Raw genomic sequence first — 144,179 nt, 5'->3', positions numbered from 1 at the left:
TAAATATACTAAGAGCACTGCACCAGAATACCTCTGCACAGGTCAGATATGATGAGGAGGGAAACGTTACTGACCGATTCCCGTGTTCAAGAGGAGTGAGGCAGGGGTGTATTCTGGCTCTCTTCCTATTTACTCTATATATAAATGGCTTAGCACAGGCACTGGTAGCCTTAGGGGTGGACTGCCCACATATAGGAAGGAGAGGGATTCCCGTGTTATTGAATGCGGATGACGCTGTGCTTTTGGCTTGCACTGCGCGCGGATTGCAGCGTCATATAGACGGCTTTGTCCGGTTTATGAATAATCTAGATTTGTCACCGAACCTTACTAAATCATATGTTATGGAGATAGGGAAAGGACCAACTAGGAAAACTAAGTACACAATAGGCACACATAGACTGGAGAAGGTCAAGTCATTTTCATATTTGGGGATCTTATTTGATAGTCGACTTAGCTTTAAAGCCCTTGTGGAGAAGAAATGTCATACATTAATTAACTCCACAGGGGCAACTATGAATTTTGCAAAGAGGTTAGGTCGATGGTCCCCTGAGCAAATCCTGAACCTTTACAGTTCTGTAAGTTATGCCAAAGTCCTATATGGTAGTGAGGTTTGGGGTTTTATAGACCTACATAAATTACAAATAGAGGAAAATAAACACATGAGGCGGGTATTGAAGGTCCCCCAGAGTACGTCTTCTTATGTTGTTCATGAGGAACTGGGCATAGCCCATCTGTGCGACAGGTTGCAGTGAAAACCCCTTGCATGCTGGATCAAAATATGGACAAACCCAGAGGCGATGTTAAGCCAGCAGATAATATTGGACTGCATATCCCGGGCCCAGGGACATAATATTCCGTGGCTTAAATATGTTAAGGAAAACCTGGTGGCCATGGGTCATGTTGAACATTTTATGCACCCAACAAAATTGTTATCTAAGGACAAGGGCCCCATTAAATTAGAATTTTTAAATAGAGTAAAATCTAATAGGGAAGATAGGGGGTTGATTAAGTTATCAGTGATAACACACCAGCTAACAAAGTCATGTTTGGGCTTGGAACCTTATCTGTACCTTATTTATAATCCCCAGGACAGATTTCTTATGACCCGCTTCAGGCTAAACTTGTTACATTATAAGTTGTCAGTTCCAGCAGGGTATATAACACTCTTGGAGTTGAAGGGTCCTTGCGGCTGCGACCAACGGTCTCCGCAGGACACGCTTCATTTTGTCTTATTTTGTCCTTTTTATGCTCACCCTAGGCGATTATTTTTAAAAGATATTTTAAGAAACGCTAAGTTCAAACAAGCTAAGGTGGCCCTATTTTTCTTGAAATTGTCTGCAGAGCCTCTAACGCTTTTCTGTACAATCAATTTTCTAAGATTGGCAATGAGATTTAGAACCAGCAGAGAGGAGGAATAAAGGTCTGTGTATTTACTATATGCCATTTTGAGAAAGGAAGGGTATCCCTTAGGTACTTAAAATGGTTTTTTGGTGTCTTGATTCTGTAATTGCTCGTTGTATTATATTGTGGAGGAATTATTTTTATTTTAGGACATTTTATGGTTGCTCCATGAGATGAACCTTGTGTGGAATCAATTATACTTTATGTATTATTTGTAAAAAGATTTTTAGCATGGTTTAAAAAAAAAATGTTTGAGATATCTTTTTAATATTGCACTTTTATGGTATTGTTTTATACCGAATAAAGTAATTTTGAACAAATCCTGGCGAGGAAACTGTATGTTCAATGGAGGCTTAGCACACTACCCATTAATTCATACACCTCTAAGTGGACAAATGGGGGCGATAAAACATGTCCCTGTTGTAACAACCATGTGGAAGATGACCCCCACATCTTGTTTGTGTGCCCTGCATACCAAAGGCCCAGAAAATACTGGATAGCACCGCTCTGTAAGAACCTGGGGTTCAGAGAGTATGCACAGGCATACAGGATTTTGAAAACTAGCACCCTGGGCCACATTGTGTTCGCTGTTTCCAAATTCCTTATGGCCATATGGTTGATCAGAAAGAAAAAATCGTCTGAAGCCCCTTGAACTTTCTAATGAACTTTCTATATGTAATTTTAAACCACTCCTCGCTGGGAGAGCTGACTTTATTTAAATATGTTTTAAATAATGTTTTTTTTTTTTTTTTTGTGTTTGAAAGCTTTATTAAAAAGTTGATGACAAAAGAGAGATATCAGCATAAATTACAATACAGAAACCATTGAGAAACTTAACATTGCTAATATCAGTATTAGAAACCACAAAGCATTTTTTAAGAGAATTTTTAACATTGAGGGAGGTAATGGGAGGGAAGGATAAGGGAGGAAGGGAGGGGGAGAGGGAAATGAAAATATAAAGATAATAAAATAGACCATACCATATCTAAAAATTACGACACATATTCAAATTGTAAAAGTCGTAGAAAGTCAGCGATGCGAAATTACCATCATAAAACAAGCAGTAATATTAAACAAAACTTATAGTGAATAGCAAAAGGAGAGAGTTCGAGACGTTCAAGGAGGTTTAAAATTTTCTGCACTGAGACATATAGGTTTCTTTAGGGCCAAGCAGTCCAAATACGTGGTGAGAGGCAACCAGAAAAAATCAACATTACGAGCAGGTTTACAAGTGGAAGCAAAGGAAACGTCCAATCTGTGAAAGTGGCATAATGAATTCCACCAGCCTTGTAAGGAGATGGAAGCTAGAGATTTCCAGTTGGAAGAAATATGTTGGAAGGCAAGCGCAAGCGTGAGGTCAAAGAGACCGTGTAGATGAGCAGGGAGATTCAAGGAGTCAGAAAGGCTACCCAAAAAGAGAAATGAGTGTATAAAAGAGGAAGGAAGAGGGAAGATACGGGAGAGGCATGACCACACTTTCCCCCAAAAGGTAGAGACAACAGGGCATAGAAAAAACATGTGGAAAAGGTCAGCATCAGAAGAGGAACAAGTCCAGCATTTAGAATCGGAGGAGGGAGAAAAGCGGGATAAAGAAAGAGGAGAAAGGTAAAGCCTGTGATACAGATAAAATAAGGATTGAGTAAGAGAAGCAGAGCGGGAAATTTTTAAAGATCTGGACCACAACTTATCCCACAGAGCAATCGGCCAGGTACAACAAAAATCCGATTCCCAAGAAAGCTCCACTTTAGATTTGACACGATTAGGATTAGGAGATACAAAAGATTTATAGATGAGAGATGCTTTAGGGAGTGTAGCAAGAATATTAAGAAGAGAAGGAGGAGGTGACGATGATGATGAGGAGGGAAGAGAATAATAACGATCAAGGATAATTGCCATGAGGGTTGTGAATTTCCGCAGAAAGGAACGAGGGCACCGAAATAAAAGTTGAAATTGGGGAAAAGAGCAAGGTGATACACCGTCAAAAAGTTGGTTGACCCACATTATGCCCTTTACCCTCCATGCTTTCCAAAAAATAGGTCTATTTCTAAAAAGGATAAGAGAGTTATACCAAATAGTAGAATTTAAGAAGGATGTACGTGTGACCTCAGAGGGGAGAACCAAAGGACTTAAAAGAGAAGAGGTATGTTTAAATAGGGGGCAAAGAGAAAAAGGATTCCTGGAAGAGAATCGCATCACCTCGGCAAAGGAGAAGGGCAATAGTAAAGATTGCTCAATAAGGAGCCAGAGGGGCGTGAAAGGAGAGAGAGTTGATGAGATCCATCTCGAGGCCTGACGTAGAGAAAAGGATCTATGATAAAGCCGGAAATCAGGAAAGTTAACCCCACCATTGGATTTAGGCTTACGGAGGGAGGCAATGGAAATTCTGGATTTCTTACCTTTCCAGAGAAAACGAGAAAGAAGAGAATCAATTTTTTTAAAGTAAGATGCAGGGATGTGAACCGGTAGCATAGAGAGGGTGTAAATTAAAATAGGGGCGATCATCATTTTGATTGAATCCAAACGACCCCACCAGGAGAGAGAGAGGGGATTCCAGGCTGAGAGCGACTGATCAATCCTGGAAATAACTGCCGACAGATTCAATTTAACCGAGGAAGAGATGGAATTGGAAAACAGGATACCAAGGTACTTAATCTTGGAGCTACTCCAGGCAAAACCAGTAGCAGAAAAAAGATGGGGAAGACAGGATGAAGTGAGAGGAAGAATTTCGGTTTTGTCCGAGTTGATCTTATAACCGGAAACCAAAGAAAAGGAGTGAAACTCGGATAATAAGGGGGGGACGGAGGATTCAGGGTCAGAAGTAAATAGTAAGATGTCATCCGCATAGGCAGAAAGTTTCAATTGATTAGAGCCATATGGGAAACCAGAAATGGAAGCATTATTGCGAATGGAGGATAAGAAGGGTTCGAGAGATAAAACAAAAAGGAGTGGGGAAAGAGGGCAACCTTGGCGAACGCCTCTCTGAAGATTAAAAGATGGAGAGAGTTGTCCATTCACAAGTACTGAGGCTTTGGGGGCAGAATATAGGAGAGAGACAAGGGATATAAATTTGGGACCAAAACCATGCCACCGCAATGAAGCAAACAAAAAAGACCAGTCAACCCTGTCAAAGGCCTTCTCTGCGTCAACAGAGATAGCAGCAAGAGGGGTTGAAAGTGAGGGAGCTTTATTTAGAACGTTAAGAAGAAGGCGAGAGTTGTCCGAGGTAAGCCTGCCCTTAACGAATCCGCATTGCTCTTTGCCAATGAGGTGAGGCATAAGGGGGTCTAGGCGCATTGCAAGTAATTTGGCAAAGATTTTGTAGTCTACATTGACTAACGAAATCGGTCGGTAATTTTTGCAAAACTGGTGGTCGCGACCTTCTTTGGGGATCAAACAGATGGAGGCATCTTGAAAAGTGCCTTCAGCCTTGCCAGAAGAGGAAAATGATTGAAAGAGGGCTAAAAGTTTAGGTAGTAGGATGTCTGAGAAATGCAAATAAAATTCCACAGGAAAACCGTCAGGGCCAGGGGTCTTCCCTTTAGTAAGGGCTGACAAGGCAGCAGAGAGTTCCTGAAGAGAGAGATCGAGATCAAGATCCGGAAAATTCAGGTGAGAGTTAGACGGTACAGGGAGCTTCTCAAAATAACTCTGAATAAGGGAAGGAGTGGGAGGACACTCTGGGGTATAGAGGTTCTGATAGAACAATTGAAATTGCTCAAGGATTTCTTTGTCTTTGTGAAGAAGGGTGCCAGCAGAAGAATATATTGAGTCTATAAGAGTGCGCTCCTTACGGGACTTGAGATAATTGGCCAAGAGCTTACCAGATTTATTGCGACCTCCGTAATACCGTGCACTACTGCGAAGGAGAATCGAAGAAGCGTTGTCTGTAGTTAATTTGTTGAACTCTAACTTAGCTCGCAGGAGATCCGGTGACATAAATTTATCAGAGGAAGTGTAAAACTGGTGCTCTAGAGTTTTAATATGAGCCAGGGAGGATTTCCGCTTTTGAATAAACTGTTTCTTCTTCCGAGAGACAAAGTCAATAATGAAACCCCTCGCGGAGGCTTTAAAGGAGTCCCACAGAGTATGAAGAGAAATACTAGGGTCTGAGTTGAGAGAGAAAAAGTCCTCAACGAAAGAGCGAAAAGAAGAAGAAAAATTGGGATCAGTGAGGAGTGTACTGTTAAAGCGCCAACGGGAAGGTTTAGGCTGTGGTGGGAGTAGGTCAAAATCTGTTACGATGGGAGCGTGGTCCGAAATGACAATAGGTTCAATGGTAGAAGACAGAACGTTCTGAGATAAAGAATTAGAGAGGAAAATATAGTCAAGACGAGAGAAGGATGAGTGAGGAGGAGAGAAAAAGGAATAGTCCAGCGTGTCAGGGTGTGAAAGGCGCCAAGAGTCAATAAGATGTGATTGTGAAATAGTATTAAGAAATTGTTTGTGGGGTTTATGTGGTGTGAAGCGGACTGTGGATTTGCGGTCGAGGAACGGGTCAACAATCTGGTTGCAGTCACCACCAAAGACAAATGATACATCCCTATATTGAACACATTTCTCTGTAATCAAAGGCCAAAAAGAACAATCTGCTTGTACAGGCCCATAGACATTAAAGACAGTCAAAGGAATCGAATTTATCAATAATTTAGCCAGTACCCAACGACCTTCAGAGTCCGTCTCCTGGGACACAACCGTACATTTAAGCCTCTTGTGACAAAGGATAGCAACTCCATTCTTTTTGTTGTCAGAGGGCGAAAATAAGACTGTACCCACCCAACTTCTTTTTAACTTCAGGGATTCAACATCATTAAGGTGAGTTTCTTGCAAGAGAGCAATATCTGGGTTGTAGGAGGCCAAATGGGACAAAACTCTCTGCCGCTTAATGGGGTTAATAAAACCTTTTACATTCCATGTAATAACTTTGAATTAACAAATAACATAGAATCAAGTAGGACAGAAGAAATAAAGAAGAAGAGGCATACGCAAAAGACAAGTCGAAAAGGAGAAAACTTTGAGAAATATCGATGAAAAAGGTTGAGAAGAGAGGAAAAGAGGTGAATGGAAACAAAGGAAAAACGGAATTGATCAGCCCGTACAGGGAAGAGAAAAGGATAAAGGAAACAGGAAAGGAAAATAAGTACAAGGAGAGACAGCACATATCCCAAAGGGGCGACTGAGGAGAACATACCTGAGGGGAATACGAAATAGGACAACGGGGAAATGGCGACACTCAACGAGACAGATCCCCCAAGACGGGAGACCAGGCCGGACCGCACCGGAACATAGAACATAACCGAAGAGCCAGGTTGAGGGGAGGTCGGTCCATCTAGATAAATGAATAAAGATAAGTACCATTTGAGAACATGAAAACATACTATGACGAACCAAGGATGAAAATGCAAATGTTGAAGGACAAAAACTGGACACAATTCTTATATAAAGGTGTGAGGGAGTTTGAAGTTAGAAAACATGTGAGTAAGAAAAACATATTTATAATCTAATATGTAGAATTAATAAACAGAGACAGAGGCAGGGACAGAAATGAATGACCTGTAAGGGAAGCAAAAGTTAGACATTTCAAGTAATCAAAAAGTGCAAAACAATTAAACAATCAGCCACAAGAAGATGAGGAGGTCTCCATAGCAGAATTAGAACGGGTATGAATGAAATTTTTGAGTTCAGCAGGATCCTGAAAGGTCCAAGTCTGATTCTGTAGCGTAACTTTGAAAGTGCACGGGTGAAATAAACCAAATCTAGCACCAAGGGACCTCAGCGGAGCACGTAGGGACAAAAATTCCTTCCGACGGGAGGCAGTAGCATTTGAAACATCTTGGGAGAGATATACTCTCTGACCCAACCAGGAGATCTGACGCTTGGCTCTGGACGCTGAAAGGACAGAGAGAAGATCTGTGAATTTCAGAAAAAGGATAATGACTCCCCTTGGCCTGGTTGACGTGGATGAACGAGGACCAAGTCTATGCGCTCTCTGAATATTGAGGGAGGTGGTGGATGGCATGTCCAGAAGCTTCGGGAGAAAGGAGGAGAAAAAGAGCACAGGGTCGTCCCCTTCTAAAGCTTCCGGCAAACCATAAATACGGAGGTTGTTCCTCCTGTTCCTATTTTCCAACTCCTCCGTGTGTTGCTGAAGCGCCAGAACAGATTTTTCTAATGAGGAAACTCTCAGGGAGGTAGAATGAAGGTCCGAGACCTGTTGCTCCACAACTGTAACTCTGTTGTCGATAGATGACCATTTCTCCTCAAGAAACTGCATCTTACTATTGGTCTCCTCAACAAAAGGCCGAAGAGCACGAATTTCCTCAAAGAGCATCTCCATGGAAATGGGGGATGATGGCTTCTCTGATGAAGACGCATCTTGTTTAAGGCGCTTAGAAGATGAAGCTGATGGGGGAGAGGATTTGCTTGAAGGAGACTGTGTTGAGGAGGAGCGGGGGAGGGTTACTCCCGCCATTGGTGCTACCTTGGTAGGAGAGTCCGTCGGTATATGAGGTGAAGAGGTTACCACAGGAGAGTTCCTCGAAGGGGTAAAGACAAACTTTGGATTACGTAGCTTGCCCATAGAAGCCAGTCAGAAGTGACAAGCAGCAAACAAGAGGCGACTGTGAGGAAAAGTCAAAAAAGTGAAGGGGTTCAGTCGCTTAGAAGTGGAGCAGTAATCCTAGGAGAGCTTGTGGAGTAAATAAAGAAATGTTCCAGAGTAAGCAGAGACAAGCCAGTGCCAAACTGAGCAAAACTGAAGAGTGGAGGGTCAGTAACTAACCAGGTCATGGACGTCCCCCGTCAGACGCAGTGGTGAGCGCAATCAAAAAGGGTGACAGGAACATAGCAAAGAAAAAGTCATTTAACAGAAACTACCTCATTCCATCCACGTGGGGCAGCCCAGGTTAGAAGACATCCAAATGGCATGGCAGCGTCCAGAAAGGATGACACAGCAATCAGGAGGAGTAGAATCCCACAAAAAGAGCAATGCGGGGCAAAGGCATCCAAGCCGGCAGAAAGACGAGCATCGCGCCACAGACAAAATGGCGGCCGCTCTCTGAGGAGCGAACGAATATGGTGAGAAAAGGGGCACCCCGGCCCTAAAAATGTGTCAAAAAGCGCTCACCAGAAGCGCGCCGCATTCCGACATAAGAATCCAGTGTCTGTGGCGGAAAAATGCTCTCCGGAGGGGAAACGGGATGACTGACAAGCTCCGGTGCGTCGGAGGTCCCGCGTCAGGCGGCCATCTTGGTTGGCGTCGTGGCCACGCCCCCTTTAAATAATGTTTTAAATGTTTGTAATGTTTGCATTGCATCTTTTATGGTCTATATGGCCGAAATAAAGAATTTTTGGAATTGGAATTGGAATTTTGAACAAAAAAAAAAAGTTGACATTTTATTCAAGAAAAAATGAACAATAACTATACATTATATGATTACGAAAGAAAAATTGTAACTATTATATAACTACATTTATCTATTGACAAAATACATATAAACTAAGTTTATAAGACTTTGACAACAGTCCAATAAATTATATTTTGTCTCTAATAATAAATTAAAGGAAAAGAGGAAATGAAAAAAGAAACAGAGAGAAGTTTAGAAAAGAGTGAAAACTGAAATAAAGTGTAAATGGAGAATTGATAAAACATTAATGCTTCGCAACAAAGCATTATGACGAAAAGGGACATTATTATTGACAATTGAGTACATTTTGGTCCAGGCGACCAGCCCAAAATATTAACCTCTTTCCATTCAAAGGTTAAAAAAAAAAAAAAGTGGTGATGAGATCGAATTGAATTATTAGGGGAAAGATTAATTCTATAAATTGAAAAAAAGAGTAAAGAAGACTCTATTAAGACTGTGCTGTTCATCACCACCACTCTTTACCTTCTGTATTCCATTATGGATGCTCTAGAACCTGTATTTCAAAACTAGTCTGCTGTATATGTCCTCATATCATACTTGCTATGCTGCTGTTTTTGCTTCTGGCTAGTGACACATCGGAGCAGAGGGAGTAGGAGCAAGGAGCTCCGTGAGGCTGTGGCGGGTGAGGCTCCTGGAGAAGCTTCTGTAACCGTTCCTGTATTCCAGCACTGGGCACCTGGACCACACGGTGAGACAGGGCTCGGCAGCGGCGGTGGCCAGAGCGGTGCATGGCGTGCACTGTGCAGTGCGCAGCAGCCGGTGCGGCGTGCTGGGGGTGCAGTGCCGTAACTCCTCCCAGGCCTGCGAGGTCGCTCCCCCTTCTTATTCATGGCCCCTGTCATTAACCCCCTCATACATTGCAAAGTACACAGGTTATGGTGTAAAAAGGCAGCAGTTTTATTGCATAATACATAAAGCATGGATTAACATTTCACAACGTTCATGGTTGGACATTCGCGACCCACATCTTTGCCATAATTTGCATTTCTTGGTACTCAAGTCACACTTGTCCTGTTTCTTTCTATCCGACAGCGCTAACCCTGAGCAGTGGTCAGTCCTGTTGATGTCCCAGTGTTTACGGATTCTAGGCTTCTCTTGCTACCTACCTCGTGGGTGGCTCTTGCTACCCATCTCGTGGGCAGTCCGGGCTGCAAGTTACGTTCCGCTTGACCTGTACCTTTGCTGACCCTTCACCTGCTTCTCCGTGCCCCTGCTGTGTGGCATCCAAAGGGCACTATCCAGGCAGCCCTTCAATCCTGGTTGTCCCAGTGTGCTGTGGCATGCCCACCTGTGCCCCTGCCATGAGGCATCCCAAGGGCCGTGTCTGAGCATCTCTTCTACCTAATTTATTCTTTTTTGTGGGTACCTTTCTGTGCTGCCTCCGCTCTGCCTTAGCCCTCTGTCCTTACGTCTGTGAATACTGTATTCTGGTGTGGGTGGGTGGGTATCGACGGCAAGGTCAGTGAAACCAAAGAATGGCTTGGTAGGGACCCATGCCCCCCTTTTACCCTCTGTTCCCAGCCACCCGTTGGTTGCTGATTGGGCGACTTTCAAATTTAAATGTCGTGCCCAATCCCAGCAAGGCATTTCTTTGCGGGCTTTTGCCTTGTGATCTTGTTTCTGCTCCCGCCTCCATGAGGGGTTCCCGTGGGCCTCTATTGGTTCGCTGTGCTTCCCAACTCACGCTCCAACCCCTCCCAGGCTGCGAGTTTGCTCCCCTTTCTTATTTGTGGCCCCCATTCTTACCGCCCCTTTTTCTCATACATTGCAAAGTACACAGTTTATGGTGTAAAAAGGCAGCAGTTTTATTGCATAATACATAAAGCATGGATCAACATTTCACAACGTCCATGGTTGATCATTCGCGACCCATGTCTTTGTCATAATTTGCATTTCTTGGTACTCATGTCCCACTTGTCCTGTTTCTTTCTAGCCGACAGTGCTAACGCTAAGCAGTGGTCAGTCCCGCCGATGTCCCAGTGTTTACGAATTCTTGGCTTCTCTTTCTAGTGACCTCGTGGGCGGCCATTTAGGCCTGGCTCGGGCTGCAGGTGCCGTTCCGCTTGACCTGTACCTTTTCTGACCCCTCGACTGCTCCTCCGTGCCCCTGCCGTGCGGCATCCCAAGGGCACTATCCAGACAGCCCTTTAATCCTGGCTGTCCCTGTGTGCTGTCGCATTCTCACCTGTGCCCCCGCCATGAGGCATCCTAAGAGCACTGTCTGAGCACCTCTTCTACCTAATTTATTATTTTTCGTGAGTACCTTTCTCTGCTGCCTCCAGCATGCTGCCAGCGGTTCCCCGATGGATGGCAGCTCCCCCCTTTACTCTGCTCCCTAACAAATACCCCAGCTGCTCCAGGACCCCTACTACATTTAAGAGGAACATGTCCATGTCCACCCTGGTCAGATGTACCCCATCATCGACATGGTAACGTGGTGACTTAAGGTTGATGAGCCCATGCCTCACAAAACCCCAGCTGTTAGCCCTGCATAGTTTTGCCATTGTGATGTTGAGCTTTCGCTGGGACCTGTCCACTTCCTCTGGTTCAATGGCCCCCACCACACCCGTCGCTCTATCAGTTCTGACCAAGTCAGCTATGCCGGGCGAATAATTTTTGCCAGGGCCACCATCCCCAAGGTCATAGCGCTCAACAATTCTCTCCTCCCCACGTTTGTCAGGTCGTTCCCTCCCAAATGTACAATGACCGCATCCGGGCCCCTTCTGTTCCGCAATCCTCCCTGCATTGCCGGGAGTAGTTGCTCCTACCTCATGCCCAGTTGCCCCATCCATTTCACCTCCGTGTGTCTCTGCCATATTCCTTAGAAGTCCTTGTGTGCCACCACCCATCGTTGCACCCGTGTGATGTATGAATGCCCCATGATCCATACCATGCGCCGACCCCCCTTAGGACCTGCTGAGAGTAGGACATTTTGGAAATCTGTGAGCCGTATGTATGACTTGTATGCACCCGACACCCATCTCCCCAGTGATTTAACACTCTCGGCACCAAGCCTCAACTGGGCCAAAGTGGTGGCAGCCCCTATTCGAAATGAATGAGATCCGAATTCCCGGGCCGAGAGGCCTGCCTTCTCCAGTGCTTTCTGGAGCACTGAAGTGAACTGGAATTGGCTGGGATAAGTTCCATCTAGGTGTCGAAATAGGGGGCCGACAGCGGGCAATCCCTGACCCACATAGATCCTCAAGATACACACCGAGCAGCACGCCTTGTCCGCAATGCAGTTGATTTGTGTGTTCCTCCCCTTGCCATTTCGGTCAGTCATCGACCGTCTCAGGTGAACTATCATGGACCCGTCCCCTAAGTGTAGGTCCCCCGTCTGTATACATGCATACCCTGGGTGTACTCTGGCCGGCACCACCAGTTAGCTCACTCTGAAAACCCCAAAGAATGCCAGTGTGAAGGATGCACTAAATAGCTTTCTTTCCTGTTCAGATGAGAATATTCCCTCCAGTTCCCGCAGGACCACCATTAATACATTAAAGTCGATTGACCTCCTCCTATCCTATTGTCCGGGCTGTAGCTTCCCCCATACCTTCATTGCTTATCTAATATAAAAGGATCCTGTCGGGTCGCTGCCTGTTGCTAGTTTGGCATAATATGATACTGCTTTTAGGTGTGTGCTCATGCCCGGAATTTTCCTTCCTGGAGGGCCTCTGCCAAAAAACGTTCTACTTCCATTTGCGTGACCCCGCCCGGGTGCCCCGCCCTGGTGACCCTCTTGAAAGTTTTCCAGCACTTACTGTATCTGCCTGCAGGTTTCGGGGCCAACGTGTTCTCCACCAGTGTTCTCAGCGTACGTCCATGATCTCCCACATTTGCCGAGCCACTGAATTCATGTCCCGTCCGCTTGTGGTGCCAACTCCCTGAATCTGTCCCACTGGAAAGTAGAGATGGTATCCACTATTGAGTTTTCCATCCCTGCAAAGTGTCGCGCCCCAACTGCTATGTTTGCCCCTAGCCGGAGGTCAACCAACCTTCACAGCAACCGCACTACTGCCGGGCATTTTGCAGATCCCATGTTTATTGCCTGGACTACTGCGTGGTTGTCTGACCACAGCGTGATCTGCCTGTTCGCTAGCCTGTTTTTCTAGATGGTAAAATCCACTATGATAGGGAAGAGTGCCAGGAACATGATGTTTTTTGTCAGCCCTGCATGATGCCATGTCTCAGACCAGCGTGCCTCCGTTCACACAGTGCCCATGATTGCCCCAAAACCATGACCTCCAGAAGCATCTGTGAACACTTCCAGCTGTTCCAATGTCACCCAATGGCGCCCTCCACTTGAGTATCCCATTGAATCCAGATAGGAAGGTACCTCATTGGCCCAGATACTCCTTTATGCCTTGTTTGAGGCGAACCCTGTGGTTCTATTTTGATAATCCTTTCGTCAAGCATGCCAATCTCCTAGCAAAAGGCGTCCGTTTGGGATCACCCTGTCAGCAGAATTAAGTTTCAACTGTCGTATTTCTGTCAATGTAGCCTTCCTCTTGTTTCGCAGCTGCCTTATCAACTGCTGCAGCTCTGCTACCTTGTCCTTGGGTAACCTATACATCCTTTCCATGGTGTCCAGTTTGATCCCCAGGAAGGATAGCCTTGTCGTTGGGCCTTCTGCCTTGTCTGGTGCCAGCGGCACTCCCAGCTTCTCAGCCAAATCTTTAAATTGTTGTAGTAGGCCTACGCATTCGTTGGTCCCTGGCTGACTGATAAACAGGAAGTCATCTATGTAGTGTAAGCGCCCTCCTGCCAGGTGGCGTCTCATTCCCAAAAACTACGGAGAGCCTCAAAATAGGCACATGAGATTGCACATTCCATCAGTAGGCATTTGTCATAGTAGCATGGCCCGTCCAGCTAGAAAGCTGTTTATCAGTGGTAGCTGTTGGGGTGCACTGGCAAGAGGTGGAAGGCTGCCTTTATGTCTGGTTTTGCAAGTAGAGTTCCATGACCCATCTGTCTAATCTGATCCACTGCTTCATCCAGCGATGCATAGGACACTGAACAGCTCCCTAGATCCAGACCGCTGTTCACTGACTCGCCCTCCGGGTATGATAGGTGGTAAATGAGGCAATACTTCCCTGCCTCCATTTGTGGCACCAGACCTAGTGGAGATACCATCAAGTCCTCCATTGGGGGCTCGTGGAAGGGGCCCACTACCCTTCCTAGCCTGACCTCTTTCTGCATGACCAATTCGGGGTTTTCCCTCACAGATTTCAAGTTCTGGCTAATTCTTGGGCCCACCTTGCCTTTGTAGGGTATGGTGAAACCTGCTGTTAAACTCCGGGCTAATAGTTGACCATCTGCCTGCTTCGGGTATGTGCTCAGTAAATGCACCAATCTTTGCACTCTTATGGGGGTGGGTAGTGTTCGTCTTGGTGCCATTTCTCTCCCCTCCCTTTGCCCCAGTTCCTGTCCATACCTATTTCTTGTTTTTGCAGTCATCACCCTCCCTTGTTCCCTTGGGTTGCCTACACCCGATGGCCTGATGGGTGCGCCACAGTTCCTGCAATAGTGCCTAAACCAGCAGGCCTGTCCACATTTGCATTCATCCTTGTCAAATTTACAGCATGAGGCTTTTTGGCCTTTCCCCGCTTTCCCTCCAGGAGTACTCCTGCACCTTATGCCCTACATGTTGTTCTAAAATTTTTCCCTGTAACCTGAGGGACAAAAATTGCTGTCACCTGCTTCAACCCCTTCTCTGGTAGCAACTATGTGGCATGTGAAACCCTCCACATCCTGGTAGTCCCATTCAATAACTGGCCATGTCTGCATTTTTTCCCAGAAGCCCTCATCATAATGCAGCCGCACAACTCCCTGATACTTTTGTTGTGCCTCGCGCACTTTCTGTTCATGCAGGAACATTGCAGCTGTACTCTGTGGGATTTTTCTGCAAATACGCATGCCAGGATCCTAAATGCCCGCTGCCAGTTCTCTATGGATCTCTCTACCCTGGGCTTGTATCTCTCCCTCCTATCTTCCTCTTTTTTGTCTTGTGTTGTGAGGTCTAGCCTCGCTTGGCACACATCTAGTAAGGAAAAGATGTCTATGTACTTCTTCCTCCATATTCTCTCCTTTACAGCTAGTGGTATCAGATTGGCCAAGCCAGTCAACCTTGTAGTGATGGGGAGTCCCCCGGGGAGGGGCGTATGTACTCGCTCACAGGCTTGGACCCACCCCCCCAGCTCTTCATTCACCCCACCTTTTCTGGCCTCACCCTCTTTATCTCCCGTCAACCCCACCATTGGGGTTGTTTTCCCCCTGCACTCACTGTGGGTCTGCTCCCTGCTACCTTCCCATTTGGCCTCCCCTCCACTATGTTTGAGGATCCTTTGGCCTGTTGGCTGGCCCCCTGTTCATGCTCTAGGTCTCCCCCAGGCGGTGCCGAAGCGGCACTTGTGCTGGACTGGTGATGCGGTCCCGGCCATGGCCACCAAGGCATGAGGGTGGGACGTGGCTGCACATGTGCTGTAATGCCGGGGACTCCCACGCCTCACCCTGGAACCCACTACCTGTAGGGCCGGTCCCTGTAATGGCCTGCCAATGGTAGGGGGAGACCCATGGTCCCTGTGCTGTGGAGTTAGTTACCCCTAGCTGTGTCCAATAGTTGGCAATACTACCAGGTCCCCCCTGGGCTTGCCCCATGCCCCTTTTTGCTGCGCACTTTGCTCACCGTTGATGTTCCCATCAGCCGTGCTCTTGCCTCGCATGGGGGCCACCTTTGGATTCGCTGCTGCTAATGTCCTCTGTCCCTTTGACATCCACTGCAGCTTGCCATCCGTGCCTTGCCGCTGTGCCCTTCACCGCTCGCTTCCCTTTGTCCTCCATTTTCCTTGGATACTGGGTGTGCTCTTGCGGTCTTGGCGTCTTTTTTCTGGAGGGGGCCGTTGTTTTGGCTGCATGCCCCTTCTCTTGTGGCTCAGCCTCCCTTTTGTCATCCAACCTGGGTTTTTTGGTAGGGCCTCCTCCAGCCCCATCGCCCATCTGTTGCTCCACCAATTTCTTCTATTTCATTGCAATTAAGGCCCTGGCTGTTTACAATATGGCCTCCAGGTCATCATTCATAGCCAGTCCAGAGTGCCGATGGTCGCTTAAATTCTCTTTGCCCACAACAAACAGCTTTTGTGTCCCCTATTGCACCTTGCTGATACTTTACTATGTTGAGCTACTGAGCCACTTCGATTGTTCTTAAAGAACCCCCAGGCACTACCGCGTTAGATTCCTTAGGGCCCGCCTTCTCCTAAAGGCCCTTGCCGTTTTAAGGGACAAATACAGCCAGCTAAGCTTTGTGACCGCTGCCGGAGTCCGCCGTTGTCGGAGGAGTTTGCTGGAGCTCCTCACACCATGGAGCTTGCTTCCATGCTCCCAGGGACAAGCCTTGTGAGCCGAGCCCGCCCACTTTCCCACCGAGACCAAGAGCCTCCGGTCCCCCCGTACACACGGCCACAGGAGGGGGCCGGCTGTTACGGCTCGCTGGTCCAGCTGGCTCCGCTGCTCACCGACTGGGACTTCGCAGCAGCAGCTGCACTCTCCCCCTCCTTGCCACCAATTCACCGTATCTTCTTGCTTCTCTGAAAGGCCAGCCGTTCCAGAAGGTTCGACAGCTACTGCTCGCTGGCTTCGCAAGGCACCTCCTGGGACTCAAATAATGTAAAACCCCCGACAAGGAGATAGCGAGCCAGGCAGGGAGCAGAGGAAGTGCACCCAGCAGATCTTCAGTAGGGCAAACGGGGTCCCCTCATGCAGATCTCCGCCAGTCGATCCAGTGATGAAGAAGGCTGGATCCGCTACTGCTATTGACGGCGAGGTCAGTGCAACCAAAGAATGGCTTGTTAGGGACCCATGCCCCCCTTTTACCCTCTGTTCCCGGCCGCCCCTTGGTTACCATTGGGCGACTTTCAAATTTAAATGTCGCACCGAATCCGAGCACGGCATTTATTCGCAGGCTTTTGCCTCTCGATCTCAATCCAGCTCCAGCCACCGTGAGGAGTTCCCCGTGGGCCTCTATTGGTTCGCAGTGCTTCCCAGCCCATGCCCTAGAAGTCCAGCAGTTACAGCAGTCCAGGACCAAGCCTGCTAATATCACTCTAAAACCATCTGTTGGAAGTGGGGGTCCTTATCGCTTACCGCCGCCACCAAATGCTGGAGGCGGGCATCCCGACCCTTCGCTTCAACGTTAGGCTAAGTAAGGACACCGTCTGAGATAGCCCTGATCACCCCCTTAGTAGCTTGGCACGAGCAGCCAGGCTTATCTCCAAGGCAAAAGTGTTCAAAATGTGCAACCACGCTCACAGTAACCCCATGAAGTCACCACAAATAGACTCCACACGAGTTTTGATAAAATGAGTATAATCTTTATATAAGCAATTATACGATACGACCACACGATACCAAATCAACATATAAGAATGGGTAGTATTCTTTCCGGTGTATTGGTAGGTTCCAATCCCAACTACTGCTTCTAACCAAAAGTTAAGCTCACTTCAAACTGTTTCCAACAGGTTAGGCCAGTCGGATTGCTAGAATCATACAGGTTGCAAAAGGAAACAAATATTGCAATGTGTAACGATATTCTCTTATACTGTGCAACAGCGAAACAATGCCATACGTAGCGCCACAGTCATATACTTTGCAATTGAAGGAATAATGCAATGTGTATCACCACCAGCATGCCCTGTACCAGGAAGAAACAATGCAATGCATCACGCTACAATCCTGTACTGTGTAATGAAGAAATAATACACTGTGCCATGTTATACTCAGATTCAGTGCACTGGGAAAATAATGAAATGCGCCACGTTACAATCAGGTAATATGCAAGGAAAAAATAACGTAGTGCGTAGCGCACCAAGCATGTAGTTCGTCAGGCACAAATGAGGTCAGGCGTCATACGACAGTTCGATAGTTCGTTAGCAGCAATAATGCAAAGTGTAATACGACAGTTTTACGTGCTCCATTAACAGTGCCCCTGTTATGGATCAAATGATGACACAAAAGTACTGCTTCCCACTCCGGCCCCAGCACTGCCCCTCCTTGGGTCAGCACGGGCCGGGATCCGAGCCGAAGCAACAGCTCGCGCAGCTGACTGAAACGGGAGGACGAGAGAGTGTCCCTCTGGGTCTGCACCCCACCCCAGGTGTTGATCCACATTACCCAGGGGGTGCGACCTCACTCTCCTCCCTGACGTCAGTGACTTGGGCCTTGATACAGAAGTCCGTCACGGGTAGCGGCGAACTCGGGCCGGTGACTCAGCTCTTCTGTGGCTGCCGGATCGGGCCACTGCAGTTGACTCCAAGGGCCCAATGGCTTGGCCCTCCTTCCGACGGTTTCAGTTCACACCGAGATCCGCCCTCAGCACTGTGGAGACTTTACTTCCAATTTGATGCACCTCCTACTCAGGCACTCCTCTCCAGCACCTCAGGTTGCACTTCGACACGCACACTGCGTGTACGAGACTCGCATCTTCTCTGGTGCTCATGACAATCCGGCGCTCTTCACCAACGCCCGCTTGCACCTTAACAGGCACCCTGCGCGTTCAAGTCTCTCCTCTTCTGATGCACATGATGTCCAGGCGCTCTTCACCAACGCCCTGGCTGCACCACAGCCGTCATTCTGCGCGTCCAAGACTCACTTCTTCTTTTGGTGCCTACGATGTCCAGGTGCTCTTGACCAACACCCGGGCTGCACCACGATACGCACCCAGCACGTCCGAGACTCACTCCTTCCGTTGGTGCACACGATGTTCAGACGCTCCTCACCAACGCCTCAGCCTGCACTTCGACACGCTCTCAGCACATTCAAGACTTAGCTTACTCCTGCGTGCCCACGATCACATTGCACAACTTCTGAGGGTCTCAAGCTGCAACAACACGCGCACACCACGTTGCTTGGGACTTCTCCGGAAACTTTTATGATCCTGTATTTCCAAGCAGGAAGCCAGCTCACCTCGGGCCCTTGGGGGTTACAAGACACAGCACAAAGCACAGTCTTCTTCAAGCAGGGGGACCCAGCACCTCCAAGCACAGTCCCAACAGCCTCTCCCTTAGTTGGAACAGCAAACTGCAGACCAGCTCCAGATCACAAAGCAAGGATTGGTCTGTCCACAGCAGTCTCTTCAGTTGCTTCTTCTTTAGCAGAGGTTTCTCTTGACCACAGAATGGGTCCAAGCCTTGACAGTCTCAATCCATATTTGTTTCATTCCCACTTTCAGGGGTTTTAACTCTCCTAGTTATACCCGTTAATGTCTTTGAAGTTCAAATGTGCTCAGGGGTCCCTGTCCCCTCCCTAAATAAGTCCTGGGTGTCTCCCTCCCAGTGTCACTTCTCTCCCTTTGATACTGGGGGTCTTGATCCTTAATCGCTCAGCAGGCTATGGGTCAATTGGTTTATAGCACCAGCCCAGGCCTTTTCACCTCCCGGGCTTCTCCTCCCCCTACTCTCCAGATGCAGGGCAGCCTCGTGCCATCTCAACCCCTCCCTGGGTCAAGACCTCTCCCAGCTCCTCTCACCTTTCAGTTCCAGACAGACAATCCACATTTCAGAGACACACAGAGATGCACAGAGCACAAAACTCAGCCACTTTCTAAAAGAGTGGTTTATGAACACACAGTGACAAAACCACCTTTCTAGAAAGATGTGTTATGACACTGTGAGTTCATACATACTAAACTTCACATCTCCATTACAAACTGACAGGACACTAGGCTAACAAACACAACACCCAGCCTCCCCCATTCTGTCCTATCAGCAGGATGGCCTTTCAGCAGTGAGAAATGAAATGGAGATTTTTTCACTGTCAGAACATAGCACACACCTCAGTATATGTTCTGCCTTTTACCTACACTGCACCCTGCCTAGGGGTTACTTAGAACCTACCACAGGGGTGCCCAATGTGTATGTAAAAGGGAATTCAAGCCTGACAAGTGGTTGCACTTGTCAGGACAACATGCTAACTTACCATTCGGTGCACAGGCCCTACTCTGAAGGCCTGAGTTCCCTTCTCTGCGCACCCTTGCATTACTAGCCCTGGCACACACAGTGCACATCACTAGGGACTTTTACTAGTAAGGGAAACATACCAATCATGGCCAACCAATCACCATTACATTTTAAACAGGGAACTCTGGTATTTTGTCACTGATCAACAGTGGCAAAGTACCCACAGCATTCAAATTGGCTATTCTATGTCAGGAAAACGGTCTAGGGGGAAAGTAAAATATTTAGGGATCTTTAGCCCAAAAGGCCAAGTCCTACACAACCCCCTCCAAGCCAAAATCCAGGGTGGATCAATCATTACTTTGATAGACTTCCCGGCTTCGGGCGATAGAACCAGGACGCATGCCCTCTACTACAGGGACACCCGCCTGTTCCTTGCCTTCCTACCCCCAGGGGGACTTCTTGATCACTACCCCCTGAGCCAACAATGCTTTTCAATGGATTCCTCCCTGCTAGGGGGGACCCCTCCAGGGGTGCTGGACCCATTCCAACCCTTCCCAGGGAAGACCCATCGGTCAGGATACTACCTTCAATCATCCTGTCCTCTAGGTTGAGAGTGGGTCTACCTTGGTCACTCCTAGGGGACCCAGCCCTACTGGCAGGACTCTGTCTCCCTGGTGTCCCAACTGGGGAAAACCATCCTCTCTTAACCTTCCATTTCTTTTTCTGGGCCTGCCACTTAGAAATAATGGCACCCAAACTTCAGGACTGCGGGAGCTCTGACTCCAGACTTCCCACACCCTCCAGACTCTAGGTGTTCTTCCCCACACTGATGGCAACCAGGCACGAGGCCTCCACCCGGGGGCTCCCCTACAGCCCCCCCAGTTTCCTGGGTGGTGCTGCTGATCCCTGGGGGTGCTGCTCACTCTGCCTCCCCCCTTTGAAGACAAGGGGCTAGCCAGCAACCCCATCTCCCTACTCTGGGATCACCTCGCGCCACCTGGCCCTTCTTTCCTCTATGGGGCCCCTTCAGGTCCCTGGACCCATGACCAGGTGTCCGGTTCTCATGCAGGCTCCCGGGAATAAAGGTGCCTACACCCTAACCTGGGTGGCACACCCCTGGAAAATAATTTCTGAGCCTAGGCTCCCCTGGGGCCAAATCTGATAACTGCTCCAATTCATTTGCCATGCTGACCACTATCCAATCTTCCACGCTTGTAATCATCCACACTTGGCACCGTCTGTGCACTGCCACCAATCACACTGTACTCTGCTTGTCTCCCCTTCATGTCCAGTTCCCTCATGCTTAACTCATGAGCGAGGAAAAGCCTCTTCTCCTACAAGGCGAGAGTGTTCCTGCTCTCCTCTGCTTGAGTTTCAAGTTTTAACACCTCCAACTCATGCAGCCTGACCCTTTGGTTTTCCTCCAACTCCTCTGCATTCATTATTGAACCACTTATTTTCCCCTATGCTGGCAGGCCTTCTACCAGAACAATTTTTGATAAAAACAGTTTGTAAAACTTCAAAAAACTTGTGGTGCACCGATGCAATATGCGTTAGTTCATACTGCACAGGTCAGTTAAAAACAATACAATACAAAAAGCTTATATATTCTAGTGTACAAGTCCAGGTGAGCTTGGACTTTGGGCCAAGTAACTCTTCTGCGGGTATTAGTTACATGCGGCTCTTCGTTTTAGAGAAGTGACTTGAGAAATTCCTATCCCGATCCGTGCCCCTCATTTTTAATAACAAAGAATTATGATCGCTGTCAGCCCTTTGTTCAATAATCATATCTTCCACTAACGACCACACTCTTACATCGACAAAAATATAATCGATAATACTTGTGCTGGCACCCCTTTTAAAAGTGGCCTGTCTTCCTAAGTCAGATGCAGTTCTCCCATTACAAGACCTCAGGCTCGCACCTGTGATTAAAGAAGCAATCTGCAATGAGACATTTGATAGACATGTTCGCCAGCAACCAGATTAGGAATACCACATAACTCATCCTCTTCCTCGAGCAAAGTGCTCAGTAGGAAAGAGGGTTCGAATGCAGCGTTAAAATCCTCTGCAACTATAATTTTAGAGTTAGATTGATGTATTCCCACCAAATCATCTAGCAGTGAAAGTGCAGGAGATTCGCTGCTATATGATTCTAACCTAGCATAAACATTAATCAAGTTCAAATTAAACCCGGTCGGGAAGACAAGCTGGATCCCCATAACATATTGTAAATTAATTGATAATTGCTTATACTTGTAGGCTAAGCTGTTTATTACAAGAATTAGCTGCCCACCACTGGCCCTACCCGTTGTTTTGGGCGGGTTAGCTTCCACACTAAGGGCCATATGTAGGTAGCCTCACATTTACCGGTTCATAAATACCAAATTTTACCGATTCGGTATTTATGAATCGGTAAATAAGATGTAGGTAATAATTCGGTAAATTTTACCGAATCGGAAAAATTCGGTAAATATGAATCGGTATTTACCGATTCGGTAATGAGGCATACCTTCTCATTGATTCATATGGGCCTGGAGGCCCATAGGAATCAATGGGAAGCCATTCACCATTACCGATTCGGTAAATACCGATTCGGTAATGGGGGGAGCATATTCAAGGGTGGCAAGGTGTCACATTGACACCCTGTTGCACCCCTGAATCTTGCATGTGTGCACATGTGGCGCACATACATGCCCTCAGGGCATGTATGTCTGCCACATGGCACTCTTAAATCTGCAAAATATTACTTTTTGCAAGGTATTCGTTATTTATCACCAACCTGTATTTGGTGGTAAATAACGAATTCTTAATACTAATTTTCACTCTTTAGAGTGCTCCCTACATATGATTTCAGGATTCGGTATTTACCGAATCGGTATTTTACCGATTCGGTAATTTACCGAATCCTGAAATTATGCCTCCTACATCTCAAATAGCTAAATACCGGTCGGTAACGGGATATTTACCGAATTTCGGCCGTTACCGACCGGTATTTAGCTACCTACATGAGGCCCTAGAAGTGGTATAGACATTTATATGCAACCTATCTACGGCCCAGGTCTCTTGAAAGACACAGATATTATTTTTCCCTATGTAGGAGAACCATTCTGGATCTTGAAGTTTAGAATGAATCCCCACCAGGTTCCAGTATATTAATGTTAGACTGTTATTTACCTCATTTTTAGCTAGGGGTACACACCCATGTGTATCAGCACTACATGGAAGCTCATTATCACTGATTGAGTCAATCGGGCATGGTATACGATGATGTTGCAATGAGGGTGTAATCGTAGCTGTGCTATTGGTATTGTTAGTTAATACATCGGTATTTGCAGTCAAATGCAGGTTACTTATAACTAGTTCAGCAATATGACTACTACCCTGGGGCCCAAAGATTGATTTGTTATCGATGCTCGAATGATCTGTGATAAATGCATTGGAATCAGTATTCCAATTATGCTTTTGTCCTATGTAAAGTGGTACATTTCTTAGGAAGTTTCCTTACAATTATCATGTGAGGAGACTTGGGATCAGGGGTCTCCTGAACTTCCAGACGATCATTAAATGTTGTTACAATCGTATTGTCCCTTCTGATACCTACATCCACGACTGGTCCTCCATTTAATGAGGACAGTCAGTCATTATCATCTAAGGGGTTGAAAACGTCATAGTAATTATTCACAGGTAAGGCATATCTATGGTGAATCCGCCCCCCCGGTTCTCCCCTAGTGAAGACTGTGTAAGGATGTGTGGTTTGTAACCAAGAGGTAGGATGCTAATCCCCATTTTTTCTATGAACCTGTTACCCTCCCTTTCATTCTAGTATTGCTTGAACCAGATCTGGTGACCCAAATGATAACACTGCACAGTCGCCCTCTAGAGATTTGTTTGATCTCCCGTCTCACAATTTTAAACTCTGTGAAAGGGGATTTGATAAACGTGTTCTTACGCTTATCTCGTATAGTGATTTATTTTTCAGATTGGTCCATTGTTCCATTGCTCCATATGGTAGTGTAGGGACATTAGCCAACACTATGATGTAGGGTGTTGCTTCTGGGGGTAACATATTAACACCTGTCGTTTCTCTCACTGCCTTGTTATGTTGTCCTCGGCTGCTTTGTAGCTGTGCTTCTTCCCTATGTGCATAGTTAAGCCTATTAGGGTGTAGTGCTTTTTGAATATTCAACAGCCGATCTTGGATGGTACTTTAGGTATGTACTATACAATTTGGCCTCCCTGTTGCTACCCTGTTGCTGTTGTTGAGTTGAGAATCCAATGAGGCAGTATGGGATGCTAACACTAGGCCAGGATCGGGGGTGCTGGGCTGATTGTTTGTGCAGCTATTGGGCCTATTATGCTAGGCGATCTTAGTACTACAATGACATGTATTAGCCTGGTGTGGCTGGGGAGGCTGAGTGCTCTTGTGGCATTGCTGACTCTGCTGGCTCTGCTGATTTGTATACACAATGCTTGTGAGCTTTTCTAATTTGTCTATGCTCGCTTCCAATCTGGATAGCTTTTGTATCAGCGGGTTCAATAGGACTGATACAACCTCACCCATTTTAGTCCAGAACTCATTAATCTGCTGCAGGGGAGGTAGAGATAATGGGGGAGACTCTTTAGCAGTAGTAACGGTGTCGGTCTCTAGACGTTTCCTTCCTCCTCACCCTCCCTTATTATGCCTCTGCGCCCTCTTTTTGATATAGGATATGGTTGCTTATTGGATCCCTGCCCTTTTCATTTCTTGGACTGGGGCAAGGGACTGCCCACCTGGCTGATTTTGCTTTTTTGGCCTCTGGTAAATACTTTAGGTCTAGTGGCTGTGTCGCATATCTTTGGGGCGTCGTCTGGTGCTGAGACCTGATTGGGTGATGCATTAATCAAGGGAGAACTGGGGTCATAGTTAGAGTGGTCTACGGGGTCAAACATTATAGGCTGTCTTGAAGGGGGTTGTGGTTCTAGTGACAGTCTACACTCGGTAAGAGCGATTTCATGGATAAGGGCTGACTCTGCCCTTAAAAGAAAAGCATCCAAAGTCCCCACCAATCCTTGGTCTGTTAATGATTTCCTTTTTGCTGAGGGTTTCTGTGCCATTTTCCTCTGACAAGATTTGTTTGCACAACAATATATTGTAATGGCCTCGTACCTCAGTTCCTAGGTCTCAGTCCATGGGCCTAATAATCAAAATAAAGGTCCGTAGATGTCCAATGCGCCAGATGAAAATGACCTGACCCAGCCCGGCCCGGCCTCTTCTGGCCGCTGACGGGCGCAGACGGGCCCGCCCGCCTTTAAGTAGAGGCACTGCAGGAGCCCGCGCCTCTGTTTAAAGCGTCTCCAGACGCTTCTCCCAGTTGGCGGTGGTGATGGCGGTGGGCGGCTCCTGCCGCAAAGGCACTTGGACTATGTAGTCCCCCAACACGCTGGTTAGCACAAACTGGTAACTGCTGCTTTGCGGGAACAAGTAGAAATATAATGCCTCTGTCTGAAAGTTCACCAGCCAACACTGAATTGTAATCAGGTTCCTGTATCCTTTCAAAGCTGCTCTCCTACTATAGTTCCTCCCAAATTCTTCCTTTGATTCCACCAAGTTTTCTTGATAGTCATCTCCAAATCGCCCCTGTTTTGCCTACATCTTCTCTTTCTCCTGGCCCCAGTGACCAAGCTGTCTCAATTGCACGTCTGCCGCAGCCTCTCAGCAGGCCTTTCCGCTCGTTTGTGCTGTGCGTGCTGTGAGTGTCCAGTCCGAGGTCCCGCTGCCAGTCCACAGCATCCTGATCCCCGAGTCTGCTGCTCACTGCCAACGCTCCCGATTCCTGCCTGTCATCTGCCGTGCGCCTCCTCCGATGGACAAGAGGGGATGCTGCTGATCGGGCACGGCAGGGCAAGCAGGGGAGACACAGCAACGACAGCGGCAGAGAACGGCAGCGGCAGAGAATCACTGGATCTGGCTCCTGGCACAAGCTCCGCCCTCTGTCAAACTCTCACGCTCCTTCGGAATTGGAAACCCTATCATCCGCTTCTGTGTACTGATTATCACAGCACATGTATTTTATACAAGAATAACATTGGTTTAATATATATATTGAAAATGTCCCATTGTGTAATCTCTGTATATTTCTCTGAGAGCAAGGAGCAAGTGTGATTGAGCAGAAGGGTTCTAGATCAGTTTCCACGATCCATGAGGGGTCAGGGTTGTCATGTTCAGTGGTTGCCAGAAACTCTTTGCTCCCTATTTAGGTTAGGAGGGGTTTATGGTGGAACTGTGAGTTAGCTGGTCTCTAGACCAACATATCCTGCAGGGGTGCTTGAAATCACTCTCTGCACCTCACTCAAAGTTTATATTGTACAAAAGGCACTCAGATCCTATGGATTAGTGGGAACTACACAACATGGTGCCACCAACGTTGGTTGGGTTCTTATTTAGCAGTCTTCCTGAGATGTTTAGTTGTGCTTTCTCAGAGACCCCTACTCACCTTCAAACTGGAGACGTCTGTGGTGGTAGGGAAATCTGCATTAGCTCAGTAGGTATACCCTATGTATTGGCTGTAGGTTATTCAAGCTTGTAGGATAAGCTTCCCACATTGTGTTTACCCTATCTCCAAAATGTTATCTACTAAATCCCTTTTTCTGCAAAACAATGTCCGTAATCAGAGAAAACATTGAAGAAGAAGGAGGTTTAAACATAGCAGAAAACTGCAGACATGCAGTAACTCTAAAAGACGTTACCTTCGTGGATAAGGCGCATAAAGCATTCAGAACAGAGGTATTCTATTCCTGGGTTAAATTCCCAGCTGCAAATGCCTGTAAACAAATGTTTCATTCCAACATTGAAGATGAAACACTGGTTCCATACGTAGACATAGAATTGACTCTCTCTTACCAAGAACGTATAAATTGATTTAAAGGTGCCCTCCCCCACTCTACAGAAAATGTGATACTTGGTCCCCTCAGAAAAGAACGAGCAGCATTGTATCCTAACACTGCTAATTTAACTGCAGCAGAAACACTATACAGAGATTTAGTAAAAATGTACAGAAATATTACACAGTTCGTAATGTAAACACTCACAAGTAACCCTACATGGACTTGCCAAGCGGCACAACCACAATTGGCTACCACGGTTATCAGCCCACAAACACTGAATGGCGTTATGGGAAAGATTCCCACCAGTCGGGAGCAAATTCTGTTCTGGATAGCACAAACACAAGCCAGCTTGAAGTATATTTCCCCCTATGGGCCCGCAGGAAAAACAGATGATACTGACTATTTGCTTGCCAAAGGGGATGGCTCCCTGGGTGGAAGACTGCGCAACTTGCCGTTTTCACCCGGAATATGGAACTCCTTCATTGGCTGCCTTGCCTGATGTACTGAAACAGGTACAGAATGAGTGTAGGGTAGCACCTGCCCGGAACTTGGTAATGAAACTGATGGCAATTTTGCCGCAGTATCAGCCATTATGTTAAGTAACATAAAGTTCCTTCCAGAAAAAACACACACACACACAGTCCCTAGGACAGTGCAGCTGGCAGAACTCAAAGCCCTGACACTGGCACTACAAAATACAGATCACGGATTCCCCACACTCATAGCGTGCGATTCGTATTACAGTTTCCAGTCATATAACAAATACCTTCACTATAGGGGCCAGAACAGATTTCAAGATGCCAAGGGTTGTACAATCAAGCACCAGAATGCTTGCCACTGGCTCATGTTGTTTATACATTGAGTCTTCTACATGTTGGCATTCATGTTATAGGGAATTCCATGGCGGATGAAGCCTCTAAGGCAACAGTTTGTGCTTCTGCAGTTGCTGCAATCACTTTTTCTAGTACGAGATTAGACAGAGACATCATGGTGGTTGTCAATGCTGTACGCAATGACACACACCTGCCGAAAGGCTTTCCACTGAAGTACTCCCACAAATTAGATATGCAAAACATTTTGTATGCTCAGATTTCAGAAGTGGGGAACAGTCATACCTAACACTGATCACAGATTGGGGGTTAATACTAGCTGCACACGAGGGTCTAGGTTCAGCACATATGGGGATTGCCACTGCAATTTCATTCCTGAAGCAGTGCTAATGGTGGCCAGGTATTACTAAACAGACCAAAGACTTTGTTCTGAAATGGGTCGTATGCCAGCAGATGAAAGGCTCCATCGTAGCTCATCCACCACTGATACCTGTTGTGATCTCTAACAAGCCTCTGGCCTGTGTCTATTTGGATAACTGTGGTCCCTTACAATGTGATGGGGCTTTCAAGTACATCTTGGTAGCAGTATATTCATGCCCCAAATTCCTGTTGGTATGACGCCCGAACTGTTATCAAGGATTTGCTAGTCTTTATCGGGACATATGCAATTGGCACACTACATTCCGACCAGGGTCCAGCGTTTAGCTCTTAGGCTTACAAAGAAGTAATTGGAAGTTAGGGTGCGACCTTGCTGTACTCCTCCCCCTATCATCCTGAGGGATATTTGTTAGTTGAGAGGAAATCCGGGGCTTAAAGTAGGCCTGGGCTAAATTTCCGTTCAGCTCGCGGAAATTGTGATAATTTGACATTTTCACGTTCCGCGGAGAGCGCGAAAATGTCAAAATTTCCGCATTCCGCAGCTTAGCGATAATTTGTTTCTTGCTCACGCTGTAAAATAATACATTCTCGTGCGATCACCTTACCTGAATCCCCGCGTTCGCCGACAAGTTTTCCCGATCCGGTCGCGTTCTCCACGAGATGTTGGATTGTTGGTAGCCATTTGCGCTGTCTCGCGACAGTTCGCGCCCGCAGTAATGTCATTGGTCGCGCGATCACGTCTTTCTTCTCGCGATCATGCACCGCGAGAAGAGTGAAAACAAGATGGCCGCGCCCGCGAGCAACTGCATGGGTAAGTTGGCGAGCCGCAACCACGCAGAAAATACCGCGAACGGGCGGGAAAAATACTTCCGCATCTTCGCGATATTTCCGCGTGTTTGCGGAGATTTTTAACATTTTCGCGATAATTTGCGAAAGCCACTTTCGCAAATTCCGCCCACCCCTAGCTTAAAGCAATCCTCAACAGCAGGGATACTAGGTTCAGGTCACAGTTAGGTCCATCACCTATTTGGGGCCCAGAGGGCACTCAATAACATGCCAAGAAAATCCCTGGTTAGTCATACTCCATATGAAATCCTGTTTTGAGTGAGAATGTGGGTTCCAGACTTCGATAATTTCAGCACAGTGGCGGCATTAATGAATGTTTGGCATTTTACAGGAACTAAATGAATTCCAGGACACACAAAGTAACATCCAAATAAAACACACTGCACTGGAGAAGTGAAGGTTGTACTGGCAAGACCCGGATGGTTCGTGAAGATCGGGGATCCAGTCAGGGAAAACAGTTGTAGACAAGTAATAAGTTGGGCCTTCTACAGAGCGATTGTACCTTTCCTGGCTGTAGAAGGTACCAGAACTATACATTTTCCGCCCCTTGCTAGTCAACGAGACAAAAGGTTCAATTGATCTGATCAACCCACACTATTTGGCCGATTCTCAATAGTAGGCCATGTGGGCTCATGGGTGACTACCGCACTCCTCTCGCTACTTTATAGGAATTTCAGATGGAGGCTTTAATCACTAGAGAAGATTCTCCTCTTCGATGAGAAACAGCAAACAACAATGAAGAATTTCTCCTTCCTGTTGAAACAACTGCAACTGTACAGTCAGCAATTACAGAAACACACATTTTAATTTAGAAAATGTATGACATCTACGTAAATATGCCACAGAGTGAGTCATCTCCCAGTTCTTCAAAACCTGCTGAGCTGCCAAAAATTAGACCGGACAGTGTCTGGCTACTTCGTGAACTACGATGACTTCTCATCAGAGTCAAATAAACCTTGGATTCCATTGCCACCCCCTCTGCCTTTCAAGCTACAAATGTGTGCACTCTTTCTTTGGCTGAAAAAGACATACTTTGTTACTCCTTGGTTACACCTTTGATTTACAATTGGGTTACCTTTCCTGGTCCTAAGGATTGGTTTGGTGACTGTGTTTTTTCTGCTTCTAAATGGACATTATCCTTTAAAACGCTCTGCATTCAAACTTGTGAACTTGCTACTGAAACCCGCATGCATAATTGCAGCATGAAGAAAGGGACCTCCTACCTGGTGAACATTACAGCAGTTCCAGTTACGAAAGGAATGGTGTGGGTCAGGGTATCGTATGATGTGCATAGTCCTACTGAACGTTTACAAATACCATATTTGTTTAAAATTCCCTTAAATTATATTATCACGTCTAGGACTTTCTCTGATGATTGGGACATTGATACAGTACATAACATGCTAGAAGATCTAGAGCAGTAAACTGTGTTTTCTTCTGTATTAACTGTATGAAGGTACATCTAATTACGCTGATATGCTCTGTTATCAACATTATGATCACCATTTTTGACACAAAGCAAAACCAAAGGACGTGGGATACAATGCAAGTATCCCATGTCCTGTTTGAGGGGGTAAGGTTTGCGTAAGAGCGCCAAGTGAAACTCCGTGAAGCAGCAAAAAACTCCACCATGCTATGTGTAGTTCTGTAAGCAGTCGGAGTTGATGGCCCCACCCGTTCACATAATGTTTTCACCGTATGGCAACGCAGATTGTGTGTTCAGGCCGAAATATCAGGCGAACTGCAACACGTGGTCGCGCATGGGCACAGCCATCTTGTTTCTTTCTCTGTTATTGAGCTGAGGCCTACTTTTCAATCCTTCTTTAATCCTTTCAATCCTTCATTTCTGCAGCTTTTTTTCTGATGTTTTCTAGTTATTATCTTTCCCTCTGTCTTCCTAAGTGTGTATTTTGCGCTTTTGCGTGTGTGTTTTAGTGAGCTTTATACTTTTTTTTTTCTCTCTTCTTCCTTCCTAATTTTTTCAGTTTTTTCCCTCTTCTTCCTGTTTTTTTAATACTTTCTACATTTAATTTTGTACAGATCTGTGGATCTGAACTGTGGGGTGTTGGATGATTACCTCCTCCCTGGGCACCTAATTCCAAAATTAAGTAACTAGAAACATACCGATAATAGAGAGCGCCATTGCCACCCAGGGCACAATCATCCCAATCAGTACTTCGTTTGATGTGGATGTGTGCTTGAATTTTTGTGGCCACACCGGTCTGTTAGGTGTTGTGGTTGTGCGACTTCAGGCAATTTGTTTGGGTCATGGTTTCATGGGGTTGATGTGCATTCTCCTTGTCGGGAGGGAGGGGGGTGGTGGGGTCCGGGTGGGGGTGGGGGTATGTGTTGTTGCCCTCTTGGTGCTCCGGGCTGCATGGTTAGTTGCTCGGAGGCATCTGTTGTTCTTCATGCTTGGCTATGGGATGTGCTCCCTTGGCTGCAGCCGGTTGTCGTCCGACTTTGCACCAAGTCAGACAGGTGTTAATTTCCTGCTGCTAACGCACTTTATTACCTGATTTGTGTTCTTATCGCAGATCAGGCAGGTCATTAAGAATGTTGTGGAGTGGCATTGTCGCGGCTTTTTGCTCGGGAACGCCTACTCTGAATCTCTTAAGTGATAGTTGCTGGGGTCATCTGTGGCGATGTTTTTTGAGGATGCTATCACAGGAAAACTGGTGGTATCGGCAGTTTGCACCAGCTTGTGAATGGGGCGATGGATTTATCTCGACTTTGGCTCCGCTATAGTGCCGTTAACTCAGCGATAGCTCCTTGAGAATATGCCCCTACATTTCCCTAATTTTTACCACTCCTTATTTTGAACTATTCATTTCTACCCAATTTAATTTTTTTCCTAAATTCTATTTGATCTATCCATTTCTAAATTCTTTTTATCCATACATTTTCCCATTTACTTGTTTTGTATTTCTAGTGTTTGTATTTTACCTCAAACTGCCTCTGTCTGTACTAGTCTGTCTGTAGCTTCCTTTCTTCTGGTTTTTCAGTCAGCTTGCCCCCTCCCATTATATATTTTGTGGACTGCCCAGTGGTGGTACTTTAAGACTCAGAGAACCCATTAATCATGCTCACGTACGACTAATAATACCAGTACTACTACTCTGCCTTTGCAGATTGCATACCCAAGAAAGGTACTCTATGCATGTTTGTTGAGGTGAGAAGGCTTTCTTTTAATTTCTCATGTCATTGCTTAATCAGTAAAACAAGAGAATGGCCATGGTCACATTGGACGCTCCTAAGTTGTGTATTTTTCCTATCTATATCTAGTAGTATTAGCAGCAGCTGATGGCGAACTGATTACTGTGCACCATGGCTGGAAGGAAGTGTGAGGAGGAGGAGGCCCCTCTTACATCTTTTCAAAAACTCATATTTATCAATAGCTCTAGCCACTCCAGTCCATTACAGGTTGTTTTCTTGAGAGACTTTCCAAAAATTGCCACACAAAAAAAGGCCAACTGGATTTTTTTTGTTGTTCATATTTTTGATAGAACATACTGTCTGTATCCGAATTATATTGATGTGTGTAGTGTGTAGATGCGTCCCCTCCCTGAACACCTTCAGGAAGACTCTCAAGACCTGGCTTTTTGGCCGAACAGATCTGCGACCCCCCCCCCACCCCAGTGGCTTGAGACCCCCATAGGAAAGTAGAGCACTTATAATCCCCCTTATTGATTGATTGATTGATAGTGTATGCATTTTCAATTTTGCTACAATAATAAATAAATAAATAAATAGGGGGAGGCATACATGGCATCTAAAAAATGTGTAATGTTTTTTTCTAGATGCACTGACCACCAGTGCCAGGGCCATCGGGGATGGCGGCGCCAGCCAGGAAGCAGATGCGGCAGCTGTAGAGGGTGAGCCTGTGGCAGTGGTTAGCGGTGGTAAGTCATATTGCTTGCTTATTGACAATTAATTATATACTTGCTGCAAGAGTGTACACTGTACTGTTGAGACTTGTGAACAGTTGAACACACCCATATTTCCTTAGCATATACAGAGTTGAGTAACTAATGGTCTTTTCTATCTTCAACTCAGCAGAGAAAGTTTCATGAAGATACTAAGTCCGGTTCCTCCCCGAATATTGCTCTGCCATTCCAGGCCTCTGCATTTCTCAACCACCAGAGTATTTCTTTCCTGGAGTCTGGATCCAGGCAAACTATCTGAGAGTAGGATGGATTCTTCCTGAGGGCTTTGAGTCTCTGAAGGGCACGATAGTATAAGGGACCCGAATAAATGTCTTGGATAGTTGGGACAACAGGCCCAGTACCCTTGCTAAAGTCCTTAGAGGAAAAGAGTGAATCTTTAGAATTCTCCTTAACTCCTTCCTGAGTTTTCTGAGTTTTTCCCCTGGCAATTTCAATTCTGCTTGGACTGCATTTACTGTAAAGCCCAGGAACTGTGTGTCTTGGCTTGGAGTTGTTAAGGATTTTTTGGTGTTTATAACGAAACCAAGATGTTCTATGAGTTTTATGGCAAGGTTTGTGTGTTGGAAAGCAAACTCCTTGGACTGAGCCATTATTAAAATGTCGTCCAGATATAGAATTAATCTTACTCCCTTGCTTCTCAGCCAGCCTGCTACTGGACGAAGGACCTTGGTGAAGCACCAAGGGGCTGATGAAAGGCCGAAGGAGAGGCTGCAAAACTGCCATAGTTTGCCTTCCCAAAAGAATTGGAGAAATTTCTGATGTGGGGGCCAGATAGGGATGGTTAGATAAGCATCCTTGAGATCTAGTCGAGTAAGTCAATACCCTTTCCTTAAGACATCTCTGAGAAGGTGGATTCCTTCCATTTTGAAATGGCGGTAAACCACCCATTGGTTTAAGTCTTTTAGATTTATGACGGGTCTCATCTTTTAGTCCTTCTTTTCTACTAGAAAGACATTGCTGACAAAGCCAATCTCTTGTCCCTCCCGGATTGCACCTTTGACAAATAGGTCTCTTACTTCCTGAGTCACCGGTGCGGAATCTCTCTCCGAGAATCGAATATCCCATGGAAGTCTCTCCTGAATAGATAAGTCTATGAATTCCATCTTGAAGCCTTTGATGGTGTCTAGTACCCAAGGGTCTTGACTCACCATGTTCCAGTTTCCAGAGAAAAGGGCTAGTCTCCCTCCCACCTTTGTAGGGGTATCTGAAAGGTCTTTGGTTGGACTTACCTGTTGAGAAGCCTTTCTGCTTTCTTTCACCTCTGAAGCCTCTTCCGCGGAATCTTTGCCTTTGGGGAAAGAAGGATGACTGAGTTGCAAAGCCAAATTGGGGAAATCTTCCTCCTCGTCCCATGAAGGGCCTTGATGAAAAATTTCCACGGCCGGGGAATCAACCCCGCAACCTCCCGGCCTGGGTAAAAATTCTGCTGTTAAAGACTTTTTTAATATCTTTTTGAGATTTTTGGATGGAGTTGAAGACTCCTACATATTTGGCCATTTCCTTGATAAATTCTTCTCCGAAAAGAAGGCCCTGTGAGGATGCTCCCCCTTCTTTATTAGCTAGCTCGACTAGCTTGGGATCTATTTTTAAGAGCACACTCTTACGCCTTTCGTTAGAAAGCGCAGTGTTTTCATTGCCCAATAGTCAAATCCACCTTGGCGCCCATTGACGCAGCTCCTTTGGGTCTATGGGAGTATTATTAAGATAGGCTCCTTCGGCTAATTCAAAGATTTTAGTGAGTGGACCCATAATGTCTAAGAGTCTATCTTGGCAGGACTTAAGTCCTTTGTCAAGTCCTTTTCTCTGGTCTCTTCCGGTTTTGGCAATGAATGCCACTACCTTGCTGTCCAAATCGGAGGTCACAGCTATCTTATCCGACAGGGAGGGGCGGTGATATTCAGATCTAAGACGAGATCTGAATTCTTTAGGTATTTCTTTGCGGAGCCAGAAGGAGAGATATTCTCCAATGTGATGAGACGGGACCCATTCCGGAGAGGGGGGGTATTTAATGAGGAGAGGGTCGAACATATATTTTCCAAAGGGGTCAAGGATTCCCATTTTAGACCCAGAGGCCCCTGATGCCTCACCTGCAGTATCTATAATTTCACCTTCCTCTTCAGAATTGAAGTCTGAGGAGTAGGAGAGGTCAATCTCATCCTCTAGTCCATCGTCACTATCGATGGGGATAGGAAGGTTTGGGCCTTTGAACTGCCCATTCATTGTGCCCGAGGCACTGTCATTGTCACCTCCAAAGCGTGAAGTCAGGAGGGTAGGGTTGGAGCTCCTGTGCTTTTTTGTACCTTTAGGAGGGTTGACGTTAAGTTGTCTTTTTCTTTGCGCCGTTGTAGCTTTTGCGGGGTCCTCCTGAGGACTTGTGGATGGCCATCCTTTTTTAGATACGTTTTCATATTTTTTGTTAATGGTGTCATCCAGTGACCCCATAATCCTATCTATGGCTTTATTAATGAGTCCTTCTAATTTATCTTCCATACTGCTCGATGAAGGATCTGAGGACATAGAGAAGGCTGAGGTCAGGGACAGTTGAGAGGTATTAACTGTCAAGCAACAAAATGGATGTTAAGTTGTTAAGGAAACGGTGATATAAAAAGGATGTAATTATGTGCTAAGGAGCTTTCCTTAAATTGGTGCAATTGGGGAATATTATGTAAGTCCTTTCTCTATTTGTGTGAAGGATAAGCTGCTTGTCCTTCTTTTCTTTTCGTAACCTTGAGTTAACAGTGAGCTCTTTGTCCTTCCTTTCTGTCTTTTTTTTTATTGAAAACTGCTTTCACTGACGGAAATCGGTGAGGGGAGGGCTGAAGAGAATGCGGTAAGGTCGTGTCTTTAAATAAGTATTTTAATCATGCAGAGTCTCCGTGATCTCAAACGAAGACTCCGTCGTGTCCCGTCTCTATGGCAACCCTGCGCGGCCTCCCCAAGCTTTGGGTGAGGTCGCAGAGTCACCACGGAGACGAGAGCAGCAGCGCAACCCTTGGCACGGGATCGGCGTTTGAAGGACGCCGGTCCCGTGTAAGAAGAGCTTTCCTCGGCATGAAAGAGCAGAGGAAAGTTGAGAAAAAAGAGGGGGGGAGGTCGGAGGGAGGTGGGAACGCCTCTGGGTTGCTCAACTGGAAATATCAGGGTCCGCAGACGTAGAGAGAGACGGCGCGAGTGCAGTGTGACCAAAAAGGGGTTAAATCGGCAAAACCCCTGAGAGATGAAGGGCAAAATGAACGCGAGTCCCCGCAGAGGGGGTGGAAGCGCTCGGAGGGGAAACACGAAATGTGCTAAGAGCGCAAAGTGAAACAAGAGCATGAGTAAAAAAAAATTGAAAAAACAGGCAAATTCAGTGTAGCATAGAGGGTGGGGAGGGGGAAAGGGAGGGCACATTCAGCCAGTCATTAACCACCCATATCATCAATAAACACGATCCAAAGAGTATAGATCAAGGACAAATAAAATAAAAGTACTTATCTTGTTAGCAGCAGCAAAAAAGAAAGGGATGTAAGGGATGTCCTTAGAATAATTGCCGATTGCCTTAATGGGTTGATGGAAAAGGGAAAGAAGGATGAAGAACGGGTGCAATGTAATAGGACTGGAAGAGAAGGATGCGTGGATGAAATGATGCATATACTATAGGTGGGTGAAAGGATGCATGAGTGGATGAAGGGTGGATGAAAGGTGAAAGGATGCCTGCCTGCGTTGGTGAAAGTGTATAGGTGAAATGAATCCTCTGGGGGGGTTTGATGGGTCAAAGCAAGGACGCATGGGTGGTTAAATGACAAATTTATGTTGGTGAAAGGTTTGTTGAAAATGAGAGCCATGTTTGGATGGATGGATATGTGGATGGATGGTATTCATAAGTGAAGACTGGATGGAGAGAATGTTAAACATAAATGGTGACTGAGTAGCAATGCCAAGGGTGAAGCATAAAAATACTAGAAGAATAATGCACTGGTGAATGGAAAAATCCCTGGGAAGAAGAGTAAACAAGGAATGTTTTTCTTATCAAGGTTTTTGATTCAAAGGGTTGAGGTGGTATTTCAAACTACTCCCTTGACTCACAGTAGTTTTTAAGCACAACATATATTATGTATCCTTCCTAGTACCCACCCATCATCATCAATCACATCTCTACGAGTCCCTACCCATGGCATTTGACAGTCATGGCTGACCTATCGGCTGCATGGGTATATTAGCGGCACCACATTGTTCCATGTGCAATGTGCGTTTGCCTCAGTTAATTTGTAGCCCCTTTACAAATTACATGGTGATGCAGAAAAAAAAATAGTTGTGTTTCCCTTCACTCCCAGTGCCCACTCATTCACTTCCTAGTACATAAGTAACTCCAGTTCTTTCCTAACGTCCTTGTTCTGTTCCAGCCTTTCATAAAAATTGAAAAAAAACATTCTCTGCATGTGCCACTTTCCTCTAACCAAGTGATACATTTTATAATTGCTTTCATAACGTATCACGTCAGTTCAAAATTTTCCCTTTCAACATTTGCAGAACAAAGTGACAAAGCAGATCTATTTTGTTGTTAACAAGTAATGTCAAATGCGGTGACAGGAGGTGAGGCCGGGAAGTAAAGTGGGAATAAAGAGTAGGTGACTTTGCATTTTGTGGATCGGGTAGTCTGTAATGAACATGCCAAATACAATATCATCTTCCTTAATCCTTTCCCTGTACTGTAGCACACTGCTTTTCCCATGGGCAGACAGGAGGATGTCTGTCTGCATAATTATCTTCTTTATAATTAGTTAGCAGTACCTCACGTGACGTATATAATTCAGAGCAACTATTCATCACACTTGTTGTTGTCAGGGTGAAATTGAGGCATTTAACAGAGCATGGTCATGATAGAAAAAATAGATTATTGTCTTTTACCCACCTGCAGACAGTGGCCAACGAATGTGACATAATTATGTCTGTGTAGAGCACAAACTGAGCTGGCATGCCCACATAAAAAAGAAAGAAGAATAACTGTATACTCCATAGTGCTCAATGCCTGAAACTCTAATCACATCAAAATTGAATGGCTCGCGGAATCAAGGATACCAGCATGTTATGTACTGCTAGTGCTACTGTGCCCCTATATAATTGTATATGTTTTGCTAAGAGTATTGGTTACAATGTGTCTTTTTTCTTTCCTGATATAGCTACTCATGCCAATCTATCAACACAATAACCCAACAGGCAGGAGGTAGCAGCCAGGACCCTGCAAAGGAAGCTGTAGGCCATCAGGGCCGAAAACTAGTGGCTGGAGGAGGAAGGGAAGGCGGCAGCAACTGCAGCCTCAAATGCCCCAGGTCCCAGCCAGGCACCAGTGCCTCCGGTAGTCTGGCGCCTTGGTCACACTGCCGCCCGCCACCATTCCACCACTGCTGCTTCCACCTATTGTACAGCCTTTCAACGCTGCATGCTCCAGAGGATGGCGTGCCTGGAAGCCAGGATGGAGGAGCGTTTTGACAAATTGGCGAGGAAGCTCCTAGCCCACAACTAGGCCTCTTTTCCCCCTTCTCTAATCTTTTGTTTGGTGGGTGGGACTTGTTAGGGATAGGGTAGGAATGTGGGAGTTGGGGCATTTCGGAGTTATTCTTATTTATGGATAATTAATTTTACTTTGGACTAAGGTTTGGATATTGGTTGGGGTTAGGGGGAGGGATGGGGCAGGTGTTGTGTGGGTTTACTAGTTTATGCATATTTTAGGGAAATACATTTTTTATAGGTGTATATATGATTTAAATATTTTTGGGGGGGTTGCTGTTTTACTTCACACTGCTGCCTTTGCCACAGTCCCACAGCCAGTTTTTTAAATCTGCTGACAGTTTAACAACAATAAAATAGTTATGCGGTACCCTCAATTGTCCTACTACTCTCTCCTCCTAGTCACTGCAGTCTTCAACTATATTACCTGCTGGGGACTCGGAGGGGGTGGGTGTGAATTTCCATTGTATATAGATTATTGCAGTTGAGCAATGAATCCCACACAATTCTTCTCTTAGCTGATTAGATGAAGCAATGGCTGCATGGTTTCCCAAGGTGGCATGGTGATGGTAGAAGACACAGTAGCAGCATGCTAGCACACTAATCGAATAGTGAAAGCACCAGATCCAGTAGCAAGGTCCCACTCCCTGAGTCCTAGCCAAACTCAAACTGTAGGATGAAGAATACTCATAGCAGGAAAGTAATTAAATTGAAATAAAAATGGAGTTAATGCTGTTTTTATATGTAAGCTTTACAAGAAAAATGAGACAGTCACCAGAAACTTGACTACTAGTACACTAGAAGATGAGAGAAGAAAATATGATAAGCAATGCTACAGTTAAATAATCAGAATGGTGAGCTAGTAAAAAATAAAATGAAGTTGAATCAAGCTACGACTACCTTTGACCCAAAACAGTGCCTGAAGGATGATGCTGGTAATTATGTTCCTCTGAAAAAAAAAATCAAATATTGTGTGTGGGTGGCTAATTTAAATATAATATTGCCTGTGTGGGCTATACTTAGATCTGAAGAAGATCCTTGCTCTGCATTGAGATGGTGTTGCTTTCACCAGATCTGCCCCACCAAGTGTGGGATAAATTAGTGGTGTAAAAAGTAATTTTGTCATACCTCAATAAATCACACAGCCTGGGGGAAAAGGGTGAGGGGTTCGATGAATGGAGGGGAAGGGGGATTTGAGGGTAAGGTTTGACAAAGGCAAACACTACACAAGGGCAACATTCATCTTGTCAGCCGACCATCATAAATCTGTAATGGGAGGAAAAGGAATTGGAGGAATGATGATTCCGTTGTTAGAAATGGGATTTCTGGTTGGCTAGGGCTTGCGCCTAAGCCAGGCAGAAACCACCACTCTAGTTAGGCAAGGGAGTTACACGCTGAAGATAACCCCTGCTCACCCCCTTGGTATCTTGGCACGAGCAGTCAGGCTTATCCCAGAGGCAATGTGTAAAGCGTTTGCGCAACACACTCACACAGCAGCAACACACTAGGCACACCACAAAAGAAACTCCACAAAAGGTTATATATAAAAATAGCCTTTGTATTATCATAAACTCATTAGAAACATAATTACACATTTACACTGTGCCAACTGGCCCTAGGCAATATCTACAGGGAATTATATACAGGACAGGGCAAATCTGGCCACTGTTAGAACCATCAGAACAGGTAAGTAAATATAAAACACAACCAGTAACTACTGGTACCATAATAACCCTAGCATTATCATATTAGCATTAGACACCATCCTAAAATATCATAACCTGACATTAGGCATAAACACATTAGGCCCAAACCTCAACAGCATAAACACATTACGCATTAGGCCTCACCAGCATAAACACTTTATGCAATAACCTCATAAATCACATTAGAGGCATAAATCAGGGTGCATAAATCACATTTATCAAAGGCACCACCTAAATCACATTAGGGCCTGGCGGCCTATCAACCCTGACCCCCCGGCCAACTGGCCCTGTCTAGGGGCTGAAATGCCCTGCATCCAAAATGTCAGGGCTGGCTGCCAATGCAGCAACATCAAAGTGCGCAATTGCGCTGGGGCAGGGCAAGAGTGTACTTAACTCATCAAAATGCGCCCCAAAGAAATAGTGGCGCTGGAACTATGGTGCCTCCTGATCCCACTGGGACTATGTCAGCAAATGGCCTAAACGGTGCAGCTGCCACTAACTGTTGTGCAGCTGTGAAGAAAGCTGTAGGCACTGGCACTCACTGTGCCCTCTGGAGCCCCCACTGGGATTCTTTAAAAAAATGTGCCCAAACATTGCAGCGGAAGAGGGTGCAATGCGCTGGGGCGTGGGGTGCTTCTCACCCCTTCCTTAGCATGGAAATCAATAAAATTCCCCCTTTTGCACATGCGGCCTCCAACAAGCACGGGCACCATGGTGCCAACTCGAGCCCCACTCACCGGGACTACTAAATTAAACTTGCCTCCACTGTGCAGCTGTGAAGAAAAATATAGGCCAAATGAGCACTGACAATGTGCCCCGATCGGAACCACTGCGCCCTTGGACTGACAACACGAAGATGCCCCATTCAGCCCCCACTCACCGGGGCTTTGTGCGTAGGATCCTCCGGTCAGGGAGACTCCTTCCGACCTGGGGCAGGAACCCACAAGGCTCTACTCGAGCCCCTCTTCTTGGGACTCCTCTCGACGACTCTTAGAGGTGGGGGAAGGCCGGAATGGAGCTCACACAGCTCCGACTTCTCTGGTGCCCGCGGGGCTCCCTCCACCTCACGTGGGCCCCGCTCAGGCGTGTGCTGACTGCTGGACTCTATGCACTTCACCTGGTCCCCCTTCCCGGGACCGGGACTTCGACTTGGAGCCCGCGAGGCTCCGGATGTTGGAGAGGCCTTAGCCCCACCCACAACCAGGCAAGACTGCCTGACTTCTGGCCCGCAGCGGTGATTCCTCCTTATGGCACAGTGCGGGGTGAGCTCCCACACGCATACAACACCACAGCGGGGTGGGCACCCGCTAAATACACACACAAGCGGGGTGGGCACCCCCCAATGAGTGGCAGTGCGGGGTGGGCACCCCCTTTAGGCAAAACACGGGTGGGCTCCCGCTCGACAGGCAAAACACGGGGTGGGCTCCCGCTACACACAGCAGCACGGGGGAATCACTTTGACAGGGATTCCCTCTGAGAGAGGGGTAGCTCAGCTCTGCAAAGCACACACGCTCCTCTTCCTTGGGGCAAGTTAAAATATAGCACTCACGAGGCGCTAAGGCCAAAGTCCAGGGCAAAGTTCTAGGGGCACAAGGCTGGGCAAGGAATCCAGCAGGCAGGAAAAAGTCCTTGGGGCTGGGGACACCCCAGCAGGGCTCAGTCAGGAACGCCAGCACTCAGGGACTTTCAAGAAGCTGCAGCTGGGTCCCACTGCGGTTCCTCCTGGCAGACTGTCCCCCCCAGCCCAATTAAGCACACGCACATGGGGTCACAGCCCCAGTATTTATACACATATTCTCTTTGTCTGCAGCACATGGCTTTGGGGGAACCAGTCCCAACTGGTTCTGTTTTTTTTGGAGCACTCTGTTGACAGGGCTCCTCTTCCCATTTGTCAGGTGGGTGCTCAGTGATCAGACACACCACAGGGGGTGGAGCCAGTATTGTACAGGCAAAGCACAGACCTATTCAGGAACAGGGACTTCTCCTCCCACTACTCCAAATGCAAATGTCCCATTCAGCCTGGCGCTGACTCACCCTGCCCCTTCCGGATCCACAAACACCTCTCCAGCCCCTGTCACTCAAAAGCCAGACATGCAATTCACATCAGGCAGGCAGACACATAGCACATAGAAATGCCAACTTCTAAAAGTGGCATTTCTAAAATAGTTATAATAAATCTGCGCACACCATTGCGTAGCATTTATTATCACTATTCCAAACATACCAAATTTGACCATGCTGCTCCTCTCATATCAAGAATTACCACTGAAACTCTTATCAGGGAATCCCCAATGCATTCCTATGGGAGGGCAGCCCCACAGTGGTGAGAAACCAAAATGGCTATTTGTCACTAACAGGACATGTCACACACGTAAGGTACATGTCCTATCTTTTGCCTACAATGTACCCTGCCCGTAGGGCTAGCTAGGGCCTACCTTAGGGGTGACTGGCATGCAGTAAAAGGTGGGTCACAGAGATGGCACACACTTTAGGTGCCACGTCACAGCGGCAGTAACACTGCGCGCACAGGCCCTGCTATGGCAGAGGCCTGAGATAAGTTTGAAAGGCTACTTTGGTAGGTGGCGCAATCAGCGCTACAAGCCCACCAGTAGCATTTAATTTCCCAGCCCTGGGTATATGAGATACCACTTTACAAGGGACTGACAGGTAAATTAAATATTCCAAACAGGTGTAGACCAATCTCACTGTAAATACACAGAGAGCACACGCACGTTATACTGGACAGCAGTGCTAAAGTGCCCAGAGTCCTAAAACCATCTACACCATGTCAGAAAAAAGGCTAGGAGAAATGCAAAAAGTTTAGGGATTACCCTGCAAAAAGGGCCAAGTCCAACATGAGTACTAGAGGTAAACCAAATCAAAATGTCCATCCGCCTCCAGAGAGACCCAAGCTACATTATGTTCTGTGGTACCGAGCTTTGAAAGATAGCAAATTAAATTAAAATATCTGTACGCTTCAAGTAAACACTAAACATAAACAACACACACAGTTCTTATGATTAAAGAGAAAAAATTATACTGGATTGTCAAATTGGGAGTAGCATCTTCATTCCTCTTGGACTGTCCGTCAATCTTGCGTGCCTGGAAGGTGCGGGTCAATAAGGTAATGTGAGTATGTTGTTTTTCCAGTATGGCGCAGGGTAAGAAGGCCTGTAGATTGAAAAAAAATTATATTGAAGAATCAAGGAGAACAAAGTTAAACTGCATAAGAAGTGCACCGAGAAGACTCAGAGGCCGTGTGGCTAATGTTGGTTTCCAGTTACCTTCACCCCCCACCACTTAGCTTTGAATTTGAGCCAGACACCACTAAGTACACACACACACACACACACACACACAGCAACATAGCATTTTCTCAATCAAGTAAAATCAATGCACCGTTGTCACTCATTACCACTCACCACCACTACACAGATTTGTTTAGGTCTGTTGTTTTCCATTAGGCCTCTTCATTGTCATCACCAAATCGGTTGGTTTCAATGAATTTTAAAACTTCCATCTTCTTCTGGTGGTAGTTCTTGAAGTAGTCACGCCCACGCCCTGAGTCATTCCATCATCTCTGATCCTCCTGAGTATGACTCTGAGTATGGTGTCCACCTCTGTACCAACTGTGTCTCGACTGTCCCGACTGAAATGCAATAGATCTGCCTGTAATACAATTTTGTTGCTGCACAACAAGAAAAAGATTAGAGTCATTTTTTGTGTAGACTAGATTTGTGTTTGTGTTATTTAAGGGACTGGTCGGGTCTGATTGTTTGTGGAGTATAAAGCAGAAAACAATAAAACTTGGCCCATTTTACTGTCCTTTTTGCTGACTACCGGTGTGAACACCTCAAAAGGAAGCAGCAGCTCTATCAGGCATTTGACTAAGCCCCATTGGCCCATCTCAATGATCATGCCTTTCACAGTTGCATCCCCTCATTGCATGACATATTCATTGATAGGTCTGTACTGCTCAAACAGGCATTCAAGCATGTAATACGTTGAGTTCCAGTGTGATGGCACCTACTGTATGAGTGCTTTAACTGGCATTCTATTTTCATGCTGAATGACCCTCTGCTGTTTTACAAGTAGCTTACTTGGTCTTCTTTTAAAAAAAAGTCCTGTACAATGATGTTGATGCAGTGTGCCAAACACAGGACCCTGAAATAACCACCATCGGCCATGGCCTTAACTTCTGCCATTGTCCGTGGCAACAATTCCAATCTTAAGACCTTTTGGTCACAGCCAGTCAAAGACCTTGTTCTTCAAGTCTTCCAAAATGTTTGCAGCTGTGTCACATTTTCCAATGGTGAACAATGCTACTATTGCATGCTTCCAAGCAGCTTAAACGTCTGAGCAGTTTCAACACCTGCAGATATTTTTTCTATAGGCCCTTCAAAAGAGATCTAGTGTGCAGTGATACACATGTAATCAGTGGCTTGGCAACTGATCCACATGTCTGTTGTCAGGTGGATACTGAGAACAGCACTCTGCTGCAAAACTTGTCCAAGCAATTCCAGCACATCGTGATGTAGCACTGGAACAGCAACTCTGACAAAATAGGACCAGCTGGAAAATTTCCATTTCGGGCAGAGCGGCTAACAAATTCAAGAAAACCTACCCCTTCCACAACAAAAAAAGGGAGGAGGTCCAGCGCTAACATTTTAGGCTGCTTCGCATTGTACAAATGTGCCATTGGATGGTTGCGTTCATACTGCCCCTCCGGCATAAACATGGCTGGAATAGTAGCCTGAATTTTTTTTTTCCTGATGCCACTGATGCACGCAACTTTATGAGAGCAGTCGGTGGTAGGCTCAATGTGCTTTACAGCGGGGCTGTCAGTGTCCTCTGTTGACTTGGTGTCTCAACCTGAGTCTTGTGCCATTGCGATGTTGCTGATGTGGGCCATACTACTGGGCTGCTGGGGAGAGGGCTGCTTTGCATAACAAAGATGTCTTCATCTTCTTCACCTTCCAATGTGATCGGATCGGAGTCAGATTCCCTGCTCAGCGGGCTTTCATCCCCTTCACCAACAACACTTGCAGTTTTTTGGCCACTAAGGTGCACCTTCCAACGGATCGTATGGTACTTTCTTAAATGTGTTGTCTCAAACCATAGGAGCATATGGCAATGTTCACCTCCTTCTGGATAACCGAAAAGAAGTCCCAAAGTAGGGAGCTCAACTTTCTGATGCTGGTGCCACTGTCAGTATCGGATAACCTGCCGGTATGTGAGCATTTTGACCCTTGACTCTCTGTAGTACCTACTTCCACTGAGGTGGTTGTGGATGTAGGTTGCTGCCATGACTTTGTAAATATGGCAGCTGGTGGTGGTTGGATCTGTGGTGCCACTGCCACATTCCCCTGGGAAGTTGGGATGGGGTAACATCTGTCTCTACTGGGGCTGGGCTAACATCCATGATGACCGGCCCGTCGTCATGCTCCTCTTCTACATCTGCCTCCATAACTCTAAGGCTATCTGGAACTTTCCTTTTCCCTAACCTCATTTGGTGGTGTGTTTCACTCTTAGTCTGAGGCAGGATCCAAGTGGTGTCTGGATCATTCGTAGGGAGGCTTGAAAAAGAACATGATGTACCACAAACCCTCCTTTTTTTTCTGGAGTTCTGGAAGACAATGGATCTCCTGGAGCAGATTGCTCTACTTCCTCAGCATGCAGCTCAATCTCTTGAACTGCTCCTACTTCCGGAGAAACTACTGTTGGTGGTTGTGGCTGTGGCTGTTGTTGTTGGCCTCTTAAATTCCTGCAACGATTGGGTACTTATTTGCAATAAGTAAATTTCAACATCACTGCTTGTCGGCGCTGCTGTGATTAGACTGGCTGCCTCTGTGACAGACAAGTTCTTGGTCCTAGATTGGGGTGGGTCCACTGATTTGGAGGTGCTTCTCCCAGCTTGCTCCCCAGAGGCCGGTGCCGCAGACACAGTTTTTTAATCCTCCAAAAATATCTGGGGGTGACAATGACATACCAGTGGTGGTTGTGGTAAGCTACTTCTTCTTCTCACTGGCCACTTTCTTGGTGGCATGTTTCTTTAGGGCCATCTTGAAGCTATCATTTAGCAGTGGGACTTAGCTTCACAAGTTGAAGAGATGTCTGTGACATATGGGTCACTCATGGGTCATGCCGTTCACAGGCCTTCTTTCTCGTAGTACTGTAGGTGATGTTGTCTCTTGTGCACCTAAAAGAAAAGAAACAAGTAGGACATCAGTGAAACTTGGCATTGTTGCAGTTCAATTAGTAGTACAAACAAATACTATATCATTTAGTGTGGTCACCTGTTACTCCCTATTGTAAATAATTAACAATACATTGTACCTAGCCATAAAAAAACGGAAAACCACACCAACATACGTTTTTATGGTGACTGACTGTACACTCAAGAAGTACAAGAGAGAGTAAAAACAACAACATGCAGTAGACACTGTTTGCTTTATGTGACCATGTGACGTCACTCACATGTGATGATGTAGCACTCAGGGAGGTGCAGCTGACAACTGAAAATATAAGGAATAATCCCTAGACTTCTAATGCTGTTGTGCACCTTTGCGGACATAGGGTTGATTGGTGCCAGATGTAGTGGAAAATGTCATAAACAACCCAAAAATATGAAAAAAATATATAAATGAAAAAATTATAAATATAATTGACCAATTAATAAAAAATGGAAACCATTAAAATTAAAAAAATTAAACATAAATGAATTTATCCTCAAAGATATATTAATAAGTTACTAAACTGCTATCTCATTGCTCAATCATTCATGCAGCCTATGCAAAGGGCCACTCTGGCTGGACGCACAAAATGGCTGCCAGCCACCGCCACATTGTCATTAACAACAACACTGAGCAGTAAGGTATTGGGAAGAAAGAAAAGACATGAAGGCCTATAGGGAGAGCACACTGGCTGCCTAGTCTACACAAAAGATGGCCTCCAACCACATAATCAAAACAAACAAACACATGCAGGCCTATGGGGAAAGCACACTAGCTGGCTAGTGGTAACACAAAATGTCTGCCTACCACATGGTCACAACAAGAAGCAGGAGGCCTAGAACAAAGAACGTGTTAAGGCATATGGCAAAGCACACTGGCTGCCTATACAAAATGGCCGCCAGCCACATGGTCACAACAACAACAACCAGCAAGTAGGCATGGTCACAACAAAGAAGACATGCAGGTCTATGGCAAAAGCACACTGGCTAGATACATAAAATGGCCGCCAGCCACATGGTCGCAGACTCACAACAAACATCAGGGGGCCTAGAAAACAAAGAATGCTTGCAGGCCGTTGGCAAAAGCACACTGGCTGGCTACACAAAATGGCCGTCAGCCACATGGTCACAATAACCAGCAAGAAGGCATGGCCACAACAAAGAAGGCATGCAGGCCTATGGCAAAAGCACACTTACTGGATAAACAAAATCACCGCCAGCCAAGAGGCAGGTGGCTTAGAATACAAACAACGCAAGCAGGCCTATGGCAAAAGCACACTTGCTGGCTACACAAAAGGGCCGCCAGCCACATGGTCACAACAATCTGCAAGAAGGAATGGCCACAACAAAGAAGACATGCAGGCCTATGGCAAAAGCACACCGTCTGGATACACAAAATGGCCACTAGCCACATGGTCACTCACAAAAAGAGGCAGGAGGCTGGAAAAACAAACAGCACATGTAGGCCTATAGACAGTCCACTGATTATTCAAAATGACCCCTGGCCAGTGATCACATAGCGTCTGGAACAAAGGCGAATTGTGGCCTATGGCAAACACACACACACACTAGCCAGACAAAGGAGGCATGGTAAAACAGAGAACACAGCATTAATTCAGCAATGCCAAAAACGAAAATTAACAGGGCTAAAAAAAATGCACATCCTTCAAAGGCATTACCCCACCTAGTCCTATACATTGTGTGCAAGAAACAAATATGTGAAATACAACAAAAATGCACATTTTGTTTTCAATCCAAATCCATCCACAGCTTAAATGTTGTTTCAAATTAAACAGACACCACAGAAGCATATGTTTCATGCACCCATGACTAGCAGTGGGCCTACTGGCTGGAATGCCAATTGGCAGACTAGGGCACATAACAAATTAAAGCTATATTGCAAATGTACAAAAAAAAACATGGGGAAAATGAACTAAACTGTAAAGCATTTTTAAAATAACAAATAAATCCAGGTGCATGGCCCTAAAAAAACAATCAACACCAGTGTTTCAACTTACTTGTGAAATCTCAAATACAAAACTTCCTTAAATCCAATGGGATATGACACAAAGAGTGATCCTTCCAGCACCAAATCCAAATGAAAAGTGGCCAGGAGATGGAAAAAGCACTGAGAGGAGCCTGCTGGACAGGAACAGGAATTTGGAGACTCTGGGGCACTTCCTTGCAGTTGGCAGAAAAGTTGAAAAACTAAAATAAACGTCAAATGCCAATTCGAGGAGGTTTTAAACTCCAAATCATCAGTTTGGTAGAATCTTCCCCAGATTGCAGACACGGTAGAGCCTGCATGTTCAGGATGGCATACGGCAGAAAACATTAGCTGGATGTGCCTAGCGCACCCGAATGACGTGTTGGCAACCACAAAATCTGGTAGGAGCATGCGGCCAGCTAGCACATCTGGTGGCACCCGCAAACAGCCCTAAAAATCTTGTTGGCGATCGCGAGCACTTGCAAAGTCACTGCCGCATGTGCAAAATGACATTTTGAGCAAGCGGACCAAAAAAACTCAGCTCCATTGCAGAGTGCAGACTTTAAGGGTAACTCTGCGTTCTCCGCGGAACGCCGAGTTGCAGAATTCCGCAAACTCCGTGAACAGAGCGGAGTCTTACGCCTGGGCTTATTGATAATTTCACTCAGTGAGAACACTGCCCAACATTGCTGAAAGGTAGTTCAAAAACATTTTCACAGAAGTTGGTTATGATACATCAGACTGGGTCTCTTATTATTATAGGCTTGCATCAACACTTGAAAAGAAAAATATGCTAACAGACACCAAGCTGATGTACTCTTTCTTCCTTTCTTTCCCAGCTGTCTGTAAAGGGTTTCAACTTTTGGAAAGACACAATAGATACAAAATGTGTTTGGGAGACAAAGATTGGCAGGTTCAGGGCACTGAGGCCCTTTTTAGAGCATGCCTAATACAACATCAAATCATTCTTTTGAATAAAACAGTGCAACAAACTTCCTGTTTTGGAACAGCCTAGATGAAGGATTTAAACAAATCTCCTATTCCTGCATTCTCATATTTTGAGAACTAGCAGCATTTTACAATCGATCAGTCAATCAATCAGGTGTTTGTACAGCAAGGCTACTCACCGGTGAGGGTCTCAAGGTGCTGAGGGGGTGGGGCTGCTGATCCGTCTGGCATGGAGGTTCAGTACATTAGATGCCATGATAGGAAATGGTTCTTACAATTCATCAGACCCCATTTGAAAGGGATGGTTGTGTTGTAATTTCTCCCACTTGGTACAGGCCATGCACCCCCACCCCTATGACGCCATTGGTACAGACGTGGAATGTTGGTAGGAAGGCCACCTTAGAATGTTGATGAGGTTGCCTTCATTTACCTTGACATGCCTGCATGACCTACAAGCTGAGGATGCTGTTTGTGTTATAACCTAATAAAGAGTTTGACAACTTCACCTGCGTGGCTCTTCACTACAGATTTGGCGACGAGTGACAAGGGAAACCGTGACAGGGACGGTGCAGCATCCTCCCCTGTGGATTTTGAGCTTATAACTGTGATTCAACAAGTTTACTCTGGCAGTGTCTGAATTTCAGCGGTGGCGAGACGAGTTGTGGAAGCCCATTCGCCGTTTTGGTAATCATTGACTTGTCCCCTAATTGGTGAAGGTGGTGGCGTTTGCTTCAAGATCCTTGACAGCTGCAGAGTCCAATTATTCAACCATTGAGAAGGAAGCATTGGCGGTTTATTGGTCTATCAAGCACTTCAATTTTTATGTGTGGGGTATGCCATTTGAAGTATACACGGACCACAAACCACTTGTGGGGTTGTTTGCAAAGAAAGATTTGGAGAACGTAACGCCAAGGATTGCAAAATGGATCCTGGGATTGCAAGGATTTAACTACAAAGTAGGATTTGTCCCAGGACAACAAAATAAAGTGGCAGACTTTCTCACAAGGTCACCTATGGAAAAACCAATGGAAAAGGAGATGGTGATGGAGGTGAAGATCGCTGCGGTTGCAAGAGAGGCATGGGATCAGCAAATGGACCAGGACATGATCCTAGGCGAGGTGAAGGGGCTGGTGACGAAAGGATGGCCTAACAGGTGCAGGGACCTGCCAGAAAACATTCAACCATTTTGGAACGTAAGGAATGATTTGTCCATTGAGGGAAGACTACTGCTCAAGTCAGGAAAAATTGTCCCTCCTGAGGGTTTAAGGTCTAAAATAATCGATCTCACCCATGAGGGTCATATGGGCAGGAGCATGTGCAAGGCACGTCTGAGAGCAGATTTCTGGTTCCCAGGAATGAATCAGTTAATGGAGGACAAGGTGAAAGACTGTTTCGCGTGTAGCATGAGTGACAAGTCAAGAAGCATAAGACACGCTCCACTCATTCCTGTGGAAATCCCAATGGTACCATGGGACAAACTGGAATTTGACATTACGGGGCCCATTCGGGCCAAAGGACCACAGGAGTGGTACCTCTTGGTAATCATTGACTACTATTCGAACTGGATAACCTGTAAATTCGTGAATACCATCAACACCAGGACACTGATAGAGTTCATGAGCGAAATATTCTCTAAAGAAGGGATTCCCTCCTCACTCGTCACAGATAATGGTGTACAGTTTGTGTCGGAGGAGATGAGAGAGTTCCTTGAGGACATGTCCATAACACATGTGCGCACTCCCCTTTATTGCCCTAAAGCCAATGGGAAGGTGGAGAGAGCGAACAGGATGTTAAAAGAATGCATACAACTGGCGAACAATTCAGGGTTGGCCATTGAACCTGCCATTAGAGACATGCTCTGAGCTTACCACACTACACCCAGTCTCTCAAAGGGTCATACCCCCTTTGAACTGTTGAGGGGAAGGAAGGCAGGATCGAAATTGTCCCCTAATTGGTTGTGCCCAAAAGAGACGGGGGAAGTCGACAAGGAGGAATTCTGGGACAGAACGGTGGCCCGACAGGGAAAATACCAGGAGTGGTATGACAGAAAGTGGGGGGTCAAGGAGAGATCCCTTCTTCCAGGGCAAATGGTGCACATCAGGAAACCAGAGATCATGAGGGGAAAGGGGGGAAAGTATTACCCCCAGGGAAGAATTAAGGAGGTCAAGAGAAATGTGGTTGTCATGGAGGATGGGAAGAAATGGAGCATGGACAGGGTGGCAGTGGACGTGAGGGAAAGGCCCAGCGGAGAGTGCACCAGGGGACAAGGTAACGAAGAGAGGGTGGAAGTGGCACAACCGAGGAGAGGGGGCCAGCAAAAGAACGCTCCAAGCTGGCACCAGCACTATAGCATGGGGTTGTAGACCTAACTCCTTTTCCCCACGGAGTAGTCCATGGGATCAGGTACACTCAGAGAGTTTGTGTTGTTTTCTTCCTTCCCCAGGTTAAAGCAGACCTCGCTGTTCTCGTTTGTATGGGGGGAAGATGTGTTGTAATTTCTCCCACTTGGTACAGGCCATGCACCCCCACCCCTATGACGCCATTGGTACAGCCGTGGAATGTTGGTAGGAAGGCCACCTTAGAATTTTGATGAGGTTGCCTTTATTTACCTTGACATGCCTGCATGACCTACAAGCTGAGGATGCTGTTTGTGTTATAACCTAATAAAGAGTTTGACAACTTCACCTGCGTGGCTCTTCACTACAGGTTGGTTTGGCCTTTGGACACTAAAGAGTGTCAGTCTAGACTCCTGAGCAAAGCTGAAGGGTTTAAAATAAATAGGCCTGACTGACTATATATACAATGAGAACATTTGGAGGTGGAGACATCATATAGTGTTAGGAAGTTGTGCCTTGATTGGCTACGAATCTCAACACTTTCTCAGTTGAAGCAACACTTGTCCCTTCTTTCTGGTGACAAGGATCTCAGGGATTTATTGTTAGGTCCGTGGACCTCATGTCAAAAGCACTTCTTGTTTCCAATATAAAATGAGCTGTGGAAAGTTTCTCAACAGGAAGCTGTTGAGAATGTGCGAGATTGATAGGGTTAGTTTAAAAAAGGCTTTGGCGATGGTTGACAATGTTATGATCACACTATCCACCAGCGTATATTTACTAGGCAACACAGTATCTTCTGCAATTGATATAATACAACTTGATCCGTCTGTTTTACAGCATGGACAATCACAACTACGGTCCATTATATTATTAAGCTGGATTCTTCATACATTACGTCTGGCTACGTGCTGTGGCATTAAATCAACAGTACTAGTCTGTTTTCAGCATATGACCTAACTGAAAGACAGAAATTATTGGCACGAAGAGATGTAAAGTGTACCATGTTGCACATTGAGAAATTTGATCAATTACCTTTTACCTTTTACCATGGCTGAGACATCATCCACAGACTGAATAATCCATGTTCACCTTACCCTACCGATCACAACTTTCCAATTCCAATATTGTCTCTAATATCACCAATTGGGTAGATATGAAGTGCTAGGGGATGGTTATGTGCATGAATACTGGGAATTACCATTCAGGTTTAGGAGCAGGACTCAGGTCACAGATGTCTTTCTTAGTGGTTCAGACTGTGAGAATGCTTTAAGCGGGTCCTTAGTATGCAAGGACATTTTATTTCATGGGGCTTGTAACAATTCGGTTGTTAACCTGTCCTGTTATCTGAAGAATTCTCTATCAGCTGTGATCCTACCAATTTCCAGACTGCTCTCAAATGGGAGTTACTTGATGCTGAACGATCAAGGTTGCTGCAGGATGGAACCAGGCAACGCTTATCTGGTGATGGTAAACTCCATGGTTACTTGCTGCACACAAATACTATTTCCACTTGTCTGCATAGTTAGGGAGGCAACGCTATGGCCTTCAATAAATGTTTTCAACATACACTTTGATTATTTGATCAAACTAAATGCCATGCTCTTTCAAAAACATCAGCCAGAGAGACTTTTGATCTCTAGGTTGCAAGGTCCTCGTACAAGATACAAATGCTACTTCATACTAACTTCTGCTTGCATTTTGAGAAGCTGGTCCACACTATCTTTAACATGTCTATTACGAATGGACTTTTTAAAATGTTTTGGCTCTGGGCTGGTTAGCACCTTTCAGACGATTTTCCAAGTCATGCCATCATTCATTCACTCCGTGTTGGGAAGAGTTTTTGGAGCTCTCCCACTTGTCCTGCTACTTTTGATGGGAATTCTGATTTAAATGTTCTTGCTCCTCAATGGATGTCCCAGGTCAAACTGAAATGGAGACAGAACTGGCTGTTTTGTGATACTGTGAGTGCATGATACACTCCTTTGGCACACCTCAGCTTCGAGAACTGAATGAGCACTGATTCTTGTCTTTCAGGCCTGTTTGGCTTCACTGCATACAACCTGTATTCCACTGCCTGCTTTTAGCCTATAATGCATATTGAATTTATGTCTCGGACCATAATTGGTTGCGCCATTGTACATGGAGGTACTAATAGACCCTTTAAGGGCCCATGGCCCAAGGGTTTAGTTGTCCCCAGCGTATTTCATTGCTGAATTAATGAATTCTTTGAGCCACCCTGGGATGCTTTGGCTCCTAGTGAGCAGGATACTGGCTCTCCAGAACGCTCACAAGATGTAATCCCTCCCTCGGCGACTTTCGTGGGAACTGTATGGAACCACCTTTACTCCATAAACATGCTTCGAGGTTCGCATCTAGGAGCGTCGTCTGCAATTGCCAGCAACAGCAATGTTGCAACTACCACTCAGAACAGATAACCAATTGGTTTTTACATTTGTTGGAAACTATTTGTCCTGTTTTAAACAAACCAATTAAAAACAATTTTTTGAACATTTTTCTAGGCCCCATGGCTTTCTGAGTACTTCGGATTTCAGACAGTATAATGATGTGTAAAGACTTTTATTAATATTTTAAAGGGAACCTAGCTTTTCGATGATTTTAAGAGTTGTTTTAGATCTTTTCGTTTGTATTTAATTTTGGCCTGTTGCTTTTATATGGCTTTTTATATTGACTGTTAGTATGAGGAGTGGGTGTGATGTGCTCGGGTTAGGCCCATGTAACTTAGCTGCACATTTTCTTACATTGTCCTCTTTTTGCACAATAACATTACTGCTGCAATATTTTACACAGATTCGTGTGCATGAAAATGTTGGATTAGTTTCTCTAAAACTACTTCTGTTTACACATCTGGCTTCGCATAACATTATCACAATGCCTCGAACACCAAGTAAAAGACCTCAATGCACAAAGTACACATGCCATTCTATCTTCACCCACGGGGCGACAGGATTATCTACATATCCATAACATTGCTAATCTATTCGTACATCGAAAGAATGCCTTTATTATAAATATTAAGCATCTCATAGGGTTAGAAGAGAGGCAGTTCAGCTGACACCGAGGGTCCCTGCATTCTGAGACTTCACCACGCATCGGTCTGACAACTGTGTGAGGGGTGTCCAGTGCGTGACCAGGACAGGGTCCTACATTCTCTCCCATCAGGTATTAGGGTTACAATATCATTTGTTAAGACCATTGTTTTTAAAGTATATTACATCGGTTGTGGGGGCACGAAAAAGTTTTTTTTGCACCACCTTCGGAAATTGTCTGATCTAAAATTAAAAAAAATTGTTAAATAAGTTTTGAACGTTTCTAGATATATCTGTATGTTTTAACTCTATATTAGCTGTATTTGGCTCTGCATCTGTGGAATAGAGATTTTAAGGTCATAGCATTTTGCACAGTCGAAAAAAGATTTATAGTATTTTTATTGTTCTGTAAAGCTGGTTGCACTGTATTATTAGAAGTACTGTATTAGTGTTGCTTTGTAAAATATTTTTGTACTATTTACTTGCTACATTTTCTATGCTTGAATGGTTTCCTGTATGCTCCAAGTTTTTATTGATTCAATCGCACATTTGCACTTTATTTGTCTGTGTTTTTTTTATCAAAGTGGAGTATGTTTATACATTGAGTTATATTTTCATGTATTTTATAATTCTGTATATTGTATACTGTGTGAGTTGTTTTAATAAAACTTTGGTATTTTTTATGTGGACCTCTTTGAACTCCAAATGATAATAAAAACGTTTGACTTTGGCTAGTGGCACATGCCAGAACATACAGGTCTAATGAATAGTATGTGAAAACCCACCGTTACAAAGATACTGAGATGTATCATGACTACAGGATGCCCCACAGTGACTACTGTCAATGCAACATGTCATGTATCTGTGGCCTTCTAAAATGTGCTAGGGGCCATATCTTGCTCCTGCAAAGTACTTGTTGCACCAAGGCCAATGGAGCAACTGTTTTGCAAATACAAGATTCAACACACATTCAATGCTTATCTGTTTGGTCCATTACGCATACCTCTGCTTCACATATCGGTGTCTGGAGGGGACCTCGCCTTGCAGTTTGAACTGGGGTGCTCCCATTGGAGTCAGAGCAATACTGATTGGCCTATGGCTGGTCTCTCTCAGTAGAGGTTTATGACAAAAAATTAAGCACTGGAATGCACCATAAGAGATATTCAGATCAACAGTTGTTTACATTAATTCAAGCAAAAGTTCCAACACTTAGGCACTCGTTATGTTTGGATTCCTAATTCCTACGTGACCTGTAACAACAAAAACTGGAACATCAGAGTTATGAGATCCACGGGGACACTAGGTCCTTTTGAAATGCTCACCCTAAGCTTTTTGCTTCTGAGAGCTCTTAGCAGCAGAAATATCTGGGTGAAAGTCAGACCCAAAATGAGAAATTATTGATTCCCTCAATAATTCCTCATTAGTCAGTGGACCCTCACCTCTTACCACAAAGTTACTGGTGTGAAACTCAGAGAGTCAAGCTGTGGAGCTGAACAGAATACCACTCCTCCCACTTATTTTCTGTTGATTGGTAGGGCGCTTTTCAGCTAAAGCTAAGAGTCTGAACGGAAAAAATCTAGGGGAGTGTGAGAGACAGGCAAAGTTCTCATGATCTGCACAAATGTTCCAGGCATAGATAGTACAATGGAGAAAATTACGTGGTGGACAGTGCAGTGATCAGCCCTACACTGACCTGGATACAGATGTCAAACCGCCAGGACAACACTGCAGATCAGTAGAAAAAAAGTACCTGCTTACCAACACCAACACAAAGGGCCTGAAAAGGACAAGATCAACAAATATGCAAGGTATAAACTATGGTGCCTAACTACATGAATGAGAGGCCAGACAACTGGTAGTAAAATGTAGAAGAGGGCAGCTGAGCACGGTTAGGTGGTTCTCAGCTTAAACTACTCCGGTGGCTCTGAATGGCTACAGGGCCTACTCTCCTTAATTTTTCCCCAGTTGAAGGCTGATAAGGGCTGGGCTAGGTTGGACTCACCTGACATGGCCCTGTGTGGCGACCACTTCTCGCATCGGCATCTTAAACTCCCCGCAGCTCCAGTTCTTGACTCTGCAGCAATTCCTGTCGGCCCCTTCCTCTTCCATTCAGGGAACCTTAGTCATCAGAGAGGACAGGGAGTGGGCTCCTTCACCTCAAGGGAGTGCAGCACAGGCATAGCGGAGCTCCCCCACAGAAAGTTGGTGCTTGTTGCAGGTTCTAGAGGAGCTGCCTTTCCTGGAGCTTAGCTGTGGCAGCCACCATAAACAGGATTGTGGGGTGGGTGGAGGGAACGCGTGAGGGGTCACGTGGGAGGGGTCATGCAGGACAGATTGCGTGGGGCATTAGAACTACATTATTAAATAAAAAAAAACCTTTAGCCACAGGCCGCCTCCAGCATTCCATCGTGCCTCCTCTCCCCTTCCTGCCTGGTCCCAGCAGCCCCCGGGACAGACTCCCATCCAATCCCCATGCCGCAGAGCTGCGCAGGGATTGGCCTGAGCGGGCTAGAAAGACACTTTGCTCAGGCCGGGGAGTCTGTGGGGTTTCTCTATCCTGGCTGCTCAATGCAACGGGGCTGGAGACAACCTAAGTGCGCTTGTGTGTTTTAGTCGGCCTGAGATGACCGACCAAACACACATGAGCACTTTGGGAGTGGAGTGCATGTAGCACTTCGCCTCCCCCCTCAAGTGCCTTGGCCCGCACCTCCTAACAGCACTGGCTAAGAGCCAGCAAATGCTAAATAAAATGATGCAAGAACATTGTTTTATTTTACGTTTGCTGGCTCTGAGCCAGGCACTGGGGCGACACTCCTCTACCATTTTGGAGGAGCTGCCGCTGGGAAGGAGACAGCCTGGATGGAAGTGGACAGTGTTTCATGTTAACTTTAAGTGGGGTATCACCACAGTTGACACCACCAGCAGGGCGTCTGCTCCTAAGCAGCTACGGTTTTCTTCTTGCTGCAAATTTCTCAATATAATTTCCAAAATAGACCCCCAATTTTTCACTGTTTATGAGACTTGGTCACATGCTACTTGTTTGCGTTCAGCAGGGGCAGAGACCGGGCAGTTTAAAGAGGTATCTCGGCTGGTTTTGCAGTATATTCTGTGTTTGATTGTCTGAGCCAACATGCCGATCAGGGGAGGGCCAAGGAAAGGAGGGCAGACAGAGACTCAGATTGGCCACCCTTCACCTAAATTGGAAAGGGAGAGGCTACTTCTGGGTAGATCAGTAGAAGGTACTGAAGGCAGCTGCACTAGCCTGACGGGGACTAAAAATTCTGGCCAATCATCGGTGTCAGCTTCCCTCAGCATAGGACAAACTGGGGGTAGCTCTACTCTGTCTAGCCATGTTATTAAGCCTGCAGAGAAGATGTCAGGCATTTTTCAACCCTTGGTGCCATGGCAGTAGGGCAAGGGGGCACATTGCAGGGTCACAGTGCACTTTCATTTTGCCGCTTCTTCCCAGTGTGTTGGTAACACCACAAGATACCTCTAATTTGGGAAAAAAGGATGTGGAATTCTGAAGTGTGCCTGTCCCACAACCCACTATCCCTCTACTCCCCACAGAGAATTCCACAAATGCAAAGGAGCCCATGTGGTGATGGGGACCCTCTTGGCCCCTTGGCCTCACAGGACCCACCTTGGCTGTTTGAGCAAAATGGTGCAACCCCTCAGTCCTCAGATGTAGAGGGGCAGATTCATGTGGTTCAGTGTTCACAGTCCCTGCTACATCGATCGCTAATATCGACTGGGGGCTGGATCTGATTGGACTGGTGAGAGAAGGCCAGGAGGCCTTCTTTTCCTTTTCAGACTGGCGAGGAGATTGAGGAGGAGGCAGAAGATCAAACTGTTTAACTAACCGTGGAGGCTAATGTCTCTCAATATCACAGGGGGCATGATCAGCCCTCCAGGCAAACCTCTAGAGGCCTGGATATTTCAACTTTAAAAGGAATGTCCTCAAGGAACCTGGATGGGGTCGGAAGGCTGACTACTGCCTAAGTTCAGGATCTTGTCTCTGTGGCCATGGATCAGGGGCAAGCAATCCCACCCTCATACTGGACAGCGGAGAAGAGTTAACATAGGATTCTGAAGGGACAGAGCTGACGCCGACCAATGGCTCTCCACATACCTCAGTCACCTCTATAGTGGCTTGAACGGCCAACCAGACACACTTTTTTGAGAGAGATCAATGCTCAGACACCCATTCCTTTTGGGGACACTGCAACAAGAGGCACTGGCTTCTCCTACCATGGGTGCCATATATCATAATCTTCTTCTGCTACATAGGGAGGACTACCATAAAGACTCCTTGGCATTGAGGGAAGCTCATATGAACACCCAAGTTGTGTTACATAAGATCTTAAAGAATATGGGCATTATTCGCAAGTGACTTGAGTCAATGGAGATTTTGCAGTAGGGCCTCTGAAAGGAAGTGCAGGAGAACGGTTCAGTGATCACTCAACATGACATCCAGCTGACCACTCTATATTCCAGGGTGAATGACCTGGTAAAAAGGTCCTGTAGGAACAACATGCGGGTTCTGGGGGATCCTGAAGGTACGGAGGTCAATGTCCCAAGAGGCTTTGTGGTCCGCTTGTTCTGAGAAGCCTTTCCTGATGTAATGGTCTCCGCATGGGCATGTAATCTGTATATACTGTTATCGGAATTGCAGTTGGTGTGGCAGCGCTGTTCCCACATCCGTGGGAGTCCCACATAGATGTGAGATGTATGTATTGTAAATTGGCACACAATTACAATACATACATCTCACATCGATCTGGGACATCGGCATGACAACAAGAAAGGTAAAAGTCTGCATCAGTGAGCATGGAAGTACAATACGTAGGAATGCTGCGGCTACTAAACTCACAGCACACTACTTGGAGCACCAACATACGGACAAGGATTTATTGTGGACTATCATTGAAAAGGTGAAGAGTGGTCCTGGCCTATCCAAGAGATTCTTATTGAAAGAATAGAGATGGGTGTGCACACTTAAAACCCATGAACAGTGTCTGAATGATTCCATCCCATGGGAATGTCTATAATATCCCATTCTTTAATAATGAGTCCAGGCTATCCGGTCAGATTTTCAGCATAGAACAATACACTCTCATGTTCAAATGGAACATAAGTGAGGTACATTATATGTCTGAACATCTACTCCCTGTGTACTCCTACAAACTATTTTGAACTAGGACACAACTGTCTCATCTCATCAGTCTGTTTGATAATCTGTTAAATCATGTGACGGATATGCCCCCTGGTAATTACACTATTAATTCTCCTTTCTCATATGACCCCCAACAGTTGAGGGATTCCCTGTAACAAACACTTTCAGTTTGTGCATGCAGCACCAGCTACTAGTTAAAGATCATGACGGTTAAGTTTTATGATACATTTACCTTAATTGACATCATTAAGTTACTCAGCGTTTTGACCGACATCAATAAAGTTTATCGTTACACTCCAGTCCCTGAAACGCAAACGCCAGATTGATCGTGACTTTTTCGCTATGAAAACAAAAATTCCCAAGATTCCTGGGGGTATGGTAGTTCTCTTCCGTGACTTCAGATGTGATGCAATTCCTATGTGCCACAATGGGCGGGACCCAATTAATCTGCGTGCGTGGGCTCGGCCACTCAGCGTTTTTACTTTAAATAGACTTCGGTCCCATTCCACCGGCACACATGCCGGGAGTTGCAGAACCAAGTAGGTGCCGCTGCGGTGCCAGGATCCTTGATAATGTGAGTGTCCGAATTGGCAGGGATGGGGATGTGGTATGTTACGTTTTAACCATGCATACGTAACTTGGGCAATATTTGAGGTGATACCATAACAACCCCTACGTTGACTTTGTTTACAGAGTTTGACTACAGGACTGCCCCGTCTCTCTGCACTCATGAAACGTGTGTGGTCCACCCAAGTGGGGTAAGAGCTATTTTGTGTTACCTTAACCGTAACGAACACCACAGGCTTCTGGCTATAATCTATGCAAATAGTGCCTTACGCATCTTTTAAGCACCTAAGTAGGCACAGAGAGATGCTCCAACGTATTTTTATACATGTTCAGTTGACGTTCATTTCTAATTTTTAAACTCCTATATACAAACTTTGGCCATTTTTTTCACTTTGGGTGTGGATGTTGTAACATGCATTTCAGCGGTATCAGGTTATAATTATGATTCTGGCAGAGTGGTTTCCCCCCTAATCTCTCCAGATATAACCGCAGGGGTGTGTTTAACTTTGCAAACCCATGTATACTGTAGTAGCGCTGTGCTGACCATTTGTAAATTCAGATAAGTGGGCGAGCACATTGCGCCAGGCACACAGGCTCTCTCATTTTGGGGGCGTTACACAATATTTTGTGTTCTGTTTCTTCTCCTTACATGTTAGATGAACTAATGATTGAACACCCCTATTGAGGATAAGTATATCCATAAGGAATATATGGTGTAACAGCTATCCAGGGAGGGATTGATCTCTGTGGCTGTGCCCTGATGAAAGCTGTGGACCCATAGAGCCGTTCACTGGCTGAAACATGTTGACAATGATTGTAGGGTCATTACGCTCCTTTAGTATAACCCTTTCCGGTATTTGTAGTCTGATCATTTAGAGTAATTTGTATCTCTCTTCATTTGCAGGTGTAATTACCTAGTTGTTTCAATTGAGTACAGGCTCCCGATCTTTTTGCATTATTATTAGGATATTCTTTTGTCCAGATTTGGTATTATAGTTAGATCGGGGGATTTCATTCAGCCTAATGCAACCGCCTGATTCCAATATGGTGACTACAATTTCCCTAGTAGATATTCACATAGAGCTCTAGGCTTTGCTGATGCAGGTGTTCTGAATTCTATGTCAGGACCGGAGGTTCCAATTATGCTTCTCATTTCTATTTTTTATTACAGCAGCCAATAAAAAACATCTTTTTTTTATTAATAAACTACAAATCCCATAGGCACTATGTGCCATACAACCATAGAGACTTTCCCTATATAAGGTCCAACAGAGGCAAACACTTCCTCTTTCTTTGCTGCTCCACAACCAGTTAAATGCCTCTCCCTTACTGCTTTTCTTGTGATTGCAGTATATAGGTTTTGGGGGCACTGATTCTGTCATATATGCCTACAATGTATGCTTGGTTTAGTATGTGGATCGCTTGCTGCTTAGTTCTGACTGGCGCTCGATTCGCTCTGTAAGCCACTAATTACCTTTGTCTTGCAGGTCCGAGCGCTTGCGCTCGTGTGCGGCGGTGATGGGAGCACTTCAGCCTCCTCGGCCGTGCGTGCTGCGCCTGTGTCTATTTCAAAGTGGAGTGGGAGTTTTGGGGGCGAGGATCACGCGTCGTTTGATTGCGCAGAGTCCCCTTTTCATTATCGCGGGTGGCCGGTACCCCGCATGCACGGTGGCCATTTTGGTGTTGTTTTGCTCCGGACATCACTCGGATCATGAGCAGAGCAGGCAACTCTTGAATATTCAAATATTTGGCCCGTTTTACAGCCCCTACTGATGCCCGACGCTCTGATTCTGCTGAGGGCTGTATAATATTGGCATAGGCTCTGCCTAGAGAGGTTTGGCAGGCCCTCCCTCCACCACATAATACAATTATCATAGGCTTGATTGCCTGGCTTGCTTGGGGTTGTCCCTCTCCCCCATAACTCCTCCTGCTTGCGAATACCCTATGTGGGTGATCTCTATCGCTTGCACCATGGCCGAATATTACTTCGAGGAGGATTACTTTGAATCTGAAGCATCTGGTTCCCTGGAGCAGGACCTCGTAGAGGCCTTGGATGGCAGCATGCAGCAGTCCGTTAACTCAGCGCTAATAAGGGCTATTGCGCCTCTTAAGTGTCATCTTAATGACTATGTGCTGCAGCAGGGGTGGCTACCAGCTGCAAACACTCGCCCGAAAATCAAGGAAAAGAAGGGTCCTAACCCCCACTCGGACGACTTCGCTCAGCTTTCCAGGGCTTCAGCGAATGGCCACGCCTATCTGGCACAGACAGAGCTGGTGACGGCGAATCCGATCAGGAAGAAAGCGCTAAAAAGACCAGAAAGGAGCATCATGTGGAACCTCCTCCACAACCTAAACTTCTCACCTTCAAACCTACAGACATCATTCACCCAAATTCTACTGCTTGGCTCCCCTCCCAGGAGGTGGCGGACGACCTTCAATCGTACCTCCGACGTCCCTTCGACAATGACGTCGGGGCAAGACTTAGGTCGGAGTGCCCGAGACTGGACCTAGCCGCTCGCGTGGCAGAGACCCTCGAAGTGGATCCTACTATGTTAACATACCATAAAAAGTACTCAAAGGAGTACCCAAGAAGGGCATAGACTGTGCCTGGCAGTCATGCCAGGATAAGCTACTCGATCTTTCAGGGCCTTTGGCCAAAATCCTCAAGATGGGCCTCCAGGCCAAGGAGTCTGGGTCCCCAATAGATCCTGATGAACTCATTGGATGGGCGCAGCGAGCAGTCTGCCAGTTGGGCAATGCCAACTACGCCATGTCTAGTGAGAGGAGGAGGTCTATCCTCCTCAAGCTAGACCCTTAGCTGGCGGAATTGCCCTCCTCTGAAGTGGGACCTGTGGCCCAGGGTCTCCTATTCAGCCAATCATTCTTGAAGGAGCTAACCAAGTTTGTGGCCACTTTCAGCGGCCTGGATAAGGCACAGGAATCTCTTCGGCGTACCTTCCGGACGGTTTTCACCAGGGCCGACAAAATTGAGGGCGGTTGTTCGGCAGAGGTCACAATCAAGGTGCCCCACATGGCCAGCAACATCACAGGGGAGGTCATCAGGACAACTCCTCGGCAACTCTAACTTTTACCTCTCCCGAAGAGCGAGGAACCGCTTCCACAGGGGCAAGTTTGGTGGCAACCAGGGAAACCACCAAGATTCCAGAACAACAGGTGAGACTCATCCTATGTTCAGAAGTGAGGTTGGGGGGCCGCATGCAGTATTTTCTTCAACCTTGGCACACGCTCTCACAAGATCCTTGGATCTTGGAGACGGTGCAGGGTTACAAGTTGGAATTGTACCAAACCCCCATCCAGGGTTACCACCCTCCTCCCACACATTTTTCCCAGCACGATCAGACTTTTATTGCAGAGGAGATACAATCCCTCTTGAAGAAAGGGGCAATATTTGCCTCTCACTTTCACCCTCGGGATTTTATCAGCAATGGGTTTCTAGTCCAGAAAAAAGGGGGCTAGTTTGGTACTGAATCTCAAGGAGTTCAATGGGTGGATCGTTCACAGCCACTTCAAAATGGAGGGTGTCCATTTACTACGCGACCTTCTGCAAGAAGGGGACTGGATGGTCCAGCTGGATCTAAAGGACGCATATTTTTCTGTGCCCATCTATGCCCCGACTGGTGTTTTCTTCAGTTCCTCTGGCAAGGCGTTTACTACGAGTACACAGTCATTCCCTTTGGACTTTCGTCAGCACCATGGTGCTTCACGAAACTCCTTCGGCCAGTGATAGAGTCCTTACGCTCGCGCGGAGTGAGATTGATCGTCTATCTGGACGACATCATTATCATGGAGCACTGTCCACAATTGGTGACAACTCATCTGGAATGGTCTATCCACCTACTTCAGAGCCTGGGTTTTGTGGTGAACCCTCAGAATTCCGTTCTGGTGCCTACACAATGTATAGAGTTTTCAGGTAGATTCACGCAGCTGCCAGCTTCTCCTGCCCACGTCCAAGATCAGAACGATCAAGAAAGAAATGAGGTTGATTGTGAGCAGGCAGATTGTGTCCTTGAGATCATTAGCCCGGGTAGTGGGTTTTTTGGCCTCTACTATCCAGGCCATTTTTACAGGTCCCCTTCACTACAGCACACTCCAACGTTTGAAGATTCAACATCTCCGCAAAGGCCTCGGATATGCCGAATAGATCCCTCTTTCAGAGGAAGTGAGGTTGTAAATGTTGTGGTGGCTAGACCACATGGAGTCGTGGAATCGCAGAGCCATATTCGGTTCCAAACCCGAGGTAATGATCGAGTCGGATGCCAGCCGCTGGGGCTGGGGAGCCTGCTGCGGTCCGATCTCGACGGGGGGGCGGTGGTCTCCGGAGGAGCTCTCCCTTCATATCAATTGCCTGGAGCATCTGGCGGGCTCGTTCTTGATTTGCAGCCTCTCCCCACAGAAGACAGACTGTTGCATCCTCTTGAGGATGGACAATGTATTGGCAGTCCGATATGTGAACAAACTAGGGGGTACGAGATCCCGCATTCTAGCGGAGATTGCCAAAGACTTTTGACATTATTGTCTACAACGCAAACTGTCGGTGGTGGTGGAGTACCTCCCGGGCCGCAAGATTGAGGTAGCTGACTGGCATTCCTGTTATCTACGGGACTACAGCGATTGGCGATTGCACCCTCGAATTTTCCATATGCGGAATGACTTATGGGTCTCTTGTCAGCTGGATTTGTTTGCGTCACGTCTGAACAAACAACTCCCGGATTTTTACAGCTGGCGTCAGGATCCGGAGGCTCTGGCCTCGGATGCGTCCTGGCTCAAGCCAGTCATCAATGGCCAGAACTGGTGTTAGTTATACCATTGTGAAAAGCACAAGCATGGTTCCCGATTGTTCTGGAAATATCTTGTGCGGTACCAATTCTCCTTCCACAGAGATGGAATCTGTTGCAGGATCCTCACAAGGTCCCTCACCCTTTGGTGGATGCAGGACAGCTGCCTCTGGTAGCGTGGCGAGTTTCAGGGACAGATGGCAAGTCCCAGGCCTTTCGACAGACGCTTCTGACTTCATCAAACAGGCATGGTCTGTCGATCCCACTACAGCCAATATCTTCATGGTCATGAATTTCCTAGATTCTTTGGCTTCATCTGGTTTTGCATATAGGACAGTAAACAATTTCCGATCTGCTATTTTGGCTGGGCACACTCAGTTAGAGGGCAAACCAGTAGGAGAACATCCTTTGGTGTGTATATTGCTTAGAGGCATCCGGATGGTCAGGCCACCGTGTCCGAAATATTCTTTTTTGTGGGACGTTACAGTGATACTCCGGTTTCTGCACACTTGGCCGGCTAACAAGTACCTGTCGCGGAAACAGCTTTCACCCAAACTGGCTATGTTGTTATGTCTGGTCTCTTGCAAGAGAGTATCTGATATCCGGGCTTTGGATCTCGTTGGTCGTCGTTTTTCCCTGGAAGGGGTCACTTTTACTATTTCCAGACGTACCAAATGTAACTCCACCTCGGTATCTTTTCCGGCTTTTCCGGCTAATCCAAAATGATGTATTGTACAATGTGTAAAGGCGTACGAGGTGAGTACTGCTTAATTTTGTTCAGACATGCAGGGTCAATTGTTGATTTCATTGCAAAAACCCTTTCGCCCGGTAACTCCGGCTAAGTTAGCGAGATGGGTGCGTTGGCTCATGAATGAAGCAGGCATTGATGTCTCTAAGTTTGGCGCTCACTCTGATCGAGGCGCGGTGACGTCTAAGTCTTTTTCCCTAGGAGGAAGTCTAGCCGAAATCATGAAAACTGTTGATTGGTCAACTGAGTCTACTTTTAAATCTTTTTATGACAAACCTATTGTAGATGCTGCATCAGTGGTGGTGGCTAAGCTTTAAACAAGCATAATCGGAGCCTCCGGTCCTGACAAAGAATACAAAATTTGCGAACAATCGTGACAAGAATTTTCAATTATATTAAGGACAACGGAGGCAAGGATAATCCCACCCGGAACTTGTTTATTTGTTTCATAAATGTAAATGTACAATCAGTACTATTATCGCATTCCGAATGCATTATGTTTGATATTTTTCCCCCCCTTGTTATAAGATCTTAATGATTGAACATTGTTTCGGGTTAACCGTTATTAGGGACTTTTTTCGCTTTGTTTCAGATTCCAATGGCAAGTGACAAGTGCCTCCTTTTCATGGTATCGCTAGGAATGTGCTCTTCCCTTCAAGGCGTGGTAATCGTTCGCCAGGATTAAAAGGCCGGGACTCATCCCTCAGATCCAAAGTTTTCATGTTGGTCTTCGAGATGTTTGGTTCTTATGAAAGTTTTTCCTCACGGATCCAGTTTAAGTTAAAATATTCTATTGAAGGTGTTGGACTTCACAGTTTGCAGTCTCGCAAAGAAAGAGGAAGTGTTTGCCTCTGTTGGACCTTATATACGGATCAGTCTCTATGGTTGTATGGCAGATAGTGCTCATGGGATTGGTAGTTTATTGAATATAAAAAGATGTTTTTTTATTGGCAGCTGTAATAAAGCATAGAAATGAGAAGCATAATTGGATTATTTTCTAAAACCCCATACCATGCTTGCTATTTCATGGAAAGAGCTTAAAAAAGAGGGTTTGCTCTTTCTAGAATCCTTAAGAATTACTGCTGAGATCACAAAACCCACTGTCTTAAATCATCACTTAATCTTAACTTCTTTTAATATTCAACCCTATCTGATCCATGTCTCGAGTAACTATGACAGATTCATATTAACCCGTTTCAGGCTGGGAATCTTTCATAGATTGGTTAGCTTTCCATCAGTTAACAATTGGTCCCATGTTTTACCTCCCTGCCCCTGTGATGGAAGTTCTCCCCAAAGTACAATGCATGTTGTTTTATTTTGTAAATTCTACCATCAAATGAGGATTGCCCAATTATTGCCTTTTTTAAGAGAGATCGGGCATCGGCAATGTTGCCCGGCCATATACGAAATTCAACGGTTAGACAATTGCCTTTGTGTTGCAACTATCACATTGTACTTAAAGAAAGTGATTCGTATTAGAAATAGGATTATCGTGTAAATGGTTTCTCTCCCTATTTTTTACTCATGACAACGTGTTTTCCACATGATGTGACTTTTTTAAATTTCCTTTTTAAGGAATTGTAATGTTTTGTCATTTTATACTTTTATGATTGTTTTTATTTACAATCGAATAAAGTTATTGAATTGAATTGAATTGAGAAGCATAATCCTCGCCTCCTTTGTCCTTAATAGAATTGAAAATTCTTGTCACGATTGTTCACAAATTTTTTATTTTTCCCGTCATGAAGTGAGTGGTGGCATTTCCGCCTTCTTATAGCAGCCCGTACCCAGTTGCCAGTTACAGGCTGTTGGATTCCTGCGGCTGATCACTCACTCTGGTATGTACCAATTCGGTTACTGGGCATGTAGGTTCTTAGCATTATATGTGTGGAGGTTTCAACCCCTCTTTACTCTCTATCTTGTTTGCAGACCTCTGTTCAATTAATTACGGACGGAGTTCTGCCGCCAATTAGGAGCTGTATTTTAAAGTCTCTTGACCACACACATGTGGTAGTCGTTCTTGGGACATACCTGTATGTTATTGTACCATACTAACTGTCGCAATGTTTAAGGGGTATTTAGGTCATCTAAGTGTTCGACCCTTTGTTTCTATGTTTTTGTTTATGCTTTCCAATGCAGTATATACCACAGGAACGGGTACCTTATTCTTTATGCAGGAGCAGGCCCATTTTATTTATTTGGTAAGCTTTCGCTTTACAACTTAGCAGCGGTGATCAGTCGTAGTAGGGTAAGACTGTAGAATCTGCTTAACCATGCTTAACCATGCCGTGGTTATCTGCAGGATGTGCTACATTGTAGGATGGGTTATTTCGTTTCCCATTGGTTGTGAATAAACTTAGAGGGATTTCATTTTTTTTTCCCCTCCTCCCATTGGGCTGCAAGGCGTACCTTTCATATGTGATTCATTTTGGTCTTTACCCCTTTGGGTCACATGGCCCGCCCTCATACCATAGGTCTTGTTCAGATTTAGGAGGTTCCACATATTCTCTCCTTGTCCACATTTATGAACTGAGTATTGCTTATCATTTGGAAGTAGTCTCTCCTGCTATTCTAGCGCTTGGCTTCTTTACATATAAGCCAGTTAAACTGATGCTATCCAGCTGCATGTTTCTCACGGTTCATGGTTGTTTTTTTATTTGCATTCTCTGTTTCGTAGATTTCTGTGTGGTGCCTTGAATGTTATGCACCGAGTACACACTGTGATGCCATTTTAAACCCAACCAGCATTTTTTGTTTCTCTTCAGAAAGAAGTGTAGTGAGGATACGGGATTTACTGCAGAAATTGCTAAGTTAGCATATGTTCGTACACGCTTGGCTGCCATGTTGAGGCTTTTGCACATGTTTCTACATGACTTTCTTTTCGCAAATCCTTTGCTTGTGCTCGTTTACATGAGAACCGTCTAGTTTCTTGCTGTACTCTGTGACTTTCATCTGCACATCGTGTTCAAGGTCGAAAAAACAATGTCCCTTGTTCATCTGCTTTAGTCAGTCCCCCGCATGTTAGACATAATACACACACAGCTGCACTACTGAAAATCGAGTGCTTTTAACATGCCATTACATGCATGTTAGGCACTTAAAGAATACCTTTCCAGAGAGAAGAGCTGTGCTTGAATGGAAATGGAAACTTTTGCATCTAAACCTGGAGGTATGGGGTACCCCCGATAAAGCCCAGAGGTCTTCTATTTCTATAATTAACTAGTTCCTAGCACGGGGAGGGTGGCAAGGCATGGTAGTCCATTTTCCACTATCTTTATAAAATGATATCCCCGTTCTTTTTCTATGGAATTGCAACAATGCTTACTATCTTGTGTTTATGCATTTTTCTGCTAGTATTGGCTCGTATACTGCTTTATAGAGCATGTTAGTTAAAATAAACATTTTAAACGATACGGTGTCACTGATTATTCACGTTGTGGACAAGTATAATTGAGTGAACGAAAGAGTGTTCTTGCTTCCGTGATTCCTGGAAGAATCTGAGTTACATGTTGTAGGATGTCTAATCATTGGTAGCTTCGCTGTAGTACGGAGAACGAATGAGACACTATAGCTAGTCGGATTGGGGTTCCAGGCACTAAGTTGGGTTTTTGGTACACCACTATTCACTGAGGTCCTGGTTTCCTGCGGATAGTTCTGTATATGTGCAGAATCCCTGCAACATGGCGCACCTAACGTTTGGTCTGGTTCTTATCTGCAAGACGCTTGAGTAGTGCTTGTGCTTGCCCACAATCCCCTTGCATCTGTTTCCGGATACAGCTGTGACGGTGTAACCTCCTATATTGATGTTTATATAGGTTGTTTCAAGATTGATATTATAAAAAGGTGTTTCCGCTTCATTGTTAACCCTTTATTGCGCTGCCACGCATTAGGTTGTTATACGTCGTTTGACTTCATGGCTGAAGTTGATATTCTGGCACATAGCCGCGGTGCACTCCATTGTCATCTGACCGGTTATGGAGTGCCAGATGCGGGTGTTGCCCTTAATTTTGTGGTTGGACCTCCCTTACCACTTTGAGGTGTTTTATTCTTGGGTCACCTTTCCGGCAGTGGATAGAACCGACAATTTGTTCCATGTATACACTCCTACAGCCCCTCCTTATGTATATTGGCCTTATAGCACTCTTGAAGTTCCGTTGACAGCATGGCAACACCACGTTTGGTTTAATGGCGCCGTCCCTCACCCAGTGACTCTGATCCGTTTAGGCCCTTTATCAATAGATGGGGTCTCTTGGCCCGTTTTGTCTGGGTACAAACCACATCCACGGCATCTCACAGTTTCTATAGCGGAGCTCCGCGTCTTGCACACCTCCTTGATTCGGGTGCACAGGGCTGTTATACAATATGTCTCTCGCAACATTCAGGTGGGACCACCTGGAGTTGCTGAGCAACCAGCTGCACCTGGCGGAGTGACTTTCAGTCCCATTATGGTTAATTCGGTAATGGGCAAGTGACCACTGAATAAGGATGATTTACTTTATTCGCTTGCTAAAAAATGTGACCAGCTTGAGGCGGTATTTCTGAATACCTCTCCTGTGGTAAAACACAGGATTTTTACTATTAGTTTGCAGAAAGGCTTAATCCCTGAGTTAACCGATTGTAACAATTAGGGTTAGGTGTTCGCGGCAGTATATGCAAAGTGTTTCGGCACTCCCTCAATGACCGTACTCCCCTCCGTGATTAAGCGTGTTCAAGATGAGCACGGCCCTGAATCAGCAGTTAAATTGGGGATGAGGTTGGTGGGGGTGTTCGACGTGGTTGCTGATCTCATCCTTGCAAACGTGAAGGGGGATGCAGTGAACTTTCAAGTAGCTAATGCTTTGGCTCTCGTCCCAGAGGATGAGAAGCGATGCGAATTACCAAAAATTATTGCTCAGGCTTATAAGACCATTGACCGCAATAGTTTGGGTGTTAAGCCTTTTGCTAAAATACCACCTCAAACACAATCACAACAGAAGTCTCAGCCTGATAAAGACGAGCGTCCAATCTTTTCTAAGAAAAATTGGAGAACTAAAAAATGGAAAGCAACAACAGAAACAGGGGTCGCATGCTGCATCGCCGATACCCGTGTCTTCTGAGCGCAACGAGCGAGAATTAGGTCTCCTGATAGGTTTCAGGTTCCTGATCAGCCTTCTCCTCGTTCTTTGCAGGAAACATCAGGCTCTCCAGCCAATGGAGGGGAACGCCAGGATCATGGCAGAGGACGGGGTGCACCACAAGGAAGTGAGCAGCCTCGTCAGACTGACGGAAAGGGAAAGCAAGACGATTTTCCACGTCAGCGTCCTCAATTTCAGAAAAAGGAAGTTGGAGCTTTAACAGCGAGATCTGCCACAGACGGTGAGAACCCGGCTTCTGAATTTAACATGGGCAGTGACTCTGCTCAACAGTGCAGCAGAAGTTACCATAGTGCGGCAAGCACTACGTCCATTTCTGGAGGCGACAGCAACTGAAACTTTCATTACAGTTGAAACCGCTGACACTCGAGGGGCTCCCCCTGATAGACTATATGACACTGGTACTCATAGTACGGCCCGCGGGCCGCCAGCAGCCCGACAAGCCTTCCTTGGCGGCCCACGGACCTTGCAGTCATAGTACCTGTGTTGTTTTTTTAATAGTGTCAGCAAACACCGCCGGTTGCAGCAGTGCAGACTCCAAGAGACTGTGCACTATGTGGGCAGGGCGATTCCAGCTCTAGTCAGAGTGGAGATGCAGGGGCGCTAAGAAGAGGTTAAATAAAACAAAGCCTCGTTAGCAGTAAATGGTCTTTTAAAGACCTGTGAAGTACTCGGGTGCAGCTGTGTGTGCGTCCGCAAGCTGTCTCAGCCCGGGCAGACACACACGCAGGGTGAGGTGACAGAGGGTAAAAGTGGATGGCAAACTGCAAAGGAAATCGGGGGCTGCTGTATAATGAAGGGGTAAATTGCTAACTTGGTATTAAGTGTGCCAGAAAGTAACATGGAATAATCATATCATTGCCAAAGCCAACTAGGTGATGCTGCATGTGGCCCTGCATTTCACTGGGATTTTCCATTAAAAAGAGTTATGCAAGCTATGTCAGTGTGTCCTGTTAAAAATGATGGGGCGGATCGAGCAAAAAACTAGAAAAGAGACAATACATGGAGAAATGCAGTCACAGGCAGATAAATAAGGTAAAGAGAAAGAGGGGCACAGATAAAGAGAAAAGAGACAGCAGAAGAGAGAAAGAAACAGAATGAGAGAGAGAGAGTTAGAGAGAGAGAGAGAAAAGTTTGTTTCCCAGTTACAGACCATCAACAAACCAAGTAACACGATCACAGACATAGCAATCGCCAACTGGAACATGAAGATAATGGTGTGTAGAATTTGAAAGCGAGCACAAACATAAGTCCTGTGTTTTAGTACAATTAATTATATGCGCTTTGATCCAAGCTGTGAAATTACAGGGTGACAGAGGACGGCAGGGTGTGAGAACCGGGTGAGGTGACAGAGGAAAGCAGGGAGTGAGAGCTGGGTGAGGTGATGGAGGGCAGCAGGGAGTGAGAGCCAGGTGAGGTGATGGAGGGCAGCAAGGAGTGAGAGCCGGGTGAGGTGACGGAGGGCAGCAGGGAGTGAGAGCCGGGTGAGGTGACGGAGGGCAGCAGGGAGTGAGAGCCGGGTGAGGTGCCGGAGGACAGAAGGGAATGAGAGCCGGGTGAGGTGACGGAGGGCAGCAGGGAGTGGGAGCCGGGTGAGGTGACGGAGGGCAGCAGGGAGTGAGAGCCGGATGAGGTGATGGAGGGCAGCAGGGAATGAGAGCCGGGTGAGGTGACGGAGGGCAGCAGGGAGTGAGAGCCGGATGGGGTGTGCGTTAAGAGCCTGTGATGTGATGTTTACCGAGGCACAAAGACAGATAGAGTCAGAAACAGACAGAGGCAGATAGCGATAGAGACAGAGATAGACAGAGACAGACAGAGACAGGAACAGACTGACAGATAGAGACAGAGTCAGATAGAGGCCGAGACAGATAGAGACAGAGACAGATAGAGACATATAGAGACAGAGACAGCTAGAGGCAGAGACAGATAGAGGCAGAGACAGATAGAGACAGGGGCAGAGAGAGCTAGATAGAGGCAGAGACAGGAAAAGACTGACAGAGGCAGAGACAAATAGAGGCAGAGACAGATAGAGGCAGAGACAGATAGAGGTAGAGACAGAGACACAGACAGCGATAGAGAAACAGAGAGAAATACAGAGATAGAGGCAGGGACAGGTAGAGGCAGAGACAGATAGAGGCAGAGACAGACAGAGACAGATAGAGGCAGAGACAGACAGAGATAGAGACGTACAGAGATAGAGTCAGACGGACAGAGAGACAGATAGAGGCAGAGACACGGGCTGAAAGACAGAGGCAGAGACAGACAGAGACAGAGAGACAGAGAGGGAGACAGATGGAGGGAGACAGATAGAGGGAGACAGATAGAGGGAGACAGAGAGAGAGAGACAGAGAGAGACAAAGAGACAGAGATTGAGGCAGGGACAGAGAGAGGCAGAGACAGAGAGGCAGAGACAGACAGAGATAGAGACAGAGACAGATAGAGGCAGAGACAGGGGCAGGGGCAGACAGGGGCAGACAGAGGTAGAGACAGACAGAGACAGAGGAACAGAGAGGGAGAGAGTGGGAGGGAGACAGATAGAGGGAGACAGAGAGAGAGAAGGAGGGAGACAGAGAGAGAGAGAGGGATAGAGAGAGAGAGGGAGACAGACAGAGTGAGGGTGGGAGACAGAGGGAGACAGAGAGAGGGAGCTAGAGAGAGAGAGAATGGGAGAGAGGGAGGGAGAGAGAGGTGGAGAGAGATAGAGTGGGGGAGGGAGAGGGAGAGATAGAGTGGGGGAGGGAGGGAGGGAGAGAGAGAGAGAGAGAGAGAGGGAGAGAGATGTGTGTGCCGGGTCTGGTGGCTCAGTGGACAAAGGCGTCCGCTGCAGGGGCCTGTGTTCAACCTCATGGTCACATTTTTTTTGCTCTAGCCCCGCCCCCTCCCCCACTGACCCCACCCCCACCGGTGCGGCCCTCGGCCACAAACCACACTGTAAATTTGGCCCCTGAGAGAAAGTTTGTGAGTACCCATGCTATATGACATAGTTCTTTCAATTGAAGGTGACGTACAGCATGTCACTAAAGGGATTTTTGGGGGGAATCTAACCTCTTCTTATGACATTTTATTAGTAGAGACATATTGGCCCCAACCTTTTGTTCTTGCAGCTCCGAAAGGGGAGGAGGTGATACTTCCGAGTTTTTCAAATAACGTCTCCAAGGAGCATGCAGAGGTTTTTGCAGAGGAGTGGGCTTTGGTGCTTGCACAGTCGTTGTACCGTTCCCATGTGGGTTGGGATAAGGATTCTACCCCCATGAAACACCATTGCGGTCAATGCCACAGCCTAAACCCCAATATCCCCTCTGGCAGGAAGCGAAGGTTCCCGTTTCTAAGATTCTCACACAATTAGAGTTTCAAGGAGTGATCGAGACATGTATGTCACCAATGAATAACCCTCTTTTTACCGTTACAAAACCCGATGGGTCGTACCGCATAGTTTTGGATTACCGGCATTTGAGCTCTCATTGTCGCACTTTTGCTGTACATAATACCCACAGTTCTGCTCTTATAGGCAGTCTTGTTCGTAATAAATATAAAACTACACTTGACATTTCCAATGGCTTTTTCAGTCACAACCCGTCTCCGGCATGCAGTCAATGGACTGCATTCACATCTGGCAGTAAACAAAAACCATTTAGGCGACTAGCTATGGGCTACAAGAACAGGCCTGGAGTTTTCCCCGCCCATGTTGTCTCTTTGCTAGACAGCATAGACTCATATGCTTACTCGTACGTTGATGATATTTATCTCACAGGCGACGAATTATGGCCGCATCTGTGCCGAGTTGACCGCATCATTATTTTGTTTGCGGACTACGGTTAAAAATTCAACTTTGCAAAATCACACATTGCAGAGTACACAGTGTTGTTTTTGGGCTATGAGCTTAGTAATGAAGGTAGAGGCTTGGCGCCTCACTTCCTGGAGAAATGCGCACGTTTATGACCTCCAACAACCCTGAAAAAAATGCAATCATTGCTGGGATTTTTGAACTTCGGACATACTTATATTCCCGAATATGCCCAGCGTATCAAGCCTCTTTATGCTTTGATACAACCAACATTTTCTAAAGCCTGCTGGCTTCCGGAACATTCAGCTTCCTGCAATCTTTGCAGTCTCATCTTCTTGAATCTAAATACTTGTTAACACCTGATAACCACACAAGCCTGGTAATAAGAATCGTCCCAGTCGCAGTTGGTTTCACATACTTGATGTTTAATGAAGGTGACACAGTACCTATTGCTTACAAATCAAATTTATACACTTCTGCTGAGTTGCGGTTTTCCACTGTTGAAAAGGTCTTGACAGCTGTACAGATGGCGATCCTGAAGGAACGCGCACTGGTACAGGGGAAATGCATTTTGGTGGTGACACCTTAACCTGCACTTGAAGCAGTGACAAAGGCAAGTGTAAAAAACTCTAAGGGGCCCGATTCACAGAAGTAATCTGAAACGAAGTCCTAAACGTACTTCTTTTGGCATTCACAGAAGGCATTTAGTTGTAGTAAAGTTAGGATTTTGTCTTAAGTCTGTCTTAAATTTGTCTTAAGTTTATCTTAAGTCTGTTTGAAGACTGTCTTAAGTCTGCCTTAAGTCTGTCCTAAGTTTGTCTTAAGTTTGTCTTAAGTCTGTCTTAAGTCTGTCCTAAGTCTGTCTTAAGTCAAACTTAAGACAAAATCCTAACTTTACTGCTACGAAATGCCTTTTGAGAATACCAAAAGTAGTAAGTTTAGGATTTTGTCTCAGATTAGTTCTGTGACTCGGCCCCTAAGGCTTTGCTTCCCCGTTGGATACAATGGGCGACTTCTTTGACGTCACTGGACGTCACATTTATGTTTGACCCCTCTGTTCAGACCCAGGAGTTCTTACAGTAGGAATTTGTTCATCCTCTTCCTCTGTCACTGCGCCCGCTTGAGGAGTACGATTGTATCATTTACAGCGATGGTACAGTGCAACCGGCCACCGGGTCTAAGCATGCTTATTCTGCAGCCTGTGCTATAGTGGCAGGTACAATTGTGAACGATGAGTTCAAGTCCAGTGTCGTACATACACAGGAGCTCGCTGACTGTACCTCTTAATTGGCCGAGCTGCGCGCTTTGGTGCTTGCTCTTGAGTGTGCTGATCCTAATGTCATTACTCTCATTGTGAGTGATTCTTATTACTGTGTTCAGTCTTTCAATGACAACTTATTCTTTTGGTCTCAGAATGACAATCGTGATTCCAAGGGCAGCGCAATTACGCAGAAGATGCTTTGGATTTGAGTGGCAGATCTTAAAGAACGTTTGCCTCTCACACAGGTGATTCACACTCTTGGTTACCAGTGTGTGGGGACACATGCTGTCAGTAACAGTTTGACTGATGAAGTAGCCAAATCAGCAGTAGCCACGTGTCTAGTTGCAGCCGTTACAAGATCCATTACTCATATTGATAATGATATTTTAGCAGCTATTGCTGCTACTGAGAGGGGGGTGGAAATTGCCCTCAAGGGTTCCCTTCAAAGTACTCTTATCATTTAAGTCCCGACCTAGTTCCTTATGTAAGAATAAATAACGTTCTTTGGTAAGAGCCGAACACGAAGGCATGGCTTCAGCACATGCTGGCGTTTCTGCAACGGTTTCTATTTTGCAACAACGTTACTGGTGGCGTGGTTTATATAAACAGGCCCGTAATTATGTACTTTCTTGTGACATTTGTCAGCAGATTAAACCATCTACGGTTACACGTCCACCGCAGACACAGCTCCGCATTTCGAATAAGCCTTTTGGCTGTGTATATCTTGATCACTGTGGTCCATTTTCTTCAGATACTGCTCATAAATACATCTTAGTTGCAGTTGATTCGTGCACACGTTTCATGTGGGTTTGGCCCCAATGCAGTGCTGACGCTCAAAATGTCATTAGGGATTCGCATGTCTTTGTGGGAATTTTTGCATGTGGCACCTTCCATTCTGACCAAGGTCCAGCGTTATCAGTCTTGGATAATCCTTTCTGTCAATGGTCCGTTATATATATTTTTTAAATAACCAATAACAGAACTGCATGTATGGAATATTTATATTTTTGTCTTGTTGTCCCTACAGACCTGTACAATACCCAGAATTGTTACAGAGCCCCTTTCACTGTACAATCGTCTTCAGTGCATTATACACAGATGGCCTGTGGCCACTGATTCATTGGTTCTCTCAGCGCCCTGATGAAGGAATCTGTTGTGTACATCACATTTCCGAAACGCGCATTGGCGCATTTCTGTACCTCATGTTTAATATTTTGTTTTGTAAACTGTATACATGTATGTAATTGTGTGTCTTCATGATTTTGTGTCCAGTGTTGGCCTTTTTTGTATTGAAGAATCTGCATTGCCTTGCCTTCCCTATGTATATTTTCTTTCCCTCTCCTTCTTGCTTATGTGTACATCAAGTTCACTGTTCTTCATCTCGTTTATTAGGCTCCATAAATTGTTCTAGTCTACATGAAATTGTATGCATTCTTGTGATATATATAAAAAAACAAATTTATACAATGATTCATATTTTTGATAAATACATTTTGAAAAATACTTTGTCTATCGGATATATATATTTGTGGATGTGCTACCTTGCTTTAAAGTATGGAGGGAGAAGCATCTGTTGTGCTTGAGTGTGTTTTCCCTGCCTTCTTCTCCCTATTATCTGTTTTACCAGGGACCTTCTTGTTTCTCTTGCATAGGACCATTATATCCTTGGGACACCCTATTACTTGTTTTTAACATCCTGCATTACTCCATATTAAAGGGATACCTGGAGTATTTGGAGGATTTTTAATCTTCAAACCCCTCTGGCCTTTTCTCAAAAGCGCTCCCTGAAACACGGTGGAGCCCACCCTGGCCTTTAGGAGCCAGGGTGAACCTGATGATGAAGCATGCCACTATTAGAGTGTGTGAGGGTTACTATACAAAGAGGAAGTGCTTCCAGTCATATTAGTAACATCTGATTTGACCTCCTTATCAAAGAACTGTGGTTATACCTAACATTTGGTTCTTTTGTGTGGGATACTCTTTTTATTTGTTGATACTTATTTGGGAGGACGTATCCCCTCCATTTTGCTTCCATTTGTGTGCAAGATCCTCTCCAACCTTCAGGCCTCTGGCCAGTATTTTGTACAGGCCCAAGTAAAAAGACATATTGGTATAGTTTATTATCTAATTTATCAGTATGCCCAGGATCAGACAGTGGATCCATTCCAGATCAGGGCCATCAAATGGAGCCACGCCTTTAACATAGAAGTTACTGTGGCTGATATGAGGCATAGTAACGTGCTGGTGCAAATGGTTCTTAATGTCTCTTGGGTTAAGGTGCATCATTTTAGATCTGTTAATGATTTTTACTACACACTTCATCGTCTTTATGATGTTGACAGGTGGGTGCTGACTCTATCCATATTTTTGCTTCTTGCCCAGTTTTGCCCTTCTATTAGAGTTTTGTTTTTGGTAAAAAAATAGTATTGTAAACCTTTGTGTAGAGGCTGAGCTGAAATCAATTATTCTCTGGAACTCACTGGATATTCCTTTTCATCTTTCAGGTCTGTACTTTTTTGCAATTTCTCTTGCCAGTTTGGTTGTAGCACTGTTCTGGCTATCTAGCGTGACTCCCGATCCTTGGAATTTATGGTGGGAATATTAGAACATCAGCATGCTAGAGATGACTTTGGTCAAGAACGCACCACATCGGTTGAGGCTGGGGAGGGCTTGGTATCCAATGTGGCTCAGGATGACTGACTTACTTGCTGGACAGGACACTTCAGTTCTGGCTGTGAAATTGGTTCATCACCATGCTGCTCCCTCTCACAGTGTATTATGTACTAATGCTTAGATGAAAAATAATTTCATCTGTGTCTTCTCTTGTGGTTTTGTTTGCCTGCTTTGAAATGTTCTCTCCACGATGCCGGTGTCTGCATGTGCCATTTTTTGTTTCATAAGTAAAATAATAAAGAAAACAAAAAAAAAGAGAAGCCAGACAACCACTCTGCAATTCTGTTAGGCACTGGTGCATTCTGTTGTAGACTTTAAGACTCCCTCAACCTATGAAGCCCTGAAAGTGATGAGCATGACCCGGAAGTAGGTACAAGCACCCAGATCTTTTCGCTATCTAATCCTGACAACTGGTACCTCAGGAATCAGCAACTCCGGGATGGGAAAATGCAGTCAGGTTAGCTGGTCACTGGTAATGAGGGCCTTAGTGTTTTGTTGCAGTAGATACCTAAGTGTGATGGCTATGCTCAGATGTGGGGATGCGCTTAGTATTCCACAGAACTTAAGCTACAGCTCACTGAAGAGGTCTAATTAGGCTGAAACCAGTCGGTGCTTCTTGGGTTCCATCTAGAGGGTACCTGGCCTGACATGTCGGCTGTACTGTTTCTACCGGAGCGGGGCCAAGGCCAATTTGCGTATAGCAGATCTTTGTGCAGTCTGGATAAAGGTTTAAAAATAGTGCACTTGATATGGCCTGAGTGATCACCAGGGGTGAGATTGAGTCATTCATTCTAACACTTTGGCCCACATTACGATGCCAGGCAGATTCACTTCTGCCTGACACCGCATCGGTCATGGGACCGACCGACACCTGGTCGGTGGTCCCAACCACCAAATTAGGATGCAACCAAACACTCTTTGATCGTATTCCTACATTTTACTAGGGGAGCATGAATTCTGGCCATTATCCATCGTTATGCATGCTCCCATTGTAAAATAGGAGATGCAGTTCATCCCTGCACCCCGTGGCAGGCACCTCAAGGTGCCTGCAACATGGCCCAGGGATCAACAGGGGGTTACCATAGTTACTCCCTCGGCCTCCAAACCGAGTCAGTGCAACCAAGGGGGCCCTGCTGGGGGCACCCAAAGACCCTTTCCGACATGGTTTCCATGTCTGACCGACAGGCATGGAAACCATGTCAGAAACCGTCATCATAATCACAAGGGTGGAAAGGCCCCTCTTGAGATTACTTGCCAGATTCTGACTGGTGGACTCTGAGCCTGCCGGGAGCCAGCCGGAATGACTGGTTGGATTCCTTTCCCACCGCCTCCATCAAAATAAGGCGGTCGGAAAGGAATCTGACCTCCACATTATGATGCGGTTCGGAAGGCTCTGACCGACGGTCAGAGCCTTCCAAACCGCACCGTAATTTGGTGTGACCTGAGATGGCTAAAAAAACCCTGGCTCACTTTGATGGGCACCAGCCAGACACATTGCTGCCGCTGGGCCTGACTGGTGCTATGGCAGGAGCTGGAACCCTGTCTGTTGCAGGGTCTGAAGTTGTGCCTGCAGAATGGGGTGCTTCCCTAGGCTTCGTTATTTGTTTAAGATGTGGTTGCATCTCAGTTCCTGCCATCTCTGAAGGGTACAGAAGTCTGAGTGGTTGATAATACCTCCTCTGCACCTTTTCCTTTCTGTGCAAAGAAGCGATGATTACTTTTTGGCATTTGAATATACAGTGGCCACACCCTGAGTAATATTTTAAATTGAGTCAGTCATGCACCATCATGGTATCAGCTTGGAGATTTTAAGCATCAAATACATACTTTTTCAGATTTTAATATAGCCTACATTTAGCCAATGAGGGTTTGAGAAAGTGGATTATTAGTTCGGAGATGGCAGTCTTCCACATCTAAAAATGTAATTAGTTTTGTTAGGTCCAGTCACGGCTTACGGTAGTTTAAAACTGAGCTCAACCCTTTGTAGTTATGGCACAGAGCAGACAGGCTTAACTTAAGAAAATGTTTAAAGCTTTTAGAAGTACCAAAAAATGCGTAAAGCATTTAGAAGTACCAAAACAGTTAAAAGGTCCCAACCAAATAAATATCCTAATTCAATTATAAACACAGAACATATTTAAATGAACAAAAAAGACACTAAAATGAAAATAATACTATAAGGGGAATCAGAGATATGAATTTTCAAAGTTTGAAATAAAATTGACACCAAAAAGCACAAAGTGCCGACTGCTGGCAACTGGTTATTCTTGATCAGGACTAGTTTAAAGTTTAAGGCTGACCACGATGGAGTGCGGGTCAAATACATAGACCATGTTTGTCCCAGTGCTTAGTCTCTGAAATGGAAATCAAAAACCCTCAGCAAACCAAGACAGCAGGGCGTGGTGAAGATGGGTGCCACAGGGCTGGATAGCCATGGTACGAAGTCCTGATTAATCTGTTGACTTTTAACGGACAAGGTATGAGCAGAAGAAATTCATAATTCGCTCCTACAGAAGATCCCTAGCCAGCCAAGTTCTTTTGGCCTCTACGCCGGGCGAAGATTTCTTCCTTTGAACTTAGTAACATTTTTGGGGCTCAGATTCCTCCAGTGGGGGGTGGCTGCCAGCTTTAGCCAAACACAGCTCCAAGAGGCCAGATATCTTCTCTGAGATGATTTGCTGCTGTGGAAAAGATCAGAGCAGGTTTGTCCTGGTCTTCTGTCAGTTCTCTAGGCAAAAATAGTCTAAATGTTTCTACCTCCCAGGATTTAGGCTTAGGTAGACATCAGCCAAGGATTCCAGGACCTCAGGAATAGGAATTGGTGTTCAGGAGTCACTCTGGAGACGTCACCAGCATGGTCCAGGGCAGCTCCAGTTGAAATTGGTCAGCTGGGCTCTGTAAGAGTTTGAGTTGTTAGTTGACTGGGGTGCGAGACCAGGTTAAGCAGCATCTACAATTCTTGTCAGGGTGGGACACAAGCAAACCCCAAATTAACATGTGCTCACCCCCTTGGTTGCTTGGCACAGAGCATTCAGGCTTAACTTAAAAGTAATGCGTAAAGTATGTGTGCTATACTTCTAACAGTACCACAGAGAAATCACACCACAAAGGAGCCCACAACAGGGTTAGAAAAATGGAGTAGATTTTGATAAATAGGACTTGACAATGACAAAAATTCAATCAGCAGAACCGAGATATTGCATGTTTAAGCATTTAGAGAAAATATCAACCAAAAGGTTTAAAGCGCGAATTGTGGATATCTTGTTGCACCAGATCGAGACAAAGCCACAAGTTCAGGATGACCGCGATGGAGTGTGGGCCAGCCACAGGGACCCAGGTATGTCCTCTGAACAGAATACATTAAATCCTGGGCTGCATGGATCAGCATTGAAGATGCAATATGTACAGAGGCAATGCGTTGGTTCTGAGATGCTGTGAGGCTGCAGTGAGTATCTGCTGCTTCAACATCAAAGATCCCATCAATGGGGCTGGGGAAGTGAAGTCCCGCGTTGGGATACAGTGCGCAGTCTGGGAGATGCACCTGTTCTGAAGAGCTGCGAAGCTACGATGCAGAGTCTGTAGTTGCCATTGAGGCTGCGTTGAGAGATGCAAGGGTCTGTGCTGAGGATGCGTTGCCCAGTGGCAGTTCTGAAGGTGATGCATGCTACAGCAATGATGCAAGTCTATTGCGATGGTTCCAATCCATGCATCAGTTCTGCTCGGGGATGAGCAGCGCAGCAGAGGTGATGCATTAGTTCCGCTGGGTCCACTGAGGCTGGCCAAGAACCTTAAGCCCTCTTCCAAGGTTCCAGGACAGGGGTGGAACTACGTGGCAGGGTAGACTCGCAGATGGCAGATTCCAGGTGCAGATGCAAGGTTGTTGGAAGCCTGTTATATGCCTGAGGCTTCAGATCTGGAGGCCAGCCAACTTGCCCTTGGATTCAATCTGGGTTCTGGGTTCTGGGTTCAAGAGATGTGGACACAGTCCTTCTCACCCAGATAAGAGGAATGCAGCAGGGTGTAGTCCAGCAGATTGGGAGCTGTCCAGCGGTACAGCAGTCCTTCTTCAGGGTAGAGCATCCACAGGTCAAAAATGTACTGAAGAGGTGTGGCCTGATTCACAAAGAGCTTTTGCACTTGTGTTAGAGTCTTCACACTCGAGGCATAATCTCCACAATGAGAACTCTTATTGTGGAGATCCCGCCCGAGTGCGGAGGCTCCCCACGACTGAAGGCCTCCGTCACGAATGCGGAGGCCCTTTGTGAAAGATGGTCTTGGGTGAAGTGTTTATACCCAGTTGTGCCTTTGAAGTGGGAAAGAAGCTTCTGCAGGCATGCCTTTGAAGTGTGCAGCTGCCTTCCTTGTCTGCCCTGGCTCTAGACTAATAACAGGGGATATGAAGCCCTTTGTGTGGAGATAGGACACAGCCTATTCAGGTGTAAGTGAGACTGTGCCCAGTTTCTCCCTCCCATTATGCCAGTGATGGCCCATCCAGTCACACCTAAACTACCATAGTGAATGTGTGTTGCTGTCTATGGGAAATACGCAAATCCCAACCTCCAACTACAGCCAGTCATTTGACCAGAGACAGGCTGCAGGCACCAAATGGCTAAGGCAAGGAAATGACAAGTTTCTAAAAGTATCATTATCAGAATTGTAATTTAAAATCTGACTTTACCATAAGTTAGGATTTAAAATATGGATTCCAGAGACACCAAACATGAACTTGTCATCTCTTCCCATTTGGAAATTACACTTATAAAATGTAAATAGAAAGCTCAATATTATCGTATAGGAGAGATAGGCCTTGTACTAATGAAAAGCAAATGTAAGACATCTTCACTACCAGGGCATGTAAAACTTTAAAGTACATGTTCTGCTTTTAAATACATTGCAAGCTGCCCTCTGGGCTGTCCAAGGCCTACCCTAGGGGTGACCTATATGTATTAAAAAGGAAGATTTGGACCTGGAAAAAGGTTTAGGTTGACAGGTCGAATTGGAAGTTTAAAACTGCACACACAGACTCTACAATCGCAGGCCGAGACATGTTAAAAGGGTTTCTTAAGTGGTTGGTACAATGAGTGCTGCAGGCCCACTAGTAGCATTTAATTTTCAGGCCCTGGTTACATGTAGTACCACTTAACTAGGGGCGTATAGCAAATTAAATCTGCCAATTGGGGATAAGCCAATATTACCACATTTTAAGGCATGATCACATCCACTTTAGCACTGGTTGGCAGTGGCAAACGGCTCAGAGTCCTAATGCCAGCAAAAACGAGACCAGAAAAAAATGGAGGAGGATGGCAAAAAGTTGGGGGAAGACATGTCGAACAGGCTCTTCCAGTAACGTGGGCTTTTTGCAGCTTTTATGTCTCTGTACCTTAATAGGAGTTCAGCAAACTGATCCTTGGAAACCACTTCTAAGTCCTGGGTACAAGTGACCTCACAGGTCACAACAGCAAGTGCAATCTGTTTTTCACAGTTGCAGTAGTGTTCTGAAGAGGGTGCCCTGGGTTGCCACATTTATGCCTGGCAATAGCTTGTGAGTGGGAGTGGCTCCTTCCTAACCAATAGGGAAACGGTTGCCAGGGGTAACTCTACCCACGTTTTCAGCTGTGTGGCCCATTGCAAATAATCTCTCAGTATCCTTCTCTACCTAAAACTAAGTTGGAAGGGCCATTCTTCCACTTTGTAGAGCTCCTGTACACACCACAGAGGTGTGGCCTAGGAAATTTGAACCGGTCACTCAATACCGGTTCTAGGGGCAGCTTATCTTCCACTGGGATTGGCACCTGGCTAGATAAGAGGACAATGAAGGGGGTAGGCCAAGGTATGAGCTATATCTACTTGTGGCAGGACAGACCCCATTGAAGAAGATTAAGTTCCTGGGCACTGGCCAGATGGTCATCCTGTGAAAGGAAGAGGACAACTCCCCACACCTGAGCCCTTTGTCTCAGCTCTGGGAATCGATTCACTCTCATGCGCTGCAGTCCATTAGTAACATTTAATTTGCAGGCCTTTTGTACACTTGGTAAAACATACTAGGGAATTATAGGTAAGGTAAATATGCCAAATAGGAGTATAGCCAATTTGACATGTTTTAGGCGTCAGAGCAAATGCACTGGGGCCTGGATACCAAAGTTTTAGTACCATGATTAAAGCAACTAGCAGTAAACCTTTGCAAACAAATTGGACTGACCAAAAGGTCATTTTCCTACAGAAGCCATTCAGACAAGTGAAGAAACACCAATCTGACCCTTTCTGCTGAGAACTTCGTGGAGGTGTCATCTGGAGTGTGTAGCATAAACCCTAGTGTTAGATTTATTTTGCATGACTTTGACTGTCCAAACAAGCACAAACACTGCTTTAAGACATTTGTTGTATATCCTCACATCTTGGCCCATAATCGTGAAATGCCACACAGCCCAAAATCAAACCAATGTTACAAAGTTACCTGTACAATAACAGTTTACCCACTATGGTATAAACCCTCAACGTCTAATCAAATACCAATTGTTTGCCTGACTGACAATGCCCAGATCTGGAATATTTCTTTGGGGTTAAAAACATGATCTATGCATCTTCACAGTGTTAGTGTATGAGGAAATATCATATACGATAATTTCCCTTTTTTCGGTAAGCACAATGCCTGCTGTACTATCGTATGTGATTGCTCCACATGCAGAAATACCTGTCATGAACATCTTTTAGGGGTCTCTATGGGATGCAACTGTGACCCCAGACTTGCTCCTTGCGACCCATGACACAGCTTTTGCGATCCCTGGCCTGAGAAATCATATAGGCAGTAACAGGAACTGAAGGAAAATGAGCTCACATGAGCCATGTTTAATTTTTGTTGCTCGCCCAAAACGTGAACATTTTATTTCATTGTTTTGCATCCTTAGTGTCTCTAGGAAAGATTATAGATAGGCAACCAAGTGGTCAGAAGAAAAAACTAGTGGGCCACCCAGTGCTTTGTAAAAGAAAGAGTGCTGGTGACTGAAGCTCTGCTAAGAATCCTAATGTCTTGGCAATTGAACATTGGCATGTTGAATACCAATACGGGTAGTCTTAAGTCCCCTAACAGCTCTTATATCCACTACCAGACTCTCCCCACCTCTTTATCTCACTCTTGCCGATTTCTGCTATCTCCCTTTGTGTCACTTTTTCCTTCTTTCTCTTCCTCCATCTTTCCAATTTTTGTATTTTTCCCTCTCATCATCTTTGTACATATCTGATGCTGAAAAATAAGTGCTGGCCCCCAAAAATGAGTGCCAGTGGCCCTCACCGTAAAGTTAGGAATCCTAACTATACTACTCCTAAATGCCTTTTGTGAATACCGAAAGTTGTAAAGTTAGGATTTTGTCTCAGTTTAGGAGTAGTAATGTTAGGAATCCTGAGTTTACTACTCCTAAATGTCGTAAAGTTAGGATTTTGTCTCAGATTACTTTTGTGAATTGGGCCCTGTGTTTTTGCCTGTGAATGTAATAACAGTTGTTTGAATCCAGTCCAGGTTTTTTAAACTGGCAAAGGATTCATAATCAAATATCCTATTTTTTCCCAAGTCAAAGTAGAAAATGGTACTTCCTGTTTTCTCTGAATCCACCTACTGTATTTGAAAGCATTTGGGTTACTGGTTGGGGGAGGGTGAAATCATTCCCAAGCAGCAACCACAATTCTTCACAGGGTGAAGTCACAATCAAACCCTACATAAACCTGTGCTCACCTGTAGGCTAACTAGGCACAGATCAGTCAGGCTTCACTCAGAGACAATGTGTATAGTATTTGTGCAAAACCTCAAGCAGCAACTCAGTAAAAACACACCACAAAAGGAGCCCAGAACAGGTTTAAGAAAATAGAGTCATTTAAATAAATAAAACAAGTCCAAAATGACAAAAGCCCAATTAGTAGAACTACAGATATTTACTTTAAAAGAATTTAGTGGAAATAGTGCCAAAAGTCATAAAACTCTAACTGTGGATATCTGGTCACGCAAGAGCAGAACAAAGTCACATGTTGAGGCCGACAGCTATGGAGCACGGGCTGGCTACAGGGACCCAGTTAGGGGCAATGAGCAAAGTACCTTCCATCATGATTTGCGGAGCTTTGAGAGGTCCGGTATGTATAGCCAGTTGTGCCTTTGAAGTTGGGAAAAAAGCTTATAGAGGTATCCCTTTGAGGTCCCCAGGTATCCTCCCTTTCCTGTCCTGGCTCCAGACTAACTACAGGGGTATGCAGCCTTTTGTGAGGAGACAGGAGAAAGCCTAATCAAGTGTAAGTGGAGCTGTGCCCAGCTTCTCCATCCCATACGGGCGGTGATGGTCCATCTAGGCACATCTAAGCTCCCTATTTTGTATGGATGTCTAGGAGGAATACACAAAGCTCATCTGGCTTCTACACCTAGTCATGTGTCCCACTGAATGGCTAACTCAGAAAAATGTCAACTTCTAATAGTGTCATTTTCAAAATTGTAATTTAAAATAGGACTTCACCATCAGTTAGGATTTTAAATTCCAATTACAGAGGCCCAATCATGAACTGGGTACCTGTTCCCATTTGGAAATTACACTTCTAGAGTGTAATATTGTAACTCCAATGTTATTCTACAGGAGAGGTAGGCCTTCAGTAGTGAAAAATAAATTCAGAGTTTTTCATTATTAGAACATCTAAAACTTAAAAGTACATGTACTACTTTCTGAATACATTTCACACTACCCACTGGGCTGTCCAGGGCCTACCCTAGGGGTAACTTATATGTCTTAAAAAGGAAGATTTGGGCCTGACAAAAGACTTGGTTTATGCAAACAATGTGTATGATAGAATGTACTCTGAAAATGAAACAAACTTCACACTCATCCACAATAGTGATCAATATTTGTGGTGTGCAGCACTGATGTGTGCTCTGCCCAGAACACATGTGTAAATCCAGAAGTCAAAAGCTGGTAACCGGACAGTTGACCAGACACAGGACACAAAACCTGCAGGCCCACATGCTTCCAAATTAAACAAGGTAAATACTATTAATCTGAGCAAAACAGTAGTGTCCAATTCTTTAATTATTCCTTTATCAAAGTGATGAGATCTAGTGTTAACTTTTTCTACTGAGCATCGATGCGTTTTGGTGGGTTCTACAAATCGACAACCACCTTCTTCAGGAAAAAAAATATATTTCCCAACATTAAATCGTTATCTATATAAAACATCAAAAATAAAAAAGGAAAAAGAGAACTATAAATATTATACATTGTCCAACATTCTTGGCCCCACTAAAACAGTATTTACATAATGGTGATATTCTACATAGTAACGCATACGTTAAAAACCCTTTCATACAGAACAATGTTATAGTACCAATATCTAACTTCGGTACAGTTGTGGAAATACCTTGATTCCCTACAAAAAATCGCTTCTTGCGGTTTAAAAGTGTTGCATCAAAGATCCAAGCGTGAGGGTGTATACACATCCCTACACCAGACTCTCCGGGGTCTGCAAATATAATAACACCCTCCATGAGATATATATGTATAACCATCCTGGTCTCATACACATATGACTTTTATCTAAAAAAAAAGGGGTTATCTGCCTTTGCTTTACAGTATACCCCTATTGATCGGGAAAGAGTTAAATACAGCACCTATGGAGAAATGCCAAAATTTGCCAATTAGCAAAAAGACAGTTTTGTAACCCTTCCACCTCTATTTTCATTGGATATTAGTATTACATTTACCTTGAACACTTATAATTGAAAGTGGTACTCCACCACGGGGTTGCCCATAAAGAAGACTCTTGTTCATCAATATCTCTTCTTTTTAAAAAAAAATCCATCTCTTCTGTCAATCTGCTTGTCCACTTTTGTCTAGAAACAGATATATAAGTAGAGGAAGAATATATCACCTCCAGGATTGGTTTGGTAGAAACTACAAAATCCCCTATGTGCCCCAATAATACATAACTTCTAATTTTGGCTAATCTATTTCTCTTCAGGCAACAAACGCTATCTTGATTTAACCCAGATCACTAGAAAGAGATATCTATTATTAGTCTTTTTCTCTGCCAAATTCTATTAAAAAAAAAAATTCACTTAACCCATCAGGAATTAATTGCGGAAAACCTCCGAGCATAATGGTCACCGAACATAAAACAAATGGCTCCATAAAAGGCCAGCAGATTGTATATATAAAAAGGAACAGTATTTCGGCAATAATTAGACTGTCTGTCTGCATTGGTTCAAACCCATATTTTCGTAACCGCCATATCGGCAGAACCCTCTTTTGTTATTAAACAACTAGAGCACATTGAGTTCCCATCTTCAGTAAACGTCATCGTATAAAAAGATAAAGCCCTCTACACTGGATAATCCCATATGACTACTGGTGTAATGGGCAATCAGTTACCAAAAAGTGCCCGCCTTATATTTTTAAAACAAATACAGGTCTCCCTTCATCGGTAAAACGAACCCCCTCTTTCCTCAAAGGAACTCCTTACCTCTTCTTTTTTCGTATACCGACAGGGTATACGCCTCCGTGGATATCAAACACCAGAACTACATAGATGTGCAGTTATATCTGCTGAAACTAAGCTCACATGCCAAGACGTAACGTGTGCACGGCAGAAGACATCCTGCCTAATGTGGGGGCCATATTGAAGGGATAAGCCATTCGACCAATGCACAGAGTAACTATTCAAATTCTCAAGGGGGCCTAATAGTCCCGAATGGTAAAAAATATTCAGTAGGAAATTAGAACTTTTCTTAAACCGAAAAAGCTCCTCCTACTAAATGGTAGAGAATATTTAAAAGGGAATGGAAACAGTGATCAAAAAAGCCTCCAATGTTTTAATGGAAATAATAATCTTTACCCTTACATAATTAAAAAATTTTCCCCCACCACTGTTGGTGAAACATTATAGTCCCTTTTTGCTCTGATCATGGTTCATAGAGTTAGATATGATTTAAACTACAAATTGAATTAAGTTAAAAAATATGGGCCAAACTATCTCCTTAAAATAAGATAGTTCATCCTTTTCGATCACAGAATTTAGGTATGAACATACGAGAGACACAAAGGAACTCTTGTCTCAAAGGTGCAAGCACCATGAAAAGCTTTTTACTATTTTAATGTGTATTTTATGATTAACCCTGTATTGTAATGTGTTTTTAACATATCAACTTATAATAAATTGTTGAATGGTTATTTGGCCTACATAGGATTTATTGAGAATCTGTTTTTTGGAAATTGTATTTATGTTTTAGGGATATTATTTATTGTTATTTGTGTGCATGTTTAATGATTGTGCCTAGCAAAGGGGATCCATTTATTGACTGTGGTCTATTTGGTGTCCTACTTCTTTGGTTTTAAAGGGCCCCTCTCTATTTGTTTGAGATGTGTGTAAAATCACCCAAAGAGTACTACTTAATGTGCCTAAAGAATGGTAAAGGCTCCTAACTTTATTCCAATGTGAGGTAGACTAACACCTGCCCAAAGGCCTCTAACAATGCAACATTTACCTTCAGAGATTGTAGGTCAATAGCACATCATGTACTCAGCTCAACCTACTCAATAAAAACAACTCTTAAATGTGGAATGATTTCAAATTTGTGAAAGTAGAAAAACAATATAATTATCTAAAATCTCTATGAGCAACCTACACCAACCTAACCTACATTAATCCTCCTTACCACGGTCTTACATATTCCTAACGTAAACTACCTACACATACCTATCCTACAATAACTAACCTTAACACTACCTTACACTATTTTAACTTATCATAAACTATCTTAACCACTATACACAAATGACAAGTTAAACATCAATCCCCCTTAATACACATAGGCCCAATTCACAGAGGTAAACTGAGACAAAAGTCTAACTTCATGACGTTTGGTATTCACAAAGGGCATTTACGAGTCATAAAGTTAGACTTTGTCTCATTTATAGTTAAGCTTACATTATGATCTTACGTTTAACTGAGACCAGGACTTTTGGTCTCAGTTAAACGTAAGACCAAAACTTAAGTTTAACTGAGATAAACGCATAACTTTACGACTCGTAAATGCCCTTTGTGAATATCAAAAGTCGTAAAATTAAACTTTCTTCTCAGTTTACATTTGTGAATCTGGCCTGGCCCATAGATTGGTTCAGAGCAAAGGAGCAACTATACCTAACATTTACTAACTTTACATGTAAAGCTAAACAAATATATGTTTTTGGTATCTTTCTATAATTTTTTTTAACGGAAAATGAAACATCAACCCTCCCACCCACTTAAAAACCAAAAAGTGTACAAACAGACTTAAAACAACTACCTAATTACATACCTAAAAACTAACACCTAACTACCCTATACTAAAACCATACTATCACTATGCCTAATAACTATAAACAAACAGCAGAACGAAATGGTAAAGGCAATAGATTTTGCCAATGTGATTAACTATACTTTTTTTGTTGTGGTAAGTTTTAGCTTGGTGAGCAGTTGTGCAATTTAAGTTACTAAAACTCCATAAATGTGTTATGACTTGTTTATTGAGAAAGGCAATACATTCTGCAGAAACTTGTGGTAATATAAAGTGGGGAGATTGTCTGCAGCGCATGCACTAACTTGTCAATTTATTGAATGTGCAACTTTAATAATTGGAATCATAGCACTTGTCTTCACAAGGCACATCCATTGAAGTTGTGCCACATCTCAAGCATATGTGTCTGCAATAATATGGTTCTGGGACAAGTTAAAGGGTCCACCTGGCCGGGTTGAGTGCTTTCTTGCAAATCCCATTACCTCTGTGTGTTTCAGTTATCATCTGCCCACATAGAGAGCTTTTAGATTAAAATATATGTTAGCATGGCAAAAAGCAAATGAATTGCATTTATTGGGTGGACAAATGATATACCCTCAAGGAAGAATAGACTAATATGTTGTGTGCAGATTTAGATTCCGTATATAGGTTTCCCGATATATGCCCTTATATAGGTACAATTCACATTGCCCTTATTTGTATATAGAAATCCGGCCCTTATTTAGATATTGTCTGTACAAACCAAATACAGGCATGGCCACCTACATCCGTCCATCCACGGCACAACAAATTCTTGGAAAACCAGACCCTTAAGAATTTAGGAATTTCCCTCAGCTTCAATATTGATTTCTCAACGAACTCATTAAGTGTGCATGAACATCTATTCCTTAGGGGTTCATTCATGACGTTCCTCTGCCTGACTTTTACGTCAATACTGGCATTCCTAGACATCTTCAAGGTATAAATATACCAGCACTTGCCCTGGCAAATTGCGGTTCCCATAGGATTCGCTCCAACCCAGACTACGCGGTTCGCCACGGCTAGTTCGGAAGGAGATCGAGTTCCAGCCTGATGCACTGACCTGACGCTGCCATCCTCCTTGAAGAGAATCCAGCTCCAGTGCTCTCTGACTTCCCTTGTGGGGGGTTAGACTATCGAGTCCAGAAAAGAGATTCCAACCTCTCTCATTCTAAGGTATGGAGCTGACTAGAACTTAGAGAAACTTTTGCCCACTCTTGGCTAAACTAAAATATAGCTAGCTATACTTTTAGACATGGCGCCTACTTCAAACCTCGTACTGCACTTAGGTTAGGTACACTGGGGTAGAACAATTTAGAAGCATCAGATGAGTATCACATTTTAGCTTATGTTATTTATGTATGTATTTTGATTAATATATGTCATAGCTACAAACCATGCTATTGCAGTATTATTTTATCTTACTGCTAACCTCGTACATATTGTACTTCACAGTCTGTCTTATGATTGTAGCAATTCATATCTCTTGCATGAGAAATAAGACTGTTCAATAAACCTTTTTATTGAAACGCTCATTTCTCTATTTGTGTGCAACTCTGTAGAAACGAAGCATGCACGATTGACTGAGCGAAACTGTTATCTATTGTTTCCACGATTCTGAGATTGTTCCGACTCTAAGGGAAACAAAGTTGTCATGTGTATGCGGTTGTCAGAGGCTAATCCCTTCTTGTATATTCGAGAAGTTTCTATTGACCTCTGAGTTAGCTGGCACACACAAGTATTTAAGTCTAATATACTCGATAGAGACATACTGACCTTATTCCAATGCGCAGAGCCTATCAGGGATATAGGAACTACACAACAAATGAATCTTAACACACTTGTCTCCTAGCATAGTCCAACAGCTTCTAAAGTTCAAGAAAGCATTCAGCTTTTTAGCAACTGAACAGACCGGTGGCTCCATGCACTAGAAGAGGACCAGCAGGGCTGACAAGAGGTGCTTTTTTGCATGAAGTTCAGACCTTTGGTAACATAATTTTCAACTGTGGCTTAGAGTTACAACAGGCAATATTTCAGGCCACACTACACACAGCTCTGCATTAAAATATACAAAGAGTTAAGCATTCCATTGCTTCACAATGTAAATTTACTCATGAAATTCAATCAGTTTATTCAGATACTTCATACTCCTAAAATAGTACCATCCATAAAATCAATTAATAGGTACGCCATCAAAAATTGAACAATATAGAAAGAAGGGTGATAGTGACACGCCAAGCGCTTTTCTCCAACCAATCCAAACATCACATCCTTGAAAAGCAGAACATATTTTTGCCATTTGTCACTATAACGCTAGTCAAACATGGGTGGATATGTTATTACAAGCCGTTAAGTAATAGTTTTGCTTCTTGTTCTCAGAAGCTGAGATAAAAAATGATACATTATTACTACAATAAAACAAAACTTTACCAACAACATATATACAATAAAATGTTTGTCTGCATTGTTGAAAAGCAGTAGAGATTTACAACAGTTTAAAATACCAAACCGAGGCTGGGAATAGTGTTTGAAGGCAGTATATATTGCAATGTAATCATTTTTTTTTATTCGGATGGAAACACATCCATAAAAAGATACAATAAAACAGTCATGCAATATAAAAGTCAATAAAAAAGATAAAAACTACACAACAAATTAAAATAAGACAAGATACTAAAAACCCCATTGGTCTATGAGTATAAACCCTGTCACACCAATAGTAACCTCTTCCATACAAAGCAATGAGAAATCAATCAATTCTGGATATCCTGGATCAATGAGCTGCCCGCACAAAACTAATCACAGCAAGAAGGGTATGGGGGTTTGAAAACAACTGACGGTGCAAGATTGCCACTTTTGCCTGCCTGAACTTCAGACTCTTTAAAAAAGGCAGAAGGAATCATTTTCTTGGCACTAAGAATAATTTACACAATAAAACAAAATGCAACGTGTCCTGTGGAGATCTAAGATTGCAGCCACAGGGGCGTCTTAGGGTTGAGGAAAGAAACCCAGCTGGGGAAGCTAATAGGTGGTGAATTTGATTAAATCTGAAGCGCGTGATTAAAAATCTATTGTGGGCGTTAGGGAGTAAAAAAAGGTATGGTTCCATACCCAGCACAGACTTTAACATTACAAAAGTCCTCACTGTAGGTTTACTGAGCTCTTTGTTTTCGTGATGGGAAGTAACACATTTGTGATATAACTCTTTTGTGATTTTGAGATCCCCAGGGCATAAAGTGGCATGTGCAAAGAAAAGGTCTGGCCTTCCTATGGCTCGTGCAGATTCCTTAATATAATGTATCCAGTGAATTTTGATACCCGGTTCCAGGGCCAGGCAATCCCCTAAGATCAAGTGGTTTCAACCCTTACCTTTGTGTGACCAGATCTTTATCCAGCAAAGTAATGATGTAATAGCCACTTGCTCTGCCAGGTAATCGACCCCTAGCTCTTGGTGCATGGACCAGGCTGGCGTGCCTTGGGGGCCTCGCAGGATCCGCCGAAAAAAATTGTTTTCTGCCACCTGTAAACTATAAGAAGGAATGTACCCCCTCACCTCACTACCATATAAAACTTTTGCGATGGCTCTAGATTTATACAGTTTCAGAATAACGTCCAGTGCTCAGGAGCCCAGTCTGCTGGCAAAGCTATTAATGGCCCCCAAAGATTTAATCAACTTACTACGCTTCTCCTCTAAGAGGGCTCGCCACTGCAAGCGGTCGTGGAATAACATTCCTAGATAGGAAAATTCGAGACCTTATTCAGTATGTGATGTCCCGCTTTAAACCTTTTTGAATGAGGCCCCCGCCGACCAGTAAATAGTCCATATGACTTAGTAAAATTGACCACCAGGTCCAGCTTGTCCATAAAAGATATAAAACCATCTATTAAATCTGCAGACCCCGGGCTGTATGGGCCAACACCGCATCAACAACTAGGAGTAAAACTGGCAAGACTCTCCTTCCCACTCTCGGGGAGTCCTACTGAAGTGCCAATAGGGTAGCCTTGAGGCTGTAAATGTAAACAGAAAATCAGAATCGGGCTAATATACAACCGCGGAGCACCCCCCTTGTGCAGTTAAAATGGTTTGTGAGTGCCCCATGCGTGTATCTCACTACCACAGTCATCTGGGCGTGAAGTGTTATAAGTAGACGAACAATAGGAGGATCCACTCCCAGGGAAGTTAAAATGTCCCATAACTTGGTCCAGTTGACACAGCCAACTGCAGACCAGAGGTCCATAAAGGCCAAGTACAGATCTCCGGGTGTGTGAGGGTATATTTGCCAATCACAAGATAAAGATTAAGATATTGATCCCTAGCTTCCATGCCTTCAGGGAAACCAAATTGGATGTCCGATAAAATCTGGTTGTCTCTGGCCCACATAGACAGTCTAGAAAAAAGAACCCGACCCAAGACCTTTACTACAGCGTCAATAAGGGAGATTGGGCGATACGATTGCGAATTGTCCTTGTCCCCTTTTTTATAGATTGGAATAATTATGGCGGTGGACCAAGAGGGCAGCATTCCCTTTAAGGCCACCATGTTTAAGACTTGAGTTAGAAGGGGGGTCTAGACCTCTATGTTTTCACGAAACAGATCTGGGGGTATTCCATCAGGTCCCGTGCCTTATTTAGTGAAAGCAGCTCTATGTTTGAATATACCTTGTCCAGCGAAAAACGAATGGGGCTTACAGCTGGACTGGGCGGAATATCTACTCTTGGCTCTTCCAGGGAGCTTACGGAATAAACCTTTTAAAAAAGAGAGACCCACTGGTCTGGGGAGATGTGATGGCGCATGGATGGTTTGGCTGATTCCACAAAGCAGGGTTCGTTAATGATCTTCCAGAATAGGGCTAAATCCCTCAACTCCTCTGCTTTTGCTAGGTTCTCCTATGCCTGTTTTTGTAACTGGTACGTTCGTAGTTTCACCTACTCTTTATAAAGACACCAACACTGAATTACTCTATCCTTCATCCGGGGCTCCTGCTTTAAAGCTGTCTTTAACCACCTCCATGCATTTTGCAATGTAGTCTGACGCATGTCTGTCAAATACAAGCAATGTTTACAATTGAGCTATATGTTAGGTGTATATCATGTTGATGGGACAGGGTAGGGGACCAAAGTGACATCCATTGTGGATGGACGGGGCAGAGCCATCCTCATTCTCTTAGATCTCTCGGCAGCTTTCGACACCGTGAATCACATGGTGTTTGTGCGACGGCTGAGGGCGGTGGGGATTGGGGAAGTGGCCCTGTCCCTTCTTTTTTCATTTCTGACAGGGAGCAGAGTATATATTGGGAAAACGTGAAATCCGAACCTTTCCGCCCACCGTGTGAAGTGCCGCAGGGTTCTGCACTGTTCAATATATACATCACTCCACTTGCCACACTCATTAGAGAGTATGGCTTTTCGTTGGTTTCCTATGCAGACGATTCACAGATTGTCATCTCTGTATCCAAACAATCCGAAGGTACGGCAGTTAACTTCCATGCATATCTCACTCACATCATGAGATGGATGAGTTGTAACTATCTTAAGATCAACTCGGATAAGACGGAAGTGATGGAGTTTGGCAATGGCCAATCCCTGTGGAACCCAACCTGGTAGCCGACAGAGGCGGGGCAATGTCCCATGCCGTCCAACAAACGTAAGAATCTGGGGGCCATTTTTGATGACCAGCTTAATTTTGCGGCCCAGATCAACATCGTACAACGTCTTGCTTCTTCGTATTGAAGCTTCTTAGGAAGATTTTCCCTTTCATCCCACAAGAATTGAGGAAATCAGTAGTAGTGGCCCTCATCCTCTCGCATTAAGACTATTGCAATGCCCTTTTTATAGGCGTCAATATAGCGCAGAGGACAAAACTGCAGTCAATACAAAATACTGCTGCCCGGCTATTGTTAAACATTTCTAGGGGTCACCCCACTTCCGCTGCCATTAGGTCATTACAATGGCTCCTGATTCACCAAAGGACGGAGTTTAAAGCCCTATGCTTGGTCCATAAAATATTTTATGGCGGAGGGACTGCAGATTTCCAGAAACTCTTTTCCTGGTACACCCCCACCAGAAAACTCAGATCCACAGACGTGGGTTTCATCTGTATCTCCACAATTCGCAAAGCTACATGGGGAGGGATGAGCCTATCATATTCTGCAGCCAAACTGTGGAACCAGCTGCCCATCTCTATGAGATTATTGTCAAATAGGCTTCTCTTTAGGAAGACGCTATAAACGTGGTTGTTTACGGGACTCTAGGGGCAGGCATAGCTGTTGCGATCCCTCTGTCTAACCTTTTAGCGCCAAGACGCTTCGGAAATCGAGTGCTCTATAAAACTATATCCTATCCTATCCTATTGCACAGCTGTTGAGAAATAGAGGACAATGTGAGCAACAAGGGGCAGTGAAACAAATCTAACCAGGTAAAAAGAATTGAACAGTCACTCAATGCCATTCCTCAAGCCAAGAGACGACCTGAAAAAACAAGCATGCTGGTTCATTTGAAACCAGCATGAGCCTCAATGGCAGTGACGCCACAATCAAAACCCAGGGGCGGAGCGCAGAGCTGAAAGTGAGGCTTGGAGAATGATGTGTTCCAAGCCTCATGGAAGGAATGTAAGTTACAGCACAGAGTAACACAGAAAGAAGAGAAACAAATGTCCAACAAAGTGGATGAAAACAGTACTTGGGCCATTGGAGACTGAAAAGAGAAACACATAGAGTAACAACAGCAGATAGTATGCTACAGGCAATAGAAATGGAGGAAAAGAAGTGGCAAGCACATCAAACAATGAAAAGTGAGGGCAGAATGTAAGCCCCTTTTAAGATTTACAATAGATTTCATATGCACAGCACAAGTGCTGTGCAGGCAAAATTTAAAAAGGAAAGGGTAATGGTCCAAGGGGGAGTCTATACAATTGCTGGCATCTGCACCATGGCCTCTTGCAAGGTCAACACACTTTTACACAGGCTTGCCTGCTCCTCCTGAAAGCCTCTATCTTATGGTTTAGTTTGCTCAATTCGCTGAGGACAAAGTACGTAAAAACAGAATCCATGTTTCTTCTGGTCCTCCTGGCCCATGCCCTAGGTGTCTGTGAGGCAGCTGATGGCCTGGTTGTGGCCTGTGGTTCGGGTGGCTGCTGTTGGACTCCTATGATTTTTGGGATGACACCGGATGCTGCTGAGTGAATTTGGTGCTTCTATGAACACCTGCCTTGAACATTTCATATAGGTTGCCCATCTTTCTATACACCTTGGAGGCACATCTGATGTGGTGGTAGTGATCTATTTGCATCTCAAAAGTCTTCACATCCGCAGCTGTCAAGTTATCTAGGGAGGTAAAGTTAATAAATATTAGCACAAGTTGTAAATGTACATTATGTGTGTGATAATAGCCTTTCATTGTTAAACAATCATATGTGCCTGTCCAGACCAACTCCTAATTTTGAAATGTGGACAGGAACACTTTTCCTTCGGTACAAAGAGATCTCCTACTTGAACAAGGCAAAATGAGTCAAGTGCGGTCAGTGTATGTGCACAAATGGTAGTCTATTCACAATATAATGGGAACCATGTCATGCAGAACAATGAGTCAAACTTATGATGATGTGCATTGCTTTACTCATCTTGAGTCACACAAGGCAGCACACATTGCTTACTCAGTTTCAGGTAGCCAACACATGGTTAGGGGGTTGTTATATATTTCCTGCAAAACATTACTGCAGTACATTTCAACATTTTACCCTCAGCCAAATGCACTGAAATCTGACATATAGCTTCTGTTATACACTTGTAGCAAAACCATGTTGTGCTTAAACATATTTCAGTACACTAATTCTCCCAGGGCTGCATTAGTACCTGCACATTTCAAATTAGACAATTCATCTCAGTACTATGGGGGTCACTAGTATGGTGGGCGGAAAGACACCGCCGGCCGGGCAGTGGCGATCCGACCGCCATCCCAACCTGTTTTACCCCCTGCCATATTATTATGGCGGGAATATCGCGGCCGACGCAAAGTGCATCCACCGCTTTTCCGCCGGTCGGCAATCGTTGCGATTGCCGGCCGGGCGGACTTGGCCACTAATATGGTGGCGGTGCCTACCAGGCACCACCATCCATATTAGGATGTGTGCAGAAACTGGCCTTTTCATGGCGGAAAGGCTGGTGGGGTTTACAATGGTGTCCCGTTGCGGGCCCCCAGGAGAGCCTTCACCCATTCCCATGCACAAGGTGGCTGGCACCGTGCGGTGCCTGCCCCATTCTGCATGGGAATGCATGACATAGCACTTTGGCATTGCGGTGGGTGCTGCTGCTGCTGTAAGCAGCACCCCCTGCAATGTCAAATATGGGAAATGCGACCACCAGGGTGGAGCTCGCATCCTAATCAGCGGTGCTGGACAGCCGCACGTCTGGTGGCCGGTCCCAGCACCACGAGGATGGCAGGCAGACTGAAGTCCACCCGCTATCCTAGTGGGGCCCTAAGTGTCCACATGCTGGAGTACTCATCTGTACGCAATATTTGTTGCATATAATATAGGGACACTTGCACCTTGATGGAGGTTGACTACGTTGGTGCTAGCCAATCTAACTTAGCCCACCAGTTCATGCATTCTTCCATGTTAACTTTTACACACAGCAGCAACATTACTATATACCTTGCATTGTATCAAAGCCTCCCAGAAATGGAACCGAAAGGATATACAGGGCATGAGGCTGCCATTCAGTGCCAAACCATGTACAGACTAGTGAGTTTGTCCAGATGACCACACCATGCCAATTTTACTTAATACATGCATTGAGGCCTATTGGCAATCCATAGGTTTTACAGCAATTGCAATACCGCAATGTCTTTTAAAAATTACACATTGCACAAAAATCTGAAGGCTATAATCCAGTTAAAATCTCTAAAACAATATCCAGAACCCTGCCATGTGTACATCCACACTCGAAATGTGCAACAGTCAATCATTCTGGTAATGATTCAGACAACACCACGGTGGCCTAGAGTAGCAGGCCAGCTTCCAGGACATCAGTGTCAACGTTCCTCTGTCACACCATTTCACATAGGGATGACATGGCTTACTCTGAGGCAAACTCAGGTACCCCCGAGGCTGTATTACAATGGCCATACCTCAGGGTAGGGTAAGAAATAGACGTTTTTGACGACCTTATGATGATGTACTACCACTCTTACTGAAACACATGTAGCCATGTCTTTTGTTTGATCCATGATGTATGCAAAGTTTGCCCTATCATGACAACATTCACAGCATCTATCATATTCAAAGTGGTTACCTTCTGAATACTACCCTGCTGACACTGTCCGACATGAATTTTCTATTTGTCTTTTGATCCGACACAGCTACAGGGACAGGTATGTGTCTACAAACATTGTAAGTGTTACATAGCAGGTGTGTTTAGTCACACCTATGGTCAGTCACACTGAAATTATATTGCATGTGGGTGTTATATATGTTGCAGAGTGACACACATTCTGTATTACTCTGATTTCATGATACCTTCCTGCTCATACTTTGTAACTGTGTCAACGTGTTCTACACATCACCAGCAACTGTGTCATACACATTATTGCACATATGCAACAGACCCCTGCCAAGACTAGCTCAGCTGTGTTCAATTGAGTTTACAGGTACAGATGTAGCTATATGATTTATTTGGTTTGTGCCTTTTGTGGTACCACGTTACGTGTTTGAGCTGGCCACCTGCGGATTATGCACAAGATGATGGTTAATGTGCAAAAAACATCAAGAATATAGATATGCCAACATTACCACAGATGTAAAGATGCATATATCCTGTGGCACTGTTTCATTATATTCTACATTCACAATGATATTCCACCTTGTTCATTTCAAATGAATGTCAAAAAGCTACATACATGTACTTATTATACTGGTTCCCCTGCACAATTGTCCACCCCAAAACAGTTCAGCAACGTGGGCCCGGTGCACTACTGTCGAATTCAGAGCAGTTCAGCACCCTGGCTCCAGTGCACCAGTGTCCGCCACAATGTTCTGCATTATGCTGCTCTTGTGCACTAATTCCTACCACATATGAATCAGATTCAGTATTCTATATCCCATGCACAGAATCCACCCCAGAGCAATCCAGCACCCTGGTCTGGTGCATTAATGTCAACTTCAAAGATCAGAGTAGTGCAGCACCCTCACTCCGTGCACTAGTGTCCACTCAGAAGTAATGCTGCACCTGGCTGCCATGCACTAATGCCCACCTTAGAGCATTTTAATTTTCTGGCTCTCGTGCACTAGTGTTCACTCCAGATTGGTTCAGCACCCTGACTCTCCTACACTAGTTTCACCATAAGGACAGTGCAGAAATGTAAATCTGTGCTCTGTAGCCTACTCCAGAGCTGTGCAGCAATGTGGATCTGGTGTACATCTGTCCACCTGTGACAGGTGCTACAGCCTGGCTCCCTTGATTAAGTAATCACTCCCGAATAATGCAGCACCATGATTTCTTGTGCAGTGCTGTGTTTGTCCAACCGGGAATAGTGCACAAGAGCTCAGCCCTGCAGTGGTGTGATGCTCTGTGCTCCGTCCACAAGCTCTCAGCCCTAGACAGGTGTAACGTCATAGAGCCCCGTGCAGTAGGAGCCACGACAGACTAGAGGAGCTGGTCTAGGTCTCTGCTCCCGAGAAGTTAAGAACCACAGGGGCTCCTCAGAGGAGGTTCCTGGCTCTAGATAGGTCTCGTAGCTGAGGAATGACAGCACCAATACCCTAAAATCACCAGAACCTCTCTCTGTCTGCTGTTGGCGGGTAGGGGATGGGATCCTCCTGGTTTGGGTCCTGTTTCACCTTCCTCCTGTTCAGCTCAACTGGAGCCCAGCTGCAGCAGCCACGCGCTTCACCTGGCCAGCCAGAGCCAAAACCTGTTAAATATACAGTACAATCCCACTGAGCTGACCATTAACTCCGTTCCTTGCCAGCACCGCCTAACCTGACCAGGACAGGACCAGAGTCTTGTGCTTTCTGGTTTCCAAAGGGGCCGGAACCTGCTCCCCTTTCAAATACCAGCCCCTCCTGGAAGAATACTCAGGTGGACCGGCAGGCAGGGTGGACATCATGGAGGGTCGACCAGAAGGAAGGGTGGGCCAGCAGGAAGGGAGGCTTGATTAGCAGGGAGGGTGGACAGTACAGAGGGTGGACCAGCAGGAAGCCTGGACCAGCAGGGAGGGTGGACCGGTGGGGATGGAAGGACTGGCAGGGAGGGTGGACCAGCAAAGAGGGAGGACCGGCAGGGAGTGTCAACCAGCAGGAAGGGGGGCCAGGCAGGGAAGATAAACCAGAACAGAGGGTGGACATCACGGAGAGTAAACCAGCAGGTACAGCAGCTTCCAGCTCAGCTCCAGCGCTGTCAGCTCTCACTGCCACCAGAGCATTCACTACTGCCCCAAACGAGACCACCGAAAGATAGACCTATGCAGAGACACCATAGTCACAAAGACAGCTCAGTGAGATAATGCACTCACTGCAGCCAGATCATCCCTTACAACCCCATATGAGACCCTAAAAGACAGACCTTTGGAAAGGCACTATAGTCACAAGACAGCACAGTGGGATAATTGGCTCACTGCAGCCAGAACATTCTTTACTGCCCCTAACCAGCCTATCAAAATGTAGAGCTATGCAGAAGCACTGTAGTAAAAAAAGACAGCTTAGTGGGATAGTGCGGTCACTTCAGCCAGACCATCCCTTACTGCCCCATATAAGAGGCTCAAACTGTAGAGCTCTGCAAAAGCACATCAGTCAAAAAGACAGCTCAGCACTTGAAGCTCTCCTCTCAACCCTAGTAACCAACAACAGACACTGCCCGCAGGGAAGGTAGGGGCATATCAACAACGAGGCGAAAGAAAATTATCGCCGCTTTTGCGGCCGTTTTCGGCTGAAAAGCGGCGATAATTTTATCGCCTAATTAGCAAGGTCACGCTAACGCGTGAAACCTTGCTTTAGCGTACGAAATCTTAACGCCCAGCTTTGCATCTCTAAAAAGATGCAAAGTGGGCGTTCCTGACCTAACATGACAGAAGAAAAGTCGCCAAGCGACATTTCTCCTATCATCAAGCCCCACGCTATGAAGCACAGTGGCAGGAAAAGTAGCGATAACCCCTGTTATCGCTACTTTCCTTATGCCTGCTTCAGGACTGACTTAGCCATGATATCCTATGGAAGGAGGATATCATGGCTAAGTTTGTGAGCCCCTATCAACAAGCTAACGCCACATTTTGTGAGATGCAAAGGGGGCGTTCCAGAGTACAATAATAGGAGAAATGTCGCTAAGCGACATTTATCCTATTATCAAGAATGTCGCTAACCCTGTTAGAGACAAAAAAGCAGTGCTAACCGCGGTTAACGCTGCTTTTTTAAGTCTGGTATTTTTCTGACTTAGCCATGATATCTTATGGAAGGAGGATATCATGGCTAAGTTTGCCTGTCCCTATCAACAAGGTAACGTGAGATTATCGCTGGGTTTCCAGCGATAATCTCAGGTTAGGCAGTTAGCGCTAGGATTTTTATCGCTTTTGAGATAAGCGTTGCTAATAGCACGCTATCTCAGCGATAAAAATCCACGCTAGCCGGCGATAATTATCCTAGCGCTAAGTGTGCTTAGCGATAATTATTGCCGGTTGTTGTTGATATGCCCCGTAGTATGATCATCTGTGTTGAGCTGCATGTATGCAGTGTTTGCAATGCAGTCACGGCATACTCGTTGTTTAGAAAGAGGACTGGATATACCCCCTCATTCACAAATGACAGGGAGGGTCCTACATGTCAGTTGTATAGGGAACTCCGCCCACTTGCGGAACTCAGTGGTATTCAAAGAGTTTTTCAATCACTCTGCGAGCTCCACCCACCACTACACACAGGGGGACATTGATTGGGAAGGGTAATGAGCAGGAGTCAGGGGGACTAAGGGGCATATCAACAACAACCGCTTAGCGACATTTCTCCTATTATTGTACTCTGGAACGCCCCCTTTGCATCTCATTAGAGATGCAAGGGGAAGCGTAGAGTAAAAGGGTGCTAACATGCAAATTTGCATGTTAGCACCCTGTTGTTGACAGGGTGCTAGTTTTATCTCTGCTTTTTTGGCTTTTAAAGCCAAAAAAGCAGAGATAAAGCCCTTGTTGATATGCCCCATAATTTCAAAAACAGCATCTATTTTTAATAAAATGGGGTCACTGCAGAAATGTGGCATAACTAAAATACATTAATAACCACTCTTCTAATCATCTAAATAAAATTATTTCAAGTGCAACATTAATAATCAATTGGTAACTACTATATTCACTATAAAAATCATTAGTATTCAATAATAATTTTGTCACCTAACATTGAATATCTTTAAAAAACTTTAAGAATCCAACAAACATTTTGATTGTAGGTAAGAGAGGGCACAAGATCAGTTCTAGAATGAACACATTGTTATACTAAAAAAGGCACAAAGGCAGTCCAAAAGTTAAATCAAATTATAATATGTACTCGATTTAGTAGTATTGCTTAGTTAAGGTCCAGATTTTATATTTTTTACAACTTCGGTGCAGGTTTTGTTTAAACTGGATATCGTTCTGTACCCTATTTTCTAAGCTATACATGCTAAGGACCAATGATATTGATTATTAATTGAAAAAGCACTGCCCTAATGGTAAGTGTGGTTTCCAATCAGTCACATCATTAGGAAAAGGCATGCTGGGGCAGCAATAAAGGTTTAAGAATAGTGATTGGCTCTGTTGTTTTAATGAAATCTTTGTCCAGGGCTGTTTTTTTATATAGTCAATTCTAAGATTATACTTATAATGAAGAAATAGAAACTACAAGTACCAGAATGCAAAATATAAAAGATATGATAGTGTAAATGCTAGCATTAGCTGACTTGGCGCCAGCTGCAAATTACAACAAGGCTTCGGTTATAGATACTGTTTGTAGACTTCATTTACGAGTGTACAACAGTCCTGAAAGATTCGGGGCTTGCTTTGGTACGATTGTAGCAAATCAAGTTACATTTTTATTTTAAATTTAAGAAAAGATTTTATTTATAAATAATCAAATACAATATAACAAACACAAGATACAATCATGTATACAAAATTATCAATTCAATAAAATACTGGAGGCAGAAAGAAAAAGAGAGAAAAAAGTGACAATCATCAAGCTATAAATATGAGTATAATCACAGTGTAACAATTATTACCAAAGTCGATATGTAGGAAGGTGGAATCTGACTACATGGTTTGCCCCCACTTTTTCCTGGTGTTTTGCTGGTTTATGACTTAGTTGGACTGGGATCCTGCTATTCAGGGCCCCAGTCTATCTGCTTTCTCTGTAAAATGGTTTCCATGTACATTAGGTACATATCTAATTGGATTCTGGAGTGCCTTATAAGCCCCTACTATGTGGTATACTATGTACCTAGGGCATAGGTACCTCAGAGGCCTACAAGGGGCTGAAGCATGTATTATGCCACCCCTGGGAAGCACTCCAAAATGGCACCACAGGTCTGCTACTGCAGCCTGGGTAAGGGTGTGCTTGCACCCCTTACAGTGGTATAGGCTACCTATATCCACATATATATACAGACACATATAAACCTATAAGTCACTCCTATGGCAGGCCTTGACAATCCTGAAGGCAGAGTGCTTGGTTTTGTGTGAGAGGGTGCCCAAGCATGAGCTGAGCCCCTCTGCAGCTTTCGGAAATCCTTCCTTATGGCTGTTCTGTGATACAGCCACACTATATACTCTTAAGTGCATTATAACCTCGCTATAAATGCTAACTTTGGAATAGCTGCATCAAAACATGTCGTGTTTGGTGTCAAACTTTTTGGAATACTACCCTCCACCAGTTCTGGCGGTGGGGGTAGCATTCCACCCTTCTAGAGGGAAAGACATGTTCACACTGGTCAAACCCGGTAGGACTTTCCTGAGCCCTGGCATCACAAGATGGATGCCTCTGTCACAGACACGGGTCTGTCCTCCTGCTGCTGACCGATACTCCGGCAGGGGAGGCCTGGACAACAGGTTTCCTGTCGAAGGGAGGTGTGACCACAAACCCCAGACAGGCAGATGTGTATTGGTGCTGGGCGGGAACACTCTCTGGTGCTTTGAAGTCCTGCGCTGGGGGCAAGTTTGCTGTCCCTGTGCATAGCCCAGTTCAAACCGGTTGCAGGGGCTACCTGCATCTGCTGTGGTGCGAAACTGGACAAAGGAAATGGGTGTATACACCCCTCTTTCCAGGCCCACCCATACGTGGGGCCTTAGAGTTAGTCCACCCCCTAAACTTACTATAAGTATAGGAATCCAGTCCCTAGGACTTTAGATTACCCTGGACGAAACTCTGCATCATATAGCCTGGATCTTCGACATTCTATCCTGACTAGAAGACTGAAGAAATCTCCCTTGGGGTCAAGGAGTGACTCTCCTGCTTGGCAGGCACCAAAGAAGCAACTGACCGCTCTGCATCGCTGAAGCTCCCGCCGGACGCTGAAGTCTTTGCATCACCAAACGTAGATTTCCAGACTTCCCTGAGGCTACCCTGAGTCCACAGCAAAGCTGAGACCCGTGGCTATCGTGGGCGACGTGGAACCGTGACCCGTGGACACCGTGAACATTTGAAGCAACACTATCTTCCTGGTCCTCCTTGAAGTTGTGCTTTGGGCTTCGAGTAGCCCCAGCCTTGTGCACCTCCTGCCCTGAGGATTGTTGGCCTCCTCTCTACGAGTGACCCGTGGGCCAGCTTCAAGTGCCACTGCTTGAGGCTCCTTCGCGATCACTAGCTCATTGGCTAGCAGGTCCCCATGAAGGCAACTCCTTTTCTACTGGGGCTTTCCTGATTGCTCCAGATGTGCCCTGCTTAACCTTGCTGGGTGAGTCCCTAAGACCTTGCTGGTCTGCACCGCAGTCCTTTCTCTGAATTCCAGTGACTTGCTGTTGCCAAGGCTTGTTGGGTCCATTCCGGTCGCCGACACCGCAGCACTCGACAAACTTCGTGGGACAGCTCGAATCCGGCCCGTGGACTTCGTCAATGCCTCCTGGACCTCGTGGCTGAAGAGTCAAGACACCCATCAACTCACCTGAAGCACCCGACATCTGTGGGCATTGGTCCATCCTGCCCCTGGTCACTGGCTAGTGAACCAGACTCTGTCCCCTCTGCTTTCAGGTTCCTTCTATCCCAGATTCAGGCTTGGATCTCTTTGGACACTTCTCCTCTTCACGGCAGCAGCAGTTCTTTGCAGGCTCCCATTGAAATCGACGACGCGACCAGACACCAAAAGACACCTATACACCCGGCTTCCCTGGATGAAGTAACTCGAGTACTCCGGTGCTCTCATTTGTGCTAGCCCTAGAACTTCTTAAGTCCAAAAGGGTTTGGTCCTGACTTGATTAGAAGTGTCCCTAATCATTAAATTTCCAACCGCGACATTGCCCATAGAAGATAATGGGAACCCGCGGTTGTGTTTACACACTGCATACTGTCCCTGTGAGTCCCCTGTGTCACTACCTTGGGTGGTTATTTGGGGTCCCAGCGATTCTACAGACTCTAGGCCTAGAGTCTATTCCAGTCGTGGTTCTTATACCACTTTTTGGTATATGGTTTGGTACGCCCCTAGGGCCCAAACATGTATTCTTGCTATTACTGATAATTGCTGACTTGTAAACTAAGTACTTCAAACTCCAGTCTCATAAAGAGACTAGAGGGGTGTGTGTTATCCTAAATACATATATTTTGAATATATACCTGGTGTGGTTGTCTTTTCATTTTATCATTCAAGAGATTACAGACTGGTAAAACAAGCTTCTTTACATTCCTTCAAGACTTAGCCTGAAGGCTGCTCTCCATAGCTACCACTAGGATAGCTTTCAATAAAGGCTGTCTTTAACCTATCACCATAAGGGATTGTTTGGACTGATACAGGGTGCCCACTAGAACTCGTGGACAGCATATATCAGGCCACCTTCTCACAGTCGAGAACAAGAAAAATAAGCCAGTTAACAATTTACTATATTTGTATAGTAGAAAAACATTCATGGAGGTTTAGGAACTTCCTCAATTCAGGGATTATGAGACCATGTAGACTGAATGGAAATATCTAGAAAAGTAGTTATGGGTAGCCATAGAAGGTCTCGTTTAATAGCAAGGGAAATTAGGGGGACGTAAGCTCTATCTAACCAATGATTGTAACAAACTGCATACCACCAGGCCCGTTAAGATACCTTTGTAGAATTCTTCCATTCCCTGATGATCTGTTGGAAGGCAACGGCAAGGAGTACATTTATTATGTAAAATAGCTGTGCATCCGGTGGGGTGGTGTTCCACTCCAGGTTCTTGTGCATATATCTTAATTGCGTGGCTGGCCTGACCACGCTCCCGGGTTACACGCGATCGTTATGTTGGAAGAAAGAAAAATTAATGATATCAGGTGTGCACTTTGCCGCTTCATGAAATACACATATTACTGTCGGCCCTTTAGGCAAGTAGCAACCATTGGAGTACTTGGAAAACGGGAGAGAAAAAATGAGGCTGTCACAAGAGAGACAATCGTACGAACTATTCACTTCAAAGTTGGAATCGAATGAACTGATTATTTTTACATGCATTAGGGACGTTTGTTTTTGGAATTACATAAGGAGGTTATTTTAACGCTACAAGCACGCTGTGCGTGATGTTTTATGAAATCCAGCACATATATTTTATGTTCGGAATATCATACAACAATCAACGTGATGACATCTGAGGGCAGGTGGTGTATTTTATTTTTTATATAACAACTTTTTATTGATTTTTAAGGGTCCCACCAGTACCAATACACAGCTTGTTTGCCTACAACCGTAAGGCCGGCAGCCAAAAAACTCAGATAGCGAAATGCAGAGGCCTAAGAGACAATGAGGTCATGCTTTAACCCAAGTACAGGTCTAGATACAATTGCCAAATTAACAGAATCTCCCGCCCTAGAAGCTCTATGCCCAGCCTAATCGGCACGTCTTATGAACAAGATCAGAAAATTGCGGGATTGCCAATGAGCAATAGCATATGCAAAGGGCGCCAACCGCGCCCTAAGAGGGCCATATTCCCTGTATGTGGCATAACTCTAGGGTGGTATCCTGGTTTCCAAACCCTTCTCACTGTAATTCTAGCTGTACCTGAGTCCATGCCGCTCTAGATGCAGCAGCGTACGAACAGATCGAGCAACGCATCCCCACAATCAGCGTCCATCCAGGCGGACAGTGCCAGGAGGACCTCTTTACCATGCCCCTATCCCATTCTTCAGCAGAGGTACCCCTGAGTAGGTCACATTGGCAGGAGCGTTGTTCTATGGAAGCACAGTATCGTTCGCCATTGACGCGCAGGGCATTGAGTGGCTCAACATCTATTAGGCTAGACATGTCAATCTGAAAACAGGCAGTAGGGCATTCCAGCTTTACCTTGGTATGGCGGCGGACGGACCCTCCGCTACATTCCCTGTGTCAAAGGATGTCCATAAGGTAGTCAACTAACTGAGATGGGGTCGGGGTAAAAGAGGAGAAGGGGGGAAGTACTGGGGTAGAGGAAGCGGGTTTGGTGGGGGGAAGGAGTGCGGGCCACACTATCGCTATCCGGTGGTGGCCGTGGACTCAACCTTTCAGAGTCGCGAGAGGGGTGGCAGTAACTGGTACACACTACCTACTGTCCGCAGACCCCCAGAAACCCCCTGGGTCCGCAGGGCATACTACATCGTCGAAGAGCTTCAGGGCCCGGAGTCGTGGTGGCAGCAATCTAACATGCTCCAGTCGCCCCAGATGATCTACCAAAGGCTTCCAGAGTTTCCTAAACTGGGTATCCCGAAATTGGAGACGTGCCGTGAGCGACTCCATCGCCACCACATGCCACAAGCGGGTAAGTCGCTGGTCTAAGGCCTAAGATGACTACAAGCGGGTCCTCGGGCAGGGGGTACCCCAGAACCTTTTTGATATGGCTAAGGACCTCTTTCCAATAGAGAGCCAGAAGGGGGCATGTCCACCAAATGTGAATGAAGTCTACCAGCGCCTGAGTACACGCCAGCATAGGGGAGATGTCTTAGGAAACATTTTTTGAAGTCGAACGGGGGTGTAGTACCATTGGGTCATTACCTTATAAGCTGACTCCTGTTGGGGGATGCTACGTAAAGTTTTAGGGATGTCTCTCCAAAGCCTTGCCCATTGAGAAGGGGTAACACCTGAGCCGGAGACGTTTTGCCATCGCAGTTGGTATGGGTGGGGATCCGGGCGCAGTGCATGCTGTAGTACCTTATATATACGGGAGATCAGCACCTTATATGTGCCGAATGTCCGTGCTAGCTGTGCGAATGGGGTGTAGGGCCGCGTGGCCGCCTGCATCAAGGAGAAGCCCTGAATCCAATGTCGGAGCTGTATGTACTGGAATTTGTCCTTCTCTGTTAGCCCAAATTCTTGCTTGCATTGAGCAAAGGATTTAAGATTCTCTCCTGTAAATAGGTTCCTTATCGTCCTGCAACCGGTTTCTGTCCAGTTCGCAAAATAGGGTGGACGACACGCCGGAGGGAACTGCGGATTGTGCGCAATTGGAGTGTGAGGGGACGGGAAGGTGGTAAGGCCCCTGCGAACTTCCACCTTGTCCCAGATCTCAAGGACCGTTTTAGTGGGGACAATCAGGTAGGCGCTGAGATGGCACGCCTCTCGAGGCAGCCAGGCATGATCCCACAGTGGGCGGCAGGTGACTGCCCGATCTATGTGAAACCACACCTTTTCTCTCTCCCATGCTCCCCATTCCAGTACATAGCGGAGATGCGACGCCCAATAGTAGTCAAGTAGGTTCGGGCAGGCAAGTCCGCCCCTATCACGAGGGAGCTTCAAGATTTTATTAGAGAAGCGTGGTTTCTTTCCGCCCCAGATAAAGGTAACAAACTCGCGTTGGAGCCCCTGTATCTGGTGCTCCGGAATAGGTGTCGGCAGCGTTTGAAAGAGATAAAGGATCTCCGGCAGTATAGACATTTTCACCGTGTTGAGTCGACCAAGCCAAGAGAGTGGTAAAGCTTTCCACGCGCGCAAGTCGGCCAGGACCGAAAGTTTATACTCCTGCCAGTTAGCCTACGTCCAGGTGGCCAGATCTGGGGTCTAGTTGAGGCCCAGGTATCGCACCGACCGGGTCGCCCATTGACAAGGAACGCAGGCCTGGAGCGACAGAAGTTCCTGGTCCGGGATCATAATATTAAGGGCCCAGGATTTCGTGTGATTGATTTTAGGCCCAGAGGCGCTTTCATAATCCTGAAGCAGCAAGTGTACTGCCGGCAATGAGCGCAACGGGTCAGATAGAGTGAGAAGGAGGTCGTCCGCGAAAAGGGCGATCTTATGCTCCACACCTCGAAGAGAGATACCGCGGACGTCGGGGGACCGACGAATCATGATGGCAAGGGGTTCCACCACAAGGGCGAACAGCAGGGGTGACAGTGGACAGCCATGTCGGGTGCACCTACAGATGGGAAAAGGCTGCGTGAGCTGACCATTTACGCGCACTCTAGCCACCGGCGAGATATAGGGAGCCATAATGCGCGACACCATCTTCGGGCCCAGACCCACCTTCTGTAAGACTGCACGGAGGAATGACCAGTCCACCCGATCGAACGCTTTTTCGGGTTCAAGCGATAACAAGCAGGCTGGCATACCCCAATTTTTAGCCTTCCCGACTATGTGCGCTATTCGGCGCACATTGTCTGCACCTTGGCGATGTTGGATAAACCCCACCTGGTCTGGCTCTATGAGATTGGGCAGATGGACACTAAGCCGTTTAGCAAGAAGTTTAGTGTACAGCTTAAGATCCGTATTTAACAGGGCGATGGGCCGATAAGAGGAGCAAAGGGTATGATCCTTCCCGGGTTTTGGGATGAGGGCTATTTCGGCCATTGCCATGTCCGGCGAGGGCCCAACCAACTCATCAAATGAGTTAAAAAGACGGAGAAGATATGGTTGTAATTGCGGCAAAAAGGCGCGATAGAAAGATACCGGCAACCCATCCGGGCCTGGCGTTTTACCCAACGGAAGGTCGTGCAGGGTGCCAGCTATCTCTGCCGAGGTGATGGAAGCCTCCAGAAGCCCAGACTGGCGCTCGCTTAGTGGTTCCCAATCGCAGGCGCTCATGGTAGATGAGATCAGATCCGCCACAGGCGGGTCGTCTGCATATAAAGTCGCATAAAAATCGCGAAATGTTTGGAGCTTTGCCGATTCCGTGATGGCCCATGACCCATCTGCCTTTTGCAGCTTTGCGATGTGGGCCTTGGCTGCCCGTGTACGCAGGCGCCGTGCCAGTACAGAGCCCACCTTGTCACCTCCTGCATAATAACGCTGCTTGAGCGCAAGCAGAGCACGCTCCGCTTTGTTCGTTCTATGCGCCCGAAGCTGGCCTCTAAGGACGGCCAGGCGTCGTTTGCGTGGCGCCAGCGGGCGCTCTTGGTCCATCTTCTCAAGCGTCTTGACTTCCCGCGTAAGCTTGTTCTCATAAAGCTGCGCCTCACATGCTCTCACAGCAGCTATAGCCGTGAGGGTACCTCGTATGGTAGCCTTGAAAGCGTCCCACAAAAGGGGAAGGGGGGTCTCCGGAAGATCATTTGCTTCAAACTATGCCAGGATAGCGGCCTGAATTTCCTCCCTATCCACCGGGTCTCGAAGGACGTGGTCCGGAAATCGCCAGCGACACGACCGCGGAGGGTGGGTGAGGCGCTCGCGTAGACTCAACTCCACGTGGGCATGATCGGAGATTGAAATATTAGAATGTGTCGCCGATATGGTGTCCTTGAGCAGAGAGTGTGAGACAAGCAGAAGGTCTATACGAGAGTAAGAGCGATGCGCATGTGAATAGTAAGTATAGTCTCGTAGGCCCGGGGAGTGATAGCACCAGATATCGACTAAATTTAAAGCACCTAGGGAGCTCTTCACAGCCGCAGACATAGCCCCTACCCCATGAAAGGCACCCCCACAACGATCCAGCTCCGCATCCCACACCAAGTTGAAGTCGCCTCCAACTATGAGGTCCGTATACACCGGCTCGAGGTGTTCCCGAATCAGCCTGCGTAAGAAGGCATCCTGACCCTGGTTGGGGGCATAAACGTTACAGAGGGTGAGCTTGCGATGTCCTCTCCTGACCTCAACCTTCACAGACCGACCCTCACTATCTCTAAGCACTTTATTAGCCCCTTGAGCTAACCCCGCCCTGCAGAGAATAGCTACCCCTGCTGTCTTAGTGGCCGCCGAGGCCCAAAACTGTCGAGGGAAATGTGGGTGGGCCATATGGGCAACGTCAGCCCTAAGGAGGTGGGTCTCCTGGAGGAAGATTATATCGGGGTTCTGGAGTAGCAAATACCGCCATAATTGGCGGCGCTTGTTGGGCGAGTTGAGCCCCTTCACATTAATTGAAAGGATCTTCCAGCAAGGTTCAGTGGTCATAATCCCAGGTCCACTAGTAAGGCTGTTCCCACACAAATCTTCCACGCGCTAGCATGTCCCCCCGCCAAGAGGGTACCGAAGGAAGGGGGAAGAGGGGGGGGGGGGAGAACAGGTGGAACAACAAATACACGTAAACGGCCAACATGGCCAACATAGCCTACTCCAGTCTAGGGAGTAGCCAGGCACAACGGCACAAGCTGTCCCGGAGATGTCACTCTCCCAGAGATAGGCGTGGGGGTCCGTCATCGCCAGTCTATGAGTCCAGATCACCAAAGGCCCGCTCCGGGCCACCGCCTCAGCAGAGTAGGTGTTGCGCCGAAGAACGGGCAGAAGCGCGCCTCCAGATTGGGCGCCGAGGACATTAAGGGTGAAGCCGCCGAGGCGAGTGCAGGCGAATCAAGCTAGAAGTCTGCACAACTCTGAGATTGTCTTCATGAAGGACTTTTCATCTCGTGAGGGCTCATTTGAGGAGAGACGCCTGTGAGCCAGACAGCGATGGGCCACCTTCCAAGGATTTTAAATGTTGTATGATATCCTGCTTCTCTCGCAATGTTCTGCTTCCATCAGGGGAGGAAGGGTGTCGGGAGCGGCGTACCGTAGACCATTGCGGCTTCAGCGGGACTCTGAGAGCCGCAGGTCGCCGCGAGGGGCTGGCCGGCGGGGAGTCTGGAATTTGGAGCAGCTGGGCCGCCTCTCGATAGGAACGTAGCACCCGGCACTTGGATTCCCACTGAAACAGGAGGGCGAAGGGGTGGCCCCATTGGTAGTGGATGTTGAGATCCCGCAGCTTGTCAGTGATGGGTCGGAAGTCCCGTCGTCATCGGAAAATCGTGGGGGCCAAGTCTTGGAACAGCTGGACAGGTTTGCCTTTGTAAAGTATTTCGGACTTATCTCTAGCCGCTTTGAGGATTGCTTCTTTTTCGAAAAAGAAGTGGACCCGTGTCAGAATGTTGGGGATGAGTCCAGGCCTCCCAGTTGGTCCCGAGACCCTGTGCGCTCGATCCAGAGCCGGTGGGGAGGCATCGTCGTCCCCACGAATATCATGGAGCAGGTCCGCCACAAACGCCATGATGTCCGTGCCTTCCGCCCCAATTGGAACACCCCCGATGCGTATGTTGTTCCGGCGCCCCCTATTTTCCAAGTCCTTCTGTTTAATCTGGAGCTCAAAATGCTGTTCCTCCAAAGTCGCAAGCGGCTGCCATAGGTGTTCCTGGTCCTCCGTGCGGGCATCCAGGGTCTTCTCCAAGTCCTCCACTCGACCTCCCAGTTCCCCCACGTCTCTCTGAGGTCCTTGAACTTCAGTACGAAGTGACCCAATTTCCGTCTTGAGTTCCTGCATGAACAGCGCCATGAAGGACTGAGTGACCGGTTTGGCGGAGGCTCCCGCTCCCGGCGGCGTAATGCCCTTCGGCGCAGCGCCTGGCTTGCTCTATAGGTCAATAACTGAGGCATCCTTGGAGGCCACCGGTGGCTCCTTCCCTGGCTTCGTGCGAGTCATGCTCCAAAAGTGCCAATGTTGCTCCCCTCCTGAAGACCCAGGCCCCCCCCGAGGGCAATCCCGCCTCCGGGCGGCTGCAGCAGGTCGTATATGGCCCAAGCGGAAGACCAGAAGTTCAGGGCCAGCAAATACACTCCCTCGTGTGTCTCGCTACCAACCTCTGTGCCGCTCTCCCCAGCTGACGAAGTCCCCACACCACACAGCGTCGGGTCCCTTTCAGCTCCCCAAGGCCCACGTAGTCACCTTAGCTCCCTAGCCAGACAGGCCAAGAGCACCACAGAGCCATGTGTCCCCTCGCCTGGTCCCACTGCACCGCAAGACAGGCCTCCAACCAGGCAACTCGGCTGTCGACCCAGGGGCCCGCAGACCACCCCCGGGGGGTGACCCACTGCCCTGAAGATGTCGTCTTCTTTTATCGCCGTCCCTGGCCCTCCACGGGCACTTGCCAGACTCCAACCAGTCTTTAAGGCAACGTAGGAGAAGCAGTATCAGTTAGCCGCAACCCAGGTCCCCAAGGCCCCCACAGATCGCCAGTGTCCACTCCCCCCAGTCAACTCCACCGGTGATGCACAGGCAGGTAGGCCCCCAGCAGTCTAGGAGCGGTCCATCGCTCCGCAGCAGAGGGCATAAGCAGGGGGTCCCAGGGCAAATCTCGCCACTTTCACAAGGCACGATGCGTACGGTGAGCAGGTCGCAGTCAGACAATCCTGGGACAACACTCCTCTCCAGCCACCTCTCACCCGGAGCCGCTACTGGGTCTGACCTCGCCACCAGGCCCCAGCCGCTTTCAGTACGTAAAATTGCGGCCAGCACCCTCTCCACAGTGCTTAAACACACCAGCTAGGTAGCGCCGCCGAGGGTCCACAGCCTGGGTCTCCCTCCGTGTGCCAGCCTCCTCCACCCAGCTGCGTCCGCCGCCGCCTCTTACCGACCAGTGCCACCTCCTCAGCTCGCAGCCGCGTCTCAGCGCTCCCAGCAGCTCACGGCACACCAAGTCCGGGCAATGGGAAATGGCGGCCGCCGCTCCGTCCCCGGAGCCCCGGGGCCGATGGTCAGGCAGCTCAAGGTCCGCGGCGGTAGAGGGCTCTCAAGGCGACCTCAGCCCACCGCTCGCAGCCGCAGGCTCTCCCTCGCCCGAGCGTCGCCAGATGCCTGGAACGCAGACGGGAGGCAGACAAGATGGCAGGCAGCACGGCAGTCCCCAGGCCATTCTCACTTGCCGTGGTGCGATGTATCGCCTGCAGTCGTCCCAGGCCAACACCAAGCCCTCCGTTATCAGCCCTCAGCATTTCGCCCTACATGGGCGCCGGTCCGGGCTCAGCCGCCGCCACCACACCGCTGTTTGAGGCAAATTATCGCTGCGGCAGCCCAGAGCAGAAGCGACGTGCGTCTCACTCCATGCCCGGCGAGACCATGCCCCCCGGGTGGTGTATTTTTATGGATATTTGGGATGTTAATGATTTAAGAGGAATGGGATAGATTCTGGGAACTGCTGATTCGGTTACATACGGGCTGCTGTATGCAGTGCACTGTGGGACTTGTAGGCAGAGAGTATATTGAAGTAGGTCAAAGGATGGGAGGAGAATTTTGATTAAGAACAGGTGGAGCGAAGGGGTGGAGACATGTGATGTTAAAAACAGTGAGTGAATACATGATTAAGGTTGGTCTGGTGGTGAATATGCTGGGAGGACGCTCATAGTCACAGTTTTACAGATACGAATCAACAGTTTTGATGATGAATTTAGAACAACAAGTTTGATTTAACATTGCCAGGACGTCACTAAGGAGGTGTTTGTGAATAGTAAGGGAGGTTAAACCAGTGGGGAGGTTAAGGGGAGAGGGGCTGGTTGATCGGTGAACGAATAGGACAAATAGCACGGATATCCAATGAGGGGTAGTCCTTGACTATGTTCTTTTAGCGGGAATACATTGATGTGTTGGGGACACATGAATTAGTGTGATTTCACGCATAATCATTGAAGATCTATTGTGGGGTTAATCCTAAATCTAATTGATGCATTTTGAATTTTCTGAAATTCCCCTGATGAAGGGCCATGAAATAGGCCCCAAATGCATTGGGTAAACGCAACCAAGGATTGTGGATAAAGCTTATATACACTGGCATGTTGCAGGATAAGGCCTGGATTGGCATGCTTGCAGCATTAAGCATATAGTAACAATGTAAGCGTCACCCTTGCGACATGAGGAATGTGATGAAGAATTGATAAAGCCTGGATTACTTGGAAGAAAAACAATAAAAAGTGGTGAAACATGAACTTTGTGGCATTTGTATATGCAAAGGAAAATAGCTGTGCATCCGGTGGGGTGGTGTTCCACTCCAGGTTCTTGTGAAACAGGAGTAAACATAAGTCTTTTGTAAAAATAAAATAATGTTTGTGTGGTGTTAGCTTTCCTAGAAGACCTTCTCTCGATGCTTTAAGTCAAAATTAGTTGGCATTATCCGTGGACAATTTATTAAAAGTGAATTTTAATTTAATAAGGTCTTCCAGGCAGGATTTAGAATTTGTGCGATAGTAGGAGTGTTCCTATAGTTTGCTGTGAGGGATTTCAAAGTGCTTAAAGAGGATTTATTTTTGTGGCATACAAAAGAAATAATGAAGTCTCTAGACTAAGCTTTAAAGGCGTCCCGTATAATTTGTGGGGAGATAAGTGGTTGTTCATTTTCAAGAAAAAAGGTATCATCAAAGGATTCAAAGCTTTGGGTAAAATTATGATCAAAAAGAAGGGAAGTATTAAATCTTCACCTTCTAATACCATAAGGTGAGGGGAGGAGCTCTAAGTTTAAAGATGCTGGGGCATGATCTGAAATTGGTATAGGACCTATATCTGAGTGTGTGATGTGTTGTGCAAGAGGCTGAGAGAGAAATAAGTAATCTCATCTGGATTGAGAACAATGTACAGGGGAGAAAAAGGTACATTCTAAAAGTGTAGGGTGATAGAGCCTCCATGCATCTACTAAAGATTGTTGTTTAATGGTAGCTATAAATTGAGAATGCATAGGAGAAGGATTACATTTGGATTTAGAATTACGATAAATTATAGGATTAAAGACCATATTACAATCACCACCTAACAATAGATAGTCATCTTTATGAGTCATCAATTTAGACAATATGTCTGGCCTAAAGGGATTATTGGGGGAGGTAGGATCATTGAGATTAAAGAAGGTAATAGGTAATTTGTTAACTAATAGCGAAACAGACTTCCATCTACCTAAGTAATCTGAATCTTGTGTCATTAGCTGTATATCTAAGCGCTTATGACACAGGATGGCAACACCATTGCACTTCCCATTACCTGGGGAAGCAAAAACATGGCCCACCCACTGTCATTTAAGCTTAGCTATTTCCTTATCAAAAATATGAATTCCCTGCAATAAAGCAATGTCGCATTTTGAATTAGAGAGATAAGTTAGTACTCTCTGACGTTTTATAGGAGAACGTATACCTAAACATTCCAAGAAAGAATTTGTAAAGCCATCTATATTAGAGTAAACACAATAAACAATTTACGATAAAAATCAACAATAATGAAATCTAATAGAGACATATATATAGTGGAAGTTTAAAAAAACAGAGAGAAGTGTATTTACTGAAACTACGTAGAATATTGAGAGAAAAAACTGTGATTATAAAAAAAGAGGATATGAAAAACCAATATGAAATGAAGTATGAATAGAAAAAGATGAAGCAAAGTCGATGATGTAATAAACATGAAAAATTGTTGGAAAAGAGATAGATAGAAAGAAGAAAAAAATGAAGGAGGAAAGAATAGGAACATAGACCATATACATGAAAGACAGATAAACACATCAAAAAAGAGATACCAAAGATGAGGGTGGTGAAGCCACATAAGGAAGGTGACACAACTGACCACAAAACTCAGGCCGGGTCAGGGGAGGACATTCCATCTAAATGGACCAGGAATTAAAAGAGGTCAAAAAACAGGAAGCCGCACCTAACATAGAAAGAAAAGGGAAACATAAAAAGTAAAATGATCTAAGTTCTTTACCAGCAAGGAAAAGTATTCATAATAGACATCTGAAAAAGGAAACAGTTAAAAAATATCACAACTTTCAAACATTAAAAAGCTTGGAAGCATCAATGCCTTCTTCTCTACAATTGTCTATAAAGCTTTGTATCAAAACCGGGTCTGCAGAATTCGTAGTCTTGTTCTTATGTTACTTTAAACATACATGGGTGGAACAGGCCAAATCTGGCATTAAGATTCTGTAGTGCTGGTCTCATATCTAAAAACGTATTTCTCCTATCTGCTGTTTCTTTAGAGTAATCCTATGAAAAGAAGAGATTAGAGCCCTGCCAGGATGTTCTTCCCTTAAGTTTGGCTGCTTGTAGGACTTTCAGTAAGTCAGTATATTCTAAGAAATACATAATGACACCTCTTGGTTTAGCAGATGAAGCTACAGAACATGGACCATGACCTGGTCGGTGAGCTCTTTGAATATTGAGTTTTGGAGTGTCGGGAATACCAAAAAGTTTCTGAAGAAATTACTTGAAATGTGAGATATGGTCTGAACCTTCCAGACCTCCTGTCAGACCATTTATACGTAAATTGTTACACCCGTTGCAGTTTTCAAGATTTTCAATTTGTTTTTTAAGAGATATAATTTCTAATTACATCGTGAGTGTCTGATTTACCACAACTTGTATAGAGTCGACATGTTGCTCCACTTGCACAACCTTATTTTTCATACATGACCATTTATCATCCAGAGCTTGCAGATGATTATTACACTCCTCCAAATAAGGGCACAGAGTCCAAGAAGTGGGTGGAGGAGAGATGACAGGAAAGGGAAGGTATTTTTTAATACGTTTGCCAGACGAGAGAGCAGCGGAGACCATTGACTTGGGCATGTGTTTTGTGGATGTAATTGGAATATTAGATGGAGTCGTCGTTGCACCCACTGAGGGAGATACAGTATTACAAAGGCCCTCTTCCATGTTAGAACGAAGAATGTTGAAAGGGTTATAGTCCTCCAATTGAGATGATGAAGTAGATAAAGTGGAAGTGTGTCTCACTGACTTTGTTCTCCGCATAAACAGATAGCAAATGATACTTCACCAAGGGTGTGTGAAGTGCTAGGAGATTGCCTATATTTAAATTAAACGAGAAGTATTAGGGGAGGTTCATGAGTTTGTGAGAAAGAATACGTTGGCGTAGTATTGTAACAGAAATTTCAATTTTCATATACCAGAAATGTTTGAAACAACACTTCCCTTAAAGGAGTTACCTTTTAAAAATATCAGGAGGAAAAAAATACCAGGAATGAGGGAAAACATATATTCCATGTAACACCGTTATGGTTTGAGAAGGGTGATAACAGTAAAAATGACGCCCATTTCATATTACCAAAGTAGTTGAAAGTCCGAAATTATAATGGTTCCTCAGAGAAAATGACAGTTCTTAAGCAGCTGATATAAGAAATTGTTTGTAAAGTATTGCATTGGAAAAACTCCAGTAGAAAGATATGCCATATAAGTTCCTCTCCTAGAGTCATGCCGGTAAGTAATTACGATGAAACTTGCCTTCCTCCACATCTCCTCAGTAAATAGTGCCCATAGGAGATAAAATATTTATGAGAAAAGCTTTGCGGGGCAGTGGAAATGCCATTGAACATTAAAGCCTTGAAAGGAAAGTAGAAATGCTTGATGTGAGGTGAATTCAAGATGATGGTAGCGAGCCCCATGGGGGAAACACGCCACTTGTATTTATGAAACAAGGAGCCAGGAAACGCTCACCAGGCCGGCGAAAATAGCATGCTGCAGGTCAGGGGTCCGTCATACATCGAAGGACCCCACTTCTGCAGCTGAATTTGAGGTTCTTCCGAGCGCAGGTCAGCACCCCTCCCGAGATGCCACGGAGCTTCACCAGAACGCGGCATCAAGCCACCCAAATCAGGTTAATTTTGTGCAAGTTAATTCTTCCATCACCTGATGCACAACACAGCAGAGAGAGAGAGAGGAATAGCAGCTTAAAAACAAGAAGCAGCGAAGCAGCTCCCTTATGAGGGTTCATTGCAGAAACATTGGGTTTGAGAAAGAAACGAGGGTCCGCAAAAGAATTAAGCAAAATGCATGACATGAAGCTGTGTGTGTGAACCTGAAGAGGGAGTTTCAGGGAGTAGGACAAGTTCATGCTGCAGCAGATTGTGTGTTCATACGGTCATTTAGTGCTTGTGCAAAGTACTGGGATGCTGTGGTCACAGATTTGGGATTCCCACTGCATGACAATGTACATCATTGTTGTGTTTTAAAAAGGTGTTCCTCCAGTATTCTCTAACATAAGCAGCATTTTACAATAGGGCGAGTGTGAGGTATGTTGAAAAGAAAAAGAAACAGAGAAAGCTGGTTCACCTCAGTGAAGGTTCAAGGAACCAGTTACTTACTGGTAATATTAATTACCGTTTGGATGGTCGTCCACGTCATAAAGGTGATGTTTAATGAAGATTACTGGTAATTAAATGGTTCAGTGACATCTGTAGACCCCACTTAATCACTGCTGGAATCTGTGGGCTCCCACTCAGGCATTATTGGAATCTGGCGACCCCAGCCTAACCAATTTTGGTAATTTGAACAGCGAAACAAATGTGAAGTAGGATTTAAATTACAATTCTGAAAATGGCAGTTTTAGAAAGTGGTATTTGGTGGTCTCTGCCTGTCTTTGATCACAAGTCTGGGGTGGGTGAAAATTGGGTACGTAAATTCCTCCTAGACAGAAAGACACAATGGGAGCTTAGGTGTGACTTGATGGGCCATCCTGGCAGGAAGGGATGGCGGAGCCGCGCTCAGCCTCACTTAACTCCTTCAGTGCCCATGACGAGATGGTCTCGTCATGGAGCGCGGTTGCGCTGTGCCCATGACGAGACTATCTCGTCATGAACCCCGCCCGCTAATGAAAGGGCCGGCACAGGGCGGGGCACTGAAGGGGTTAATAGGCTGTGTCCTGTCACAACACAAAGGGCTTCCTACTCCCCTGTAGTGAGTCTGGAGCCAGGGCAGGAAGGGAGGACCTCTGCGCACTTCAAAGGCTATCAAAACTTTGCCTCAGCTGCGTGATGCATCTTTGATGTAGATCCATGCATCCTTCTGCAACTAGGATTAAGGTACTTTTGTTCAGTGGGCCTAACTGGATCCCTGTTGCTGGACCGCGCTCCACCAAGGTCAACCTGAACTTTTGAGTTTGTACCGGTCCGGCATTACCAGATATCTCCAATAGCTCTTTTTGCTTCTTATCGCTATTTTTCACTATAAAGTTTTATATAAATACAGTATCGCAAGTTATACTTATTTGATGTTTGTTGTTTTGGTCTTGTTTTATTTAATCAATTACGTTCTGTTTTGTAACCTGGTGTGGAATCTTTCTGCGTGGTGTTTTCACTGATTTACTGTTTGATGTGTTGCACAAATACTTTACACGTTGACTCTAAAGTTAAGCCTGACAGCTTTGTGCCAAGCTACCAGAGGGTGAGCAAAGATTAATTGAGGGTTTGCTTCCCTCTTACCCTGACTAGGATCATAGTTGGTGTTTGCCTAGGGATAATACCTCTGAAGCATACTCTGCAGGAGGGAAATAGAAAGGAAGACCTACAGGAGTTCTTGATGGCAAAGAACCATGGCATCTTTCCCATAGGCTTCTGTGCTGGTTAAGTCTGAGTAGCAGCAATGAGAAGATAGTTTGTTGGGTATGCAAAGAGACTAAAAGACCTAAATGATCCATCACATATTGGAAAGCTTCCAAGCAAAATTGAAATTTATCTATAAGGGCAGATTCTGACTGAGACCATTTCCATGTAGACTGTCTCTCCCTGGAACTTATATTGCCTTCAGTGGGAGGACATATCTGTCTGCCCCAGAAAATAATCTAATTTAAACACTGGCCCGAGTCGGCGACTTTTGTCCTTCTGTCTGTTAACTTAGGACTTCACAACTTGATTGTCTTCCTTACAACAATCAGGGTGTTCCCGAGTAAATCTGAAAAGGCATGGAAAGCCCTAATACCATTGACTTCATCCATTGTGAAAATCTGAGGAAGCAGTTCTTACATGGGAACTCTCTTCTGTAGGTTCTCCGGGAGCAACAACCACTGCAGATCTTGAATCTGTACATGATAATTCTTCAATGAAAGGGAGCAATTGAACAGCACATGAAGAACAACAGTTTTTAGGTGATAATATGACTATGGAACCACAGCTGTACAAGAGGCTATGAGACCCTGCACCTTCAGCCACTCATTGGCCAAAACTGACTCAAAATTCTAGCAATTGCAACAACTGTGCTTGCAAGTCGAACTGTCTTGATTCTAGCAGGAAAGGCTTCATTTTTTTGTATCGTGATCTTCTGACATCTTGGTAAAAGCTGTGAATTTTCTTTGTTGAGTAGGAAGCCCAGAAAATGAAAATCCAGTGTTTCACAAACCAGCTTTGTCTGTTCTTCTGCCTCAGAAAAAGAAGATGCAACATAATTGAACACTGAAAAAGTGGAGGTGAGCCACTACCCAAGTGAAGCCCCTTGGGGATGTAAAACGGCCAAAGGGTAGGACTGCAACCTATAATTAATTACTTCCAACTGTGACATATAGGATCCTCTGTGAATTTAGATTATGGGAACATGAAAATATACATCCTGTGGACTACGTTATGAGGCAGTCTCCCCTTAAGATCAGAGGACTTAAACCCAGCCTAGAAAAACCTGAGTTGCCTTCTTCTGATTAAGCAACTTTTGGGGCGTTAAAGTTTTGAATGGTTGGACAATCTTCTTCTTTTCTTGTGCTGATTTTTTATGAAATAATCCAGCTGGGGAGAATACAACTTGTCATCAGGGAATGGGAGGTACGGAACCAGCGACTTTTGAGATATGTTTGATTTCCACATCTTCAAACCACAGAAGACATCCAGCTGCAATGAATACCCCTGATGCCGTAGCTGAAGAAAATCGAGAATCAAATGGAATGTCTGCCAGAAACTGAGATAGCAGTTCTATATTAGCTAAAATCTCTGCCAGTTCTTTTTGTTCTTGAAGGCAGTTGGAAATGGTTTGTGTTGTATAAGCTGCATAGGTTGAAGGATGTAGAGAAAAGTTGGATGCATCATGAGCCCTCCTTATTAAATCTTCCACTTTCTACTTTGTAGCATCTGATAAGGATATTTCCGCTGAGGATGAAATACTTGCCAAAATGGTGTCCACTTTGCTAATCTAAGGAAATATTCCTCATATTTCTCCAAAGCACGTCTTAAACAGAGGGCATGGAAAGTTTATCTTGCAAACGTCCTTCTATTCCTTATGAAACATATTTTGTATGACCTCATGTTAGACTCGGGGGTCTCTGGTTGGCGCAAGGTTGCCCTTGAGTCAAGCAGGAACCCTCTCCTCTACGTCAGGGCGCAGGATAACCCCTTGTGAATGACCCTTGCTCACCCTCTAGGTGCGTGGCGTGAGCAGCCAAGGCGATTCCTCAGGCATTGTTGGTTAAGCACTTACAATCACACACACAGTAAATACATCAATCCCCCCAGAAACGGACACCAGCCTTGGATATGTAGAAAAATACGCTTCTTTATGTAAAAATAGGTATATATATCTCAGCAGACTTATCACAAGACCAATAACGTTTTCGCTATGCCACCAGGTTATAAAGCAGGAAAATGTTCTTTGTTCGTAGTTTCAAATGGATACTTTGTAGTCTCTCGCAAATGTTACTTGTGGTTCCGGTACTCACAGAGATCGGCTCCTGCGAACGGGGAAATAAGGCGTTGCGGACCCCGAGCCCGATACTGGAACTTCTTTCGTGACGTGGAGAGTCGGCACAGGACGGTGCGATTCTCAGCTTGGGAAGTGGTCTTGGGTCCTCGATCAGCGGGTGTGGGCAGGCAGGCAGGCGCGGCCAGCGACCCTCAGCACGGCGGTGCAGGGGGGTCTCCACAGCGGGGGCGGCGCGGCCTGAGATGTCCGGGGATAGCGAAGCTGGATGACCCGGCGTAGATCACAGTCGTCGGACGGTTTCCGGCCGGAGGGGTGATAGCGCGTTCAGCGCGCTCCAGTGGCAGGCGGTGACAGGGGTGCAGGCAACCTAGCCCGGGGACAGGGAGCGGCTCCGGACGGAGCGAGGCTCTAACGGGGTTGAGGCAGGCAAGCTCCTGAGTGTCACGGCCCTAGGAGGGGCGATGAGGGGCGCAGTCTCTTTCCAGCGGGATGCACACACGGCTCGAATCGGAGGACGAGCAAAAGCACAGTAGTCTCTTCCTCTCCTTTCTCAGCAAGGCAAGCAGCAGGCCAGCTCCTCCAGCGTCTTCTTCTCCTTCTAGTCGGGCAGAGGTTCTTTGTGGTAAAACAGGATTCTGATTTCTTAGGAGCCAGGCTCCTACTTTTATACCATGATTCTTTTGTTCTTTAGCGCCAGGGGGCCGGGGCCTGGCTCAGTCCAGTTCTGGAGCACTTTGTTATGGTGACTCTGCTCTTTCCTTTCAGCAGCAGGGCAGAGACATCAGCCGCTCCACAGGGGGCGGCGCCGGCTTTGTGGTGGCAGAGCACAGGTCTATTCAAGAGTCAAGGTGTACTCCTCCCACCCATCCTGGTGTCATCTCTCTACCCACCACCTGGCAGCCAACCTGTCTCTGAGGATTCCCCAACCCTGCTCCTTACTGTTGCTAGGCAGAACACACACACGCAGCAGAGGCGGACTGAAATGGCCAGGTCAGTAAATACTAACTTTCTAAAAGTAGCATTTACAAACCCAGGATATTAAAATAAACTTGACTACAAGAAGTATTTTATTATTCTGAGTTCAGGCATACTAAACTTGACATTCTACCATGCTCTCTGAGTCCACTGGGGTCACAGCTTGTAGTGACTCCAGCAGCCCATTCTGGCCTATGGAGAGCAGGTAGCCTTCAATAGTGAAAAACGAAATTGGCTGTAATTCACTACTAAGACATGCCACACACATCAGGGCATGTCCTACCTTATGCCTACAATGCACCCTGCCCTTGGGCCTACCAGAGGGGTGGCTAATATGTAGGTAAGGGAAGGTTTAGGGACTGGCAAGTGGGGGCACTTGCGCAGTCAGCGCGACGGTGCCAGACCGCGCACAGGGTCTGCGGTGGCAGACCCTAGACACATTTTACAAGGCCGCTTTCTGTGGGTGGCGCAACCAGCGCTGCAAGCCCACCAGCAGCATTGGCATTCACAATCCCTGGCACCCCTGGTGCACTTTACTGGGGACTGACAGTGAATCCAATAAACCAATCATGGACATCAATTACAGGTACACTTTACCTAGGGAGCACTTGCACTGCGGCACGGATTAGCCGTGGCGCAGTGCCCTGAGCGGACAACACCAGCAAAACAATCGAGGCACACCATCAAAAAGTGGAAGGGAAACTCACGCCAAGGTGCCAGGTCTAACACGTGTCCCCTCCAGCTGAAATGTTGGGAGAACTACCCTTGCCCAGGGGGTTCCTCGTCACTAAGGCGGAAATACCTGGACAGACCGTCAGCGTTGGCGTGATCTGTACCAGGACGGTGTTCCACCGTAAAGTCCATACCCTGTAGGGAGATGGACCACCTCAACAGCTTCGGGTTCTCACCCCTCATTTGCATCAACCATCTGAGGGGCCTGTGTCCATCTGAACCCGGAAGTGAGACCCAAACAAGTAGGGTCTTAGCTTCTTCAGCGCCCAGACCACAGCAAATGCTTCTCGCTCAATTGCACTCCACCTACTTTCCCGTGGAAGTAACCTCCTACTGATGAAGGCTACGGGTTGGTCCCAGCCCTCCTCAGTCATCTGTGAGAGAACAGCCACCACACCATGCTCTGAAGCGTCTGTCTGCACTAGGAATTCCTGGGAGAAGTCAGGGGCCAAGAGCACGGGCGCCGTGCACATGGCAGTCTTCAGGGTGTCGAAAGCTTTCTGACAGGTGTCAGTCCAGATCACGTTCCTGGGCTGCTTCTTGGAAGTCAGCTCTGTCAAGGGGGCAACAATCGTTCCATATCCCTTGACAAACCTCCTGTAGTACCCAGTGAGCCCCAGGAAGGCCCTCACTGCGGTCTGCGTCTTGGGGGGTTCCCAAGCCAGGATGGTCTCAATTTTGGGTTGCAAGGGTGCCACCTTGCCACTCCCCACTTGGTGTCCCAAGTACACCACGGAACCCTGCCCGATCTGGCACTTGCTTGCCTTGATCGTGAGGCCTGCTCGACGCAGAGCCATCAACACTTCCCAGAGGTGGCGCAGGTGTTCGGGCCAGGTGGCACTGAACACTGCGATGTCATCCAGGTAGGCGGCACTGAACGCATCCAGCCCAACCAGTACCTGGTTGACCAACCTCTGAAAGGTGACAGGGGCATTCTTCATTCCAAATGGCATGACTCGGAACTGGAAGTGCCCATCTGGTGTAGAGAATGCTGACCTCTCTTTGGCCCCATCGGTCAAGGCGATCTGCCAGTACCCAGACGTTAAATCAAACGTGCTGAGGAACCGGGCAGCCCCCAGCCGATCAATGAGCTCATCAGCTCTGGGGATGGGGTGCGCGTCAGTCTTAGTTACTGAATTGAGTCCTCTGTAGTCCACACAGAACCGGAGTTCAGGTGTGGCTCCCGGCGCAGCAGCTTTGGGGACCAAGACCACGGGGCTGGACCAAGGACTGCTGGAGGACTCAACCACCCCTAGCGCAAGCATCTTGGAGACCTCCTCCTTGATGCAAGCTCTGACCCTGTCAGTTACCCTGTAAGCCTTGTGCTTCACAGGTAAGCTGTCTCCTGTGTCCACATCATGGACGCACCAATCTGTGACACCAGGAACCAGGGAGAACCTATCGGGAAACTGCCCCAGCAAGTGGCGGCAATCTTCCTGTTGTTCGGGCGTCAGGGTGGGTGAGAGGTTAACTCCATCCACTGACCCATCTTTCTCAGAGGCTACTAAGAGGTCAGGAAGAGGCTCGGTCTCCTCTTCCATTCCATCATCAGTGGCCAGCAGCATGCCCACTTCGGTCCTCTCCAAGTGGGGCTTAAGGCGGTTAACATGTAGGACCCTCAAAGGGTTCCTGGGAGACTGCATGTCCACCAAGTAGGTGATAGGACTTTTGCGCTCCACAACCTCAAATGGACCTGTCCACTTATCCTGAAGTGCACAAGGCTCCACTGGGGCCAAGACCCACACCTTTTGTCCAGGTTGAAGCTCTACCAGAGTGGTATTCTGGTCGTACCACCGCTTCATCTCCTCCTGGCTGGCTTCCAGATTTGCCTCAGCAAGTTGCCTGAAACGCCGAGTCTGGTTTCGGAAGGCCAGCATGTAACTGTATACATTCTTGGGAGGTTTCCTGGGAGATTGCTCCCAGCCTTCTTTTACCAAACTCAGAGGTCCTCTTACCGGGTGACCATACAGAAGGGGCTGAACCCTAGAGACTTCTGTGGCACCTCTCGGTAAGCGAAGAGCAGGCATGGCAAGAGGACGTCCCACTTACGCCTCATTGGACCGTCCAGGCCCATGATCATGCCTTTTAGGGTTCGGTTGAATCTCTCAACCAACCCATTTCCTTGGGGGTGGTAAGGAGTGGCGAACTTGTAAGTTACCCCACACTCCTTCCACAGGGATTTCATATATGTGGATATGAAATTGGTCCCCCTGTCGCTCACCACCTCTAGAGGGAATCCCACTCGGGAGAAAATTCCCATCAGTGCTCGTCCCACCACGGGGGCCGTCACTGTCCTCAGAGGGATGGCTTCAGGGTACCGGGTGGCATGGTCCACCAAGACCAGGATGAACCTGTTGCCCAGGGCTGTCTTGGGGTCCAGAGGCCCCACAATATCAATACCCACTCGCTGGAATGGCGTACCGACCACGGGGAAGGGCTGCAGAGGAGCCTTGTGCTTCCCTCCGCTCTTACCACTTGCCTGGCAAGTCTGACAGGTTCTGCAGTAGGAATCTGAATTCTTGTGCATTTGGGGCCAGTAAAAGTGGGTGACAAGCCTGTCATAGGTCTTGTCCATCCCCAAATGTCCTGCTAAAGGCACATCATGAGCCAGCCCCAGTAGGAAGGTTCTGAACTTCTGGGGTACCACCAGCACACGGGCTGACCCAGGTTCAGCAGCCTTAGGCTCGGAATACAGGAGGTCACTCTCCCAGTACACGTAGTGTGTTTTGGCCTGAACACCATTGGCCTGGTCTGCAGCCTGCTGCCGCATACCCACGAGAGAAGGGCATTCTTTCTGCTCCCTGCAGAATTCCTCCCTGGAGGGACCTCCTTCTTGCTGCCAATGGGTCAGCTCAGGCAGGTCTCCCAGTTCGGCAATCTGTTCCCCGGTAGGCTCCAGAGCATCCCCCTCAGGGTCTGCTTCCTCCTGGGCCGTGGGAACTTCGGGGGCCGGTTTCCCGCGCCTCCTGCGCCTTCTCCCTAAGGCCGGTTCCTGGACCTCTCCCTCAGGCTCCAGGACCCTCTCAACACCCCTACTGGCTGCCATGGACCGGGTGGTCACGCACGCCCAGTCGGGTAGACCCACCATCCTCAGATGCGTGGTCTTCTCCACCTTTTCCCAAGGGGAGCTCTCCAGGTCGTTCCCTAGCAGACAGTCTACAGGCATGTCAGTTCTCACAGCGACTTGTAGAGTACCAGAGACCTCCCCCCACTCAAAGGGAACTTGAGTCATTGGACAACGACTCTCTATGTTGTCAGAATTGACAAGCCTACAGTAGGCATTGGGTACAATCTGCTCTTGAGACACCAGGTGTTGCCTCACCGAGGTCACGCTGGCTCCTGTATCTCTAAGAGCCTCAACCTTCTTTCCATTGATGGTCACTACTTGCCCATATTTCTTAGTGTTAGAGGGTAAGTAGGTTTCAGGGACCATCTCACTGTCTCCTAGCGAGACTAGGGTCATCTGCCCGGGACCCCCACCCTCCTGGACTGCTACCTCCTCCCCAAAGTTAATATTAGCTACTTGCCGGGGTGGAGCACCAGTGGGTGCGGTCTTACCAAACAGGCGACACTTAGGATCAGAGGCAATGTGACCCGGGTCACCACACCTGTAACAATTGAAGGGCCCCTTTGGAACAGGTCTACCTGTCGGGGCCCCGTTCTGCTGCGGGGGTGGGGGAGGCTGAGAACCCTTCTGCTGGTTCCCTTGGGGATTACTTTGGGGGCCTTTTTGGAACCCCTTCTGTTTACCCCTGTCCCCCCCACTCTTCTGCTGGGGACCCTGCCCACCTTTGGCGGAGTCTCCCACTTGACCCTTGTGGACCCTGGTGCTGAGCCAGCGGCCGCCTCCTCAGCAATCTTCCTCGGGTTGGACAGCTTGCTATCAATCAGGTGCTGGCGTAGCTCAGGAAAACATTGACTTGACAAGTGCTCCCATGCAATTAAATCAAGCAGCCCTTGATAATCATTCACTTTGCTACCCTTCACCCAACCATCCAGTGCTCTGCAGAAAAAAGTTACATACTCCGCATACGTACTCTCAGGGATCTTCTTAGTCTCCCTGAACCTCTGTCTATATAGCTCAGGAGTTAACCCATACCTGGTCATTAAAGCTTCCTTCATATGGGGGTATGAAGTCTGGACCTCTAGGGGCAAATCTAACAGTGTGTCACGCCCTTCAGCAAGTAACCTTCCCCACAACCCCGCTCCCCAGTCTTTCTCAGGGACCCGGTGTGAAGACATGGCCACCTCATAGCCTCTAAACCACTGCCCTATGTCATCCTTTCTAAAATACTCCTTTACTACATCTTTGGGGATGTACACCTTGGACTCTACCTGCACCGGTGGAGTGCTGCCACCAGAAGGAGCGGTGTCCAAACTTTTCGCCTTCAGCTCCAACTCCTTCAATCTTATATCATGATCCCTTTGGCGTTGTTGCGCCTCCAGGGCCAACTTCTGCTTTTCCATTTCCATTTGTCCTGCCAACTTTGCCATCTCCATTGCATGCGCCCTGTTTGCGGCCCTGTCTGCCAGCTCCTCTGGCGACCGGACTCTGCTGGGCTCCCCCAGGTTGTCGGGTGGAACGATGTCCCCCGCATTCTGTGGATCTCTTGACTCCTTCCAGGCTCTCAACGCCTTGGTGTACTGGACCCTTCTCTTGAATCCAGCATGGGGAACTCTGAATTTTACACTGTAGCCTTTCAATTGCTCTATCGTGTAGCCTTCCAGTCCCTCCCAATCCACCTCATCCATTCCAGAAATCACAGAGAGTGCTCTTCCAGCGGAGAGTGAGCCAGGCATGGTTGCAGTAATGGCAGATGTCTCAACAAAGTTAAAAAATGAAAACCTGTGGCTGCGTTACTTGGTCTGCTCTCACTATCTGGTGATTAATAATTTACTGTATGCAAATTATAAATGCAAATCCGAAATCCCAGCCGCTGCCAACAATGTTAGACTCGGGGGTCTCTGGTTGGCGCAAGGTTGCCCTTGAGTCAAGCAGGAACCCTCTCCTCTACGTCAGGGCGCAGGATAACCCCTTGTGAATGACCCTTGCTCACCCTCTAGGTGCGTGGCGTGAGCAGCCAAGGCGATTCCTCAGGCGTTGTTGGTTAAGCACTTACAATCACACACACAGTAAATACATCAATCCCCCCAGAAACGGACACCAGCCTTGGATATGTAGAAAAATACGCTTCTTTATGTAAAAATAGGTATATATATCTCAGCAGACTTATCACAAGACCAATAACGTTTTCGCTATGCCACCAGGTTTTAAAGCAGGAAAATGTTCTTTGTTCGTAGTTTCAAATGGATACTTTGTAGTCTCTCGCAAATGTTACTTGTGGTTCCGGTACTCACAGAGATCGGCTCCTGCGAACGGGGAAATAAGGCGTTGCGGGCCCCGAGCCCGATACTGGAACTTCTTTCGTGACGTGGAGAGTCGGCACAGGACGGTGCGACTCTCAGCTTGGGAAGTGGTCTTGGGTCCTCGATCAGCGGGTGTGGGCAGGCAGGCAGGCGCGGCCAGCGACCCTCAGCACGGCGGTGCAGGGGGGTCTCCACAGCGGGGGCGGCGCGGCCTGAGATGTCCGGGGATAGCGAAGCGGGGTCACAGGGCACGGTCAGTGCAGCTGGATGACCCGGCGTAGATCACAGTCGTCGGACGGTTTCCGGCCGGAGGGGTGATAGCGCGTTCAGCGCGCTCCAGTGGCAGGCGGTGACAGGGGTGCAGGCAACCTAGCCCGGGGACAGAGAGCGGCTCCGGACGGAGCGAGGCTCTCACGGTGTTGAGGCAGGCAAGCTCCTGAGTGTCACGGCGCTAGGAGGGGCAATGAGGGGCGCAGTCTCTTTCCAGCGGGATGCACACACGGCTCGAATCGGAGGACGAGCAACAGCACAGAGAACCCACTGGTCCTGGGGTTCAGTTCAGGGGGCAAGCTCGGATCAAGCCCTTGGAGAATGTTTAAAGCACAAAGCAGCAAAGTCTTTTCAGTAGTCTCTTCCTCTCCTTTCTCAGCAAGGCAAGCAGCAGGCCAGCTCCTCCAGCGTCTTCTTCTCCTTCTAGTCGGGCAGAGGTTCTTTGTGGTAAAACAGGATTCTGATTTCTTAGGAGCCAGGCTCCTACTTTTATACCATGATTCTTTTGTTCTTTAGCGCCAGGGGGCCTGGGCCTGGCTCAGTCCAGTTCTGGAGCACATTGTTATGGTGACTCTGCTCTTTCCTTTCAGCAGCAGGGCAGAGACATCAGCCGCTCCACAGGGGGCGGCGCCGGCTTTGTGGTGGCAGAGCACAGGTCTATTCAAGAGTCAAGGTGTACTCCTCCCACCCATCCTGGTGTCATCTCTCTACCCACCACCTGGCAGCCAACCTGTCTCTGGGGATTCCCCAACCCTGTTCCTTACTGTTGCTAGGCAGAACACACACACGCAGCAGAGGCGGACTGAAATGGCCAGGTCAGTAAATACTAACTTTCTAAAAGTAGCATTTACAAACCCAGGATATTAAAATAAACTTGACTACAAGAAGTATTTAATTATTCTGAGTTCAGGCATACTAAACTTGACATTCTACCATGCTCTCTGAGTCCACTGGGGTCACAGCGTGTAGTGACTCCAGCAGCCCATTCTGGCCTATGGAGAGCAGGTAGCCTTCAATAGTGAAAAACGAAAATGGCTGTAATTCATTACTAAGACATGCCACACACATCAGGGCATGTCCTACCTTATGCCTACAATGCACCCTGCCCTTGGGCCTACCAGAGGGGTGGCTAATATGTAGGTAAGGGAAGGTTTAGGGACTGGCAAGTGGGGGCACTTGCGCAGTCAGCGCGACGGTCCCAGACCGCGCACAGGGTCTGCGGTGGCAGACCCTAGACACATTTTACAAGGCCGCTTTCTGTGGGTGGCGCAACCAGCGCTGCAAGCCCACCAGCAGCATTGGCATTCACAAGCCCTGGCACCCCTGGTGCACTTTACTGGGGACTGACAGTGAATCAAATAAACCAATCATGGACATCAATTACAGGTACACTTTACCTAGGGAGCACTTGCACTGCGGCACGGATTAGCCGTGGCGCAGTGCCCTGAGCGGACAACACCAGCAAAACAATCGAGGCACACCATCAAAAAGTGGAAGGGAAACTCACGCCAAGGTGCCAGGTCTAACACCTCATTAATAGGGAGGTCTTTTGATGGAGGAGTATCACACTGAAAAAGAAATTTGTCTGGATTAAATTCCCTCTGCTGGAAAGTTAGCACCTCTCCGATATGTGTCGAGAGTTCTTGCAGGTGTGCCCTATGAAAGTGTTTACCTCTAAAGTAGGATTTACAGTCATCCTCATCACCATGGAACATTTTGTGGAAATTTGGGATTTGACTAGGCCAAAGCAGAGTTAACTGCCTTATCATTCATGGCTTGTAAATCAGACCTAGAGACTGTCAACATTTTCTCTCTGTCTGCCTCTTGCTGCCTTGAAGTGCAGGGCATTGGATCAATTGTAAATCACAGGTCATTCCATAGGCCGTACTTCCTAATAATATAGGTTACTTAGCAACCTTAATCTCAAGAAACTGTATTAGGATCAAGCTAAAATCCCCTTGAACTTGCCTACCGCTATGCCTTTACAACTGTGTGTGGACTGCTACAACAGTGAACCAAATTGAGAGACCAGTTCTAAGCCTAAATCCCCTATTCAGAACTGAAACCCCCCGCCACATCCAGGGCACCTGGGCAGGGAAGAGACAAAGACGCAAAAAGCACAAAATCAGGACTGTTAGAACTAGTCGAGGAGGAAAAACCCACCTTACAGTTCTTTAGGCATTTCCTTCATATCTGTGTGCTCTCAATCTAGAGAACAGGAATGAAAAGAGGAAGTGAGTAGGGCTGGAGGCCTATCGCTCTTACTTTAATTTTTAACACAAAGCGTGTGTAAACAATCCCTATCGGAGGCGGGACCACCTTAAATTTTACCACTCAGAAGAGGAGGTCCAAACGTGGGGTAATTGGGTTGGGACATCCGTCTGAGGATCTCTTGCTGCAGGGGTGGAGCGGCACCTATCCTGTGCATTCTGATGGATGAGACCTCCTGCAACAAGTGCCCTGCATTGAAAACTCATTGTGAAGAATACAGCCCAGTTGGGGTCATGCTGATCTATAAGCAGGCAAAGGCACACTGAAGCAAGTCTCCTTTGGCAGGCAGGACAAAGCCTCCACTGACAAGGGCACTCTCTACTGTGGAGCTGTTTGCTACCTCAAGGTATTCCTAGTTTTTTGCCCTGAGCTGTGCCCTCAGGGCAGCAGTTTCCGCAATTCAAAATTACTACTTTTAACCATTCCTAAACATATTTGGGGAATTGATATCTTTCCCCAAAGAATTTCAGGATTAGTGTTAGAATAGTAAATAAGCCTCCAGGAATATTTGGGGGAAAGTTTATCTTTCCGCAAATATTCTAGGACTTTGACCTTCCAGTGTCCACCATGCCCACTGCTGCCCTTAGGGCACCGTACAGGGCAACACGAACTATACCTGAATGTTACCTTGGGTCAGTTCTATTTGGCTATGGCAAGATTATGGGGTTTCTTCTCTATACATCAAAGATACGAGGAGCGGGAGCAATGCAGCTGTCATCATGCTAAAGCCCTGCACTTGTCTACTGGAGGCTATATCACTGGGTCTCAGCCAACATCCATGTAGGAAAGTGATCTTTTTGTATTGCCAACCCGCCACCTTGACCTTTTGCTCCAAATGCTGATGATTATGACTCTGATGTGTGCACTGGAGTCTGCTGCCCTGACACCAGGGCCGGTGCTCTTTCTCAAAAGCATTATGTTTGACTTGGTAATCCCAAATTGGCAAAGACTTCACACCCTCATAAGTCTCTAGTATATGGTACCAGGGGTACCCAGGGAATAGGAATTAAAGAGGCTCCTCGAGCTGCAGCATGGATTTGTGACACCCTGAGTAGCACAAGTATACTACTGACTGCAGGCCTGCCATTGCAGACTGCAGGAGCAGTGCAAGCTACTTGAACTTGACTGTGCTCCTGGTACTTGGCTGTTCCCCACTGGAAACTACTATAAGTGTTAGCGGCTCATAGGATAACATGGGCTACCACTAGGGCATTCTCGAAGATGGCAGCTCCATTATGGTACTGCTGAAATATGGCATGTTTTTTATTAAACAACATGCCTTTTCCTTCCGACACCAATCTCGTTCCCTGGATGATATGGCATGCACCTAGGTGGCTGCCACCAAGACAGGATTCTGATCTCATGACAGGCAGGGTGATCACCCCCGGGAGTCAGGAACAACGTCTTCAGCAGGAAGGAGGTCACACCTTCCTCCTCCCAAGCAGGTCAGTGAAGTGGCACATGAAGGCAGCGAGCTTCAGAGGGGACACTGCCTCTGATCTGCATCAGGGCTGACTTCCAGTGGTGGAAACAGCCCTCCCTATGCCCCATGCACATGTGCCCCTGGACAGGAAGGAAATTAGGTAGTCAAAGTGGTGTACACCCCCAGAAGGCTTGCCATACCTCCAGGGTGTGCAGCCTGGTCTGTACACTACAATTAGATTTCTGCCATCTTTTGGAGTGGAAGAATAGAGGGATCTGGGTAGAAAAAGTGACCCACACCCCTAGAGGTGGTCACCTCAGGGGCGGACTAGCTGCAGGGAGTAGCTGCCCATTGGCTACTAGCTCCCACATCCCTAACTCCTCTAAATTTAGGATGTAAGGGTTCCCCCTGACACCACAACCTCAGTTCTGAAAAGCCTTCATCGAAGAGGACAGAAGATTTGCCAAATAAAAAGAGGGATACCCTGCACCTGTGGCAACAATCTTGGAACTGTCCGATCAAGATTTGTCCTAGGCTATTTTTACGACCCCTGTGGAAGCCTGATGCACACTCAGACTCACCTGGACTGGTGGCACTAGTCCTCTGCAACCTGCAGGTAAAACAACACTCTGGATCTGAAGAATCACTGGCTATCGGGCCCCCTGAGAAATCGCAAAAATCCAGATGGTCAAATACATTGTGGAAACTGTAGTCCTGCCTTCCACAAAGTTACAGGCAGCTACCACGCTTCCCTGGACCACCAGACGTCAAAGATACTTTCTGCTCTGCTTACTGCTGCCAAGGCTTGTTGGTCGCCAGTCCAGCAATTACCTCTTTACTAAACTCTGCATTAAGACGGATTCCATCTAACCTTCGACGGTTGTCAGCAAACATACTGTTGTTGTCTTTTTGCATCTTTTACCCCTGCTGCACCGTTTCAGTAGTAAAATCAGCTCTCGCATTCAGCACCAGGGACAGCCAGGACAACTCTGCACCAGGGCTCCATAGGCCATGTAAAATTGAACTGACTCTCGTGGCTTGGTTCCAGGACCCGGATCACCCTTACACTGCAAGGGTACAATGCAACTCGACCTGCAAGTAACGTTTCTCCCTAATGGTTTTTTTCACCGACCGCAATGCTACATTTTTACTGTATTAATTTGCATTTATTTTCAATAATCTATAACTCCGGTTGTATGTATGCTATTACTTTCCTTTTGGTGCTCTAATTAAGATACAAATACACTCTGTTCTTGTAAATTGGTGTCAGATTTCTCTTCCGTCGTGCCAATTTTATCATCCATGGTGGTACTCTGAAATGCTTAACACGTGTTCCTCTAGTAAACCTGACTGCTCTTTACCACCCTACCAGGACTGAGCTAAGGATTTATTACTGTAAATCTAACTACCATTTTTGGGGTATTGCAATAGTATTACATGGTGAGGTCTAAACCCCACACCACATAATACTCTACTTTCCTAAATTGGTGGTACAGTGGTGGGGATCTTGAACCTGTGTTTTGCAGTACCACTTGGTCATAAGTGACTTTGCATGAGAAATCCATTTAATTAACTTTAGCATCAGAAATAAGATTTCTTTGATTCTTCTAATTAGATTTGTGGGCACTGTGTGGACCACCATTCAAATATAAAAGACTTAGGTGAGTTAGAAAAAAGTTTTAGACAATTGTTCTTCTACATTTTTAAAAAAGGTCCAAACTGCCAAGTAAAAAGTTAGGCACAGTGGAGGCTGGTTAGATTATACACTTGGCAGTCATCCCAGCCCTGAGGATCATGGATCAGAGGGTGTTGTGCAAAGCAATGGGCATTAGCTATACAGTGATTGCTAAAAGGGATGAATTTGAGAAACTCCTCAGCTCCTATGAGAAAGAAAGACTAGAGTGGGATGGCCATGCTTCAGAAGAATAACCTGACGAAGGTGAGAATGACGCCCCAGACCAAATTGATAACTATGGAGAAGAAGTTGAAGATGTCCACTCTCCACCCTTTCCCAGAGCCCCTTCACAGTGGGATGTGACAGGAGTCACTTTAGTAGACCACCCAATGGTAAGGCAGTAGGAACCCTTGAGGATGAGCTTGACCTACTCTTCTTGGGGAGATAAAAGAGAAGAGAGTAGCCATTGAGGAAATAAGGGTTAAGTTGGGCCTTAGGCCTAAAGACGGTGGCAGCAACAATAGTACCAGGTACAAAGAGGAATTCTTTGACACTAAGATCCCCAAATGGATTGTCCCCAAGTTTAGTGATGGTGATGATATTGACAAATGGTTTGCAGCCTTTGAGAGGGCCTTCAAAATGAGGAGGATAGCATACCAGCACAGTTACTCTCTACTTTGTGAGTTTTCTCAGACAAGGTTAGGGATAGACTAATGACCCTTAATGAGGAGGTAGCTGAGTCCTATCTGCATATGAAGTAGATCTTGGTAGAAGGATTTGGAATCACTACTGAGGAACACAGATTGACGTCACTGGTAAAAGCTGCTCTCCCACAGCTCCCGTTCAGCACCAGGGACAGCCAGGAAAACTCTGCACCAAGATTCCACAGGCCAGGTAAAATTGAACAGATTGTCGTGGCTTGGTCCTGGTACCCGCACCATCCTTACCCTGCAGGGGCACAGTGCAACTTGATATGCAAGTGACCAAGTGCCACTAGTGGTTTTTAGGTCTCGCCTAGCAAACGCAGCGCTGCTTTGCCTTGGCGAGACTATTGTTGTCGGTTTGGTGCGTGAAGGGAGACAAACCATGTGCGTGCACGGACAGGCAATGTGCACGTGCATGGCATCTCCTCTCTGCCTCACACGCTTTCACGCGCACTCACACGCTCCCACCGCGCGCTTGTTTTACAGTTGTATTTAACTTTTTCTGCATATGTTTGCACAGTAAAACCGAACCCCTCATGCTTCTCTGCTCGTTTGATGGATTCCTGTGCTCAATGCGAGTTCAGCCAGCTTCCCTCTTCAAGTTTCGATAGTTCCTGTTTATTTGGACGCGTTAACACGCGGTGCCATTGATGCCACTGGCTCTGAGATGCGCCCTCTGCTAGTTGTCATTGATGCGCTGCCAGGCCTCGACCGGTGTGTACTCACACTGCCGAGCCGCCTCCTGAATTGGCTGGCAGCGTTCCATGGCCATGTGTTCAAACACTGCATACGTGCTGTAGGAAACACTGCACGAGGTATCGAGACCGTGGTGGGGCGCAGTGACTGGCGAGCCCGCCGCCTCCGGCGTGTGAAGGAAGCAGCTTCGCAGGCAGAGGAGAAGGAGGTGGGTGGCGCGCAGCTGCCCCCTCCACTGTCTGTGCTCCGTCACTACCTCTTCAGCCTCAAGAATTAACCTGAGCCTCTTGCGCCGTTGTTTGCAGAGCACCGCTGTTCTTGGAGACCTTATTCATTGCTTTCAATACCTTTAAGGACAACTTATTCATCTCTGCCAGCAGTTACAGAGCATGTTATTCATCTCTACCAATAGCTATAGGGTACCTTATTCATGTCTACTGATATCGATTGGGCATCCTTTTTCTCTGCACCAATAACTATTGGGCATCCTATTCATTCTACCAACAGCTGTGAGGCACCTTATCCATTTCCACCAACAGCTATTAAGCACCCTGTTCATCTCTACCAACAGCCGTAGGTCTTCCTATTCATCTCTACCAAAAGCCATGGGACACTTCATTCATCTCCACCAACAGCCGTGGGACACTTTATTAATCTCTCCCAACATCTGTGGGGCACCCTATTCATCTCTACCAACAGCCGAGGGACACCAGATTCATCTCTACCAACAGCCGTGGGGCACCCTATTCATCTCTACCAACAGCTGCGGTGAACCTCATCCATCTCTAACAGTAGATACAGGGAACCATATTCATGTCCACTAATAGCTTTAGGGGACCTTATTCGTGTCTAACTATAGGTATGGGGTAGCCCTATTTATTTTCCACCAGCAGTTAATGGGGCAGCCTATTCATCTCTACCAACATCCATAGGGCACCTTATTCATCTCTGCCAACAACTTTAGGGCATCCTATTCATCTCTACTAGTAGCTGTAGGAAACATTTGCCATGTCTACTAATAGATTTAGGGCACATTATTCACGTCTACCAATAGCTATAGGGCAACCTATTTATTTTCACAATAGCTATTGCGCATCCTATACTTCTTTACCAACAGCTGTGGGGCACCTCATTCATTCCTGTCAATAGCTATACAGCACCTGCTTGAGCTCTACAATTAGCTTCCAGGGCACCTTAGTAATCATTTACATGCAAAATCAAAGAGTGTGGCAGTCTCATATGTGGGTGACTAAAGCAGTTTTTAGATCGGAGCATTGAATGTGTGAGGTCATTTTGCCTCTTGAATGTATACCTTTATAAATGATACCAGTGGGAGCCATTGTTGTACAATACCTGAAGTCATTGGTTTCGCAGGGAAAGCTCCGGGCAGGAAGTGTTCAAATTACGTGCCCAGGGATGTACTCTTCAGCTGGATACTTTTTGCGCCTTCACGCAGTTAAGATTTCCACGGTCGGACGTAGCCTGTTTTTCGGAGTTCATAGTCCTTCAGTGGGACAAGTCATCAGGCTGTTTCTAGTAATAAGTTCCACGTCACCGGATACCGTCTCTCCGAGGGTCTGCTGAAATGGATTTGTCTCTGCAGAGAAGCTCCAAGTGTGAGAAACCTGTTTCTTCAGGCCAGTGAATTTGTGCCTTGGCTCTCTTAGTTGTTGCCAGTCCTGTGGCATCTGGAAGTCAGCTCGCACCCAGTCTGTTGCCATGTGAGCAATCCAGGTCAGTATGGATCACTAACCCTCTACGTCTTCCCCAGAGTGCCATCTGACCATTGGAAGCGAAGTGCCACCGTCCTAGATAGGGTTCAGTTATAAATACGCCCCCTTGTGTGAGCGTTCATAACAAAAACCATTAAAACAAGCATTGAAAATGCAATAGGTCTTGCCTTTTATTAAGTTAAAGCCATTTGCTTTGCTAATGGTATAGTAAAGCATAGCAAATGGCTTTAACTTAATGAAAGGTGAGACCTATTGCATTTTTAATGTTTGTTATCATTGACCTCAAATGTTATATTTTCACTGTATTATTTTGCATTGATTTTCTTTCACTTCTAAAATCTATAACTTCAGTTGTATGTATGCTATTCTGTTCATTTTGATGTCTAAGTAAACATAAAAAATACACTCTATTTTTATAAATCGGTGTCGGATTTCGATTGAGTCATATCAATTATCTCCCATGTTGGTACTCTGAAATGCTTAACACATGTTCCTCTAGTAAAGCCTGACTGCTGTTTGCCACACTACCAGGACCTAGCTAAGGATTTATTATGGTGAATCCAAAGACCATCTTCGGGGTATTCTGTTGTGATAGTATTACATGGTGAGGTCTAACCCCACCACATTATACCCCACTTTCCTATAATCTAAAGTAATTCTACCGTGGCCACTAGACATGTGTGTTGCATTTCCTGGAGGTAAATGGGACTGCCAGGCAAATCGACACAACACACATACCTGGTTTTCACGTTGGCATGGTCTTCAGATGTTTTAATTCACAATCTGGCAAAATGTTATGAGTTGATTCCTGTGCTGGTGGATAAACCCTAAGGCCAATGCCCCAAGTTAGTTGAACACAGCAAATAGCTGCAAATTGTAGTCCAAAAACATATTTCTGTATCTGTACATATGTGTATGCGGATTGTGTGTGTGTCTGTGTGTCAGTAATTAGACAGTAATGATTCCCCCATCACAACTTTAGGTGTAAGTTTGAAGTTGTCATTCCTGTCACACAAACCTCCAACTGGTACACTATTTGCATACAGCACTCCTGTTTAATTTAGTCCTCTGCTGCTTCATTATTCCAGTAACCCAGGCTGTAAAAAGGAATACATAACATCTTAGAACATAGCAACCAATACGAGTATTATAAAAGAAAGGTACTTTTCTCACCAGATTGAATTTTACGGTTTTGGTTGATTACAATGACAACTTACTAACACAGTATTCACCCATAGTCCCAAAGGCCACCTTTTCACAAGCTGCAGCCTCCCTATTTGTGTTGAAATAATTCTATGTTGAGATACTTCTGGGTTAATAAGGTACAAAACAAGCACTTCTGATTAGAGTTTGCCTACAAATCAGGGCATCCTTCCTGTTGCAGCAATGCTGCTTTTGACGTCTTGGGAGATCCTTTTGTAACTTTCGCCAAGCTCCAAACTGAGAGTCACATCTGTTTCCCTGCTTACACAGCTGCTGCGTTTCAGTTTGGCACTGTAAAACGGGTAGGAATGTGACCGGTATTGGCATGTCTAGACAGGTAGCCAACAGTGTACACAGTATCCATAATAATACAGAATAACATTTAATGAATGGAGGAAATTAAACTGATGGCATGTCCTCTCAATATTTCCCTTCAAATACAGACCATGTTTTACCTTGAGGAGCCTCAATTTTACGAAACTAGCTGCCCGCTATTTTCATGCAATGGATATATGCTGTGTGTATACTGGGTAATATTACTATTCAGTTCCATGGACCGTTAAATTATATATCTCAGTATGTAGTGGACAGCAAACTCAGAAAAGAAAATTCGCAAACAGTGTGTTCAGTGCAAATAGTATATGCAGTTGTGCAAATAAGCATTTGAAAACATGCAACATTTACCTGCAAATGAACAAAATGTGCAAACGGTAAATATTTATGCATCAACAGCGAGAGAAAACATGTATATGTTTGATAGCTTCGTGTAAATGCAATCATAACCATATTCTAAAGTGCACTGGTGAACAGATATTCAACCATCGTCTACATACCAGAGAATTGTATTAAGTGGATAAAGGGCTAGATTTAGGACCTGATGGATATTCCGCCTTCCTCATTATAAGTGTCATAGGATATAAATAATGCACTTGCAATTAGGAAAATGGAATATATGCATTGTTTGTGAGTTAGTAACTCTGTGATTCCTATGTACTATTGAGTTGCTATGTACCACCTACTGACATTGCGTATTTCCTTTCAGATGCTTCTTCATGATAATCTAGTCTGGGGTTTCTGGTACCTATGAAAAAATAAATGTGCTATGTATGCCAGGTGATATACTTTGCAATATATGTCCATGCGAAGGATTCATAGACCCCCAGATGTCATGGCTATTTGCAGCTTGCACGTGTGCATTTTGATTCAAGGCTATTGTGTTCCCCATATAAAGTCCTTGATTAGTTTGTCTAGGCTCTGTGGCAGAAGACGGACAGAGAAAGCATCCCAACAAATTTTCAAATTTAGGTGCCAACAACAGTTTGTTCCACAGTAGATACAGACAAATTTGTGGCTTTCATATATATAGAGTGATTGTCATGTTTGTGAAATCTTGAAAATTTGCGGTTAGTGCACTTGCATGCTATCCTGAAATGCTTCTGAGAATGGGGCTTTTTGTGGGGCAGCCGACCGCTCAGGAGGCTTAAACCCCCAGGGGTTTTGGGCTAATGATGCTGTGGAAATGTGGATTTTCCTAATCAGTTATGTCCCCTATCTTGGACCCCAACGGTTCTATGTGCATGTCACAAGGACATGTATGTTCTCTCCAGTTCCAGTTTCCAAAACGCAAACATATGTGCGTCCACTGTCAACATGTTCTCTGTCAGATCCGCCATCGATGGGCTGGATATTCGATTCCTAAGTATGAAAGGCCACCGACTTTATATGGCTAAGTTACTCTATTTTTACAGTTCAGGCAAGTAGGCCCGATTCTGTCCTCAAAGCCTTCCCTGCTCTCTGTCTTTGACAGCTTCAGCTTGAGCTCGCATCTGTATCCATGAACTTTGTCCTACTCCCTGTGCAGCTAACGGTGCCTGCCTCGGCCAGTTTTCGCCTGCCTGCCAAGAAGCTGTATTTCACCTTCGAATTATCTACTTTGCTCCTCAGCCGATGCATTCCTGTCCAGTGATTTAGGTAAACATTTCCTTTAGCTACCAAGCAAAGGACTCAGCCTTTCCGTCCTCCTGCAAGTGATTCATAGCCCTGCTGCCATGGAGAATTTTCTGCCCCTCGCATCTCATATAGACACTTAGACGCTTGTACACGCACACAGTCAGTATAGAATAGATTCTGTCCGAGAGTCTCTTCTTGTGGATAACATAGTTCTCTAAACATAGGATGTTAGATATGATTTGGGATTAGGTTGACTTGACCCCCCAGACTTCTCGTCTCCACATGTAAAGCTAAACGTCAAGTCCCCTTCACCCCCTAGTTGCACGTCAATCACACGTCACACTGCTGCGCACGCATCTATGTTAAGTATTATCGTATAGATCCACCTATGTAAGATAACCAGAGCCAATCATGTTTCTTTTCGCTCCTTATTACGCCTAGTTTCGATTACGTACCTGTTATGTCACTTTTCTTATCAAATGTTACGCCTTCTACATTCGTTTCATTGTAATGTACTTATTATAAAAATACATGTCTGTCAATAAAGTATTGTACTTCACTTCCTGAACCCTCGTGGTGACGGAACCTGAAGGCCGCGACTCGAGTCGGCCATTTTTGATGGAATAAAGCCCATTTAGAAAAC

Source organism: Triturus cristatus, chromosome 3_1 (genome assembly GCF_964204655.1).
Source record: "Triturus cristatus chromosome 3_1, aTriCri1.1, whole genome shotgun sequence".
Lineage (NCBI taxonomy): Eukaryota > Metazoa > Chordata > Amphibia > Caudata > Salamandridae > Triturus > Triturus cristatus.
This window is presented reverse-complemented; position numbering follows the sequence as displayed.